A 144179-nucleotide genomic window follows, 5' to 3' on the forward strand; every position below is an offset into this window, starting at 1 on the left:
ATGTATTTTTCACATAGTTTTCTTCCAGTCTGGCTTGCTGTTGTCTTTTCTTGGTCTTCTAAAATGACAAATTTTTAACTTTGCTTTTATTTGTGTGTATTGTTTTCTAAGAGATCCTTGCCTAACTCAAGGTCACAAAGATTTTCTCCTGTTGTCTAGTTTAGAAGTTTTATAGTTTTGGCTCTCATGTGTAGGTTGATGATCCATTTAAAATTAATATTTGTATATGATGTAAATTAGGGGTTGATATTTATTTTGCAGATGGATATAAAGTTGTTCCAGCATTACTTGTTGAAAATAAATATTCTTTTCCCATTGAATTTTCCTGGTGCTTTTGTCGAAAATCAACCACCCATATAAATGTGGTTCTGTCTTTGGTCTTTCTATTCTCTTTCAGGGATCTAAATGTCTACTCTTACACTAATAACATGCTATCTTTTTAGTGTCGCTTTATAATAAGCACTTAAAAGCAGGTAGTTTAATATAAAAATAGAGCCCTATATATGGGAATACAGAATTTGCTAAATGCAGCATTTCAAACCTATGGGGGAAAAGATTTATGCCATTTTTTCCCTCAGAATCTCCCAATAAGTTATTAGCTCAGGACAACTGAATTCATCTTGACCCTGATTAAATTTCACCTAGTGAACTAGCTACTTTTTTTATTACAGTACTCTCAAGGTGGGCATGGGCTGTTTTAATAAGAAAGCTTGGTTGGTATTATACTTAGAATCCAAAATGTTGTTTTTATTTACAAACTTGTAAGTATGACACTTTACTGAAAAGGAAGATGCTGAATTAAGGTCTTATTCCCTCAGTGCTGTGAGGCACAATATTTAGGAATAAAGCCTTTTGAATCTTAAAAGAAAAGGAAAGCAACTCCAAACAGCAAACATCGGTAGTGGTAATGTGGTGATAACAACCCATCATTATTATTCAAGAACACACAGGTTTCCATCATTAAAATACTATTTTAAAAACCACAACGGTTTATAACCTTCATTTGTGGAAAAGCCTGCGGCATGAGAGGAATAGGTAATTTATATTTGTGCAATCTCATGTTCTTGTGTAATTACCAGCTGGGACTTAAGCCAGCGGTTCCATGCTTTTTTAACAGGTCTGGATTTGTATGCATGTGCTGAGGGGAGTTGCTGCTGTTGGTGACTATAAATTTCACCTCCTCAGTGTTTGGTCTAAGATGGCACCGGGATACTTCATTATGTCTCCTTAGGAGTTTGCTCTTAATAGGAACTGGCTGAGCTTCATTCCCAGTAGAGGGAGGAGAGAATGAAATAGACTGTAATTCTAGAAGATGGCAACATTAAAAAAAGCAATTTCACTCTGCTTTCATTTTTCCTACCCTGTCTAAATGGATATTACTGAAAACTAATCACAGCTAAGTCAGCTACTAGGTCCATTAATATATAGTGATGTAAACTTGAAGTTTTATGAATCTTTGCCTTTTTTTTTTACTTCCAAATCCCTTATTTTATTTTTCTTTTAATTCCTTCTCTCTGTTATCCATCCCCCTTTATACTGAAATATGATATATGTAGTTCTTTCAACTGCTTTCAATTACACTTACCATCACCTTTCATATCTCCATATTTTAGTTTCAAGCTATTCCTTTTGCCTAGAATATTTTCACACCCCCCCCCGAATAACTTGTATATATTCTTCAAGTTTTAGCTCAGACACAATCAAATGAACTAACTTGTGTCAAGCTACATGTCCAACTTATATATCAATATTTGTTTCATGAATGAAAGCATAACTGAAGCAAGTCTTTATCAATTTTTCTTCTTTCCATGTCTTCATCTTTATAGCTCAAGAACAAGAGTCATATATCAGTCTATTAATATTTTACAAATGTCAGCATGGGCTCCAGGGTCTGACTTTGCCTCTCTGGATTAAATCCTGCCTCTACCCTCTAAATATGCAAACTTGTGGTTCAATATCTTCTTCCTTGCAATTGTAATCATAGTACCATCTCTTGCATAAGATTATTGTGAGGATTTGATGAAATATGCACCTGAGCATTTAAAAAAAATCATATCTATTATTGCGAACTGAAGCTTTTTATATCACATTCACTGATTCAGCAACTCTACGATTTGTATGTCCCCTCAAGTGTCTATTAAAATTTACAAACATTTCATGTTATCACAAGAAAGACTGCTCTAATGTGAGAGAATGTGAAAATTATGTTTTTTATTATATTCACACAAAATAGTTACACCAAGTTGTCCAAATGCATTTGGTGAATTGAAGCCTCCAATTCTTACACATTTTTATACATATATCTATGCATTTATAAATTACACACATATGTAAAAGATACATATTTTCTTCTAAAATAAAGTGCCCAAGTCTTGATATATGGGGGCAAAATACGGAAAAAAGAATCATAAGGTTCTATCAGTTATAGACTGTGCATTTTCACAATAAAAGAACCTGGTTTATACACATTTATTTGGGTATAGTGAACTTTAATCAGCCACTCTTTTCTGAATTTTCCTACATGAATTAATTTATCCAAAATACAGGGTGGGGCAAAAGTAAGTTTATAGTTGTGAGTACACAAAACACAGATTATTCTGGTATTATTGTTTATTAATTATTTTCCACATGAACAGCTGTAAACCTACTTTTGTCCCAACCTGAATTAGAAGAAGTCATGTAACCAACATAATGCATCAGAGGCCAATTTTTCTTACTGTGTCTGGCACAGAGCTCGGCTCCCCAACACAAGAGTATTTCAGCTTTATTCTTAATTTTTCTGCTTTTGGACAAATGAATCAGATATCTCTAATTCTAAACCTTCTGTTAGCATTCAATAAAGTTAGGGTTTGGTGAAAATATTCCTAGTGTCTTTACTTCACCCCAGGCTTGGTGAGAAAGTGCATAGCAGGATCTGAGCAGAGGGGTCCTGCTGCCTCTGTTATAATGAACTCTTGTTGGAGTTACAGAAGAAGAATTAGGGTGCGATGATCAATAAATAGATCATTGAGAGAACCAATTGAAATGGAATTCTCTATTACACAATAGAAAACCTTGGGAGAACATGTTTGAATTTAAGAACAAAATAAAGGTTCAAGAAAAACAAGATAATATAACATAATTCAGAAAATCCTTGCTTCAAATAGGAACCAGGACACCATTCCATGCTCCAATCTTTCAGCTACTCTTCCTGCGTTTTTACTGTATTTCCTATTGTCTTGAACTTCTAAGGTGATCATCTGTAGACTTTGATGAGAAAAGGAATTTAAAAATGCCTCTGAAAAGATTTCAACCTACGGAAGCAAAGTGATGATGCCTAAAAATAGCTTAACACGAACCCAGCCATTTCAGAATCTCTGGTGATTACATGTCCAAATTGCAAGAAGGTGTACCTTATTCAAGCAGGGAAGGGAGTAACTGTCAGCACTGGAATTGCATAAAACACTCTATAACTTCTCAACATGTAGGAGGCTGGGAAGAAGGGGAAGCTCAGATAGTTCCCAGCGTTAGAGTGAGGGCTGGACTATTTTCTTTTATTTGGGGGGATAAAAAAGGGAAAAGGACAAGAAAGTGTTTCCAATGAGCCGACCCACCTCCGCAGGGCCTTCGCGAGAGCGAGCTGCCTAGCTACTGATTTTGGTGAGCATCTTGTTAATGGCTTGCTTGACGTGTGTGGTGGAGCTGCGTCGCCTTGTCTTGCCCTGCACCATCCTCCGGCGACGCACTTCTCGACACAGCTCGTAGAATATCTCCGTGATGCTCCCTTCTCCAGTGCAGGCAGAACACTCATAGAAAGCACATGCCAATTCCGCGGCCAGCTTCTCTCCTTCTTCAGTACTGACCTGCCTGGAGTGGTCCAAGTCAGCTTTGTTTCCAACCAAGATGAGAGTCACATTCTTGGGCTTCTTGATCTCATCCAGAATGTTCTTCAGGGGCAGCATTTCCTCAAAACTTCCTCGGTCAGTGATGTCATAGACCAGCACAAAGCCTTCCCCCCATCGCATGTGTCCTTCCCTTTGAATGGTGTCTTCCTGATGGCAAGAAAACACAGCCGTCAGGAGACCTGGAAGTAATCCCCGTGTAGACATGCTGCTGATGTTAAGAGTGATCCCTTAATGACTATTCTTTCTAGTCAGTGTCATTGAAAGTTCTTGACAAGCTTACCCTCTCAAATTGGTTGAGAATAAAAGCATTCTTTACTCATAGCAAGGTATTTTAGGAAACTAGAACTTCTCTGTCTGCTTAGTCCTTAACTTTCTGCTTTTAACTTTTCTTGCTACATCATTAAATCTTTAATCACAAGAACTATAAAGAAAGTACCATCTTAGTTAAGCACACTGCCTCTGAGACTTCATCACAATTAAGGAATTAGCAAACATACCTGTAGACCTTACCTCACCCCTTAGAGATCAGAATTAGAGGCACAGCTTAGTGAAATAGTTTTGATTTTTTGTTGTTTATTTGTTTTATCTCTATATTCTTCAGATTATGGATAATTAGCCACCAAGGGCAGAAAAAATGAATAATCGTATAGAGAGTCAAACTCAGAGTCTGGGGCTTTTGGCTTTTTTCTCTCCTATTTCAATTCTCCCAAAAATTATGTAGAACCAATAATGATAGAAACTCATTTGAAGTGATTTTCAAAGGGTGTTTGAAAATGAATGCTCTGAGAACTTCTGTAAAGAAAGATTCCTATTTAACTTTATCAGAGCATTTCAAAACACTTTTAAGCATGAAAATCTATTAATATCTTGCAATTTGCCCCTTAAAATATGGGTGGGCAATGTGAATGGTATGGTATTTTCCAAACCCCTTGAATTACTGAGTAATTTACATAAGGATGCATACACAGGCTGTTGCAAATACATTGATAGATAAATACTTAGATAATTAAATTAAAATGTCTTTATGAAGCACTGGTTAATTATAGTAAAGTATCTTTCAAAGGGTGTGATCACTCCTTCCTAGGAAGGCAGCATGTGTGATTTGAAAATGCATTGCCTTCACGGGCTCAGTGACTTCTGCAGGCATGTACTTCCCTGCTGCCTCTTTCTAGAATCAGTTCTGGGTAGAAGGTGAGAACATGTATAGGAAACAGATGGTGATGAGCAATAAAAGTATATAGTTACTTGCAAGAACATTTCTTGGATTAAATACTTTAATGCCAGTCTTCTTGGGGTCATAGGTCACTGATAAGCACCATGAAATCCTTCAGCTTCCTAATTCTCATTCCTAGTGATCATTCCTATCTTTGGGAACTAAACCTATCTATGAACCCATTGGTAATCTCAGAACTGACTGACCTCAGAGCAAATTTATATTAAATAAATTGTTATTATTTAATGATATGGCTCATATTTTCAATAGGGTGTGGTGAGGTCTAGAAAGAATATTAAAGGAGAGATTCCTAAGATAAAAGATTCTGAGGTCATATAAATTTAGAATATAATATATACTGAAGTTCTTAATGAGTTAATTTACACATAAGCATAATAAATGCTCTGAGAACTTCTGTAAAGAAAGATTCCTGTTTAACTTTATCAGAACATTTCAAAACACTTTTAAGCATGAAAATCTATTAATATCTTGCAATTCGCCCCTCAAAATATGGGTGGGCAATGTGAATGTTATGGTATTTTCCAAACCCCTTGAATTACTGAGTAATTTACATAAGGATGCATACACAGGCTGTTGCAAATACATTGATATAGAATTACTTAGATAATTAAAATGTCTTTATGAATAACTGGTTAATTATAGGAAAGTATCTTTTGTTCATATTATGCACATCTCATTTGAACCAAAAAATATTTTAGCTGAACCGCTTATTCACCTGACCAGCAGTATCTAGTATCTCCATGGTGACAACTTCATCATCGATGGTTGCTTGGTGTCGGTAGGTTGATTCTGAGGGAATGAGAAAAAAAAAAAAGATAAAAAGGTAAATAAGATCACGGTTTGATTTGATCCTTAAAATTACAAATTTGTTATAGGAGTATGCCTGTTTTGTGGTATAAGGGAATGTGCACAGCAGGAAGGAAAGAATGACTGCAAGAATGTGCCATCTTCATATCCTTAGAGTTCCCGGAACAGACTTTCAGGATATGGCACATGAGAGTCTCTTTGCTTCTTGCTCATTTTAATCTCCTATGAGGCCAGCTTCCTGATGCTCTCTTCCTTCTACAATGAGGCCTCCACATCCTAAAATGAGAAAGTTATTCCTACAGAATGCATTCTACCTTGATACTAAAAAATCCAGTTTTTGGAACTCACTGTTCGTTACTGTTCCAGACAAGATAACATATAAGCAGGAGATTCCAATTTCTTTCTAGACCTCAACCCTAGAAATGTAATAGGCATTAGAAGAAGGTGATGGTTATCCATGTAAAAATGATCATGTAAAACTTTGAGAAACCCTTGTGGCAGTAGAAGGTGAATGGGCCCTGGTGTTTGGGGAATTGGTGAGAAAAGTAGAGGGCTAGGCAGTATGGAGGGGAGATGGAACAAAGCAGAGTTCTCTTGCTCTTGTTGCCTCTTCAGGGTAGAAAAACAATGGCAGCTCAGCACCAGGCAGGGGTGGGGAACAGCCAGCCTGCGGGCTGTATAAGGCCGGACAAATCATTTGCTCTGGCCCTGCCAAGGCATTAGGGGTGAGTTAATTAAATGTTTGACCAAATACAGCAGGCTAATTTTTAAGTTGATAATTTTGTATGGCCCACAAATGATGTTATAAATATCCAAATGGCCCTTGTCAGAAAAAGGTTCCCCACCCCTGATAGAATGGTCCCCAAGCTCTATTGGGGTGAGAAGTTAGCAGGTGTAAGAGTTTTTGATGGCTCTGAATGTGCCCCTTTGCACATGGAATGGAAACCAGATTAAAATAAATACCAATTAGTGCTGCTCTATATGAAAATCCAAGAAGATATGAGAAAAGAAGTAAAAGAGAAAACAGTAGGAAAAAACGGTAGATAAAGATAGCAAAAACCAAAGCACGGTGCTTGAAAAATTTTTTTTAAAAAAAGAGGTAAGCAGGGAGGTAAAAATCTGGCAATGCTATCTAGTAAATTAAGAGAGAGGGTGCAATCATACAAAATTTAACACAAAAAGAGGAAATAACTACATAGTTTGATGAAATAAAATAATATTAGGAACTGTATCACAACTGATTTCAAACCCTAATAAATTCTGGGAGAAGACAATGCATAGATTAGAACAATGAGAAATAGAATAGTTAACTAATTATAGCCAGTAACTACACTTAAATGCTAATTGTAGATTTCTCCTAATCATAAAAAAACAATTGCATACAATTGGCTTTACAGGAGATTTCCATTAAACATTAAACACATTGTTCTAGAAAATATAAAAGAGTCAGCTACCCAATTCCTTTTATGGGGCATTATGTTGATTCTCATAAGAAGTATTACAAGAGAAATAAGAGAAAAAAAGAAATTGTAGGCTCATAGATTTAAAAAAATCCTAAATCAAATATTATTCAATTGAATCCAACAGTTGTAATAAGAAAAGTATGTCATGACCAGGTAGAGTTTATTTCAGGACTGAAAAGACTGTTTAAAATCTATCAATGCAATTTAACACATTAAGGGACGAAAGGGGGAAAAATCACATGATTACCTCTATAGGTAGATCTAGAGCAAGATAAAATCTACATAAATTTAAAATGTATGCATATACAAAAATACATTTTTTCAAAATATATATATATTAGCTTGCACATACTGCTTACCATTTGAACAAGAATTGTTCTAAATGCTTTACTCATATTAACTCACTTAATTCTCGCAAGTATCTCATGAAGTATGTGTTACCATTAGCTCCATTTTACATGAGGAAACATTTAGGCACAGCAGCACTAAAAAACTTGCTACAGGTCACACAGTGGCAAGAGGTAAGTGGATTGGAACCCAGGAAGACTGGCTTTGGAAATTTCAGCTTTTAACCACTATGCTAAGTTTCACCCATGTTGGATTATATACCTGTGGAAAGAGGATTGCAATGGTGTCAGAATAGGGGACGTGGGAAAAGTTAAATGAAATAAAGGCCTCACACCTATCTGAGAGGGTACCAGGACCAGAACAGAATGACTAACTTAAGTATTAATTTAATTAGCTCAATTATTTGCATCTAACCTACTCAAATCACTAACCAATCAGCAAACCAAATAAACCTAGAAGTTTCTTTCCCATCAGGGTAGCTGGTAAGCCAGTGCTTTTAGTTTTTCCCCCTATTTGCCTCATGTTCCTGACTTTCACTTCTTCATATCATCAAATATTTTATTGTTCTTTTTTTGGCCATGGTTTTACATTACTTTGCTGTAAATCTACTCAAAATACAAACTACAAGAAGAAAACTTAACCCAGTAGCAAAACTGCCACCAGCCCTGGACAATGATTACTGTCCTGGGCACGGCACATTGCTGACGTCTTTTCTGAGAATTAAAATTTAAAGGTGAGATTATACTCTCATCTTTATATTTTAAGAAATATTGTCCTCATTCTAGAATATGCAATCCATAGGTGGTAAGCCCGATTCTCAATTCTAGGCCATTCCACCCCCTTACTCTTTTAGGTTGAAGGGAAGATTGTTGTTTTGCGTGACTTAATGCCCTAAAATACCATTTACAGCGACTCATCGCTAAGTGTCCTCTCATTCATTTCCTTCTTCATCCCCAGAGTCCCAGCTTGGGGCGGAGAGGCCCAAGAGAGCAGCTCGGGTGCTGGGGTCCACGCCCTGTGTCTCCTCCGTGCTGCCTCCCCTCTTTAAGGGGCTGGCATCAGCCCAGCCCGGGAGCCTGGAAAACGGAGTCTGGGCTCTCTTCCATCTCTTTGCACCAAAAGTCTGACAGACAGGGACATTTTTCTCTCCTGCTTCCATGATAAATAGGATATGAATTTCAACCACAGAAGACCGCAGTGGGGGGAACAGAACATAATGGAAACTGTATGAAGTTGCGTGATTCTGTGGCTGTTAGTGAACCGAAACGAAAACGATGAAATGCAGGAAATGAGGGAATGTCTGCCACCGACGTAGCCGCGGGTGGCAGCAGTCATTTCATCTAAGCCGAGTGCTGGTTTCATGCCATTTTGAGCATTTTTTCCGTTGAGTCTCTTCTCTCCTTCGGCATCCCTGACTACAAGTAAAACAGTGGAAGTGCCGCACGCCCGGAGAGGCAAAAGGCTGTACCATGTGCTAGTTTTTCTAAAGATAATACTAAAAAGAAAAAAATGTATTAGGTACTTTTTGAAACTAATCTCTGCTACTTATTTTATTAAAACAATTTATTGATTTTAGAGGGGAGAGTTAGAAACATCAATGAGAGAGAAACATTGATCAGCTGCCTCCTGCACGCCCCCTACTGGGAATTGAGCCCATAACACCCGGCATGTGCCCTGACCACGAATCCACCTGTGACCTCCTGGTGCATGGATCAACGCTCAGACACTGAGACACACCAGCTGGGCTCCACTATTCATTTTAGAATATTAAAGAAAATGTGTATGTGTTTGAAGGGTAGAAATACTTTTCATTTTTCTCATACTGACAGAAAATGACATTTTCAGTCCTTTTTATGAAGTGTAGGGGGATGATTATCTAAGAGATATTTCTAAATGAACCAAAATGTTTTATACTTGTAAAACCAATGTTAGTACGAATATGGAATTAAGCATATTAAAAATTATGTCCGGATTGCACTGTATATGAGAGATACATGGCTTAAAGCGTACATTCAGTAAATAGAAGTATATTTTTATAAATAGAAGTATGTTTTGTATACTCTAAGAGAAACTGATGCTCAAAGAGGTCTTGTATGGTTGATCCTTTCACTAATTTAGCTTTTGTAGTAGATTTTAACATATTAATATGGACAATTGGCCAATACAGTAACAACAGCAGTGAGTAACATTGATTTATGCTAGAGTTGAAATTGTACTGACTTGAGTTCTATTGCTGGTCTAACCACAAACTAGTCACATAATTGTGGATAAATTTACTTGGTTGGGCACTTATTCTTATTTGTCCAATGCTGATCTCAAAGCTCCTTTCTGTGCCAGCATTAAAGAACTATTGAATAGCTCTTTGAGTTGGTTAAGTACTTCTGCTTTAATCTTCGGTGGAGAGACTTGTTCTAGGTGTGCCCCTCTCTTTGTATGAGCCTTTCTAAGCAGAAATGCAGGCAGAAAGAACCAACCACAAAATAATATCATCACCGAGTTCAGTATGTCTCCCAATTCCTACCCTCATTCTTGTCTGAGCCTTTACTAACCAGATAGACACCATGATCTATTCAAACACAGAGCTGGGAGCCTCTAGGGGGCAGAAGTAGTGGTCAGTGCTGAAAGGCAATCTCTCTTAATGCCCCCAACACACCACACCACACACACACACACACACACACACACACAATTGCACACGATCTAAACTTTTGTCTGTGTTCTCTGACATGTTCAGTATTTTCTGAGGGTAATCTGACTCTTGGAGATTCAATTCTCTCCTGGGATCTATTCAGAACATGGATCCTATTGTTTTGCAACCAGAACATTGCTGCTACCACCATCAAGAAGTTTTCTTGATTAGGTGGTTTAAGTTCCAAATCTCACAGGCGGCAGTGGTGATTTTCAAATGCTGTGCTTGACCAGCTCTGGCCTCTGACAAAGATTTCACTGACCCACAGTGAAATGAGAAAAATTTAGGGGAATTTATAATTGTTCAATGTAAATAAATGATTGAATGTTTTTCTTAATTATATCCTTCAAAACTCCTGAATGCTAAAAATATTTCTTCTTTTATGGAATGCAAGTGTCTATTAAGGGAACAAGTTTAGTTCTTCCTTACCCTCTGCCCCTTGCTTATACCCCTAATCATAATTCCTACAATGTTCCCTCTCCATTAAAAAACAAACAGGAGGGAGAGGAAGGAAGAGATTAACCGAAGAACTTGTATGCATATATGTATAGCTCATGGACACAGACAATAGGGTGGTGAAGGCCTGGGCAGGGTGGGAATCAGGTGGTGGGGGGAAAGGGAAAAAGGAAGGGGGGGACACCTACGGTACTCTCAACAGTGAAAATATTTAAAAAACCCACAAACAAACACCAAAACAAAAACATTGTATCCTGACATCTAAAAAGTTGGAACTCACTTGCTATTAGAGTAGCAAACATTTCCTTCATAGAATTATTTCAGAGTAGTAAATATTCCATTTTTTATTAGTATATTGAATGGTGTTTATGCCCTTCAGCTTCTCATGATACAATAATTCTGTTACAGATTGAAAAAAAACTGATCCATATTTTTAAGGAAGGCACTGAATTCAGAATTTAAGACTATTTTTTTTTTTGCAAATACCCCACTTTGCTCTTTAAATTTTTATTATCCAATTACAGTTGCTATTCGATTTTTATATTAGTTTCAGGTGTACAGCATAATGGTTAGACAATTATTTAATTTACAAAGTGATCCCCCTGATAATTCAAGTACCCACCTTTGCTTTTTAACATAGCCTTCTCTATTGGTGGTGGATTTGAAAAACTCTATGACAGTATGAAGTTTAGTTCCGGAAATGCTGACAGCTCTTGGGTCAAATGGATTGGGAACTCCTCTAGGCTAGAACATTCGTGACTTCTCACACTTGCGCACACACAGACACACACCACTTGCCAGCATGAGTCCATGAAAGCCTCACCTGGGAGTGAGTCATACAGCAGCTATTCCTGACGTCTGATCAACGCTCTTGTTGCTTAGCAGCTGCAACCCTTTCAGAGCAGCACCGTACAAGGTCACTCGAAACAGTTTCATTATTCTAGTGAGGAAGCCTGCACCACAGATAACTGATGCAGGCAGAATTCTGTCTACAACAATTGTTTCTCAGAATAATTAAACAAAAACAAAAGGAAAATTGGTTCACCTAAGGTATTAACAAGAGTAATGACTGGAACATATTCAGAGAGAGTTCAAAATTCTTATGAGGTCATTTTTATAAGCTTTATCTTTTGTTGAGATGTACTGGTATAACTAAATGAAATTAGTATTTTTCTACTGAACTTCCATAAATCATTAAGAGTCTCAGGAACTTTGTAAAGCTTATATAAGTAATAAAAATTAAGAAGAGAGTAAGTATTTAGGTGTAACAAACAGCAGAAATGAATGGTTTTTTTAAAAAACCAAATGCATTTTTAAATCCAACTACATCATTTTAAAATTAGGTTATGGCTATATTAAAAATGTGCTAAAATTATTGATGGTGAAAAACAATTTACCTAAAAGGGAAAACAGAGAAGTAAAGACCTCTTAGGTTAAAAAATTGACTATCATAAAGATGTTAATCTTCTCAAAGTAATTTATAGTTTTGATGCCCTTCCAATAAAAATTATGTCATATTATGACAGAGTTTTAAAAATTGACCTGGAAAAATAAACTGGAAATAGCAGCCAAGATAATTTTCTAAAACAGAAAAGAAGGAAGACTTTCTCTACTTGGGTATTGTGTTCTAAAGAGCACATAATCATCAAGAGTGTGGTACTTGTGTAGGATGTGAAAAGCAAATTTAGAACTAGTTCCTGGTGTAAATGACCCATTATACCTGTAAATGATCCAGTATACCTGGGTTCAACCAACTGTGCATCAGAAATACTTGAAAATAAAAGGTTATATGTTGCTAACATGTACTATGTAGTCGGGTCTGTACTGAACATATACCAATATTTTTCTTGTCATTATTCCCTAAACAATACAGCGTTAACAACTGTATTAGTATTATAAGTAATCTAAAGATAAAGTATATGGGAGGATGTGTAGCTTATATGCTAATCCTATGTAACTTTACATAAGAGATTCCAAAGACAACTGATTGCATAAAAAGCAGCATTAGAAGTAGAGGGGAAAGGTGGAGTATTTCATAAATAATAGGGTAATAATTGATAAACTATTTGAAAAAATTGTTAGGCTTTCAGCTTATACTTCTCACTAAAGTAAGTTCCAGATAGATTAAAACATTAAAATGAAATAAACAATAAAATCATTCTATCCCCTTACCTGTTCAATTTTCCTTCAGAGTACTTATCACAATTGACACATTTAGTTGGCTATTGACACTTCTTCCTTTTTTTAAAATATACTTTATTGGTTTTTTACAGAGAGGAAGGGAGAGGGACAGAGAGTTAGAAACATCAATCAGCTGCCTCCCGCACACCTCCTACCGGGATGTGCCGGCAACCAAGGTACATGCCCTTGACCGGAATCAAACCTGGGACCTTTCGGTCCACAGGCAGACGCTCTATCCACTGAGCCAAACCAGTTAGGGCTGACTCTTCTTTCTTTACTAGTCAATGAGCTCAAAAGAGCCAAAGCTCTCTCTTTCTGCCTATTGATTTATCCTCAGCACCTAGAATAATCTGACACATAGGAGCCTTTAACACACATTTGTGAATGGATGAGTAAAGCAATGAAAGGAGGCACAGGGGGAGAAAAAGTTCCCTTTTAAACTGAACATAGGTGACAACTGCAACAACAGTGACAGCAACAGAAACAGCCCCAGAACAAAAACACCCAGGAATCCTCTCTGCCCATTTCACCATCTGAGCCAGGCCAGCTCGGCCTGGGGACACGGGCCTGGGAGTGAAATACTGTATGCCTTTCCCTCTTCCTCTGGGTTTCAGTGTTGGTGCCCTTTGGGAAACCAACTAGGGCATGACAAACAAAAACTCAAAGGCTTCTTTCAGAGTAAAATCTGAAGCTTAACTTAGAGCCTCTGGATTTTTAGCATTACTTATAAGATAACTAAGTATATTTCTAATAAATACTCTGTTTTGAAAAATACATGTGATAAATACTTAAAGCATTGACATTATTGCTATTTTCAAGATACATATGTCAATTTTTGCTTCTTCTTTTGTATTTTTAAATAGGCTCAAAGCAGTTTCACTGGGGTTGAGAGAGGAAGGAACACAATTTATTTATACATTTTCCCCAAATCAGTATTCATAAGCTTTATTTTACTGTTACACTCTCCTTAACATGCCATTCTATCCCACATCAAAGTAGCCATGCCCACTGTATCCTCTGTCTGCCATTGGAACGATGCCATGTTTCCTAATGAAAGAGCATCATTTGTACCTACTTCCTTCTTGTCTCTGATTTGACCTGATATTTTCCTCTGAGCATTAAAATCCTGCATTAAAATCTAAGCAAAAACAGCATGCAACACGCATCTAGCTTCTTAGAGGAAGTCTCCGCATGATTCAATAAAGCACTTCTAAGACATCTGCAAGGTGCTTAAAAATGTTGCAACATAAAATGCCATTCTCTCTTTAGGGTCATAAACTTTGATTGGAGAGTAGGAGGAAAGAAAGCTTGACCTACCGAGGGTGGGATCGTATTCCCAGATGAACCGCTTGGTCAGGAATCGCACTACAAGAGCTGTGGGGAAAAAGAGCGACATATCAAACATATTTGTTAATTTTCTTATAGTTTTTATCCTTACAAGGAAAGAGAAATAGCCCATCAAATCATATGTGTCTTGTATTTCCTTGGCATATAAACCCAATACATTTATTTACGTTTACTCAAGTTCTTTTTCAATTTTATACTGTGGCTTAAAAACTGGTGTACTGTTTTACTGGGTTTATTATGGATTAATCAACACTTAGATTTGTTACTTTAGCCACAGGATTAAAAACAAACAAATAAAAAAATCACAATGTGAAAATGCTCACATGTAAAATTTTTAGCCAAACAATGAATTCAGACATGAGCATCACAATACAGGTGTCTAAGCTTTGGCTATTGATAACGATTGATACAGGTGAGTTTTAGATGTGATATAACTGTTCCTGTAATGAGAAGACCACTAGCTGGTTATTTGTATTATAAAAATATTCCAGATTAAGTATTTTATTAGTGACTCATTAAAGTTCATCAAAAGCAATGCTGCTGAAATACTAGAGTCAGGGCAAGGATCTGGCACTGTGCTAGGCACTTCACTTGCATAATCTCCTCAACCCTCACTTCATCCCTAGCAGGCAGGTACTGGGATTGGTCCCATTTTTCAGATAAGATAACTGAGATGCTGAGAGTTAACTAATTTAATTGAGCTCACCTAGCTAGTTAGTGGCTGAGTCCGGTTTTTCACCCAAGAAGTCTCTTTCCAAGCCTGTAATTTGTCCATTATGCTAAAGGGAATTTAAGGCCTAGCCCTAGGCCAGTGGTCGGCAAACCTCGGCTTGCGAGCCACATGCGGCTCTTTGTCCTCTTGAATGTGGCTCTTCCACAAAATACCACAGTAGTTTTTAAGAAATTTTTTAGAGGGGAGTGTCATAGACCCTACAAAAATGCAATAAAAATTTGGACCCTTTCTCTGGAAAAATATACACACGGTTTGGTACATAATGTCGGCAGCTCATGAGCTCTCTGAAGACGGTGGGTCTTCCTGAGATCCCACTGACCCCAACTAAAGAATTAATGTCTGTCATATTTTATACTTTAAAATATACTTATTATTTGGGTATTTTTATTTTTATGGAAATGCCCTGTATATAGTAGTCTAAAGATACTCCATGAAGAAATATGACTAGTTCATTGAAAGTTACTGTCAGTCTTTTCTTTATCTACTAGAGGCCCAGTTGCATGAAATCCGTGCACTCAGGGGCGTTCCCTCAGCCAGGCCTGCACCCTATCACAGTTTGGGAGCCCTCAAGGGATGTCTGACTGCTGGCTTAGGCCTGCTCCCCACGGAGGTGGGAGAGGCTCCCACCACCGCTGCTGCACTTGCCAGCCATGAGCCTGGCTTCTGCCTGAGCAGTGCTCCCTCTGTGGGAATGCACTGACCACCAGGGGAAAGCTCCTGCATTGGGTGTCTGCCCCCTGGTGGTCAGTGTACGTCATAGTGACTGGTCATTTTGCCTCGGGCCAAAACAGGCTTCCTGACATCCCCCAAGCGGTGCCAGATTGTGAGAGGGCATAGGCCAGGCTGAGGGGCACCACTGGTGCATGATTGGGGCTGGGGAGGGATTTGGGAGGTGGCCAGCTGGGAGGGACCGCGGGAGGGCTCCAGGGTGTGTCTGGCCCATCTTGCTCAGTCCCGATCGGCCAGACCCCAGCAGCAACCTAACCTACTGGTTGGAGTGTCTGCCCCCTGGTGGTCAGTGCATATCATAGCAACTGGTCGACTGGTCGACTGTCTGCCCCCTGGTGGTCAGTGCATGTCATAGTGAGCGGTTGAGCAGTCTTAGCTTATCATTAACATATTACACTTTGATTGGTTGAACGGCCAACCAGATGACTGGACACTTAGCATATTAGGGTTTTATTAATAGGATTGCTTATGTTAGAATCAACAGAGAGATCTATACCCACTATCATAGTGTTTTATATGAGAGATCACAGTGCCCATTGCAACGAGAACCTCATAAAACAGGCCACAAGCATACGTGGCTTGGCCAGAGACTAAAAGTAGCAATTTGTTTCTAATTACTGAGTGTAATGCTGGATGTGAGCCAACATTTTTTGCAGTGCCTAAAGTAGCAGGCCACTGACCCTGCAGTACTTCCCATAGGGAGTGCACTGTGGTTTTATCTTCAGTTTTCAGTCTGTCGCTCCTCACTCTCTTGAGACTAACGCAGTCTTTTTATTGGCATGTAAGAAGTCGTAAGCACCAGACAGATATTTTTCTGTTTTCATTTTTTTTTTCAACTGGTGAAGAAGAGTTTATTCACATGTTGTTGTTTTTTTTTAAAGGATGGTGTTGAATATCAAAGAGATATGTGCTTTAGAGTCTGTTGGGTACATTTAAAAGAGTAAAATAAAGGTCCTTATTTTAAAATGTCAATATTTACAAGACATCAGAATCTTTACACTCTTTGTAGCTATTTAAATTCACAGGAAAAAAAACTGGATATAAAGTAAAAAATTTGCAAGAGGTCACGTAGTTTTCCAAAATGGTTTTAGGGACATGCAAGCAAAAAAAATTAAAAAATTAAAGACTGATTAGTCCTATTGCTGATCTTTTTTAAAAAATTGAATTTATTGGGATGACATTGGTTCACAAAATCATATAGGTTTCAAGTGTACAACTCAACAAAACCTCATCTGCATTCTGCATTGTGTGCCCATTGCCCCAAGCACAGTCTCCATCCCCATTTTCCTCCCCTTTGCCCACCTCCACCCAGCCTCTGCCCCCCTTGCCCTCTGGATATCACCATACTGTCATCTGTGTCTATGTATTATCCTATCCCATCTAATAAAAGAGAAACATGGTAATTAGCCGTACCTCCGCTACCCTTCCCATTGGCTAATCAGGGCGATATGCAAATTAACTGCCAGCCAAGATGGCGGCCGGCAGCCAGGCAGCTTGAAGTGAACATGAGGCTTGCTTGCTTCAGTGACGGAGGACTCCAATGTTCCCCTCCTGCCGCTGCCGGCCTCTGAGTTTGCAGTTTGAAACATTGTTACAAATATAGAAGCTAAACAAAACCCCAGAAACCTGCTTTCAGCCAGCCGGGATCTCAGAGCTGGAGTTGAAACAGTGTTTCGATTATAGAACCCAAACAAACCAGATACCTGCTTTCAGCAGCGGAGGCCTAAGAGCTGGAGCCAAGCCTCAGAGCTAAAGCTGGCCCAGAATAAAAAAAGAAAAAAGAAAAAAGGAGCAGTTGGGAGCTTCAGTCACCCGCCAGCCTGAAAACAGCCCTCAGCCCCTCACCCAGACTGGCCAGGCACCCCAGTGGGGACCCCCACCCTGATCCAGGACACCCTTCAGGGCAAACCAGCCAGCCCCCACCCATGCACCAGGCCTCTATCCTATATAGTAAAAGGGTAACATGCCTCCCAGCACCGGGAGCAGTGTGACAGGGGGCAGCGCCCAAACCCCCTGATCGCCCTGCGGCTCTGTGTGTGACAGGGTGCAGCACCCCAACCCCCTTCCCCCACGGGCCTTGCTCTGTGTGTGACAGGGTGCGGTGCCCCAACCCCCCCCCCCACAGGCCCTGCTCTGTGTGTGACGGGATAGAGCCATAACCTCCCCATTGGCCCTGCCCTGAGTGTGACAGGGGGCAGTGCCCCAACCCCCCAATTGGCCCTACCCTGAGCGTGACTGAGGGTGGCATCGCAGCCTCCCAATCCGCCCTGCTCTGTGCATGACAGGGGGTGGCACCCCAACTCCCCAATAAGCCCTGCTCTGAGCCCGACCAGGGGCTGCACCTAGGGATTGGGCCTGCCCTCTGCCACCCAGGAGCAGGCCACCCGATAGCAGGCCTAAGCCAGCAGATCGTTATCTCCCGAGGGGTCCCAGACTGTGATAGGGCACAGGCCGGGCTGAGGGACCCTCCCCTCCCTCCCAAGTGCACAAATTTTTGTGCACTGGGCCTCTAGTCCTATATAATAAAAGGCTAATATGCAAATTATCCCCTTGGGAATTGGACTGACCGGGAGTTTGACTACCTACTGTGATGTGTGTTGACCTCCAGGGGGCAGCGTGGAATGAAGAAAGACTCTGGCCGGCAGCCGGGGGAAGGAAGGCCCTGATGGGCCCTGATTGCCGGCCAGGCCTAGGGACTCTACCCGTGCACAAATTTCATGCACTGGACCTCTAGTGTATATATGTTTATGTAGCTCAGTGGTAGAGTGCTTGCTTTCCATGTATGAAGCCCTGGGTTCATTCCCCAGCATCTCTACGAGGGTCCTTTTTAAATCAGCAGCAGCAATAAACAACTGCCTGCAGAAGCCAAAGAGTTTCATCTTTTGTTAGAATATGTAGTTTTAACTCTAAAGGTTACGACGTATAAAAATGCATTTATCTGGCATCCTCAAGCAATGTGCTATTAAAATTAACAAGATTTTTTACATAACATTGGAAGTACCCCAGTTACAAGACCATTAAAACTAATCATATGTCCAAGAAATATTTCTAAGATGTATTAGACACTCCATCACCTCTCAGAACTGAGAATACTGAACATAACTGAATCATTTTTAAATGTCTGGAACCTTGATCAGTGCCCTGTGCAGCTATGTGGCAATACTTTTAGGAGCTGTAGAGTGGTTGAGGCAAAGCAACTCCAGAGTACTAGGGCTTTGAGTATTTTTAGTTTTTGAATACATCCAAATATATATTTTTAATATACACATAAATATAAATTGTTTTCCTTACTCAAATACCACGGCTTTCTCTGTTTTGCCAGTCACTGAGACTATGTGTAATAACCTATCTATTCATCTGCTTTGCTACTTGTATTATTCCAGAGACTGATAAGCCATATTAATAAGCTTGTTAGAATTTTGTCTAATATTGGAGTAAATTAGCTCTGGGTTTTCATTCTAAGGAACTTGTTCTCTTGAACTGGATTCTGGTACACCTTTGGGAAATGACGTTAGCTGTTGATAAGTGGGTCCTGCTGACTTCGGATTATTGGCTCAGTTTAGACAGCCCCCTTCCAGCAGGGCAGTGTTGCTGGGCTCAAACAACAAAATCAATAGAAACATTTTTTATATTCTTTTTAAAGAGACACACATCATTATCTGATGGTTGCTCTAACGACAGAATCATACATTTGTTTAAAAATCCAATCTATTTTGAGTGCATTGAAAAACACAGAAAGCACTTTGAAAAAATTGACGTCATATGTTTCTTATTTGATGATGTGTGTTCGTCTCTCGCACAGATTATTCATGGGAAAGACAAACACATTTTCTAATGTTAGCTTTTCAATAACATATTAATTTAAATTATTCGTCTAAAGTATGAAGATAATTTTACCTCTGTGGATGTGGTATTTGTTAAGGCTCTGTTGTTATTGAAATTGTGATTGAGGTGCGTGGGTGACATTTCACAATTTACTGATGTAATTAAAAAACAGTATTTTTTAGCTCCCGATTTTATTATAATTTTATTATGGCATATGATTTTTAAAAAAATCCTCACTCGAGGATATGTTTTTCATTGCTTTATTTTAAGAGAGAGTGGAAGGGAGGAAGGGAGGGGAGAGAGAGAGAAATAGCATATATTGGTTGCCTCCCCCGTAATCCCCAGTTGGGCTGGGATTGAACCTGCACCCAGGTATGTGTGCCCTTGACTGGGAGTCAAACCTGTGACCCTTCAGTGCATAGGCCAATGCTCTAACCTCTCAGCCGCACTGGCCAGGGCTATGGCATACAATTTTCATATGTGATATATTCTACCACTTCTCACCCCCTGTACCACTACCACTCTCATCACTTGGTTTTACATGTTAACAATAACACTGTTGCTTCCTCAGTGGTATCCCTACTTCATCTGCACCCCAGAACCCCCTTAAACTACTTTCACTGATTCAATTAAAACTTATACCAGCTCATGTCACATCTTTCCCCCTAATTCTCCCTGAGCTCATCTCATTGGATTAATATTTATTGAGTACCTACTCTGTTCTGTTCTATGTGTTTGGACTAATCCAGAAAACAAGTCAGATTAAGATCCTTGATTTTACAGAGCTTATATTCTATGAGGAGGATACATAAAAAGTAAAAGTGATAAGTTACATAGTAGATTAGAGGTGATACATGCTATGGGATAAAAATGTAGAGCAGCGTAAGGGAGATGCAGCATTGAGAGATGATGTGAGTTGTTATTTAAGATAGGGTGACCAGGCGATACATGAAAGAGATGAGGGAAGGTATCTTGGAAAATAGTGTTCCAAGAAGAGGGACCAGTCAGTGCAAAGGCCTGAAGGCAGAACAGTAAGGAACATTAAGCAGAATGAGCAATGGCCAGTGTAGTAGGATAGGAGGTCATTTCCTGCCACTCTCCCAGTCAGGTCTTCCATAAACACCACTACCACCACCAACAATAATGATATTAATAATAGTAATAATAATAAAAACAACTGGAGTCATTATTTAATATTATTATTTTACTTGATTCCTTCTTTATAATGTATACTCCAGGAGGGTATTTTATTTATTTTATTCGTCACTGTTTTCGACTGTATAGAAGAGTGTCTGTCTGGCACACAGTAAACTAAACAATACTTGCTAAATAGATGAAAAAGTGTATCAATCTAAGTCACAGTTTACTTTCCTTAACATTAAATAATAACCAGACATTGAGAGAATCTGCAGAAAAATTAACACAACAGAACTCACAGCAGAACCATGCCATCATTTTATAACTTTGTCTTAAAAGGTTACAAAAACATATCATCTGAAATGCCTTGGCTGTTTTATTATTCTTCTACAAATTATACTTCTATGGTTTATTAAAATAGTTACTATATTTTTTTTTCTTTTGAATACCCTGTCCTCTCCATTGCCACTATTCTGAGCAAGGTTTTCTTATGAAATAAAAATGGTGGTATTGATAACCTCTACTCCCCTGGAAGTCTGATATAAGGTCTTGTCTTTCTAGAAGTTTGAAGGTTTGACATGTTTAATGAGTTACAGTTAAGTCTCTGCATTCTGAAATATCTGATTTTCTTTCCATTGCCTTGAAAACCCATACCTTTTCACTAAATAAGCCAAACATGTCTAATCTAGAGAAGACCATTTTCCTCATTTTATGTAATTTATAACCTACTTGGATAATTCTTCCTCATATGTGGTTTATTTTTGGTGTTACTGGCATTGAATTTCATTGCTATCAAAAAGAGCCAGTTTCTAAAAAATGGAAAATTCACTAAGTAGAATTTAATCCATGGACCCACCACACCTCTTCTCTTGGTTCCCAAAGGGGAACCACTACTCCTGACCTCTGCTATCAGCCCTAAATTTAACTCTAACCCTTCAGTGGACAGAAGGCTTCAGAGAAGTACAAATAAGCATACGTACAAATACAGGGTGAGGCAAAATTAGGTTTACAGTCGTTCATATGGAAAATAACACAATAATTAACAAATAATGATACAAGAATAAACTGTGTTTTGCATGCTCACAACTGTAAACCTACTTTAGCCCCACCTTGTATAAAGAGAATTCTACCCTAGATTTTTGGTGATAGTTTATTGGTTAAATTAATTTTGTATAATTAAGTATTCATTTCTTAACCATATTAGCTGTTTGATTAAAGTATATATATCCTTAGGAAATACCATTCAGTAGTTTCAGTTATGTTTTAAATACATATAAAAACACTAATGTACTTCTGGAATGCTAACTATCAAAAGGGGAGTTTGTATTGAATGCTGATTACAAGCTTATTTATTTCTCATAAACACTCTCAAAAGTAAGAATTAATGTTTCTATTTTATCCATTAAAAACTGAACTTAAAAGTAAATAAATTAGTCTATTTTACAGAGCAGTTAAATGACAAACTGAGATTGAACCCAGGTTTGTTTACTTTACTTACCACTATATTTTAATATTTCTACGAATATGATTCAATTCTCAATGGCCGGAATTATTTTCCATATGAACATTGATCTTACGGAGAGGCATGTTTTCAAAACATTTTTGTTCATGACTAGATTTCTTCTTAATGGGGGGAATATCCATGACCAGAAACCATGGCAACACAGAAAGAGAATATGAATTTCAAGGAGCAGGAAGGAGACGTTTATATAAGTAAGATTTTTGCTTTTCTCTTGAAACGGTCTTCAAAGATGCAGCAAAGGAGGAAAACAAGAATCTAATGATGCAGACATTATATGATACAGATAAGTAGTATGTGATGAGCAACTGTTTCCTTATTCATCTCCTCAGTCGTTAACAAGTTCATTCTTTCAACAACAAAAAACAGGATGCCAGGAACCATTTTAGGCAACCAGGAAGACAGCAAAGAAAATAAGAGACAGTTCCTATGCTTGAGCAATTGAGAGTCTTCATCTTTGCATGTTCTGGGAAAAAGATGCCTGGGTAATTTAGAATATTATCCTATTCAAGTCCTGTTATGATGCCGAGCTCAAAGAAGGCAGGCCAGACTGAGATGAGGCTAACTAACTTTAGTGCCTCAGAGGGGGAAAAACATCTGTTTTCTGGAAGAGAAAATGTAACAGACAAAAACCAGGATAGTATGTAGTATAAAGTGTCAATCCTATGGACACTTCTGTTGCATCTTAGAGACAACAAACCAGAAGGTTTACCTAAAATCTAAGAGGAAGTTCAGTTTCACCTTCTTTCCTCCCTTACCTGGACCGCTGTCATTCTCCTCTCAAATCAAGCCTCCAGGTCCAATTTCCTTCTTCCCTGATCTCTGGGTCCAACACTTCTGTCCTTCATATCTTATTCCTGGGTCTTTCTTTAAACATCAACTACAAAGTTCATATTCCCTTTAGCAGTCCTCTTTTTCTATGACTAGCCTCCTTCAAGAAACATGGGCCATTGTGCCTCAAATCAAAGAGTGAAGTATGGATACCTGGGCACTGAGACCTGATGTAGGCCATGTGGGGGCCAGGACAGCTCTTTGAAGTTTTGGCTTAACAGCCATCGATGATTGAGACCAAGAATGTGCCAGTTTGGAATTTCAGGGTCCCTAGGAGAAGCCGTTTTTGAATTGAGGGGTTGGACTAAAAGGGGATGGACATAGGCTGGACTGGAAACGAGATGTCAAAAAACCCAGCAAATTGTGTGCCCTGAAGTGTCAGGAGGGGCTCAGAGCAAAGATGTGTGTATAGAAATCAAATTTCAGGCAGATAATCTGATATCTAAATTTAATAATTTTCAAATGCTTATCCATTTGGCCTTCTCAGTAAACCTTTCTCTCCTCCCCACATTTGTGAGTTTCACACACATTCATTTAATCAATAACTATTTATTCAACACTGTGCTAGGCACAAGAAAAAAGCAAGACAGGAGAATTCCCTAAATAGAAATGACTTCATACTACAGCTACATGGTGAGCTGAGCCTTGATGAGTGACAGCTCACCAATTTAGGAAGAACATTCCAAGCAAAGAGCATCATGTTCCAAGGCCTAGACAAGGGAGAGCCTGGATCAGGGAGGAATCACATGTTGTTCAGGGCAGGTTGAGTGATGTGTAGGTGGAGCCACATGGGGGAGAATTTATGAGGTTCTTCAGAGCCCAGGGTGTGAAGGAGCTGATCTGTCACACTGAAGAGCTTGGGTTTTACTCTGAAGTCTATGGGCAGAGAGTTCTGCTTAGGGAGGTGGCTCAATTTGATCTGGTCACCTATAAAAATTATTCATTGATTGGATATAGAGAGTAAGGGAGACAGATTAGCCCATATGGGATAAAGTTCGGGGTGTATCATTATTCTCTGAGGTCAAATATAATGAGTTAAAGTCAAGTAAGTTTAGATGTGAACCTGTTGAATGAGACATTAATGAAATCAACCAGGTAGAGGAATATCATCTGCCCATCCATCCATCTATCTACCCATGTATCCTCTATCCTTCCCTTCATACCTTCATTGCCAGAGTGACACTTTCTAGCGATTGGTAAATGCACTGGGCATGTATAAGGTGTTCCATGTGGATAGTTTAAAGTAAGGAAAGTGGAGTTAGCACACAATTCTATTTTCAGGCTCATCTCATGGTGTCCTCCTTTGCTTCCTATGTCCTCCCCACCTTGACTCCTCAAAATTTCTAGCTGAAGTAAAAATAAATAAATAAATCAACAGATTAGCCAGGGGACAAAAATTTGTTCATATACCTGAAGTTTCTGAAGTAGCTCCATCCCCCACTTCCTACTTCATCTCTCCCTTGCTCTATTCCTGTGCTGGTCAAAATAAATTGGCATAAAAATCCTTAAGCCTCATAAAACACAGACAGTGAACAACTTAATGGAAATTTAAAATTAATGTAATATAGAAGTGGATGCTTTATAATGCCAGAAGTTAAAATGAAAAGTAAATCAATTCCAGATGGAGGTTTAAGGATTGCCTTTAAATTACTGTTTGTTTTAGCCAGAAAATTTTGACTTACCCTGCATCTGACAAAAATACCACTCTGAGAAAGAGTTACAGAATAAATGTCACTGTTCCTTGCAAAGAATTTCCTAAAGGGAAATGGTGTAACCTCCAATAATTATTAGGAAGCACTCCTGTCTCTGAAAACTTAGCCTGATAGTCTAGCTTCAGGGCATTTCAAATTCTGAAAATTGACTTTTTTTGCTGTGGAATGGTAAGATAAAGGCTAATTTATTTATATATATAATTTGTTTTGTTTATCTTTCTGTTTTTATGTAAAGGTTTATTTGATAGTGACAACTGGTGGGGATGACTAATGAGAACGGGAAAACTGCTAGGACCATGACTTGCAATTTCCAACATTTTTGATAGGAAGCAGAAGTATGGGAATGCTTATTAAAGAATGTAAAAAAACCCCAAAACAACAAGTTTATTTTAAATAAAAAAATTAACTTGTGTGATTGAATGAAAATAATTCTTCCTGGATTTAAATTTGAAACCAGAGGAGTTAAATTTGGAATATGGTAATCAACTGGTTTGGTTTTGTCTTTTCATTTATATCTTAAAGGTTAATAAATAAAAAGCAATGGATTCCGTGCCCAATAATTCAATCCAGTTTTATATAAGTTGAATCATTTTAATTACGAGTGGTGCTTAAGAAATATATTGTTAAATTTCCCAAATGAGAGTTTTAAATTTAATAATTTATAATTTTTTTGTCATTTTAATTATAAATAATATTTCACAAGGCATAATATTTAAGTAAAATGATTTGTATTACATTAACTATTTTCTAAAACTTTAAGAAATTTGGATATAAAATTTGAACTTTTAATTTTTACTTTGTTCTGGAAGAAGAAACAAGTATGTTAATATCTTAATTTTTTTCAATGCTTATATTACCAGAGCACATAAGAAATTGGAGATTGGAAATATTTGGACTTTGTTGAGGCATAAAAGTAATGCAAAAGAATTAAGTATCACAGAGAAGCAGAAAAATATCTTGTATAACCCCACTGGATGCCTTAGTTGATAAAGAATCAAGGATTTTACAAGTTACTCTGCTTATACATACTCTCTGCTCCACACTCATTTTGCTTCCTGCCTATATGGGCACACGTAGATTTACAGGCTGTGCCAAAGGGTGGGGGGGCGTGAACACTCGCAATAGGGTATCTTCATTTGCAGCCGCATTACCACTCCTACCGCTATCTTACAACAAACAAACAAACACTCTTAAAAAAACATGGAGACTTAAAATGTCACAGTGTATATGAAAAACTTGAGCCTGGTAAAATAAGGAAGTGAGAGGAATTGGGGGAGACTGGGCTGGAAAACTCCCACATTATGAAGAGCTTATAAGCCAAGCTATGAGATTTATAATTATGCTTACAATGATGAGAAGGCATTATAGTATTATAAACACAAGGATGAGATGATCATCACTTTGTTTTACAAAGGTCATGCTGTTTCAGTGTCAAGATGAACTGAGCAGATGCAGGTAAGCCTGGAGACAGGAAGGGCTATTAAAGAGCTATTCCAAAACTACAAAAGAAAAAACAACAGAGTAAGTCAGAATGGCTCTTCCTTCACTCCTATCCATTATTATATGTGGGTGTCAAGTCGTGATTGGAATTACGCAGCATGAGGTCGATTCAGTCTGACATCTTTCACTTAGCAATGTGCATTTAAGGTGCCTCTGTGTTACGGCCTGGCTTGAGAGCTTATTTCTATTTACTGCTGAATATTCCTGTGTATGGATATACGGCAGTTTGTTTATCCAGTTACCCATTGAAGAACATCTCGATTGCTCCCAATTTTGGCAATTATGTTTAGGCTGTAAACATTCACATGGAGGTATTTATGTAGATATAAGTTATCAGACTGCTTGGGTAAATATTTAGAAGCACAATTGCTGGATTATGGTAAGATTATGTTTAGCTTTATAAGAAACTGCCAAACTGTTTCCCAAAGTGGCTGTACCATTTTGCACTCCCACCAGAAATGAATGAGTTTGTTGTTTCAAATCCTTCTAGCATTTCATGTTGTCAGTTTTGTTTTTATTTTGGGTGATTTTTGCCATTTTAATGGGTTGTATTGTTATCTTATTGTTTCCTTGCAATTCTCTAATGACAAGTGATGTTGGGAATATTTCATATGGCTATCTGCCATCCATATATTCTTTGGTGAGGTGTCTGTTCAGATTTTTTGCCCATTATATAAAAACTAGAGGCCTGGTGCATAAAATTCATGCACAGAGGGAGTGTCCTTCAGCCTGGCCTGCACCCTCTCCAATCCGAGACCCCTCAGGGGATGTCTAACTGCCGGTTTAGGCCCTATCCTTGCGCCTCTTCCTGCCTGCCTGATCACCCCTAACTGCCTCTGCCTGCTGGCCTGATAACCCCTAACCACCTTCCCCTGCCGGCCTGATCGCCACCTCTGCCTCAGCCCCTACCACCGTGGCTTTTTCTGGAAGGAGGACCAGATGACTGGAAGATGTCAGGTCAATCCAGTCTACTTAGCATATTACCCTTTTATTAGTATAGACTAGAGGCCCAGTGCATGAATTCATGCACGGGTAGAGTCCCTAGGCCTATAGTTATTTGATATCCTATGCTTTTCCCCCCATTATTTTGTCCCTTCTCATTTTAGTTTAGAAAGTTTCTATTGACAAATGTTGATGCTTACTAATACTTTACTCAGCTATGTCTGGCCTATTTATTTAAAGAGAAAAAGCATTCTTCATTTCTGTTACAATACTTTTGATTTCTAGGAAATTCTATTAATTGTTTTATGACGTTCTCATTCCTCTGCTTACATTATCCATGTATTCTTACATGTTGTCTACTTTTTAAATTAGAGACCCATTCATAGTTCCATCAGCTTTTATTCATGTAAGCTGATCTTGGCTATGATTTTCTGTATTTGCCTGCCTCTCTCAAGATTTGTTTATATGGTGGCTTGTCCAGCAACTTCCAATTTTTAATGGTCTAAGAAAAGTAATGATTTTGTTTAGCATTTTTCTTATTCTAAGTAGGTTCCAGAGCTCCCTTACCCTGTTATTATTGATGCCTCTTCAGTAATTTTTTCCCTTTTCTTTCAGCTCTGAAATGCATTATATGTATATTAGTATATTTTAAGTGTGTAATAATACCAAGATAAATTGCACTGATCTTTAATGGCACCATAGGGCTTGAAATAGAATTCACTGATAAGTTTTTAACATTTCCAAATTAGTTTTATTTAGTTTGTTTTTAATTTTTTCAAGTTACTCATATTCACCTAACTTTACAGATTTTATAATAATGTGTAGTGTATGTATATATAGATATCTATCTATACAAAAGAATGGTAATATACTAAAAGAATGGTAAAATACTAATTAGACCAGATATCCTTCTGGACTAAGCCACGGTGGCGGGGGCTGAGGCAGAGGTGGTTAGGGGCAATCAGGCAGGCAGGGGAGCAGATAGGGGGTGATCAGGATGGCAGGGGAGCAGTTAAGGGTAATCAGGCCAGAAGGGGAGAGTAGTTAGGGGCGATCGGGCCGGCAGGGGAGAACAGTTAGGGGTGATCAGGCCAGCAGGCAGAGGCAGTTAGGTGCAATCAGGCAGGCAGGCAGATTGGTTAGGGGTGATCAGGTAGGCATGCAGGTGAGTGGTTAGGAGCCAGTGGTCCCAGATTGCGAGAGGGATGTCTGACTGCCAGTTTAGGCCCAATCCCTAAACCGGCAATTGAACATCCCCCAAGGGTTCCCTGATTGGAGAGGGTGCAGGCTGGGCTGAGGAACACCAACCCCCCCCTCCCCCCGTGCATGAATTTCATGCACCGTGCCTCTAGTATATATATAAAAGCCTAAGTGACTGGCCGATAGCTATGATGAGCACTGACCACCAGGGTCCAGATGCTCAACCCAGGAGCAGAAACCACAGGCCCAGAAACATGGAACAGACTAATGAATCTCAGAGGGAAGGGGGTAGGAGAAAGGGTGGGAAGAGATTAACCAAAGATCTTATATGTATACTAGAGGCCCAGTGCACTAATTCATGTACTGATGGGGTCCCTTGGCCTGGCCTGCAGGGATCAGGCCAAAACTGGCCTGATGCCTAGACTTATGCACCAGTGGGGTCCCTCGGCTTGGCCTGTGGGTATCAGGCCATAACCGGCTCTCCAACATTATCCGAGGGGTCCTGGATTGCAAGAGCGTACAGGCCAGGTTGAGGGACCCCACTGTGCAGCGTGCCTCTTAGTATAGATATAAAATCACAAACTCTTGCTTATGCTCTATTAATAATAATAATGTGTTAATTTTTTCATATACTCATAAACTTATATGTTATCTTTAGCCTTAATAATCCCAGAGTCATTACTTTATTTAAATTAAAAGGTTGCATTTCAGATTAATTTTGTTGATTTTCTTTTCTTTTTACCACAAATGACACAAGCATATTCTCTTGCTGGCAATTTAATTAAGAGTAAATTGTCAGCCAAAACCAAAATCTAACAGCTAGAAATTTATGGAGAGAGAGCAATGTTTCCACGCAGCTCACTGGAGTAGTTTACCAGGTATAGGAAGATTTCTTTATACTTCATCTTTTTTATTTCTTTTGTTCTGAAATAAATTAACTTTAAAAGTTCACAAAATCATTGTCATTTCATTTATTTATTATATACATGATCCTTATATGGATGTATGATTGATAAGGCTCATGTGGTGTGATTTGAATGTCAATTATAAGTTATTGATAGTGATTTATCAATTAGCCTCTTTTTCTGTTTTGCTTTTTCTAGCATTTTTTTCTGAATAATAACATGTTGGGTCAGAAGGGAAGAGAAGAAAGAAAGGGTGGGAGAGAAGAAGTAAATGTAATACCAGTCTCTTTCATTAAATCACCTAAAAACATCACTGGCATATCTTTATATACACTTTCTGAAGCCATATGTTCTGCTTTTGAAGTAATTGGCACATATTTTGATGCATCTGTTGGCAAAATCACACAACTTAACCAGCTCTCTTCTAGCTGTCCAAACTCATTCATTCTTCACAGTGTGGGACATAAAAGCAATCTGCACCATAGCAGGGAATACATTTGGATACAGAAAGAATAGTGTCCTCACAGAACCCTTATTTCAAATCCAAGGGATTTGGTTCAATGATCTTCTTTGGTACATGCTCTTCTGGGGAGGAGGGAGGAGGTGATAGGGTATTAAAGTGGTAGGTCATGTTGGGAACTATTACCAAATGCATTTAATATATATCAGGCTTGTATTTAAGCCCACTAAGAATGAATTCAACAGTAATTAATAATTCCTTCCATAGAACAACTAGAGAAAAGATAAAGTAAGATATATATTTTTTCTATGAGTTTTAGAGTTTGAGACAAATGTTCACAGGTTTAACCCATTTCATTCATTCATGAAACAAGTCTTTACTAACCACTATAATGTGCATGGCATTGAGCTGGTTGCTGAGTAACAGTACTAGCCCTGAGGCTTTATTTTGTTGTTCATTCATTCAATCTTCATTGAGAAACCAGAATGCACCAGACTCCTTTAGGATGTAGAGAGGTGACCAAATAGATCAAAGCTTTGTCCTTGAAGCTTTCTGGCCTTTAGAAAGACAACTATTAAATCCAAACACAAGTCAATAGTGTGATGTAGGGTAATAAGTGCTATGGAGAAAAAAAGTACAGCAGAGACATGGAAGAGGAGTGGAGGGGTTAGGATGGTGTACGTTTTAAGAAGAGTGATCAAGGAAAGCCTCACTGATAAGTTGTCATCTTGGCAGAGACTCAAAGTGGGTAAAGGAGTGGGCCATCTAAGTATCTGGGAGAGAATGTTCCAGGCAGAACAAAGAACAAATGCAAAGGCCCTGAGGCAGATATGCACCTGGCAAGTTTAAGTAAAAGGAGGCAGCCATTGTGGCTGGAGTAGGGTGAACAAAGGGAAGAGGGGAAGAAGTGAAGTAGATGAGTGTAAGGACATCGAGTGGAGGCAGAGACACATCAGATCATCACGAGGAAAGTGACGTAATCTTATCGCTGCGTGGATAATAGACTATCAGGGTTAGGGCAAGGGAAGTAGTAAGGAGAGCAATGAGGCGCTTACTGTGATAACTGAGATCATGGAAGCTTGGACCAGGGAGCAGCAGTGGAGGTGATGGGAAATAGATTTGCTTCTGGATTGGCTGTGGCATGTGAGAGAAAAAGAGGAAATTTCAAGGATGAAGTGCCATTTCCTGGGATGAGAAAAGGCTGAGGGTAAAGAAGATTTTAGAGGAAAAGTCAGGAGTCAGTTTTGAACAAGTAAAGTCTCTGACATCATTTCGACATGCCATGGAGATGTTAAGAGGCAGTGGGATGTAAGGGCCTGGAGTCGATTCAGGCTAGAGATGTAAATTTGCAAATATCTCAGTATAAAGGTTGTATTTAAAGACACAAGGCTGGATGAGGTCATCTGGAGACAGTATGGATATAGCAACAGCCTGAACACTGGGGCACCTCTAACTTTTAACAGTTGGGATGATGCAGGGGAAATCAGAAAAGGTGACAGAAAATATAGTAGGAAGAAAGCTAAGAGAGTTTAGAATCCCAGAAGCTATAAAAAGAAAGTTTTTCATGAACAAACGGTTGACCAACTGTTTTGAATACTGCAAATAAGTAAGAGGAGGACTTACAATCGGATTTAACTATGTATCATTGGCTATGGGCTGGTGTGGATAACAACTTAATTGGAGTGAGCTCAAGAGAATATAGAGAAGAGGAAAAAAGAAGTAAATGTAGGCTTTTAAGCTATTATCCAATGGGTCTAAATAACATAACAGTTCTTGGCAATGTACCCATCTTAAACATTTATTAGCTATCATTTTGTTTGATGGCACCACACAAATTTAGTGAGATGTATATTCAGCGACTATTTAGTAGTGCAGCAAATTTAGTTTTAATGTGCAATGACTATAGAACCAAGACCAGAACGGAATGAAAGTGGGGGATAATGTGGTGAAGCATTCACTTAAAAGTGTTTTTTTAAAGTAGGAAATCTCTTGGATCTTTCCCCCATTTTCTTTTCCTATTTAAACTAAACCTTGACTTGCGCTCCCCCAAGGGAAGGGAAGCCAGAGCACAAACACAAAGAGAAACCAGGTATTTATCCCTGGCCAGTATCTTGGCTTTTAAGATTAGATTATAGTCAGAAACCCCTTCTTACCCTTGACCCTTAAACACCCCCACCCTCAGATGCCTGAGATAAACACTTTTTCTGGCCTAGGAAGAGAGAGGACAGTCAGAGAGAAAAGCAAGTGATAGAAATTTTGTTGTGGACCTATGTCCCTTCCCTAGGTTGAGTCAGTGATGTGGGGTTAGAGAAGAAGAAAGGGGCAGAGATATCCCTAGGTAGGTTTAGGACATTTAGAACATGGGAGGACATCTCCTCCATAGCCTATATTGGCCCCAAGAGCCCTCATCAAATGCCTCATGACTAAGGAGGGACAGGAAGGGCAGCTCATGAGATGACCAGGCAGATAAATCTCAAACAGGACAGAGAGATACTGTCCAAATGCTTGGCACATCCAAATGCTGGCCACAGCGTGCCACCAAGAGCCAGTGGGCCCAGGAATGTCCTATACTCTGACAGGGGATTTCAACAGCAGATGTGCTCAGGTTCATCAGTGGATGGTACACAGGGGAAAGACCACTTGCATACCCACACCAGAAGACACGTGGAGGGACACATGGAGAACTTCCAGCGCTTGATGTAAGCCCTCCTATGTTTTATCTCACAACAGGGAGTAAAGAGGTGGCAGTAAAACCCTACAGTGGCTGAATCGACCATTATTCCACTAAAAAATTACAGGCTACACTCACATAAAAATGGACTATTTTAAGTTTCATGTCAGAACACAAAATAAGACTTAGCATTAATATTATGTTGTTTTAGAGAAGTTTACCAACCACATAAGACTCACAATTGCATAGAAAACATGCCTACAATCTCTTTGGGAAAAGCTGTGATGCAGGCAAATATAACACTGTACTTGGAATGGTAAGAACTGAATTGGAATCCTCGCCCTGTTACTTTCCCTAGAATCTCAAGCAAGGTAATGATGCTCCCTGAGCTCTAGTGCCATTACTTATAAAAGAACGACAAGTAAATGTACCTCACAAGACTACTGTGATGATCAAATTTCATATATATGTGTTTTATAAACTCTAATTGTTCCAAACTAAAGGGTAAAGAAACCGGTACCAGGTGCTGAATGTACCAGGCTCCTTGTACTATGGTAAAATTCTATGTGTTTTATATTATACTTTTACTAGAGGCCCGGTGCACAGGATTCATGCACGGTGGGGTGTGTGGCCTACGGGGATCGGCCTCCTGTGGGAGCAGCCACTCATCCTGGTCAGCTGAGCGGTGCTCCCACTGTGGGAGCATCTGCCCTCTGGTGGTAAGTGCACATCATAGCGACTGGTTGACCAGTTGTTCTGGTTGTTCTACCCTTCAGTCGCTGGGCTTTTATTATATAGGATATTTAATATTCAGGGTGGGGCAAACATAGGCTTACAGTTATTAATATGGAAAATAGTACAATAATTAATTAATAATAACATAAGAATAAATTCTGCATTTTGTGTACTCACAACTGTAAACCTGCTTTTGCCCACTGCTGTATAATATATTACATTTCATTACACTACATTATATTACATTACTAGAGGCCCAATGCATGAAGATTTGTGCAAGAATGGGCCTTTCTTCCCCTGGCTGCCAGCACCACCTTTGCTCCTGCCGGAGCCACGTTTCTGCCTTTGTTCCAGCCCAGAGCCACCTTTCCACCTTCCCATGCTGCCCAGAGGCCTGGAGCGGCTGGGGCGGTACAGAACACCTGCATCCCACTCTGCCCCCTGGTCGCTCAGCGCCTGTGCGTGTGCATGCTGCTCACAGGCCCGCCATCTTTGTTGGGTTAATTTTCATACTCACTCCTGATTGGCTGTGGGGCATCATGACAATATGGCCAATTTACATATTTGTCTATTATTAGTGTAGATATTACATTCTGGGCTTTTCTGGGATAGCCTTATTGTACTGCTATTATCTTGGCATGCTTTTTAATAATGCCCCTTTCACTCTCAAAAGTATTTTCGTTTGGATGATAAATTACATGGTCACCCTATATTTATTTTCCATACAATCTCCTTGCAGGGTAAAGGGGATATTTTTATCTTTTCCATGGATGAGGCATCTGAAGCTTAAGTGGCTTATAGTAATTTACCTATGCTCTCACAGCTGTTCTCGCTGTGTTACTGAAAATCAAACCTAAGTCCGTCAGCTTGAGCAGTCTGTTCTGGCTGCTGTCCCATCGTACCAGGTATCATATTACCCTGCTGAGGATGCGTGTGTAGACTGGAGCACTTCTGTGCTCCTCTGGAGCACAGAACATGGGCCCGTTTGGACTGACAGCAGCAAGTCAAGAGCAGAGTGCAGGCTGAGCCTTGAATTCCTGAGCCAGCAGCCTCCCAAATCCTGTTTACCTTCAGCGATCTGGCCTTCGCCTTGGCTTGGCAAGCAGTACAAAAGCATGCAGATTAGCTGTAAGCAAAGCAGCTCAGAAATATTACATGAACAACCCATCTCTTCAGTTTTCTTTTTATTTGGGTTGTATTCAAAAATTCTTAAAAGAAAAATCGACATCTCCCTCAAATCTGTCTTTTCCTTGGCATTCCAAAGCTTTTAATTGTATCCAGCTTATAAATCTAATTTAGTGAACCCTCAAAAAAGAAAAAAAAAGAAAAGAGGATATGTTTGCTTCCATTAAGCCTGGAGTAAAGGTTTATGCCAGATCTCATTTTAACAGAATGAATTCACTATTCCCTGGTAAACATCGGATGAGAGTTGTAATTATACTGGTGACCAAAAAGACTCTGGTTTTGGTTTATAAAATTATGTGATCTTAAGTTAATATTATAAATCAAAAAGATTAAAATCTTGGCCTGAAAATGAATATTATTCCTATTGTAAAATTTGCTTTAGGCAAAAAAAGCATTTTGCAACATTATTTAACTAAAACTGGGTCTTTACAAGTCAAATGAGGTGGATATGTGAGGGAATGGTCTTTAGTTAATTCAGGCTGATATAATCTGAACAAAGATGGAAGAAAGAAAGAATCATTTTATAACTATAATTATGCAGATAATATTCATTACCAGGATAGTGAGGGCATAAGTTATCATCCTCTTGTACCAATAAAATATGAGGAAATGGCAACTTTGTTTTGAAATAAATGTGCGTGTAGACCCTGTATGGAAATTGTGCGCACTGACCCAGACACTGCTATCAAAATGGCATGAACATTCAACATCAAACAAAATATCACCCCAGAATGGTTAACTGGAGACAATATTTTAATTCATTAGAAAGTTGCATGCATATATTAAGATGCTGAATGAGAAAAGAGAGACATTGAATTGCTTTCTATTTGGGAAAATGTATGTTTATAAAATTGGAATGAATCCTTCTAAATTTCTACAGGATGAAAAACGCGTTTCAGGGATCGAAGAGCACATCTAGAACCCGGATGTATAATAGAAACGACACATATCCAACCTGATATGCAAGACTCCCTCAGAGGAGCATGGAGCAGGGTCTGGATCGGGGATGCGCTTCACAGAGAGAGTGGTCAGGAAGATCCCAGGAATTGCTGCAAAAGTTGCAAGCAGACTTGCAGCTCAGGGCGTGAGTGCAACACATTCTTAGATCATGTGAGCCGAGGCCGGGGGGCGGGGTGGGGGGGGGGATCCAGAGGGAGATGTTTCCAGAAGAGAAGGTTACAAGTACGCTCAAAGCCAATTACAAGTGAACTGTGGGTAGTAAAGCGAAAGGACACCCGGAAGTCCAGGCAGAATGGCCATCATGGGGATTCTGGGGATCCCAGAAGGACCCCTGGAAATGCTAACTGCAGTAAAACAAGAAGGGGGCAAAGAAAGAACAAAGAGCTGAAAAAACAATGACAAAGAACAGCAGAGGAAGGAGATGCCAGGAATGGGCTGCTCTGGTAAGCTTCCTGCTTCTGAAAGAACGTGGAGCTGAGTGCCGCAAGAATCAAATTTAAAGACACTGAAACAGATTCCCATCCATGTCAGCACAAGAAACTTGGTCAGGAATAATCTAACTGTATTCATTGTCAGGGAAGAGCATTGCGTGTGATAAGTGGTACATGAGCCCCTGATGCCCAGGGCAGAGCCACTGAGGGGATGGGAAGTGCATTAGAGATGGTCACTTGCATTCAATGACTTATTCCGTAGGCATTCAGAGATTTTTAAAAATATTCACATGTTCCAACTGCAATATGCATGTGCCTATTTAGCACTGAAATTTTGGTCTTTACATGAGCATCCACCTTTTGGACAATAATCCCATTAAATTCACTAACTGTTAATGTTGTGTGTAACAGTGACTCAGAAAAAGAGGGCTGTGTTTATTTGTTCTTTCTTAAAAATCAAGAACATTTTCACCTGTTTTTCTATAACTTCATCTCAGGCTTCCCTTCTATAAGCTGAATTCTGACACTTAATTCTAAGCACTTAAGAAAATATTAAAATGTATCATTACACTTAAAGCAAAAGACATATATTTATATCCACTATGTAAAAGGGAAATGCCATGCTAGGCACTGTTGGCCGGGGTAGGGGATGAACTATAAAAGCACAAGACAGAACTCTGTCTTTGCAGTGCAGATGGGGAGGGAGATGTTCACAAATAACAACAGTACACAGCAGAGTATGACCTGTGTTACGCATCGAAGTGGCAGAAGCCATTGTATAGGAGAGTATAGGATATTTAATTCTAATGGAGGGAATTCTACTTTTAGTAATTTATCAAAAAATATCTACTGGACAAATGCAGAAAAAATATGGACCCAATGATTCCTATGTCAGTATTTAGCCTACATTGGATTGTGCCAACATGTCAATTACTCTGATACTAGATTTGGAGTAATAGAAAAGTATTTAAAATAAAGTGTGTGTATATAAAAAAATGATCTTTAGGACCAGCCTACAGACTCTCACTATCCTCCTTTTGTGCCTGTAGCTGACATTACTATTTGATGATGGCATACTTTCCTCTGTGCTTACAGCAGGGCCTTAGAATCCTTCTTGCCTTCTTTTTTTTTTTTTATAATATGTTTTTGATTTCAGAGAGGAAGGGAGAGGGAGAGAGAGAAACATCAATGATGAAAGAGAACCATTGATTGGTTGCCTTATGCATGCCCCCTACTGGGGATCGAGCCCACAACCCGGGTATGTGCATGGACCAGGAATCCAACCAGTGACCTTCTGGTTCATAGGTTGAGGATCAACCACTGAGCCACACCGGCTGGGCAGAATTCTCCTTTCTTGACATATGGCTGCTAAGAGATGCTACCAGCTGACTGAGTTGACCGAGATGCCTGCATTGTACTTTCCAGGATAGAGGCACTCCTCCTCATGCCATGCTCCTTGGATCTGTGTGTGTCCTTGGTCTACTATAAACGTATGATTTGTGTATTTTTATATATGTCTGATGCTTCAATAAAATTCACATAAAGAAACCACAAATGAATAGTCAACCCAATACATTGAGCAGTAGGTGGAGAACTGAGGTTTCTCACTTCTGCTTCGTTAACATTTTGCATTTTAGAATAAAACTTCTTTGGGGCAATGGAGTTGCTACTGAGAATGGGAAAACTATTAAGACTTTCTAAAGTGGGCCCTTTCTGCCTTTCTGTAATCTCCTGAATTAATAAGGACAACCTATCAATTATAATCATAAAATAATGACTATATAATACACTTCCAAGCACACAACAAGCAAACTAGTCTGTTCATGAATAAATACCACACCCTGGCTCACTCCTGATTTCAATCCTTTTAAATTTAAATTTCATGATATTTCATTCATATTATAGTATTTATGTTAGAAATGAAGAATTATTTTGATTGTGTAAGTAAATTTAAACTCAAGTGGTTATCAGTATACTTCTCTTATGTAGGTGAAAAGTTAACCCGCTACAGAGTGTAATAATATAACCATTTTGGAAAATTATATGGTAATATCTACTACAGCGAAAAATATGCTTACCCTGTGACCCAGCAATTTCACTCTTAGATTTATTCAGAAATGCATACATATGTTCACCAAGAGTCATGTACAAACATATTCATAGCAGCAATATTTATAAGGACCCCAAACTGGAAATTTCACAAATGCCCAAGAGCAGAATGGCTACACTGTGATAGGCCAATCAATAAAATACTTTACAGTCACACAAGTAGACAACTTAGCTCAATCTTCCAAATGTAAAACTTAGTGAAAGTACTCAGACACAAAAAGAGATTATACTGCATACTTCCAGGTATGTATAGTTCAAAAAACAGGCAAACCAGTCTATGTGTTGGAAGTCAATCTTCAGGGCTGATTTCTCAGGGGCTTTTCATTTGTGAAAACTTGCACAGCTTTAAACTTATGATTTGTGTATTTTTTATATATGTCTGATGCTTCAATAAAATTTAAATAAAGAAACCACACACAAATAGTCAACCCAATACATTGAGCAGTAGGTGGTGAACTTCAAGGTCTATAGACAGTCAGATCTGGGCTAGGATTTAGGCTCTATGGGCTAATTTGCCACATGACTTGCACAAGTTATTGAGGATCACTGTTTCATTGTCCTTATTTGAAACAGGGATAAGAATATCTAACTCACAGGATTGTTATGACAGTTAAATGGCATAATAAATATCAAGAACTTAGTATAATGACTAACATGTCATCATAATATATTAATAATAACAGCTAACATTTATAGAGTCTGTCCAATGTACCCAGTTCTGTTCTAGGGACTTAATTTTTCTCCTTAAAACCCTATAGGTGAGGCCTTTATTTGACAAAAGAGGAAACTGTAGCATAGACTTTAAATTATGCACCCAAGATAATGCTGCTATGAGGGGAGGAAAGCCAGAATTAAAATCCTAGCAGGCTACATATTTAACAGCTGCATTACCTTGTGTAATAAGGACCTAATAAATGGTAGGTATTACTATTACAAGCACAAACGCTGGCAGAGATGTAGGAGGTTAATAGGGAAGAATTGAGTGTGGGCTAAATTGCTGTTCTGCAGGAGGCAAATGGTAACTCTAGAGGTAGGCTTTGAAATTCTGTGCTGAATGGCTGCTACTATTAGTATGCAATCACCATACCTAATTTGGGATAGGAAATGAAATACATAAATGCAATATTATCATTGCACTTTATAAGTGGAGACAACAGCTGCATGAAAGGTAAGTGACAAGCTCAGCCTCGGTCCAATTAGTGCCTGCGCCCGTAGAATATACTCCAGGAAAACAGTCTACCTTGTTAGGCTGTATCCAAAACTAGTCTTGGCTTTGGTGGAACTTTGGGTGATTATTTTCCCTCAGTATTTCCAACATTTTCTATAATGAACATGCTTTATTTCACAGTGGAAAACTGACTTGAAAAAGAAAATCAAGTGAAAACAAAAATCAATCTCTGTACAGAAATAAAAACCACATGTCTTTTAAATGGAAAACATGCTTATTTCTCCTTTGTTTCTTAGAAGTAGCTTGCCAGACACCATCCACAGCTTTGAATCATTTACATAAACACATCCAAGCCAAGTGTTTGCACGCAACAGTTAGATTGCACCCACATTGGCAACCGAATGACTTCAAAGGACAATGGTAAAAACTGATATTCATGTCAGTGGAACTTACATTAGATATTTCTGACAAACTACACACCAGTGATTTCTGTAGATTTTAGCATCCTAAGTAGCTTTGAAGGAAAACCTTATTAATCCTGAGGTGGGGAAAAAAGTACTAAGTGGTAGCAAAAGGTACAAATCCTTCAGGTGAAATGGAATGTCCAGGAATTGAGTGGTGCAAGAGAATTGTGACCATCCACTAGAGGGCGCTACCAGTACTATGTACAAAACTTCCTCAGGAAAAGTTCAATATCCCTTTTACCTTTTACCTCCCCCTGCCCCTAAGTAGAGAAGGCTAATGTGATGAGGTCATTATAATTCCACTTTCATAGTGTTTGTTTTTCCTGCATAAATCAGGTCAGTTTGTCCTCCTTATGAAGAGCTCAATGTGTTATATATACTGTTAAGACTGCCTCAAATTCCTGTAACCATTTGATTGTAAAAGTGTTATTTTACAATGTTGCATGTTTCCCATGTGCTAAGAACTGACCTTGTCATGATGATGGTATACATGAATGACAAGACCACCTTCTTGCCTGTAGGCTGGAGATAAATAAGTGGCTTTGAAATAACGACGAGGCACGTGAAATAATCCAGAAACTATAAAACATAGCAGGTCGGTGCTATTTTGTTTTTCACTTCTAAATACTATTGTTCAGAGGTGACAATATCGGCCACAGCCATCGTGGAAAGCCATCTGAGGAAGGCACAGAAGGACAGCAGAAGCCAGCATGAGCAAAGTCACAGAAGTAGAAATATCATTACTATGGAGAAGGAATGCTTTTAACACCAGAGGTCCGGTGCACGAATTTGTGCACATTGAAAGGAAATTAATTAGAAGAAATATTTTAATATTGCTATTCGGCCTTTCTCTATAATAGAAGTGTCAACCAAATTCTCGATCGACAATGACAGATGGAAACACACACATGCGACTGGCACCAGCGAGAGCCTTATATATATAGATAAACTTGCTTAATTAGACCTGCTTTCTGATTTAGCTAAACTTTTTCCAGCCCAGTGAAGCATCCCAACTTCTCTTTCAGGTAATTGTTAGCAACAGAGCAGTAAATATCAACATGAAGCAGATTATTACTGTAGATCACACAGGGAGAACAAAGAGTAAAATATTTAACTGCAGCAATATTTGACTATATTCTGTGCAGTGAGAAAACCTGAAGTCATTTTCAAGGTCCACCATTTCTTACTTCTTTTCAGTTGGGTCAAGTTTCTAAACTTTCTAAATCTCTGTTTTCCGGCTAATGAAAAGAAAATAGGATTCTACCGAATCTCCTATCTACCTACTCCAGGACTGCTGTGAGGATCAAATGAGATGAGGCACGGGAAAACACTTCACAGACATTTGGTTTAAGTGTAAAATTTTTGCACCTGGCTATAAAGCAAGTCGTGTTCTTGGGCTGAAAAAACTCCACGGAGGCTAGTTGCTAGGGAGAGGAAGCCAAGCATTGCTACGTGACGTTATTACCCGGCGCCCACAGCCACTGTTTCTGGGCTGGGCTCTGGGCTGCATTTTGTGCCATGTGGTCTCGGCAGCATTGGCTGCGATTTGGTGGGCTGTTGCTCTGGGGTGGTGGTGGGGCCTGTGTCCCACTTGGGGGAAGCCGAGTGTTGCTTTGTTGGTGCCAGGTCCGTGGTGCCGTTTCTTTGTAAAATGCATGTCCCGGCAGCTCCTGTGTATAGTGTCTGCCCCCTGGTGGTCATTGCACATCATAGCGACCAGTCAGATGGTTGGAGGGACACTTAGCATATTAGCCTTTTATATATATAGATTTCTAGTTGTCCCACACTGGTTTGGAAAACTTCTAACTGCACCAATTCACTTGCTTTCAAGATCAAGTAATATTCTGTCCCACATATTGGAATAGGTGGGTTTTCATATTTTCTGAATCTGTTACCCACAGTTTTTTTCCTTTAACAGAGTAGACTGAAGCAAGCCACCTCTTGGAGACCGAGGCCCTCACCTTGTCCCGTCTGATCCTGGACATCATAAGGGTTTGTTCTAAGAACAGAGAATGCATGGCACCACCCATCTGTGCCCTGAGACTTCGAGTCTCATAGTAGTGCCCAGGAGTGACGTGGAACAGCGGTAACTTGAAGGGAGGAACCCAGTCCAGCTGGAAGGCCTCCTTGTGGTTTTCCATGTACTAGGAATAGAAATTTGCTATGAACAAATATATATTTTAAAGTTAATTTTCACATAGTATTTGAAATTTAATAGAACTTTTTTTTATTAAAACCAGACCTAGTACACATGTTCTTAGGTATTAAAGCCTAATACAATTACATTATTATTTGACGAAAAAGAGATTCTTTTGTCATAATAACTTTTCTTTAAAAATGGCACTGCTTTTTACTTATATTGAATTCTATACTTTTAATGTTATGCTTCTCAGGAAAATGGTATTTTCTTGTTAAATTAATGTGTGCAGACAAGCATTTACTCTCCACACATCACCATGACCTCCTCGTAAGTCATCACTCCTAATATTTATGGCCTAAGAATGAGTTAGTTTGGGTGAGTCACATATCTACACTTAGCCCAAAGATTAAGGAAAAAAATTAACACCACAATTTCCCTTAAGTAATGGAAAAAATGTGACTTGTTATACTTTTTTTCCCCCTGGGTCAGTGTTTTTCCAGCCATTCCACAGAGCCCTCTTGTCACCCAAGGTTTTTTGAGGTTTTCTTGAAAGAAAGAATGAGGGGAGTTGTGACGGGTGTTTAATTTTATATTTGATAACAATCGTCTGCTACTCTAAGAGAACACAACTAACCACTGTGAAGGTTACTGTTCTGGACAGCAAAAAATATGAACCAGTGGTATAGACTTTGAATATCTGGAATGAATGAAATTGAATTGAATTTACCAAATAACAGGCCCCAGACAAACATGCTGTTTATAAAAGAGATCCTTGACCCCCAACCTAGAGATATTTGCTTATCCAACATAAAAGACGAAAAGTCTGGTGTTTATAAATGAAGGAGAAACAAAGAAAAATTGGGAAAATGCCAAGGAGGTCTATGAGGAAAGAATAAAGAGCCATGGTCCCTAGAAAAAATAGGACTACTTGAAAAGCCTTCATAATTCACAGAAAAGGAATATTCACAGTACATTACTTATGCCATCCTATCATCTAAATAAGACATCTATAAGAAATACATTCACTGAAGGCATGTTATGTGATTTGTATACATTTCACTAATACACATGATCCTCTCTGGTGATTTTTCAAGATAGATATTATTATTATTATTATGGATTAAATTGATATTAATAGTGAAATCCGAGCCCTCTGTGACTATGAATGTCGCCTTATTTGGAAATGGGGTCTTTCAGATGAGGTCATTAGCTGGGCCCTAATCCAATATGACTGTGTCCTTATAAAAAAGGGGAAATTTGGATACAGAGCAAAAACGGACATGTACAGAGGGAAATGATGCGAAGACACTGGGAGAACACATCACCCAGCCAAGAAGTGCCTGAGGCCACTAGACGCTGGGAGAAAGGCCTGGAACAGACTCTGCCTCTCAGCTCCCAGAAGGAACAGACTGTGCTGCAGATGCTCTGACTTCAGACTTCTAGTCCCCAGAACTATCAGGGAATAAATTTCTGTTGTTTATGGCATTTTGTTATGGCAGCCGCAGGAAACAAAGACAGATCTATGTTCCTAATCCCAGTCTTCTGGCCTCCCATTTAGCCACGGGAGCTCCCTGGCAATCAATGCACCACAGAAGTTGCGTCCAGACTGCTCTTCGAGTCCACCACCTGACCTGGTTCTGGACCATCTCACACAGCCATCCACACAGAGCAAGTTCCTTTTAAAATTTGCCAGACCAAAGCAATTAGGAGGGCAAATCTGTTCTAAACACTCACACATTGCATGATGAAGCCAAACAAGTTCTATTTTGGTTATTGCTCTTCATGAAAGAAGCCGTGACCCTGATCATCAGAAAAGAATCAAGGGTTGATTTTATTTCATTTCCTTCCAGGAAAATTTGGCCTAATAGCTGGAGTCATCTGATTAATGAGGATTGTGCAGAATGTGAAAAACACTGGAATTACAAGAAGTGACCATGGACTTCCACTGAGAGCCAAAGCACATAGCTAGTCTTTTGTGCTTCCATCATCTGGCAGCTCATTGGTCCTCTGCCCAGCAGGGCAATCAATATCAAAGCTTGCCCGTCACACTCAGCAACCGGGTTCATAAACACGACCTCTGTGTTTTACCTGGGTAAAAGGAAGACTTAAACACTCTCATGCAAACAGAATTGTCACAATTTAAATATTTCCAATATATTAAACTTCAGAATGGACCTGTCCCGATATTTGATGAAGGAGCTTTAGAGAAGCTAGTTTACATGAGATTATAGTATCATAGGTTTTCATCTTTTTTGCAATGTAGGTTACACATTCTGAGGCCTTTAGACACTGATGCCACACCGTGGTGATCCTCGCTCCACAGAGAGACTTGGAAAAGAAACCAAAAAGTATATGTATAAAATGATCAGTTAGGATAACAAACTCAGGTAAGAGATATTCAGACTGAAAAAAAAAAAGACCAAACAAGAAAACCTAGATGAAGCTATGAAATGCAAGCAATGAAAAATAGAGGAGAAAAAAAGCAGGCATAGTATCTATAATAATAAAAGGGTAATGTGCTAATTAGACCAGACATCTTCTGGACATCATTACGGATGTCCTTCCTGACTAAGCCAGAGCCCGAGGCAAGCCAGTCTGGGTTCTGGGTCCCTGAGGGTGGCCCGAGGCAAGCCAGCCCGGGTCCTGGGTGCCTGCGGGTGGCCGGAGGGAAGCCAGCTCAGGTTCTGGGTGCTTGCCAGCAGCAGGAGGAGGGAAGCAGCCTGGGTCCTGGGTGCCAGAAGGAAGCCGGTGCCAGCAGCTGGGGGAAGGAAGGCCTACTCTTGCACTAATTTTTGTGCATCAGGCCTCTAGTTAGAACATATAAAGTAATCTAACACCACTAAGTTTTTTTTCATCTTTCATTTTTCAGAAAGGATCTATGATGCATTGTAACTATCAGAAAAGTATGTGCACACCTGGTGCCACCTGTATAGGTGTGACTAGAATCCGCCTGCTGGAAAAGAAAGGATTAAAAAAAAGTAGAGAAAATGACACATAAAAGGACAACTTAAGTTTCCGGCAAAGCAAACATATAGCTAAGCTGATCAACCCTGCAGCATAGTTGTCCTGGGCTGTGTTTTCACAAGAAAACGAGGGTGGAGAGAATCACAAAAGTCTTGGCGCCAATCCACCCCTGTGGCCTGCTAACACAGGCCCAACTCCCCAGAGCACTGGGGTCGCCCTGGTAGTGCTGCCAGAAGAGATGCTTTCATTAAAATTGAGGAGGGAGGAAAATAGGCAGGAGGGTTGGGCAGTTATTCTGGGACCTGGAGGAGGTTGGGGCTGGGCGGAGGAGGGTAGCTCCCTCTTCTGATTGAGAAGCGCAGGGTTAGACGTGCTTGAAGTACCTAACAATTATCTTGTTCTAGCACTTACAGCCTTCTCCATTCCTGGGGTCACTGCAATACTCCATGCAACACCGAAAGCAGCCAGTTGTTAAGCCAGAGTATTCCCCATGATGGTTATGCTGGGTTTATGCTACAGAGCAGAGTTCTTTTATATATATATTTTATTGATTTCAGAGAGGAAAAGAGAGGGAGAGAGAGAGAGAGATAGAAACATCAATGATGAGAGAGAATCATTGGCTGCCTCCTGCACACTCCACACTAGGGATCCAGCCCTAAACCCAGGCATATGCCCTGACCTGGAATTGAACTGTGACCTCCTGGTTCATAAGTCAATACTCAATCACAGAGCCACACTGGTTGGCTAGAGCAGAATTCTTAACCATTTTTGTGCCCTGGCCATTTTGGTATAACTTGTAAACTAATTCTCAGAATAATCTATATATACTAGAGGCCCGGTGCACAAAAATTTGTGCACTCGGGGTTGGGAGAGGAGGTCCCTCAGCCTGGCCTGTGCCCTCTCACAGTCTGGGACCCATCAGGAGATAAGGACCTGCTGGTTTAGGCCTGCTCCCGGGTGGCAGAAGGCAGGCCTAATCCTAGGTGTAACCCCTGGTCGGGCTCAGAGCAGGGCCCATTGGGGAGTTGGGGCCCTGCCTCCTGTCATGCACAGAGCAGGGCGGATTGGGAGGTTGCGATGCCACCCTCAGTCATGCTCAGGGTAGGGCTGATTGGGGGGTTGGGGCACCGCCCCCTGGCACACTCAAGGCAGGGTCCATAGGGAGGTTGCAGCGCCACTCCTGTCATGCACAGAGCAGGGCCGATCAGAGGGTTGGAGCTCCGCACCCTGTCACACTGATCCCGGTGCTGGGAAGCCTCCCTGCTCCGCTGATCCCAGGGCCAGGACGCCTCTCGGCTCCCCTGATCCCTGGCCCGGAGGCCTCTCGGCTCCGCTGATCGCGGGGCCTCCGACTCCGCTGATCACCGGGGCCGGGAGGCCTCTCGGCTCCGCTGATCACCGGGGCCGGGAGGCCTCTCGGCTCCGCTGATCACAGGGGCCGGGAGGCCTCTCGGCTCCGCTGATCACCGGGGCCGGGAGGCCTCTCGGCTCCGCTGATCACCGGGGCCGGGAGGCCTCTCGGCTCCGCTGATCACTGGGGCCGGGCCTCTTGGCTCCGCTGATCACTGGGGCCGGGAGGCCTCTCGGCTCCGCTGATCACCTGGGCCGGGAGGCCTCTCGGCTCCGCTGATCACCTGGGCCGGGAGGCCTCTCGGATCCGCTGATCACCGGGGCCGGGAGGCCTCTCGGCTCCGCTGATCACTGGGGCCGGGAGGCCTCTCGACTCTGCTGATCCCAGGCCCTGAGGCCTCTCTGCCCTGCTGCTTCAGGGCTGTTTGGCTTCGCTCTGCTTGGAGCCTGAGTATGCAAATTAACCGCCATCTTTTAGCTTCTATAATTAAAACATCGTATCTTTTGGAGTTGTTGCTTCAGGAGCTCAGAGCCCCGCAGCTGCGGGGATCCTTGACTTTCTCCAACGCTGGGGCAACCAAGCCTCCTATTCTCAGCTGCCTGGCTGCCAGCCGCCATCTTGGCTGACAGTTAATTTGCATATCTCGCTGATTAGCCAATGAAAAAGGTATCGGTTGTACGCCAATTACCATTTTTCTCTTTTATTAGTATAGGATAAAAGCCTAAGCGACCATTACAACCAAATGACCAGAACAACTGAAATGACCAGTCACTATGATGTGCACTGACCACCAGGGGGCAGATGCTCAATGCAGGAGCTGCCCCCTGGTGGTCAGTGTGTTCCCACAGCCAACCTCACCTGGCCAGCAAACTTCCTGAGGTTCCTCCCACCAGCTGGCAGGCCACAATTGCCCAATTGGGGCCAGGTCTTGGGCTGGGATGGGGAACTGGGGGATGGGTGGCGGTGGATGGGGCCCCTTTCCCAGGAGGGCTGAGGGCTGGCTCCCTCCTTGGGGCTGGTGGCCAACCTCCCATGCCCTGCCCTTCCCCCTGGCCAGCAGGCCCCAATCGGCCCAGCTCTGATAGGCCCTGATTGCCAGCCAGTCTTAGGGACCCCACCTGTGCAAGAATTTCGTGCACTGGGCCTCACAGTGGTTCTCAACCTGTGGGTCGCGACCCCTGAAAATACATCCTGCATATCAAATATTTACATTACAATTCATAACAGTAGCAAAATTACAGTTATAAAGTAGCAACGAAAATAATTTTATGGTTGGAGGTCACCACAACATGAGGAACTGTATTAAAGGGTTGCAGCATTAGGAAGGTTGAGAACCACTGCTAGTATCTTAATATATATATAACATAAAAGTCATATAATTGCCAAAAACCCAGCTAAGTTGAAATAGCACTATTAAAATATTTTAAAATATTAGTATACTGTTAGAAAATTGTTAAAAACCAAATTTGTGGTAAAGCAATTGCATTATTCTGTTAACATATTAAATAAGATCTAGTCACAACTTTAATAATGACCTAATAACTATCATAATCTTTAATTATGAGTATTAATGCCATTTTGAAATATGAGAAACAAATGGTATGATTGAAAAATCTGTGACTTCTATCAGTGAGGCAATTCAAGGTGTGACTTTCAACACTGTGATCTGTATCTACATCCATCATGGAAAGCAGAGCTCAATTTCACTTAAACAATATTTAAAGGTTAGTAAAAATGAAAGTAATATGTTTTCCCACCCAATTTCTAGCCCCCTGAAATTGATTTATAGATTCCTTGGTGGGCCTGGAGCTGAGGTTAAGAACTCTGCTACAGAAGTTTACCCATCAAATATCACATCAGTTTTTAGCTATTGTACTATGATTACCAACTTTTAAAAACTTAATTTAATCTCTAGCTCCTTGATGATTTAGAAGTGACTTTCAAATCTTACAGTAAGCCAAGAGGTAACATTGTGAGTATCAAATAATTATCCTGTAGATTAGAGAAATGCTTGTTAATGAAACCGCTGGGTTCAGAAAATCTGCAAAAGCTGTTGATATTTTCTTTCTAAATCAGGATTTGCAACAAATTATACAAGAGTCTGGAATGGCATTACCATTGCACCTTGAGTCCTCAGGAGAAGGAAGTAGAGTGGGGCCGATCAATATCTATAATAATAAAAGCATAATATGCTAATTAGACTGGCTGTCCTTCCAGAAAACCTTCCAGATGAAGCCGGGGCTATAAGCTGCAAGGGAAGCCCGGGTCCCGGGTGCCAGCCAGCAGCCAGAGGGAAGCCCAGGTTCCAGGTGCCGGTGGCTGGAGGGAAGCTGGTGACGGCAGCCGGGGGAAGGAAGGCCTACTCTTGCATGAATTTCATGCATCAGGCTTCTAGTAGTTAATAAAACAGGAGAGTCAAAGCTTCATGGAACTCTGATGTTGGGCAGAATTTTGTTCAAATCTCAACCCTGCCACTCACATTTGGCAAGCCATCGTACTTCTCTAAACTTTAGTTAGCCGAGCTGTCAAATGGGGATAAAAGTAGTGCTCATCTCAGAAATATTAAGGGACTGAAAGAGATAATGTGTATGATAAAATGCTAAACCAGTGCCTGTTATAAAATGAGAACATGAGGACAGATCTGTCAGTCATCTCTCAGCCTGTCTGCTCTTCAGCTCCTCTTCGTCAACCTGCTATAAACTCTCCCTGTTAGTGGATAGGCTGGTTTGCATCCTGAACTCTAGATCTGTTCTTTCTAGAAGGTAGGAGAATGGAGGAGAGCCCATAGGTTGCATATAAAGCAGACGCCCAGCCATACCAGAACAGCGTAAAACTATTCGTAGTCAGCAGATAACAGTGTAGGTCTGGTATCAGCTCTAAAATATTTTGTAATTTTGGGAAATATTTTACAACCCAGCCACCCCCGGGTTTTTTTTGCCAAAATGTCATGAGGGACTGTGCAGGAAGCTTGAGAACTATAAAGTAATTTGTCATATGAATTCCCACCAGTTGGTGCTGACTTGGAGGATGTGATTTATAGGCCATTCTTGGGAAACAACCATGTTCCTATTTCATGAAAATATGGTGCTAAAACTGATCAACTGCTTCCTGTCCTTGAATGTTATGGCTAAATTTATCATTTTTACTCTTTTTAGTTCCTAACTTATACTTAAGAATGCATAAACAAACAAACAACAACAACAAACACAAAAAAAGCACCCCCCCCCCCCGCCATGAAAACAACTCCCAAACACACAAAGACGGCTGATGACAGGGAAATGAGAGCTCTTACTGCTTATTTCAGGAAGCTGGCTTTGATTTCTTACCCCAGTGGATTGCAGATGACTGGGGAAATTTTGCTTCCCAATACTTGTTGGTTATTTTTGGGGAAAGTATTGTTAAACACAGAAAAAGCTATGAAAATAGAATAACTTTCATATACTCTTAATTCAGATCCACCCATTATTTACATTTTGTCCTCATTGTCTTATCATTTTTTTCTCTATATATATGGATATATTATTAACACTTTTATGTACCATTAGAGAATAAGTTGGAGATATACATCTCTAAATATTTCAATATGTATTCTTAGTAATAAAGACATTTTGTAATATGATAACAGTATAATTATCAATATCAGAAAACTTAACATTGATACAATATTATCTAATCTACAGTTCATATTTAAACATCTTCAATTGTCCCATGCCTTCTTTCATCTTTACTAAGGATATATTTGTTGATTTTAGAGAGAACGAGAGAGACACTGATATGAAAGAGAAAAATTATTAACTCCCTTACTTGCCCTGATTGGGGATCGAACCCACAACCTAGGTATGTGCCCTGACTGGGAATTGGACCCACAACCTTTTGGTGTATGGGACAATGCACCAACCAACTGAGCCACCAGCCAGGTCAGTCCCATATCTTTTATAGTTTTTTTTTCCCTGGTCTGAGATCTAATCTAGGAGCCAATATTATACCAGTATTTAGTTGTCATATCTCTTTTAAATTGAAAGATTTCTTCAGTTTTTAAAAGAAAATATTTCAAGCCTATGGCATTTTTGAAGACTACAAGGCATTTGAAGAGTATACAGTTTTTGAAGAGGGACAGACTAAAATGTTGCTCAGTGAGATTTGTCTAATATTTTCTCATGATTAGGTTCAGTTTCTGCATTTGGGGACAGAAATGCCACAGAAATGACATTGTGTCCTTCTCAGTACATCATATTAGAAGGCACAGGTTGTTGGTTTGTTCCATCATTGGTGAAGTTCATTTTATTCACTTGATTAAGGTGGCATTTGTTTCAGGTTTCTCCACTGCCAAGTTGCTATTTTTCCATTTGTAGTTAATAAATAATTTTTTAGGACATACTCTGAAGCTATGCAAATATCCAGATCCTCATTCAGCATCCGCTCATGAACCAATTAGTACTATGATGGTTCCCCCAAGTGGTAATTCCCTACATCTGTCATTCTTTCCGCATTTAATAGCGGGTATTGTTCTGCAACTTATTGTTGTTCTAGACATGAACTCATATATTATTATTTTATCAAAAGAGTTGTAATTCATTACTATCAACATTAATTTTGTCTCAGAATTGTCCAGTGAGAGCCCTTCCGGGCTGGCTTCTGTGTCCTTTGGACAGGGCCCCATCATTTCTCGAACACAACGATGATAATATTTCATTCCTTTTTACTTTTACAGGAAGGAGAATAATGGTTGATTTAAAGTATGTATGCATTTTAAACTTGTATTCAGTTTTTCAGGACTTTTAGTTTTCTTTATGTTAGTTATTAATTGCAGACATTTCTTCATATGTACTGATAAAAGAATAAATCAGACCCCAAACAAAACAACAAAGTCCAACCACATTTGTCTTCCTGAGAATGGAAGAGACTTAGTGAATGCTTGCCTAAGACCATGAGGAAAATTCTGCTATTCCATTGTTCATATAAGGAGGAAGAGAGCAGTGGGGATTGCCTTACATTTTGGAAAATGGACAGGGAGAAAAATGGCCATAGCTACTTAGCATCTATGACAATTTTTTTTTTGTAAAACTGCAAATATGTTTCATTATCATGGCTGATATACTTCCTAGGTAGTTAAGCAGTTTTAATTTGTGGAATTCTATATATAGTGTAGCATATTTATGTTGTTTTTGCTTTAAATCTTTTTCTTGTTGGTCAGCATAGTAACCCTGGGTGGCCCTGGTCACTTCATGAGCTAGAATGAACCACACAGGGCCCGAAGCAGATGCAAGAGATGTGTAAGTGCCACTGAAATGTGTGTGTGTGTTTTTTAAGCCCACATATTTGGAATTTTTTAAGGGTTCCATCTATAAATGAAGCATAAATGAAACACACAGTAGAAGATATGCGGAATTTGGAGTGTGACCTTAGGTATGCTATTAAACGTTTTCACTGCAATTTCACCACCTCTAAAAAGGTTTGATAATACTTACCTTACCTACCCTACAGGGTAATATAATAATTAAATGAGATAATGCACAGTAAATAAAATACTCTGCATGTGACCAAGAATCACACTTTGCCTAAAGACATGGCATAAATGTTCGGAATTAAGAATCCATTTTATCCCATCACATGGATAGTAGTATAATAGAGATAGAAATTTAAGAACTGAGTGGACAAAGTATTATCTTAGAATACTCCATATGCACTAAAGCTTTTGGGGGTAATGTTTCTTACAAGCTGAGGCACAGTCGAATGTTCAGGTCTACCTGGTATAAATAAACTATCACACAACAAAACTTCCAGGTGAGGAAAACTTCAGAGTTGGTTAAAGTGTGCTCATTGGAGCCCGTTAATCTTCCTTTAAGCACTCTCCTTTCTCGGGATAAGCTGGTTACTAAAGCCTTTTGCACAGTACACAGACCTGCTCTCCATACGCTCTGAACCTCCCTTCTACCTTCTTCCCATTTATATTTTCCCTGTTCAGGAGCTACTCAGATTTGTTTTATTCAGTGTAAGTGGCCTAATTGCTTCTACTAGAAATACATGCATTTTAGGAAGAGACTTTACAGATTCCTTCATTCCTTCATTCATTCACTCAAGATATTTATGAAGCACCTATTCTGCATCAAGCTCTGTGTTAGTTTGGACTCTGGCCATGCATTAAGTCTTGGGAAGCTTAAGTAACTTGTACATAGTTGCTACATGGCAGAGGCAGAATTTAAACCCAGTTTGGCTCTTGTATCAGTACTCTCTGGTAATGAAAATAAAGGGAGGGCACTATAGAAACATATTCTAACCCCGTTCAGGGTAGAAATGACCTGCTTTCCTTAGTCTAAGCTGAGATGTGAAAAATTAGAAACTGCCTTGCACCTGAAATCTATATAATCTTATTAACCAACTAGAGGCTCAGTGCACGAAATTCATGGAAGGGACTCGGCCCTCACAGCTGCAGCTTCATCCCAAAGGCTGCCTGGAAGGACGTCTGGAAGGTCGTTTGGCTGTCTGGTCTAATTAGCATATTATGCTTTTATTATTATAGATTATTATAGATGTCACCCAAATAAATTTAATAATAAGAAAAAATATTGATTCTCTTATGAAGTTTCCAGGGTTCTTATACAGGACAATGGAAGGGGAATGAGAAGAGAAATGTGTGAAGACAGAAGAACCCAAATCTAATTGTTTAAATGGCTGTCTACTTTGGTTATGCACACAATGGACCAAGGCCCATTCAGAGCCCTACCAGGGCACTACCACCAGGAGAAAGCACGGGGTGAATAAGTCAGAATAAAGAAAAATATCAGAAGATCAAATTTTTCAAATCACCAAATTCATCCTCCAGCTAAGAGAGGTAGAGAGCTTGGGTATATGAATATTAAGTACACAAACGAAAATCCAGAACCAAATATCCCATGAGTCTTTTCTCTCATTCTTAGGACCAACTTCCAGCACACCACTTTTAGAACAAAGGAATAATTCTGCATCCAATTAGTACTGGAGTGGAAAAGAGAGCAGAGAAAGGCTTTTCTTTCTATGCTCATAAGGATCTCTTTTGTTATCAAGTAGAGAAAATATAGCATGAAGAATGAGAATCATCACAACCAAATTTACTGTACAGTTACAAATTTCTATTTCTCTCTATAAGTATAACTACATACTTCTGGGCTCTTAGAGATTAGCTAGCCCAACTCCCTTGTTGTGCAAATGTGAAAACAGACACAGAAAGTAAAGTCTTGTTTGTGGTCACACAAGTCATTACAGTGAGGAGTGGAACCCAGGCCTCCTCACAATGTAGTGCCAGCCTTTGGAATCCTATAATATACATTTGTGTTTTGAATAGTTTAAATTGCTACCAGTAGCAATAACTGTATAGAGAGTTATTCACATTAAGCCAAAATTTTTGCTAAGAATTTTGACAAACTTTGCTGAAGCAATACAAGCTCTTGAGCCCCTAGCTGTGTTAATGAGGATCCCTAGCTTCATGGTGACATGGCATTTCTGCCTTTTGTTGAAACATGACAGATGTAGGTGGAGATCATTAGTACTTTCCTTTGCTATGAGCCAACAGTGCTAGTAGCACCACGCAGACCTGAGCAGACCCTACCCCTGCTAGGTGGCCTGACATTCAAAATTGAGAAAGGCATAACATGCTAGGAAAAATGGATGACTCAGTCTGGAGGGAAGAAAAGGGATGATAATTAACATTTATAATTTCATTTTGTGACTCAGAGCGCCATTTTTCCTAGATTGTATTTCAAATAGCACCAGTGACTTTTAAGATGAATACACAGATTTAAGAAAGAAGGGATGATGACCCCAAAGAATTGAAGTTCAACATGGATGTGAAGAACTGGGCTAGAAGGGGAAAATGTTTCAGGCAGATGAGAGGACATAAACCTGGGACAGGGGAAAGCAAGTCATTTGATGGTCAGATGGTCTCATATGCAATTCCAGATCTGCTCCGTGGACATGTATCCTAGGGTCTAGTCAGGAAACAGAAACCATTTTAGGTCTTTGAAACAGAGGGCATTTAATAGAGGAAAACTGTTACCCAAAATGATGGAAGAAGTGAGAAGCCAGTTAGAAGATGGGGAAGCCACGGCAGAAAGTTATAAGCACAACTAGAGCTGAAGGGACAACAGGAGGTGGCTGGTAATCAGAGCGTCATATATGGAGATTCCAGAAGGAGTGGAAGGCAGTGGAGACTTCCTTGTGGGAGAGGGGAATCACAGAGGGAAAGTCATTTTGAGGTAATTAGAACTCTAGATGGGGGCAGTTACTACAGGAGAAACCACAGGAAACAGAGAGAGAAATGCTGTGGTTTTTCCCTCCTTCCTGTCCTTTCATCTTCTGTCTCACATTGGCCAAACATACTGGGAAGAAAAGGACCAGGGAGTCTAGGAAATATAGTTCCATTTGAAACAGAGAAGAGTAAGACAAGGGTTACAATAAAGCAGAAATTACTCAGGTTGACCATCACACATCACAGTTAATGCTGTCAGGCACCAGCAGATCCTGCTCCATTGATCTCTGAGCCAATCCTGACTGAGCAAGTTTTACATTAGCACCTCCAGTACCAGGGGGTCTGGATTTGTCCATTCCTCTCTCTAGTGATTCTAAAGTGAGCTCCAAACTCATTGTCTATTTGCTAGACTTTGGCTTCTCCCTAGACAACCAAAGTATCCGGGCCAACATAAAGTTAACCTCCAGCACACCACAAAAGCCTACTCTGGACCTGAATTTTCTGAGACCCAAAATCCCAAGTAGCTCTTTTTAATTCTTTCTTCTAAGGGACATGAGCAAAACCTGAATGCTCAACTTTGCATCAGTTGTTGACCTCAAATGGTTAATCACCAGGCACCTTGGTATAGCCATCTATGAAATGTCCATCCCCACCATTGAGTATCCCTACTCATCAGATTGGAATGCCTTGATATGGTCAACAGGAAATTCCCATGAGGCACCATGTCTTCATCCTTAGACTATCAACCTTGGGGGCAACAGAACCGCTGGTTTGAGCCCTGCATATAGATCACTCCAAGTCCACTAAACAATCACATTGAGTTTTCCTTCTCTATCTTTCCCTCAGTAATTTTCCAACGATGAGAGATGCTAATTAGCATAAAATAGTGAAAGGTGGCATGAGAATAAGTTAGAAATAAAACCAAATTTCCTTTGCAAACTTAACCTTTTGTCCTCAGAGAGAATCCCAAAAAGGGTGTTACTGAAGTTTTCCAGTGAAGGGCTCTCTTCATTAAGCCAGAGTGCCACTCTGAAAATTTAACTGGAAGAGCAATTTGAAAGTAAACCTCTTGGCACTGAGGACTGAGCTCTCTCTTCAGGGCTTCAAACTTTTCCTCTACAAGCCAAATGAAGAGGGGGCACGAAGTGTAACCAAAACCCAAATGGATTGTGGGGACACAGCTCGGCTGCTTTCCTTCTGCCTATGCCCCTGCTGAGTCCTGGTGGCATTAGTCATCGCAGGGTGGCAGCCACTCCAGGACTGCAAATTACGGACTTCTGTCACCGTGCAACTCAGGGGACTAGATTGGAAGCCCCACATACCAGCTCCTTCTTCTAGCCAACAATCTTTTAACTTCTGCCAAGGCTTTTTTTTCACTAAAATAAAGTTGCTTGGACTCCAAAAATAACATCTGTTGCTCAGAGTGACATTCTCAAACAACATAATAAACTATACTTACTGAAAATATACAGTCTGTGCTTCCCTACAGGACATCACAGAATGGACGACGTGGGATTCTGGGCTTCCTCCTCTCATGCACTGCCAGCCCCTGGGCCAATAATTTCATTGTCATAGGTGGTGGTAAGAATGACCATCCACTTGTAGCATGTAGTGCCTGGGGTGGCTTTATATAACAGCTCAACCCAGATGAAATGGGGAGGCTTTCAGGAGCAGAATGCTTTTTTAAAAAAAACTAGGGTCATGGTGCCCTGGGGTTGCTACCAGAGAGATCCAAGAAGGTTAAAAAATAATAACAATAACTGTAAGACTCCCAGCATAGTACGTTTTTAGTATTCCCTGAAAGTGAACTCTGCTCAGGGATTACCTATCCCCTTAATGAAACCCCCAGCCCCCACCTAGGATGACTCTGAAATTTGCTCAACTTAGAACCTTATCCTCTCCACCCTCCACCTCAATCTTTTAGAGACAGAAGAAAGACAAAGGCAAGGAGGTGCTTGGATAACAGTCTGCTCCATGACTATAATTAGCTCCCCTGATCACCTTCTGAGAATATGTCACTAGTTACAAGAGAAGTGGAAGAGGATGTGTAGGTGGTGTGTAATCATTATCACTACTAGTGACAATTCCAAACACTCATTTCGGTATGCAGAGTAAAGGACTCGGCTCCATGAGCAGCCATCATTTCTAACTTGGACAAGATTCCAAAGACATTTCCATGGTTCTCAACCTCTAAAAGTATGAGATGTTGCCTCGCTATCTGCTTGGGCAAGGGTGTGTGGTGGAGGCAATGAAAAAGTGGCTGCCATGGGCAGGGGAGCAAGGAAACAGCTAGTGATCTCAGGGATTCTTACAGCCCGGAAAATATTGAAAAGGAATATCCATTACCATGGGCTTGCAAGGAGAATATGAGAACATCATATTCATCCATTTCATCCAATTTAATCCCTTGATTCTATGGAGGTTTGATGCAAAGAGGATGGGAGAATGTGAATTTAAGTCTCAACTCTCCCATTTAACTTTGGAATTCTGGAAAAGTTACTGAGCCTCCCCGAGCCTCAGTTTCCTTATCATGATGACAATGATGATGATACCCACCTTCCCTACTATACAGGTTACTTGAACATCACATTAAGTTATGAAATTATAAAAGATATAGTACTTTGCAAGTATTATTAATATTAATGTTGTTATTATTCAGAATGTTGTAATTAACCACTAAACTGCCTGACAAAGGGTTGCACTAGATGGCTTTTAACATATTGTTTGCGGGTAGTTTTTAATGGCGCACTAACAGGTGGTACGGGCCATTTTTGCTAATTTTTTGCGCAAATGGCAACGTTCAGTAAAATTATGATAACTTTAGTTTACGTATTTATACGTTACCCGCATTCTACCGCTAGTCTATAAAAAACGTATTAATACGTGTCCCACGCTCTACTACACTGGTAGAACATATAAATACGTAAAACATGTAAATATGTTTCCCGCATACAATGTGTTAAGAACCCTTTTGACCCTAAGGTTCTATTACCCTACATGCTCATGCATTTCTCATCATCTAAGGTCAAAACACCAGTGAAAATCCTCTATAATAAAGAGATAATATGCAAATTGACCATCATGCCCTTGCACAAGATGGCCGCCCCCATGTGGTCAAAGATGGCCACCACAAGATGGTCAGCAGAGGAGGGCAGTTGGGGGCAATTGGGCTTGCAGGAGAGCAGTTAGGCATTGATCAGGCTGGCAGGGGAGTGGTTAGGGGGTGATCAGGATGGCAGGCAGAAGCAGTTAGGGGCAATCAGGCAGGCAGGCAGGTGAGCAGTTGGGAGCCAGCAGTCCCGGATTGTGAGAGGGATGTCCGACTGCCCCATCATGCACAGAACAGGGTTGATCAGGGGGTTAGGGAGCTCCCCCCTGTCACTCACAGAGCAGGGCCAATCAGGGGGTTGAGGAGCTCCCCCCTGTCACACACAGAGCAGGGTGGATCAGGGGGTTGGGGCGCCGCACCCTGTCACACTCAGGGCAGGGCCAATGGGGAGGTTATGGCTCTACCCCGTCACACACAGAGCAAGGCCTGTGGGGGGGGGGGTTGGGGCGCAGCACCCTGTCACACACAGAGCTGCAGGGCGATCAGGGGGTTGGGGAGCTCCCCCCTATCAGGCACAGAACAGGGCTGATCTGGGGGTTGGGGCGCCTTCCCCTGTCATGAACAGAGGAGGGCGGATAGGGAGGTTGTGGCCCTGCCCCCTGTCACACACAGAGCCGCAGGGCGATCAGGGGGTTTGGGCGCTGCCCCCTGTCACGCTGATCCCGGTGCCAGGAGGCATATTACCCTTTTACTATATAGGATAGAGGCCTGGTGCACGGGTGGGGGCCGGCTGGTTTGCCCTGAAGGGTGTCCTGGATCAGGGTGGGGGTCCTCCCTGGGGTGCCTGGCCAGCCTGGGTGAGGGGATGATGGCTGTTTGCAGCTGGTCACACACCCTTCAGGGTAGAGGTCCCCACTGTGGTTCCTGGCCAGTCTGGGCGAGGGGCTGAGGGCCGTTTTCAGGCTGGAGGGTGACTGAAGCTCCCATCCGCCCCTTTTTTTCTTTTTCTTTTTATTCTGGGCTAGCTTTAGCTCTGAGGCTTGGCTCCAGCTCTTAGCCCTCGGCTGCTGAAAGCAGGTATCTGGTTTGTTTGGGTTCTATAATCGAAACACTGTTTCAACTCCAGCTCTGATATTCCAGCTGGCTGAAAGCAGGTTTCTGGGGGTTTGTTTAGCTTCTATATTTATAACAATGTTTCAAACTGCAAGCTCAGAGGCTGGCAGCGGCAGGCAGGGAATGTTGGAGTCCTCTGTCACTGAAGCAAGCAAGCCTCATGTTAGTTTCAAGCTGCCTGGCTGCCGGCTGCCATCTTGGCTGGCAGTTAATTTGCATATCGCCCTGATTAGCCAATGGGAAGGGTAGCGGACGTATGGCTAATTACCATGTTTCTCTTTTATTAGATAGGATTACAAGTAAGTCAAGTCATATTAAGGAGACAATGCATAAGCAAGCTTTGGATGTCCCCTCTGCCAAATGCAGAGGAGAATTTTCTTACCAAGTGTAGGGCATGTGTGAAGATCCCAAGCGGTAACCTGACTTGGCTTTTCCAACTGGGCTCACCTGGAGGCCCAAGCCACAGCAAAATTTCTCAGAGACTAGACCCAGTCTGGAGGGTATGTGACTGTCTGCCAGGTTGCCTTAGGACAAGTTCACCTCTAGACTGGCCCTTCCTGTTTGTTCCATTGTGAAATCAGAGGAGATTTGGGATCTACATTCGAAGGACCTCATTCACTCCAACAAAGCCTGACTCTTCTAGGGCAGTGGTCTAAAAAGTTCAGAATCGCTTTGAAGGCTTGTAACAGAGAGATTGCTGAACCCCAACTTCAGAATTCCTGATTAGGTAGAGTTGGGGTGGTGCCTGAGAATTTGCATTGCCACCATGATGCTGATGCTGGTGGTCTGAGGATCACATGTTGAGCATGACTGTTGTGGAGACCTTACATACCCTGGTATCTAAAATAAGCCTGTAAATATGCCTCCAAAACAAGCAGTGTCATGAGCTGGTTCTGATGGAAACTGGATTAGAAAAAAGGGCTTTCACAAGTTGGATGATGTGCATAAGCTTTAAAAATAATGTAGTTATGTAAATTATTTAAAGAAATATTCTTTTTTATGTGACATTTCTCTTTTACACATGTTTATAAAGACACAAAATTATTTGGTATCTGTTTCGTTTATTAAATCTCCCCCCGCCCCCCTGGGCTATAAAAGTAAATAAAATTATAATTGGTTCTTTGCCCCAATCAAGGCAAAAAGCTTTCAGGTTGGCAACAGGAATTTATCATTTGTCCTTTGAAAGCTGAAAAATAATTAGAAATTATGCCCTGGGAGAAGGTAAGGTCAATTTTAGAGCTCGGTTTTCCCCTTCATTACCGTATACCTGCAAGTCTGGTTTATGATTGCTTCTCATCTAATTAACCAATTAAGCTCTGAGTCTTTTTGTCGTCACACTCAGAGTTCCAAGGCTCCACTTCAATAATAAAACATGCCATTCCCTACTTTCCTAGGAAGATTACATTACATGAGATTTATGTGTTGTTTACATGTTTAATATTAATGATGCAGCTGCATCCTCTGTCGCTTTCATCATCCACTATAAACCACAAGTGTCAGCATGGTCCATCTAGCCTTGGCCCTCGCTCACTCTGCTTGGTTTGTCAGCAACCGAGCAACCCAGCAGTGAGAGTGCCCTGCCCTAAGTCTGAAGATTAGGCCTCTATCTAGCTTTAAGTTCATTGATTCTAGAACCTCCAGGAATCCTTGGACTCCCCAGACTTTTTCATTTGTAAAACGGGGACAATAATCTGTGCCTGGACTCCTTCCGAGGGTTGTTTGGGTGATCAAAATAAGAATGCGGTATGAGTGAGAGCACTTTGGAGACTGTTAAGCTTTAAGAACAGCGAGGTCTCCTCCTTCCTGGTGTCACATTGTGGGTACAGTGTATTCTCGGTGATGGATTGCTAGTTGGCCCTGGTTTGTGCTCACAGGCTGCAATCCTGCTCCCAGTGAGCAAGCAGTAGCTCAAATGCGTGCTGCTGGTTCCCACTTGGAGACGGATGAGAGATGATGATGGCTTCACACCAATTTGCCACCACAATAATGCTAGCATTTCTCTGCTGTGGTATAGGTAATAAAGGCAGTTCCAAATATGCAATCTCACTTAACTTTTAAAACCCTGTACACTTAATATTATCTCTTCCTACCCCCACCCCCCAATTTATAAATGAGAAAACAAAGATACAGCTTTTACTATCTTTCCAAGTACATAGTAAGGGGCAGAACACAGCCCTCACATGATCTTTCCATCCTTAAGATGCTTCTCTTCTAGGAAACCAAATTTAAGTGCACAGACAGGCAGGTGGGTGGGTGGGCAGATAGATGAATGGATGAATGGACAGACAGACAGCCGAATAAAAAGGTGTGTTCACCTGATACACTAAAGCTGTCTTTTTCAAAAAAGAATATTATTTTAACAACTTTTGGGAATAAAAGGTTTGAATTGATTTAAAAATCAAAGGAATTCCAAGGCAGGAAAGTAAAACAAGAGAATAGGAGTTCCCTCTGGTTTGCCAGTGAAATGAGCCATAAACCTACAAGGTTTGAAGTGGTGAGGTTTAAATGGTTTCAGCTCATGACAGGTCCTATAAGAGGCAACCTATAAAGACAGATCTGTAGTATTCCTTCTAGCTATAAAGAGCTCCCTCTCAAATGTGTCTAGTATTTTTATGCATTCCTAACCAGACATTCATGTGACACCAATTTCTGGCTCCTACTAAACTTCCCCTTTTAATGATTAACCCACATTTCTATAGAGAGCAGGGGATGAGACCATTAATAGAAGCCAGACACCACATAAGCAATGAAACAGGCAGGACATACATCAACACATCATCAACTTAAAAGTGTGTGTGTGTGTGTGTGTGTGTATGTGTGTGTAACATACAATGCAGAAATTCTGGGGAGACCATATGTTAAGACCCAGCTTGTAAAGTATTTTGTATTTTTAATTGTTGTTAACCCTACCAAATTTAAAGGAAGTTAGAAACACATATATAGAAATGGTACTGATAAATGAATTCAATTACTTATAAGACTTAGGATCACTTTAGCATACAGACACAATTTTATTTAAATAAAATTAATACTTTAAATTATTTAAAAATAAATATTAAAAGAGCGAACCTTAATATAAACTATAGACTCGAGTGACAATGAATTGTCACTGTAGGTTCATTGATTGTAACAAATGTACCACTCTGGTGTGGGATATTGATAGTGGGGGAGGCCGGGTTGGGGGGTCAGGAGATCATATGGGAACTCTCTGTACTTTTCATTCACTTTAGCTGTGAACCTAAAAAAATTATATTTAAATTTTTTTTTAAAGGCACACATTCTGGAGTTGTAGTCTTCAGAATCATTGCTATCAAGTGCATTTTACAAACATGCAGAGACCAAAGGCTTCCAATCCCTGAAACAATGTTAGTTTGGACTCTAGTTTAACTGATGGTCACAGATCTTTGCTCTGAATATACATGATTTTAGAACATAGAATGGGCAGCCATGTTATAAGGAAGTCTGAAGAGCTCTGAAGTGTTAAGGCACTTAATAAAAATGACATTTCCAGCTCTCACGGAGGACACCACAGCTTTCCCATACACTCTGCTTCCTAGCTACTTTAGCTCCCTAAAGAGAAAATGAGCTTAAGCAACCACCTAAAAAATACAAATCACTTTCCTAACAATCAAAGGAAGTAGAATTTACCTTTCTCTTTTACTACCTGACTGTGAGCACAAAGCTCTGCAGACAATTTAAAGAAACTTCAGAAAAACCTCAGCAATCTGTATAGGTTATTGTTCTTTCTGATTTGTTTTGGGGGAAGTATCTTAATTTCTCCTCACTTTTGAAGAATAGCTTTGCTGGATTTTGAGTTCTCAGTATCTTGGATATATCCTTCCATTGTTTTCTGTTCTTCATGTTTCTAAGGATAAGTCAGCTGCTACTCTTAAGAGGATCTGTTATACATGATGGACAGTTTTTCTCTTGCTGCTTTCAAGATTTTGTCTTTTGAAAGTTTGACCATGATATGTATGGATGTGGATATCCTTGAGTTTATCTTAATGGAACCTTTTTTATCCTTCTGAATTTGTAGACTAATGGGTTTTTTAAAATCAAATTTGGGGGATTTTGGGCTATTATTTCTTTAAGTAATCTTTCTGATTATTTCTCTTTCTATCCTGGGATTCCCATTTTACATATGTCTGTATCCTTAATGGTGTCCCAAAGTTCTCTAAGGTTGTATTTTTCTCCATTTTTTAATTTCTGTTCTTCATACTAGATAATCTCAGTTGGTTTATATTCATGTTTACCTATTGTTTCTTCTGCCAACTAAAATCTGTTGTTGGGCTCTGCTAATAAATTTTTCATTTTAGTTTTCATAACTTCAAAACCAGAATTTCTATTTGATTCTTTACTTATAATTCCTATCTATTGATATTCTCTATTTGGTAACTTTCATTGTCATGCTATTCTTTAATTGTTCTCATGTATTTTCCTTTAGTTCTTTGAAGAAATTTTATAAGCTGATTTAAAGTCTTGGTCTAGTAAGTTCAAGATATGAGATCTCTCTGTGACAGTTTCTATTGACTGCTTGTTATTCTTTGTATAAATACTACCTTATCATTCTTTTGTGTGTCTGATAATTTTTTTGTTGAAAATTAGACATTTCAAATAAAAAATATGAAAACTTGGAAATTAGATCATCCCCTCCTGAGTTTATGTTGCTATTGTTATTATTTTCTTGTTGTTTTTGCTGCTGTCTGTTTGTTTTGTAACTTTCCTGGATCAATACTGTAGTGTCTCTATTCTCTGTAGTGTGTAATTGCTTAAGTCTCTGTTCAGTTAACTTATTAATTATCTAATGATTGGTCAGAGATATCTTTAAATGTCTTAAAAAATTTAGTCTTCCAACCTTTATTGTTAGGCTCTGTGTATGTGTTGGGGGCCTAATTTCTATGCTCAGTCAGTCAGTTTACTCTCCTCCCTTAGATTTTATTTTCTGCTTGCACAGATTCAGGGTCATCCAGAGGTGAGAGACTGGCAATCTCTCATGTCTTTCCTGGGCATGCATACAGCTTTGTACATGAGTACAGCCTCCTAGGTCCCCAGGAATGTTTGAGCTTTTCAAAACATCCTATGGGCATCATATTTCCCTTATCTTCCTTTTAAGTTTCTGACCAGGTTCTTGTTTATTAAACAATTACTACTAATATTAAACAATTACTACTAATATATATTAAACAATTACCACTAAGATATATATATATATATATATATATATATATATATATGACTTTTTCTCCATCAGATGCTTTGAGTCAGATCAAATAGCAACTGCACCATCAATGGGCTTTTCCAGAGGCTGTGAGAGTAAGTCAAATAATGACAATGTTCTGAAGATAGAACTTTTTGTGGAGCTCCAAATCCGATCTGCCTGTCCTTCCAGCTAGCATCTTTCACAGCTACCCTGGTTATGAGGCTGCTGGTTTTCTAGGCCACTGCAGAGCTCTGACAAGAGTGATAATAGTAGATCAAGTTAAAGTGTCCCAAATCCGGAGGCCAGGGGATTGTTAAGGGTGGGGGAAAAAAAAGGAGACATATGTAATACTCTTTGTAATACTTTAAGCAATAAAACAATTAAAAAAAAATAAAGTGTCCCAAATCCTATAGTTCTTAATGAGGTTCATCAGTTTTCCCTGAATAAATGCTTTTCAGGTTGTTACAAGACTTTGATTAATTTCCAGAGGTCTAAAAAGTTGATTTTGATGATTTTTCCAGTGTTTTCATTGCTTTTATGGGAGGGTAAATTTACAGAGGTCCTTATTCTGCCATTCCAGAAGTCCCCTACCGTTATTTATTCTTAAAGGGAAATGGAATTTGGTTAAAACTTCTCACAAGTGATCCTTCACTTTTATTTTCATCTATTTCATTTAGGTGATTGCATATTTCAGTTCAAAATTCATGAATTATGATATGGCAAAAACCTAAGTTTTCCTACTTAATATCACATAACTCCTCATATTAGATTAAATATTCCATTTCCAGTGACCCTCCTTTCTATTTCCCCTATTTTGGTTGTGCCTTTCTTACAATTCATGCTCAGAACAGAACACAGACCTTCACAGAACATAGGAAGAACTTTTCATTTCCCTTGTTATAGGTATTATGTTTATACTAGAGGCCTGGTGCATGGATTCATGCACCAGTGGGGTCCCTCAGCCTGGCCTGCGTCCTCTCGCGCAATCCAGGACCCCTCAGGGAATTTCAGATAGCTGGGTTTGGCCCAATCCCCAAAGGCCCGATCCAGACAGGAGGGAGCCCAATCCCCACAGGTCCCATTCCCATAGGCCCAATCCAGACAGGAGGGAGCCTGATCCTGTGCGTTGAGCGTCTGTCCCCTGGTGGTCTGTGTGTGTCATAGTGACAGGTCGACCGGTCGTTCAGTCACTTAGGCTTTTATATATATACACACTAGGGGCCCGGTGCACGAAATTCGTGCACTGGGTGTGTGTGGGGGGGAGTGTCCCTCAGCCCAGCCTGCCCCCTCTCACATACTGGGTGCCCTCAGGCGTTGACCCCCATCACCCTCTAGTCGCAGGATCGGCCCAGGAGGCGTCAGGCCTGGGCAGGGGACCCTCATTTCCCCCCATCACTGGTTCTGCCCCCAGCCCAGGCCTGATGCCTCTGGCCCAGGCATCAGGCCTGGGCAGGGGACCCCCAGACCCCTCCGATTGCTGGCTCTGCCCCTTACCCAGGCCTGATGCCTCGGCCAGAGGCGTAGACCCCCATCACCCTCCGATCGCCTGATCGGCCCCTTGCCCAGGCCTGACGCCTCCGCCAGAGGTGTCAGGCTTGGACAGGGGACTCCTATCTCCCCCGAGTCACTGGCTCTGGTCCCCGTCCAGGCCTGAGGCCTCGGCCAGAGGAGTTGACCCTCATCACCCTCCGATCACCAATCACCGGATCGGCCCCTCGACCAGGCCTGAGGCCTCCAGCAGAGGTGTCAGGCCTGGGCAGGGGACCCCCAGCTCCCCGCGGTTGCAGGCTCCGCCCCTGCCCAGGCCTAATGCCTCTGGCTGAGGCGTCCGGCCCGGGCAGCGGGGACCCACAGCTGCAGCGGCCCCGCGATCGTGGGCTTCGCTTTAGGCCCAGGCAAGGGACCCCTAGCTCCTGGGACTGCCAGCTTCGACCGTGCCCAGCTCCCATCACTGGCTCCACCCCTACTTCCTGCTATCACTGGCCAGGGCGGAAAAGGCACCTGATTCTCCGATCATGGCTGGGGGCCGCCTTTGCCCTGCCCCCCAGCTCTTAGCTCCCCCCTGGGTTTCCGATCACTGTCAGTGGCAGGGGGCTTCTTCCTGCTTTCCCTTTCGCCTCCCTGCATTGTGCCTACATATGCAAATTAACCGCCATCTTGTTGGCAGTTAACTGCCAATCTTAGTTGGCAGTTAATTTGCATATAGCCCTGATTAGCCAATGAAAAGGGTAGCGTCGTACGCCAATTACCATTTTTCTCTTTTATTAGTGTAGATATTGCTGTGGTTTATCAGCATATACACTTGCTTGAGTATGTGAACCTACACAGATTCTTACCAGCTTGAAGTAGGACACTGGATAATTAAAATTGTAAAAAAGATGTAGCCTAGGTTAATTTTTTGCTATTGGAGATAAGGTACTTTGCAACACTGGAATTTGAAAATGGCTAGGTTAGTTCCCTGAAACACATCTTTACAACTGCCTTCTATGCCTGTAAATACTTTAAAAAAACAATAAAAAGAAAAAATCCATTCATCTTTCATGATTATAAGAATCTAATTTAAAATACCTGAGTATACAAAATTTTAGTTAGTGTTTTATTTTGCTTTTCCTTAAAAAATATTTTAACATTTTTTAAGGTAAGATATCTTAACATTTTTAAATGTAAGATTTCTTCTCCCATTGGATAATGCATTACATTACAGTACCTGTCTAATATTTGATATTTCAATTAAAGAACTCTCATTAACTAACCACACACATATACACACCTTAAAAAACAAAATATAAAAAGGGTAAACAAATTTATTTGACTACTAAACCTTTCTAATATTTTATTGAAATGTTATCATCATATATGAAAGCCACTGATTTTATTGAAAATTTCCTCACCCAGTTTTTCTATATCTAAATGACATACAAGTATTCATAATCTTGTGTTTACTTCTCAATAAATCTAAGAACAAATTTTGACATGATGAATTCTAATTTCTTAAAAACTTTACAACTCATAAAAAATTCTCCCTGTATAATTTAGCTGACTAATTTATGAGTTTCATTGAAATTCATACCATTGCTTAATGGAACACTTTAAAGTATTATTTCTTTCTAATAAATTCAATGGTTCCATGTTTGAACATGAAAAGCAGTAAAAATAATCACAGTATATTTTAATATTGAAGACACCTAAGCTGTCTTCAAATTTACCAACCTTCTATTTTATAAAGACAAAGGACAAAATATATTTGAAACACAGAGCCTGTGAAGGATGGGAGGAATGAAGAAGCAAGAGGCAAAACGAGAGATGCAAATTGTGATCTGATTGCATCTTTTTCTTTTCAACTTGCATCACCCATTAAATTATTTTTGCTACTTATAATCATGATATTATGCTTTACTATTTGTGGCATTAACCATAAGCACAGAGCACATGGAACAAAGGCAGTTGGAAGCCTACATTTAGACATTTAAATGCTATAATCTCCAGATCTCTCCTTTTTGGCTTTTTCCCAAGTAGGTTGAAACTCTTCCGTGTAAGGCTAAAGGAATACATTTCACATTTTTATTGCTAAAGTGGGGTAGGAAAGGAGAAAGATAATTGCTATAACAGAGGGATACTTTCTAATCCGCTCATTTTGTCTATGTATTAAGAATATGATTCTATAATGAAATAACTTCAAGAGTAGCTCTAAGCACTCTAAAAATGGCTAATTATATTGTTTTTATTCCTTTCAACTATTCTTCTGACTGAAACATGCTACCTTCCTATGCCACTTAAAATCACATCACTGTATTTTCTGCAATGTTTACTATTATGTATTTCTTTGGGTGTCTAGTAAAAATATAAATACTGGGACCTTGGCATTACTAAATGGACTTCATCCATACTCTGCAAAATTCAAGTATCAGAAATGATTAATACCTAAGAACATATCTGCATTGTTTTTCTCATTAATTTTATAGACCACTGTTTTAAATGGGAAGAGAATATGCTTTGAATTCATGGTGTCCTAGATATGCATTCCAGGTTCACTTATTATTATGTGGCCTTATGCAAGTTACTACCATATTTGAGCCTCAATATCTTTATCTATAAAAGATGGATAATGAAATCTGTTGTGAGGACCAAAACATAAACATGAATTAAATGATTGCATTAAAAGGACAGTTTGACTCCTATAAAACTCCAAGACATTCATCTAGGACTCATACACAGCAACATTCTTTAAGCATCTCAACTTATATGGAAATTCATAAAGGGACCATCACATTAGAGATGTGAAAAATCCGATTCCCTGGAGAGTTTTCCCCTAGCAGCATATCACTCTTTTCTGGAGTTATACCTATGTTAAAAATCAGCTATAACTCTTTCATCTCAGTTACAAGAAGTGAGTGCCTACCGTAAACATTTCTTAATTTATTGCTAAGAGTTTGCATCAAGTAACTTACTACTTTTCATAGCTGACGTGTTGGCTAAAACACATTTTGCCAGGCCCCAGTTAAGCAAATATTTTGGACATCAGAAATCTATATATATAAAAGCTTAAGCGACCATTCTGACCAGATGAATGGCCAGTAGCTATGATGCACACTGACCACCAGGGGGCAGACTCTCAATGCAAAAGTTGCCCCGTGGTGATCAGTGTGCTCCCACAGCCAACCTCCCACAGTCCCTCTCCTCAGCTGGCCAACCGGCCCCAATTGGCCCTGATCCCTGATCATGAGGGACCCCACCCATGCACAAATTTGTGCACTATGCCTCTAGTGTAGAAATAAAAGAAAAAAGGGAAGGGAAGTGGGAGAGCAAGAGAGAATGTGTGTTTATGTAGGGGTGGGGGAGGAGTGGGTGGTAGGAATGAGTGTGTATGTATGTCGGGTCAGGAGTGAAAGTATCTATACTTCTTAGCTACCCTGGGGCCAAGTTAAACCTCTCTGTTGTCCTGTAATTAATACAATTGCTTCTAAAGATAGCAGTGATTTTTCTCCATACATGACAGGGCCATAACTTTTTGAAAATTCTCAAAGGTAGTTTAGAACAAAAGCATCTCAAAAGCCAATGTACATCCAAAGAATTCATATATATATATGCATAATCCATGGGCACAGACAATAGTGGGGTAAAGGCCTGGGGAGGGGAGGGGAGTAGGGAGAAGGGGGGATCAATGGGGAAGGATAAAGGGGACATCTCTCATACATTCAACAATGAGGGTAAATTAAAAAACAACAACTATTGTGGAAATAAAAGCCAATGCAGTTTGACGACAGCCTGAAACCCAGGGCTCTGCACCACTTCATCCATCTAAACTGAACTGCAGAGCTGCAGGAGGATCCCAGCCGTCAGTCACTGTTCCAAATCTAGGATGAGAGTTCTCTACTCACTCCAGAGCAGCGCCCGCCCCACAGAGCTGCAATTAAATGTACAGATTTTCCGAATTTCCACCACAATCTTTGAAGTACCTGGCTTATTCCCCTGACTATACTATCTTCCATATTTAGGCTGCGTCTTTCTCCAAAAAATTGTTGGGAAACATTTGCTTGCTGCTATGTAACATCCAAAAATACCGAGGCATTAAGAGACGTGTGAGAAAATGCCTGTGGGTTTTCTTCTTCCAGTTGCCATCCCTGAAAGCCACAACAGAGTGAGTCACTGCTTTTCACGGAGAAAATTACCAATTGGAGGAGGAAGCAAAATGAGGCACTGAGGGATCTGGCGTGGGCAGCTGCAGCGATGGTCGGCCTTATCAAGGCTTGTTCCCTGGCTGCGGGGGCCTCAAAAGATCCCGTCTGACCTTGCAGGACTGCATGGAACAGCACTTCACAAGCCTAGACACACATCAGCAGCGTCAGTGGCCGGGCCAGAGTTGTAATGAAAAGCAGGTGGGTTGAGTTTAGTTGTTTTGAGAAGAAAGAGGAGGAAGAGATATGAAATTCACACATAGGAACTTATTTTGGGAGGTTTCCAGTGGAGGAAACCGAAAGGAAAAAAAAAAAAAAAGATAGGATAACATTATTCCTTAGCTAGGAATTTACCTTTTTTTTTTTTTTTCTTCTAAACTGGAAAGTCAAGAAATATAATGTAAGACTGTCCTTTCAAACAGACTCATATTAATCCATAAGCAATTGAGATGTTGGAATTTTACTGCCAAGGGTTGACATAGGAAGTGAACAAGGGTTGAGGTATAAAATAAAAAACCAAAGATGTGTTCCTATTTCCAGGGTGAAATGGACCCACGAGGCACGTCCACTGTGGGTGCTGGGAGTCCCTACCCTGGGCCAGTCAGTCTGCCAGAAGCCTTCTTCAAACCGGTCCTTGGGGTAAGAGGTGAGAGACCTGGGGCCCTTATGTCTGAGCTACTGGCCAGGCTCTGGCTAAGGAGGTCTGCCTCTCTGCACAGGCCCGACAGCCAAGCTTCCTGCAAGCAGTAGCTCTGAAAACTGTGGCCAAGAATGCTCAAATGCAAAACCCCAGGCCCTTATGGCAAATCCCATTAATCACCCACAGCACCCTACGCCTGGAGGCACAGCCTTGGAGACTGCAATCACACTGGTGAAGTCAGCAGGGGTGATGTGCAGTCCTCCTATCTGCTAGGAGCTAGGCGGCTCTGAACCCCCACCTATCCTATGCACTACTGATAAAGAAATCTCCGAGGCGGGTCTGTCTGTCTGCCTCACTCATCAGATGGAAAGCTCACTGCTACTCCATGGGGATCTATCTTCCCCTTTTGATGTGGTGAGAGATGAGAGGAGGGGCTCCCAGCCCTGTGAGAGGAAAGCAGAATTTTCCAGTATTCTTTGTCCAAACTGGGGAATAAGACCACACAGCCAGGTTGCTTCTGGTTGTCAGGCAGACTGTGAGATATAAAGATATTTCATATGTTCTCAGCCTCGATTCTTCCAACATGTACTAATGATGAATAGTGACAATTTTATTGCATCCAGGCATTCATTTTTTCCACTGATTTCTTTTTCCTTGGGAAACATCCTTTAGCCAGGAAGAAAGCGAACGCAAACATCAATGGCTTTAAAAAATCTGGTTTGGGTTCACCTTTGCATCCGAGACTCTGGTTTCATTTAGAAGACTTTATAGCGGTCTTTATTTGGACTTGATAGCAGTTCAAATAAAGCCCTCAATCCTCCCAGGACTGTAGAGGCCTTAAGTGAGTCCCAAAATGACTGAGTCATGTGGCTTTAACCCAGGAACTCAAAAGCCAGCAAGCTAGCCTTCTTGATGCTGAAAAATCTTAACCCAAACAATATGTGAAATATGAAATTCCACATTCAATTCAAAGGCTGGCATGGGGTTTGTTTCCTTGTTTGTGTTCACTGATACCCCATTCATCACGACAGCTAATAGCTGGGCCTTGTAGACTTAGAGAGTGAGCAGTGAGTTATTGTCAGGAGGCAGTGCAGGGTGTGGGCAGCCAGCATTGCTAAGTTTCAAATCCTGGCCGTGTCATTTATTTAAACTCTTCTCCTCAATTTTCTCATCCGCAAGGAGGGGTGATGTTAACTATTTCATAGGGTTGTTAAGAAATTAATTAGTATATGTAAAATGTTTAGAACAAGTCCTGGAACATCAGAAGAGCTCAATAAATGTTAGATTTTATTATTATGTCTGGGAGAACCTACTCTCCATACCACATAGGAAGAGGGAAAATGACTAAAGCCTGCTGAGGTTGCCCCTCCACGTTTATGTCAATGAGGAGAGAGTGGAAAAATGGAGAAACTGTGATAAATGATGTCTCACATACAGGCAGGTGGAAAATGCTCTGTGAGGTCATTACAAAGGTGTGGCCGAATGGCTCTGCTATTCGAGGAGCCAAATCTCTGGAAGAATGTCATTATTCCTGACCACTGGCAGGAGCCATCTGGAAATTCAGTCATTTTCTCTTTCATACTTTGCGGAATTAAATTACAGTTCATGAGACAATTTTATCTCAGAGGAAGAAAACAACTGACAGGTTAAGCTTGAAAAGGATCTGCTGGCTTCTTGCTAAAAGAATTATCCATCCACACCAGGTAATTCCACCCCCAAGTCTTAAACATAACCAAGACCAAAGGACAGCCTGGCTAATAAGTTTCAGAGGTCAAAAAGAAACAACTATTGACTCATAGACACAAGATCCCATCAGTGGTACATATATTCTTTCTTCTCTCCTCATCGAAAGCCATTAGATATTCTAGGAAAGATGAGCCAGTTTCTAAATTGCAAAGCATGTGAATTCTGCATATACATGTTGATTACAGAATGATATCAAGTGATATAAGCTGTTCATCTTTATATTCTGATTTACCAATAATGTTCTTTCATTTACTGATGACCTCAAAGTATTTCACAGACATTATCTCATGAAGAAGGAATTAACAGGAGATTCCTGTCCAAACATTATTAAAAGGGGGGCTGGAAGATACGTGGGATGAAAGACCTAAATTGCAATAAGTGTAAAAATAATAACTTTATATGTAATAATATATTATGTAATAATAATGTATTAAATCATTATCTATCATTTTTAATGGTTTAGAAAATATCCTTTTAATCATGATATGATGTCTATTTTAACATAAACCTATAAGACAGGAAGGAGAATATATAATTGTGACCAAGAGAGTATTAGAGTATTAAAAGTGAGTAATCAAACTAATTTAGAATTGTAAAAAGTAATGGCAAATAAAAATAATTTTGTTTATAAATTTAAATGTGTAATGGTATGCTCATTCTATACCATTTTTGCAACTTAAAATTTTGTGTGTTCTTCCTGAAATATATATTGATAAAGAAAAGCCTTTCATTTTTTGGCAGCCAAAAAATATAGGCATCTATCTCAATTTGTAGTGAAAGAAAACCAGTGAAGGCATGAAATATGGTATTTGATCTAAACTTCTAGTTCAGGTATATAATTCCTAACTCAGGAAGAATATTTCCCTGATGTTAACTAAAGTTTTATGCCTACAGCATGTTTATTTTAACAATCTGTCATTCTGGATGCCAAAGAATTAGAAAGCTATTAGAATATTTTCTTTTCTTTAAATAACTGCCCTCATATATTATTTTAGAAATATTGTTTTATTGCAGTTTATCTTAAATCCATAAAAAGCACAGCTCTTAACAGGCCTATGAATAGTGTGGAAGGCGATGGCTCATCCTGACTAACCCTAAACTCACACATTTCAGGTTTCCCTGCCATGAATCCAGCTTGGAATAATGGCCACCTTTATCAGAACTATGTATCTCTTCATCTTCTATGAAGAGAATAATGAGGAGCCTGTAACCAAATACTTAGTATCTCTGATTTCCTATCAAATTTCTGTGGGAGGCCATGTAACTTTTCTAAAAGTAAAAGGTGAGATGTGAATTCATGGAAACACACTCTACACCACTGTTACTCCCCAGCGTCTGCAACCAACAGACACACATGTCAAACCCAGTGACACTCATGATTTGGAGGCAAAACTGGGGATGGGAAGGAAGAACTGGGGAATCACTCAATGCCTTTTACTCTGTTTCCTCACCCATCACCAGTCATCTCCAACAGGGTGCTGGAAGCAAATGTACACGTCAGTCTCTCTTGGTTTTAATCTCATTTTTAAAATGACTATATTTTATATTTTTAAATAATACAGTAATGACAGGTAGATAATCCAAAAGGGCCTCATCCAAACAAAAGAGAAAGAGTTGTTCCTTTGAATATAGGACTTGTCTTTTGGGGAAGAAGGTCTTATTTATCCTCAAGTGGAGGTCATTTGCTTTCCTAAACTTCTGGCTTGCTTCTTAAAAAAGAAAGAAATGTGACCTACAAAAAAGTTTTCTAGATAAGCTACAAGGAACCGGAATGTCTGAAATTTCTGAATCCAGTAAACTTTCTTCCCCACATATGCTACATGATCACACTGGCTTAATTTGTCAGGAATGCACCGAGATCCAAATCGGTATCCCGAGCTGAAAACCTGGGAACAGAGTGTGTTTGAATGGATGCATTTAATAGCAAGCAGCAGCAGCAGCAGCAGACCATAATGACAGAGGGTGTGTCAAAAAGCAGTCAGAGGCGAACTGGGAAAAATGCATATTATCAAGTCAACTTTGGGGCGACTATGTGATTTTCCTGTACTCTTACTTCTGAAGAGGGCCAACCCTCAGGAGTTCTTTCAGAATATGAACTGAGCTACTTCCAAAGTCTCTCTTAGATGGCATGATTTCACATATCACAAGAAAGAGCGGGGACAGGCATAAGGAAAGACATTCTGTTTTAGATGTAACTTTACTTCCCCTGAACCTAATATACTACCCTGATGGAAAGTGACCGAGAAGCAGCTCCAGGAATTTGTCCGAGACTACGCACTGCACAAGTAGCCTCCATGTGATTTCCCAAACATTGACTCTACTCCTAAGCAGACAAGGTCTGAGGGGAAGGAGTACAGGGGTGGAAAAACTAAGACAACAATAATAATGATAAATAATACAATACTTAATAAATAATAATATAAGAATAAACTGTGTTTCACGTACTCACTCTGTAAGCCTACATTTGCTCATCCTTGTATGCCCACCCTTTTTCTGATGGTTATCTATAATAATAAAAGCATAATATGCTAATTAGACCAGACAACCAAACGACCTTCTGGACTTCCTTCCGGATGACCTTCCAGATGAAGCTGGGGCTGAGAGGGCTGAGCCCCTTTCATGAATTTTGTGTACCGGGCCTCTAGTTTTTATATAATAATCATTCCTTCCCAAACCAGTAGATTTTATGTTGATTGCCCTAATTGCCAAAATACACTTAAATTGAACCCAAATTCTCCAATGTTTCAACAACTAGAATACAGAGCACAAAATGCCTAGTTTCTTTGCTCCTGTGATATGGTCTACCTTCCTAGACAGTATGGTTGTCATGGCATGAAATTCTTTCACCTACAGCTTGATATTCTAAGACCTTCATTTTTCTCTCCATATTAAAAAAATGCCTCTTTCATCTTTTTCATTGGAAGGAGAAAAGTCTGTGGTAATTAAGGCACCTCTGTTTGTCTGATTATTTTTCCCTATGTATAATCTGGTCCTGGAGGGCTCACCAGAAGCTGACCTAGCATAACAGGAATTCATACTTATTAGAGAAACTAAGTTATAAAGTACTGTTTCTGAATAAGTTGCTAAAATTCCAGAAATAAAGTTCAATAAAGAAGGATTTAAACTTGGTGGCTTGACCTTGGGTTTAAAGGATAGAGACATACTATAATAATCCCTGTTGATTTTTTTTAATGGAAACTAAGGTTTATTGCACAATATACAGGCATTTTCAAATACATGTGCAATTTTATACTTACAACTTTACATGATAGAAGGTTGTTGTCCCCATTTTACTGGAAATAAAACTGAGTCTCAAAGTTAAGTGACAAGCTAGTCTAAGGCCATGGAACGACACAGTTACAGAGCACACTAATCCTAAATGAGCTTGGAAGCGGACTGTTCCCTAAATGAGAACAGCCCCCAGCCAGCACCTTGACTGAGACCCTTCGTGAAGAACTTACCTAAGATGATCCTGGGCTCCTGGCCCATGAAAATGGTGAGATAATAAATGGCTGTTGTATTACATTGCTAAATGTGTGATAATTTGTTATGCAGCAATAGAAAACTAATACAAATACCATCTATCTTTATAATGTATGGGTCTTAAGCACACAAGGTACAAGGTACTACATTAAATATCTGTGAAAAGTAAATAGTTAAAACGGCTTCTTCTATGGTATTGCACTTCTGAACAATGAGAAATCAATGGTATTCATTGTGCCAATCTATAAGGAACATCCTGTCTACCCCCTCAAGGAACGCTGATGAAAGACAAGCCTTAAAAAGTTTTTCTATGTAGCATGCAAATGTTCCAGAAGCAATCAGCAGCCTATTGGCACGGCACGTTTCAACATGAATCCATAGGCTCTGGAGTCTGGTTGGAAATCAGCATTTTTTGACTTCCAAAAATGGTAAGGCAAGTCAGAGTTTAAAATTATATACTCCTCATCTCCTCTCTTCCTTCACCTCCTGACCTCAAATGTGCAATAAACATCTCCTCGCTTCTAGGAATGAAGGTTATATTGGTCCTCATGGATTCTTCCCCTTACCATTTGTGCTGTGCAATTCTACACTGACATCAACAATTAAATTCAGAATGACAGTTTTGGGGAATGCCCACTAGCTTTTACATGCTGAACAGGCCAATGTCTACCTAGGAGAATCCTCTGTTTGCATGGATGACAAGCTACCTGAATGGCCAATTGACAGAAACAGAAGCTGCACCACTCTTTTTCCCTCCTTGAAACAGCACTTTCTGCCACAATAGTTTTAGACTTGTCTTACCACTCTAAGAACATAATATATTAGTTTGACAGCAAACAAAAAATGAACATACAAAAATACCCAGTAATAACAAAGAAAGACTCATTCCCTAAAGCTACAAATTAGTTGCTCCTGTCTGTTTCGAAGAGTTATAGGGCTGATTAATTCAGTATTTGGAAAACACGACTGTTTGCTCTTATTCTCAGCTATGATGAGGGAGTCAGGTACTCAGTGAAAGGTAGAGTTATGCAATTAGAGAGCAGATTTTTGAGCCTCTATTGTGGGCAAGGAACTAAGCTAGGATCTATACTGGGCAATGGCTCTTAACCTTGGCTCTCCCTGAAATCACTAGGGGAACTTTTAAAAATGCTGAGGCCTGGTCTAGGAATTTACTTAGATTTTTAAAACGCCTCCAGGTAATTCTAGTGTGCACCCCCAGGTTGCATAAGGGAAAAAACCTGGGAAAGATAGCTCCTCAGGAGGCTTGCCATTCAATTCAGTGAAATGAATTAAATTTGAATCCTCAATAATAACATTTGACCATCCTCTCTTCATCTTCCAAGCCTCTTTTCTCTGACTACCAGGTCATCTCCACCACTAGTTCTCAGTGTCTTCCTCCCCTTTCTGACCCCCGACAGTGTTCTGGGCAACTCCAACTTTTCTGTGAAAGAGATATTGAAAGAACTCATTTGTTCATTCATTCAAAAATATTTATTAAATACCTACTCTGTTTCTAGACATTGTGCTAAGCACTGGGATACACAACAAAGGGATTTAGTCTCTGCCCTTAATGGCTATTATCTAATGAGAAAATAGATAGGACTTCAAACTATTGACATGTTCTGTGCCTTTTCACAGTAGGTACAGAGTGCAGAGTACATTACCAAAGGAGTACCGAGTCTGATTAGGTGAGTTGAAGAATGCTGTAGGTAGAAACTGAGCTAAGCTTTGAAACTGTCAAAGGGATGGCGTCTGTGGTTAGAATGAAAAACATGTACAAAATCATGGATGCATTACAGAGAATTGTGAGTAATGGGCCATGGGCTGTGGATTTGCCGGAGCAGAGGAAGTTCAGAACAGAAATGTGGTGTGGAGCCATCATCATGCCAAACACCTAAATGATTTGTTGGATTCTTAGAAGTGCCCACATTGTCTGTACGCTTTATAAGTGTTTTCTTGTCTAAACTTCATGGCAAACACATGGGCTAGGTGTACATATTCCCATTCACAAATGAGAGAACGGAGGCTCAGAGAGGGCAAAAGTGTTGCTCCAGGTCTGTAGGCAGTGGTACCTGTTCTTACCTAGATCTGACCCCAGAGCTCAAGGATTTCCTGCTCTACTATACTGACCCCTTTAAAGAAAAAGAGATATCCAGGCAGGTACCAAACTTGTAACTGTGCAATAACCGGGCCTCCAGTGGGGACCTTTAGCCACTTCTCATTAATTTTTCTTCGGAGTTACTAAATTAATGCTCTCTCCCCATATCAACCCCTCTCATATTTGTCTTGGGTATAGCTTAGACATAAGGATTTTTAAAGCTTCCCCATCTAATTCTAATGTGCACCCAAAGTCTGAGAATCAATTGACAGGGGATGCACAAATGAGTAGGGAGGCTCCTTATGAAGCTTGTGGTTCAATTCACTGATCATCTGCTCCTAGAACTCCTCACTCCCCTAAATCTGGGATGATACTACTGTCCAGTAGGAGAAGATGCCTCATTTAGTGTCAACAGGCATTTTTTTTTTTCTCTTAGCAATAACAGGATATCTTAAGGAAAAATGCTGAAGTCTGACTCTCTGGGGAACAATAATGATTTTTAAATATCTTACTGCCTTATTAGTGAGCAGTAATTATAAAATTACTAGCATGGTAACAACATCAATAAGTGAATTTTTACATTTTTTTCCTGTTCAGCTTCTACAGCAATTCATATTGCCTAGATGCTCATTGGACTAAGCCAACGATTCACCTTTATGGGGGAAAACTTTAAAAGCAGTGCACATTTTATTCTAAAGTTTTAAATCTTCTTCTGAGTAAGAAGAGGTTAGAATGAATATAAAAATAGTTGTGATCCCTCTGATATATTACTTAGAAAATCTGGCTTTGAGGCAAAGAGATGAGAAAGTAGGAGAGAGGAATGGGGAGGAGGAAATGACTTGACTCAGAAGGAGAAGAAGAAGAAATAAAAAAAGAGGAAGGATTTGAAGGCTACTTCTTCACAGCCATATGGGATAAGTGACAAAGAACAGACCCTGCTATTAGTGAAAATCAGCTGCCAAAGTACAGGCCATGCAGAGAATAACAGCGCATTTAATTATACAGTGACAGTTGCAGCGCTGGGGATTTCCCAGAGATTAATGGAGCATCTGGGAAGAGTCGATGGCCCTGGGGACAGCCAAAATGATCCCAGTCAATGAATAATACCCAGGAAAAGCCTCTAGTTCACTTCACTATGAAGCAGAAAATGGAGGAGGACTTGGGTGCTTGGTTTGGTTTCTTATTTTTTTCTTATTTTAACAAAACTGACATGCAGATAGATCGGTTTCAATTAAGACTCCTATAGAGATAGACTGTCTAGCTCATCTCTGTTCAAATCTCTTGACTATGGATAAAATTCTTCCACTATCCCAGGCTAAACTGGGAGTTGTGACCAAGATAATTTTTATGGAGGTGGGGATGGGGGAGAATAGACTTTATAAAATTTTAGCTTTCAAGATATAGAACCAGCATTCAAGTCAACATGTAGGTTAAGTGCAATGATGAAATCCAAGTAAATGACACTCCTCTTTTTGGAGAGCAAAGCTTATAATGTACCTGAGAATAATTGCTGTATTTAGCACAACCAAATGCTAAATATTAATATATTAATACAAAATTTAAATATGATTTGACTGACAGCCATAAAGTTCTGTAGATCTGGAGTCTTAGCATTATTATTAATTTGTTCATACTTCAGTGACCAGCCATAATACTGTTAGCTCTTACGTTTTGAGTTAATGCCATACATATGTACTGCTTCTCAGTCATTTGGTTATTTTTTTAAATACATATTTTTTATTTATTTTAGAGAAAAAGGGAGAGGGAGAGAGATAGAAACATTAATGATGAGAGAGAATCATTGCTGCCTGCATGCCCTGCACTGGGGATCGAGCCTGCAACCCAGGCATAGGCCCTGACCAGGAATCGAACCGTGACCTCCTGGCTCATAGATAGACATTCAACCACTGAGTCATACCATCTGGGTATCATTTGGTTATTTTTAATAGCAAAATTAAATATGTACTCTGGGACCTTTTTTTGAATTGTACTCAGAGAATTACATTGAAGTAAGATTTGATTATAATTTTATACAAATACATATAGTTTTCCTCTGCATTATCAGGAAATAAACAAATACAGATTTAAAAAATACCCCAAACTGAGAAAACTTATTCCCACCAGAGTAAATAAGATGAAGGAACACTACCAAGTTGGGTTGTAGAGTTCTAGAGCTAGAATGGGTTCTTAAAGTCAGCAGTCTTATTTTAAGGATGAGGAATCCAGAGAGATGGGTGACCTACTTGCTCAAGTTCACAAGGCTAATTAGAGGCAAAGTCAAGACCATAACTTCTGGCCCCCATCCCCACCCAATGCAATGTTCATGTATACCCCCCACTGTTTTCTTTTTCTCACATGGCCAGCTTTAATGCCTCCTTGGTGAAGAGATGTTTATCATTCATGCTTTAATAGAATAGGCTTGGACAAAGGATAAGAAAGCACACTCTGCTCAGAGATCAAGCCTGGGTAAGCACTGTTACTTAGAGAAGGTCACAGTGTCTCTGCAGATATATTAAGAAAGTTACACAAACACATGTACAAAGATTACTAGCCCATTAGCATTCTTCTTTGATCATTGTGCAGCAAGAAATGCCCAGAAAGGAGGCAGTATGAAGTGCATCAATGAAAGAGGCATGGTCTTTGGACCTGTTCTTGCCCCAACACTACCACCTACCCTGAGCATGCCATTTGCCTTCTCTGAGCTCTGGCTTTACCCATGAATGGAGATAAACCTTACATATTTAATGTAAAGATAAAAATGAAATAATATTTAAATTCTATTTAGCACATAGTGGGTGCACTATGTGTGCTTCTACTAATATCATATTAAAATTATATTTAGCATACAATGGGTGTTCAATAATAAAATTGTAAAACTTTATTTGCTACTAGAAGCCCAGTGCATGAAATTCGGCCCAGCCTGCACCCTCTCCAATCCGGGACCCCTCGGGGGATGTCCAAATGCGGGTTTAGGCCCAATCCTGGGCCAGCAGTCGGACATCCCTCTCACAATCCTGGACCACTAGCTCCTAATTGTCCACCTGCCTGCCTACCTGGTTGCCCCTAACTACCCCCCCACCCCCCGCTGGCCTGATCGCCCCTCACTGCCTCTGCGTGCTGGCCTGATTGCCCCTAACTGCCCCCCTTGCTGGCCTGGTCGCCCCATGCTGCCTGCTGTTCAGTCATTTGGTCATCCCTCACTAACCCCCCTGCCAGCCTGGTCACCCAACACAGCCTGCTGTTCAGTCGTTTGGTCGTCCCTCACTAACCCCCCTGCCGACCTGGTCACCCCATGCAGCCTGCTTGTTCAGTCATTTGGTCGTCCCTCACTAACCACCCTGCCCGCCTGGTCATAGGCAGCCATCTTGTGAGGGCATGAGGGTCAATTTGCATATTACCTCTCTATTATATGATTCCTTAAAAGGGCTTTTCCAGCCAAAATTATCTTGCCATTGTGCCAGATGCCTCACACTTCATTTATTTTCCATTGTTGAGAAGTATTGAGAGATAACTATCACCTATGCAGTAACATTTTATTCTAAGCTAATGTTAGACTGAAAAAAGATTGTAAAAGTAGTACAGATGCTGGATACCCTTCACTTACAATCATGCAATGTTAACATCTTACATAACCATAGTGCAATGATCAAAACTAATACGTAAATGAATATCGGTAAAATATACAATACTATTAACAAAACTATGGCTTCTACTTGGATCTTCCCAGTCTTCCCAACAATGTCCTTTTATTTTATCTTCTAGGACACAACCCAGGGCCCCATGTTGCCTTTGCCTGTCATGCCTCCTACTTTCCTCAGTCTTTCCTTCTCCTTCTCAACCTTGACACATCTATTGTTGACCTTGGTCAACTGTTCTGTAGAATTTCCTGTAACATGGGTTTGTCCAATATTAATGCATGATTACATTGAAGTTATGCATTATTGGAAAGAATGCCACAGAGGTTACGTGCCCTTCATATCATCATGTCAATATGCCGATTCCTAGCAATATTAACCCTTGGACTTGGTTAAGGTGACATCTGACAGGTGTCTTCACTGTAAAGTTATTATTTTCCCCTTTGTCATTAATAAGTGTTTAAGGGGAGCTATTTTGACATGCAAAGAGCCTGTTTCTGCTAAACTTTTACCCACTCACCCCATCAATGGTTGCTTCCAGCAATTATTACTGTGGTGTCCTAATGCTCTATTTCCCTCATTCCTTCTATATTTGCTAATTGGAATTGCTTTATAAGGAATACTTGTCCTTTCTTCCTCTCTTATTTATTTATTCAGTATGACTCAAGGATATCCATTTTATCCTTTATGTTATAATCAATACAATTACTGGATTTATGTTGTTTGGGTTTTTTTTGTTCACAATGTTCCAACTCGGGCCATTGGTAGCCCTTTCAGGTGGTAGACATATCTCCACCCTGTCTTATTTGTCAGAACTTCTTTACTTTCTGGCACCTTAAGGTGTTTCATGCTCACCCCAGCCCTGGAACCAACCATTTTCCAAGGAATTCTGGTTCATTTTATTGGAGAATTATACCCCCTCTCTGAACACTGTGAGAGTCTTAATGCTGCACCCATTTCCATGCTTGCCACACTGGTATCCTCTCCTCTGTTTCCCTCAAAGAAAAATAAACTTAAAATGACAGTTTTAGAAACCTACCTGTGTCCATGACATAACAATGGACACATGGCAACACATATAGCAGAAAGAATGCTGATTTTAGAGCTGGGAGACAATTCATCAGCTTGAGTCTAGTTTGGATAGAAAAGGTGTGTGAGTAAGAGAAATTATAAATACATTGCAAGTGAGAGAATATGCCTCAGAACGCTTGGCTATTATTTCCCTTGCATGCATTTTCATGTTCCCAAGTATCAGTGGCAGGCATTGTGATTCAGGTTATTATGCTATAAAAAGGAGACTTGCTTCCTTTTTATTCTCTACTTTCCCACCCCTCCCCCACAAGGATTTGAATCTGAGATTTCACTTTGCCAGGAGGAAAAAAAAGTAAGCACCTTTACAAGAACAATCGAAACAATGATTCACAAATTCTGCGAGGATTTAAGATGATTTCCCTGTCTTGAGAACCTTCAGGGGATTATTCGAAATCATATGTGACGGCTGAGAAAGAGTGTGTGCAGCTGAGGATGGCAACAGCTGCTGGACACCCATTCACAGGGTCCGGGCTGGACTTAAGATAACAGACAGTGACTTCCAGCAGCAGCTCATTCCAGGCGTGAGTTAGGGAGCAAAGACAAAAACATTTCAGCACGATCATAAATGATCCTTCGGAAGTCACCAGAAACTGATCTCCGGCCACACTCTTTTTATATTCTCTAATGCACTGTCTGCTGCTCCTGTTTCCCAAATATACCTGTTCTCCCCTCAGCACCTATGCTTTTGAAAATAGGTTTTATTAGACTGTTTTTCATTTTTGAAAAAGAAGAAGAGGCCTGCACTCCTGCAAAAGGTTGGTGCGCAGTGAAATCTGTAGTAGGAATGGTTTGCTCTTTTACTAGGATTCCATTATCTCAAATTTACTCACTATATACACAGTTTTGGTGTTGTTTTAAAGCCTGGAGCCCATCTCCTCCAGGGATGCTTAACATGATGTCCCAGGTACAGTTGCAAAGAAAGACGTTTTATTTTGCTTTATTAATTAAAAGCAATTCTGTTAACAACAGCCGATCTCTTGCTGTATCCATTTTCACCCGTTGGTCACTGTAGGATAATTGGCCACTGAGAGCTTGATGAATCCACAGAGAAAATCTTACTGGTAGTGCTAGGTTCGCCAGGTGTGATTTCCAGCAGCCATCTCAATAGCCACTATCTCTGCAAGACCAGCTTCCAGGTTGCCTGATGGCATGTGGTAACTTATGTCAAGGATTCGCCCCTTCACATCCATTAGAAGCTGAGAGCTGTTTTGTTTTGAAAACTTCTCCATGCACTGTCTTCCAGCATACACTTTGTGGGAAAGTTAATGTGCTGCCCAGAAAGCTAGAGAGCTTATCAAATGAATGCTTGCACAGTGACTTGAGCAAAGCTCTTCTGAACATCATTATAGTCATGGCTAATGAACAAGTAGTTGTTGAAATGGAAAGATTCTAATTAGCCACCTAAAGAAGGTGGCAGAATTGAGGGGATTCCCGTACTGCCTTTGGGAGTGTTGCTTTGGGTAAGGTACAATACCACTGAGGGTGAGCTTACGGTGGCAGAAATGGAATGAGGCGCAAACTCTGTAGGACCCCCTCACCTTCCCTTCCTGCTGCACATACAAGCCGCACTGCTGTAATACCAAGGGTGCTTAATGAGGAAATGAAGAGTTGGATCAACAGACAGAGGTCATTGTTAATTTCTCAGTCTTTTCTGCCCACTCATTTGCTTCCTGCGAAGTAGGTGGCCTTCACCCTGTTCCACCAATGATTGATTGTGCATCCTGGTTCTGTAACCACCCATGGAAAGTCTTCACTTACCTTGTTAATGCACAGCAAGCTTGGCTGTTTTGTTCAGCACCCCCGCCCCCTGTTGGTTTAGTTAATTACCTAAATCCATTAGCATGCATTTGTCTCAAATTGAACTGAGGTCAAAAGAAAATCAGTTCAGGAACGTGGGAGGAAAACTGTGTGGCTGCCATATGGCACCAAACTGAGGCAGGCAGATACCTAGAAGTTGCATCACTAATGACAAATACACTGTTAATAGCTCATCCTCCTCCCCAGAAGGCTCACAGCTTCAGTTCCCATCCTAGGTTCCTGTCCCTGAATCGTGGTTCAAATGGATGTATGAAAAACGTAGGGTGAAGAGCCACTCAGTTAGATGGTATTGTTTTGTGTATCTCGAGATACTTTACAAGCTAATAGAGAAGCATGCAGAGGGGACATAGGCATCCACCCTAATGCTCAATGGGCTGAATGCCGGCTCCATCCAAAGTTAAGTGTGTGATTTTGGACTACCTGAGCAACACGATCTAATTACTTCCTTCCTCCTTTCAGGACATTTAAAATATGAGAAAGGGCCCAGCCAGTGTGGTTCAGTGGTTGAGTATTGACCTATGAACCAGGAGGTCACACTGTCTCAATCCTCAGGGGGGGGGGGGGCGAGCAAGAGGCAGCCGATCAATGATTCTCTCTCATCATTGATGTTTCTATCTCTCTCTCTCTCTCTCTCTCTCTCTCTGAAACCAACAAAAACATATTTTAAAATATGAGAACGGGATAGTTATTCCTTCACAAGTTTACATGAGTGAGTCCTCTCAAGTGAACAATTTATTGAGCAGGATTCATCATGAGTCAAATAAGAACGCAGCCTAGCAGCAGAGATATGTGGAAATGAGCATGTCTCCCATCGCAGCGAAATGGTGTGGAAGTAGAGATTTTTATTTATTTACAAGAAAAGAACCTTTCGTTCTCCCCAGGCATAGCTTTTCTGATGGAAGAGATGAACCTGGGTTCTTGGACAGAGATAATGAATGTCATCAGCTCATTACGAGGCTGGTATAAACACGCTAGAAAACAGCACCTTGTCGTAATCATTTTTTTCCCTGAGGAAATATTTTTCAAACAGATGCAACCTCAAGTATGGCTTCCTATTATCAACTGTGTGCAAGTTTAAAGTCTCGGTGTAAAGGTCAATCAGGACTCCTCTGCTTCCAGGGCCATGGACCTTGCACCAAAAATATGCTACAAGTCAACTCAAGTAAACACATGGATGAAGGGAAAGCTTTTGAGGGTTGGTGAGCACTTAGTTTACACTGAAAACAAAACCCAGTTGTTAAAGACCTTCAGAGATGGTGATTCCCCAATGACTGTCAGTAATTCTTTCAGAGAAAGGTATTTTATGCATAATTACACTGGAGAGGAAAGGCTATTCTTAAGCATTCATAGTACAGTTTATATTTTACAAGTACCATTTAATCCTTCTTAATTGTTGCCACTGAAACCAAACATCCCAGGAGATAATGAGAAGAAGAACAAGAAAGGCCAAGAATGAGGGAGAAAGGTTCTGTCCTAAAATAACCAAACCTCATCCTTGGCATCTCAAGGGACCACAGGCCTCTTCAATCACAGATCAAGGGCTTCAATCTCATGTATAATCACAATTGCGAACACTGACTGAGCATTTACTAGTTACCAGGCGCTGTTCTAAGTATGTTCATGGATTATCCCACTTAATAAATGACAACTGAGGCATGCTCTTATTCTCCAAATATTTACTGAGCACCTACAGTGTGTCAAACACTAGTCTGGGTGATGAGACTATTGCACTGATCAAAACACAGAGAAATGCCTTCATTGTATAATTTACATTCTAGTGCAGCCAGAAGCAGCACAGCCAGAATTTGAATCCAAGAAGTCTGGCTACTGGGATGTAAAGGTATTATAGCTATGAGCAGGTGTCATGAAATTCTGCCTCTTTTAGAGACCAGTGAGAATCTCATAGGTCACAAATACTTAAGTGTGAAACAACTGGGAGATGTTTGCATTCTGTGATTTATATTTCAGGGGTGCTGAGATTGAGCTCTTCTCGACTGGAATAGTGCCAGCAGGGCCTTGCACTGAAAAGAGCTACTAGCACTGCAGTTAGCTCAGCTGGGGTCAAGTTCAGGCTCTGCCATTTATTACACATATGCTTGGGCAAGTTGTTGAGCCTCTCTGAGCCTCAATTTCCTCATCTGTAAGAGAAAAATTATAATAAGACCTATTTTTTGTGTGTTTTGTTGAACTATTTAAATGAGCTATTACAAATAAAATACTTTGAAAAGTGCCTGGTGTTATATAAAGTAAACTATTTTTATTATTTGCTACTCATGGGCCCTCAAACCTAGACAATAGGATGTCAAAAGCTAATCTACATTTTCTTAGGAATGTGAGTCCTGAACTGCAAACATTTTTAACTATACAGGTTGAAGCAGAATAGAGGCCTATAGCCACCTGTCCTCAGTATGCGGTGCATGAGGGGAAGAAGGGCAGACTGCCCTGCATTCCCTGGGGCCCCCGTTTAGACTGCCTCAGACACCCTGCTGCCTTTACCAAGGAACCTGAGTCTTTCATCCTCTGCCATCACCTTTACTTCCTTTAGGTCTCTGCCCCACGAATGTCCAGGTTACTGAGGGCCCATAAAAAGCGAAGATGCAAAGATCACAAACTGCTTTATCCATGAGGACTTCAGTTGTCCAGGCGGCTCCTTACCTGATGCCTCGGTTCTTTTTCCTTCACAAAGTCTAGCTCTGTTTTCTTTGCTGTCCATTCTCCTATCCTCTCTTTTAGTGAGGATGTGCCTTTCCTAAATCCATATGGTTTAATCTATTGTTGGTAACCCCCTCTCCTATGTGTACGGTTCTCAAAGGCACGTCCTTCTTTACCAAGAGGAATGCAGATTCAAGTCCACTCAGGCCACACCTCACTCCAGTGATGGCTCAATGGCCTAGCTATGACCCTTCTGGATGCTGGTCATCCCTGTGCATTTGGTCTTCCCCAAGTCTGATTTAGAGTTTTCACAGGCTAGTCTGAAAGTCATAAAAGGGGGCAAATATATGCACAGGCTCAGAGACCTTATTCTGTGAAGAGCATATTGATTCTCAGCATTATCTTATTTTATGAAATCAAAGCTTCTGGGAACTACACTCAATTTGTATGCATAAGAATCCAAATTATCACAAACTTAGTGCCCCCAAACAACACAAATTTATCACCGTGCACTTCGGTAGGTTAGAAGTCTGATGCAGGTCAGCGGGGCCTCTCTACAGGCTCTGGGAGAGAATCCATTTCCCTGCTTCCTTCACCTTCCAGGGTCCACTCACAATCCCTGGCTAATGGTCCCCTCCTCCATCCTCAAAACCAGCACATCACATGTCGGCATCCATTCCATTTTAGTCAAATCTCCTCCTGACCTCAGTCTCTGACCTCACCTGGGAAGGTTTCTTCAATGTTAGGAAGTCATGTGATAAGGTTCGACTCACCTGGACAATCTAAGATAATCTCCCCATCTCAAGGTTCATAACTTCAATCACATCTGCAAAGTTTTGGGTTGTTTTGTTTTGCTATGAAAGGTAACATATTCACAGGTTCTGGAAACTAGGACATAAACATCTTTGGAATAATTTATTCTGCCCACCACATTCCTCTCTCTGGCCTCCGAAGGGAATTGCACATGCGAATACACGCATGCCATCCGAAAGTCCTCAATATTCTCAACCCATTACAGGATCTACTCCAAGTCCCAAATCTTATCCGAACTTCATTAGCCCAAAAATCCCAAATCTCATTAACTACCTCATATAAATCAGGTATGGATGAGGCTCTGGGTGGCAACATAAGGTAACCTTTCTCCAATGCAGGTGTTTTGAAATAATTCAATGTTGTTATTTGCATAGTTTACATGTTTTACCAAATGTTTCCTTATGCTGAGGGCATTGTGAGGAATGTTTTGTTGAAAAGACCATGTGTGCTTTGTTTTTTCTTTTCTGCATGCCCCAGTACGTGTAATTTCAATCTTCTCATTCTGACTGCAACTCTTGACTTCTAGGATTGAGCTTAGTCACATGTTTTCCTTATATTCCTATATTCTAGACCACTATTTGGAATAATGAGCTAAACATGAGACTCAAAGAGACTAACTATTAAGCCCTTTAGTATCTCAAAATTTTCCATATGTTTCGAATGTAGAAAATACTACCATTCATAGTTGGTTTAGTTTTTTTCTGGAGTAACACTCTTAGACAATACACACATACACACACAAACACACACTTTCATTAAATAACAGTGGAGATGTAAAAATTATCTAAGTTAATCTAATGGCTAGTCCAACATCTTTAAAATGTGGAGCTTGAGGAATTCAGTTTATTTCTACATTTATCTTTATAGAAAAAGTGTTCTAAGATTAAAATGAGCTTGATATTTCTTGGAAATTTATTTTTATTTGCTTTTGTTCCTCAATAAAATGAAACCCTTTCACTGTAATAAAATTACTCTACAATAAGTTTTGAGTCATTCAAACCAGAACATATTAAAAACGAAACTTATTAATAGTGTGAATGATGTTGGAGCGCGGGACAAGCATGCAGGACTTACAATAAACTTGACTGAGCAGACAGACAGAGGTATTTGATAGACAATAATGAATATTCTGTAGAAGATCAGGTAAGATAAAAGTGTTTACTTACTAACTATGGCAATGCTACATTTCATAAATAAAAGATAACTTAAAAACCCTTGTTTTATGATACCTCATATAAAACACACTTACAAAATTATTTAACAAAAAGCTCATGATGGTTGCTTTGAGGAATTTTTAAATTGGTACTGAACAAAACCTTCTTTTTACTGGATCTTAAAAAATAATCTGAGAAAATTATATTGAGAGTTTCCATTTTGCCATCAAGTCTATGCCAACTATTCATCCAAAATAGCACCACTGTAATATAATTTTGAATAATGAATTATGGAATCAAAATCAATCTTCAACTATGAAGATTGTGGTGGTCCCTTGCATTTATAAGAAGCATCATAGTCTTTAACAATATTTATTGACCTAGCCGTCTCCAACAATAATTAATCATGAATTATTCATGGCAGACAAAAGATCTTTAGTTATCTGATGGGATTCAATCCTACCCAATCTGCCCTCGTAAAATGTTTCAAACCTTTTGGCATTTTGCCTTGTGTAGAAGTCTGATTCTTTAGTTCACAAGAACATCTTGTATTTCAATGAAGGAAACAAACAACAGTCTCTTATTGTGATCAATAATGAAGATAATCTCTGAATCTAATATTTTAAATACAGATCATCATTTACATTTTTTGACTTGACTATGCATTTTCCTTAATGTTGACATACTAGGACTTCCACATTTTTAAAAGCTTCTGAGTTTTGCTTTGCAACACTTCCAGGTCAAATTGTTAATGTATCCTCTCTTTCCACTGAGGATGTTTAACACATTTCACATTTTTCATATATCACATGTTAAGTTCTTCGATCTTTCTTTAGAATTTCCATCCTCCTCCCTTACCATCTCCTTCACATACTGTTGGGCCTCAAAAGCCAACTAAAAGGTTTTAGCATGAAATCATAGGCAGAATTTGGAATAGAAACATTATTATAAACTGAGTAGAATAAAAATGTAACATAAGGCTATAAGACCTCTTAGTTTAATCACCATTTCCTCTGTTCTGGTTCCTCATTTTCTCTAGTAATGGTTCAAGCAAAGTAAAGTACTTTTCATAGATACTCATTAATCTAAATGAATGTTCATAAGTAACAAGGAGGAAAAGACTAGAGGAAGATAGGGGAAGAAAACATCTGTTGAGAATCTATAATTGTGCATGGCATTTAGTTAGAAATTTTGGGAGTATTGTAGATAAAAACACAGGCAACAGAGGCAAACTGTCTAGGTTTGAATCCTAGCTCTGCCAGAATCCTGTCACTACCTGTATGGCCCTGGGCAAGTTACTTACTTACTCCTCCGGACTTCAAGCTCCTCATCTGTAAAGAAGGGATAATAATAGGGCAAAATTTATAGAATAGTTGTGATGATTATAGATGATTATATGAGTTCATATGTGTCAAGTCCTATAACAGTGGTTGGCTTACAGTCAATGATATAAGCATTAGCTAATTATTTTGATTGCTGGTTTTATTATATATCATTTGGTTTTAGTGCACAACAACCTTACTCTTAGATGGTTATTATCAGCCGTAGCCCCTCAGTTAGAGCGTCCTCCCCATACACCAAGGTTGTGGGTCCGATCTCCAATTTGGGCACATACAAGAATCAACCAATGAATGCATCAATAAGTGGAACGACGAATCAATTTGTTTTTCCCTCTCTCTCCCTTCCTCTATTTCTCTAAAAATCAATTTAAAGGAACATGGTTATTATCATCTGCATTTTACTGAAGAGGAAACTGGAGTGCACCAAAGTTAAGTAAACTCACTATGCATATTAAATTCACAGTTAATAAATGATGAGTCAGACTGGCCTCCAAATCCACTGAAGGGAAATGAGGACTGATGTGTTAGCTCTGGGAAGCTTTAGAAGGGCCTTTCCTCCCTTGTTAACCATCACTTAGTTCCTGCCCCTTTCATTTGTCACTTTGTTGTCCCCTTCTAATTTCAACATTAACGACATTTTGCAAAATAAAAAATAAAAAATAAGAGGGAAAGTTGTTCCACTTCTCACCATAACAATCTCACTGAACTTACAGTATTTTATTCTTATTGCCTCCTTCAAGGTCTCCTCCAGTATTTCCTACTGATATTTCTTCCTCTCACAGATTCCTATAGCATTTATGACCTGAACTAAAGTGCTAGAAGATTGTCTTATGTGCGATCTAAAGCACTAAATTGCACACACCTCAACATATAAATTTCTGATAGTAAGTAGGTTATCAGAGTTCAGCTTTTAAAAACTCATGATGAGCTCCCTCCTTTCTTGAAGGTTCTCCTTCCGTATCCTTCCCCAATTGTCTTTTCAAATTGACTCTGAGACTGAATTGAGTCAAAGCTCAATCCATTCTAAGATTTGTAACTTAGGTGTATTCATGCCATATAATTGACATTGCATCCATATCAATTTCCTGATGCTGATAACGTATTGTGATTATGTAACAAAGATGTTATCATTGAGGGAAGCTAGGTGAAGGTTACAAAAGAACTCTCTGTACTGTTCTTGCAACTCTGACAATTTTCTAAAAATATTTCAAGATAAAAAATTGGAAAAACCAAGCATTCTGCTGGAACAAAAACCATCACTGGGTAATTTCTAATTGTGAGTCATACATGCCCAACAAAACACTATACAGTCCCTGAAAACAAGGACAGTCATATAGTTCTCTGAGCTTTTCCCACAATTACTAACACTGCATTGGGCATTTGGTGGGAGAATACAGAGGGTGGAAGAGTTGGGAATATAGGAGAAAGTTTGTAAATATTTGTAAATTAATAAGTGGAAGATATGAAATAATGGGTTACATTTGAGGACGCAAGGATTTAAATGTACAGTTACTGTGCTCCTGATTTCACCTCTTTTGGAACACTGCAGAAAAACAGATTCAAGATATAAAATATTTGAATGGAAATATAGTCCCAGGCATTGGAACAGAAAACCATTACTCATACTACCATGTGTGGTTGAGTCTTCCTTTAAAACTTCTAACTCAACATGTGTTGCCAAATGACTACGAAGCTGGCTCAGTTGTTAGGTTCCGTTGTAATTTATGAGGTTCTTAGTACAAAAAGAAGTCAAATAGTTTTCAGACAGATAAATATTCACAATATTTTACTCTTACTCTTTTGTTCTTGGCCTCACCTCTTAAACTGCTGCCCAATGGTAGAAAACAAAAGAGAACTTTTGAAAATACTTGTTAAAAGAACAGGAAATGCATCATCAAGAAAAAGATGTTATCTTTTCTACCCCAAACAGTGGAAACTTATGAACTTTTCTTAATGCCGCAGTTCTTTCTACAAAACCATTGCATAATTTTTATAAATGCCACTGTCAATGAACAATTTAAAATCACTTTGTCCAAATGTTGCAGAAAGAACAACTACCTTACTTTCATTTGGATCTGCATTAGCCTCAACTTGACTGGATGGAGCTTGGTGTTAATAAACTCAAGGTTATGGGTTCAATTCCGATGTGGTCTACTTCAGCTTCTCTGAGCAGAAAATTTGGTACCATGGTCTTACCTTATATGTTAAACCCCAGACACTTAATACTGCAGTTTAGTCCAACTCATGCCCACTACTGCTGAACAGCTCAAAGTATGATCTTAAAAACCAAGGTCAGCATGTCACAGTCCTTGAGGCTTACACTTCTTTTTAAACAAAACTTACCATACTAAGATGAGAAAGAAAAATTCTAGTCTTAAGCAACCACAGAAAAGCCTCACATTTGTTCTGCCTCCCAGAGTATATTTTGGCCCAATTAGTCTGTCTATTCCCATTAGAGTATCAGCCTCATAGAGGCAGAGATCTTGCCTGTTTTGTTGACTGCTATACCACCAGTACCCATGACAGTGCCTGGTACTCCATGTGTATTACATGCAGCTCACAGAACGCTATATGCTTTTTCAATGCTGACAACACCTATTTCAAGTAGAAATGGAGTACTTAGCACACTTAACAATGGTTCCCAAAATGTGGTCCCCAGACTAGCAGCATAAGCATCATCTGGGAACTTGTTGGAAATACATGTTCTCTGGCCCTTTTATAGGCCTACTGAATCAGAACCTCTGGGAGTGGGGTCCAAAAGCACATATTTTTAATAAGCCTCTGTGTGCGTCTGAGGCAAACTAAAGTTTGATTTCTACCAATTTAACTCAGTAAAGAAAACCCTTTCCCACACTCAGCTCTGATTCCCAGCAGCAGTCCCAAATGACATAAATCCAGCCATTCTAGTACAAAAGTATACATGCATGTCTTGGAATGAGTGAAAGATGACTTTATGTATAGATATTTGAACCAATAAAAGTTAATCACTCTTATGCACTTTGCATAGCAATGTACCTTGAATCCTAAGACAAGAATGTGAGATAGAAATAGCAAATATATATATATATATATATATATATATATATATATATATATATGCCGAATATGTTAAGTGTCCAACCGAGCAGTCGACCAACTGGTCACTATGATGTGTACTGGCCACCCGGGGGGTAGATGCTCTGACCGGTAGATTAGCTTGCTGCTGGGGTCCACCTATCAGGACTGGGTGAGACGGGCCAGACACACCCTGGAGCCCTCCCGCGGTCCCTCCAGTGGTCCCTCCCCGGTCACCGGCCTCGATTGGCCCCTATTGGGACTGGGCGAGATGGCCCTGGTCAGCCCTGATCACGGGCCAGGCAGAGGGACCCCACCTGTGCACGAATTTCGTGCACTGGGCCTCTAGTGTTAAATAAAATATTAAACAAGGGAACATATATGTAAGGCTTCCTCCCAGATCACCCTTTTTATGGCACATCTAAACAGAACTTATTTAATGAATAGGGAAGTAATATGATATGATGTTAATGCCCCCACACCAAGAGCCAAAGACCTTTGTTTTTCTTTACTAGCTTTATTATCCAAAAGCCTCACTGGGATTCATCATCATTCCAATGAGCTAAATAATACCAAAGTGGAAAATTCTATGATTCAATAAGAGGATCAAGGGCCTATAATGTTCCAAAACTAACATATTTCTAGATGACAGAAAGTGGGAAAGAATGATACTTATGTTGGACCCAAAAGGCTCCTGACAGGCAAGAGGGTAGATTAAATCTAACAAAACAGTAGTTAAAAAGGATGAAAGTAAACTTCTACACCTGGGTTAAAATACACATACTCAGATATAGGTTTGAGAAAATGTGATTCAGCAACAGCATATAAATATTTTTTAAGACTCATTTGCAATAAACTCCCAGAAGTTAATATTGCCTCCACTGTCACCCTGAAAGCAACAGTGGTTTTAGGATGTCTTCGCAGAAGCAAAGTGTCTACTAGCAAAACCACAGCTGTGCTCTGATCTGGTCTGGGGCATCCCACATCTGAAATATCTGCATTCATTTCCAGGCTCCACACTTTATGGATGGGGGTAGGGGGGGCAGCAAGGATGGTGCTGTAAGTAGAAACCATGATTTCTGTAGGGCAAATTTGGTGACTACAATTAACCAGACTTGAAGAGAAACCTCAAGCATGGGCTGAGGCATGCTGGCTATCTTCAAATGTGTTAGGGGCTGTCATAGGGAAGAGGGGTTAAAAGTGCTCTATGTAACTCTAGGGGCTTAAACGTAAAGTCAATGAGTAGAAACTAATGAACAGCCTTTGGTTCCAAGGAAGTTAAAGTAACTAACAGAAAGAGTGGTGACAGTTTTCTGTGCCAATTTGGCTGGGCTATAGTACCCAGTTATGTCATCAAACATTAATGTAGGGGTTAGCATGAAGGTGTTTTGTAGATGTGGTTAACATCTACAATCGGTTCACATTAAGTAAAGGAGATAAACCTTAATAATGTGGGTGGGACTCATGCAATTACTGGAAGCCTTTAGTGCAAACCCTGAGGTTTCCCGGAGTGAAAGAAATTCTGCCTTAAAGTTGCAACATAATTCCTACCTGAGTTTCCAGCCCTAATAGACAGACAGACAGACAGAAAAAATAGAGAAATAGATGGATGGACAGATGATAGATAGATAGATAGATAGATAGATAGATAGATAGATAGAGTGTCCTATTGGTTCTGTTACTCTTGAGGACTGACTGATACAGTTGTCTAAGGATGGAATGTTGGGTTCTTGTCACTGAATATATTCAAGTGGAGGTGAGGAAACCACTTTGATTATAATAGGAAGTCCATTTAAAATATATGCCTCCTAATAGAGTTATAAAGCACGTATAGACTGCATAGTCTAATTCAATTTATTTGTTTTACTGAGGATCCAGTCTGCATTGATTACTGTCTGAGGCTCTGGGGCTATAATGGTGAGCAGAAATAGGTACTGCTCTGCCTTTCTGGAATGTACATGAATCCTGTACTATGAGCAAGCTATTCTAGAACACAAAGTTGGTGCTCAACCGATACTCAAATGAATAATTGAATAAATACATAAAAACATTTAAGTTTATAGGGAAATATACAGGTACGTATATTTATACATTATGTGGAAAATATTTCTATCAAAATATTTAAGTGTTTTAAAGCTTTGATTTTTAAATAAGGATAAGATTTGATTATCAAACAATTCTATAACAAGCCATGCTTCCTTCTCCAACAAGGCAGACATCTAAACCATTTTCCTAAACAATTTAGACTCTTACCTACTGATCCTAAAAAAAGACCCTGACTCAATATCTACTTATTTACATATCTGAAAGGTCAAATTACAAAGCACAGAAACTACACCCCCGGTTTAGTGTGTAATGCTGTGTATGCAGAGGAGGAGCCTACCGCCGGCTGCTGGGCTGAGCATGCTCCTAGGGCCTCTAAGGATGGACAGCCACAGAACTCCCCAGACTCCTTTCCAAACAGAAATGTGAAGGAACACAGCAGGAGAATACATGAATTTCAATAATGAGGGCATCATAGTGTGAAGACCACATTTGCATTACAAAAATTTGTAATGTTTCAAAGTACCTTCAAAGCCCATCCTGCCTGCATCAGTGTAACTCAATCAATCAATCAACAAATGAATGTATCATTTGATAGGTGAATGAAAAGAGACATGATTGAGATGAAGCTATAGTTTTGACCCTACTTTTTTCAGTCAGGACAGTGGGTACTTTTTAAACTTTCAATTGTTACATCATATTGACAGGACATATGTAACATATTCTTTTTTTATAACGAGAAACTTATTCTCAAATAGAACATGATTCATCAGTTTCCTCACACTTGACCTAAAGCCCTAAGACATGGAATACAGCATTGCAGGGGAATTTTTCTATATAGACAGGATGCTGAGAATCCCAGCTGTATTGACGGGCAACACACCCAGGGAGCCCAAGAAGCTCTGCCATGCCTTGGTTTATTTATTGATCACTAAGGATTACTTTATAAAAACAAAACTCATCAGTTTTATAAACCTTGTATTATAAAATTCTAATGACCATCTCATTTCCTAATGTAAGGTGTTTGAAAGGATATCGAAGAGAATGGAGTGATACAAAATGAAAACATTTAGTCGCAAAGTTGCAAAAACCTTCATAGAGTCATAAACAGGGATTCCAGACTTGGCTGTGGCATCAGGAAGCTGGGTGATCTAGGTAAGCATCTCTCTCCTCATATATGTGTGTGTGTGTGTGTGTGTGTGTGTGTGTGTGTGTGTGTGTGTTTTAGAGTACCTTTCTTTGTAATATAACTACTTTCATTTTTAATGGGATGGAAGAAATCATGGCTGTTTTTCTGAAACCACATCAATTTTCAAAGGCAGCTGTAGCAACAGAGGTGCGTTTGCACTGGAATTTTGGCTTCAAGGCCAGTACCACCTTGAACATTTGGCTCATTTCCCCAAACCCATAAGTTGGAAAAATATCAGGAATAAAAAGGGGAATTACAAGGATGATTTACAATTCTCTTCACTCCCTGCCCTCAAAGGTAGTCCTTGTCAGTTGCCAAAAAAACAAGGCAAGATCAAAATGGAACCGAATGATAACTGATAATTAACTACAGGAAAATATTTCAATGAATAAATTAGTCATCCGTTAAAAATAAGGGACCAATGAATTTTAAAAATATACTCCAATAGAAAAAAGCAGAGATAGGGATACTTCCTTGTGGTTTTGAAAAAAACGTCTTGATTTTGTTTTGTTTTGTTTTCCAGTACCGTTTCCTCCATAAATATATTTTTTCTTAAGAGAAAAGTCTAATCAATGATCATTGCCAACCTACAAAATGTTTAACTATCCACGATTAAACAACTGATTTTGGTGATTTAATTTTCCTCCCCTTTTCTTCCTTTAGTTTGCTGTTTTTTCTAAGCCCACATAAGCACTATTCCTCCCCTTTGCTTTTCCTGGGCATGAGAGAAAGGTCAGTGCAACTTATGCCTTACACAGAGGTCTGAATTTTACATAGATCCAAAGGATACACCTGCAATTTGGGTTGGAAGAAACAAACGAAAATCAACTCACCTAGGCCGTTTGCCTCTTTGCTTTTCTATCTTTGCAGGTAAAGAAATGCCTCAGATAACCATATCACCATATTTTATGACAATGGAATGGCTATTTTTCTAGCCTCATCCAAACTTGTCTCAATGCCACCTTCCTCCCTTTGGTCCAACCAGATTAATATTACAACTTGCATATATTTTATTAATAAGGCATGCAAGCTAGTTACATTATTGTAATGAGATGCTTATATACCCCAAATACCCTAGCTGTTTCTCTACTTCTTTTAGAAGTACTTCGAAAACAATGTTAAAGACGCATCATACTACCCTATTAAGTGCGAGTGAAGGGAACAAACTGGTTTATAGCGACTGAGAGTAGAGAAACATTGCTAAAACGCAAAAGTTAGTTCCATAAAGTACATATATATGTTAAATAAATGTTTGGAACAGTCACATTTTAAAATCAAAATTGTCCCCGTTCCACTTGAAAATGAGAGGAAAATACATTTCAAAACTTTTAATAATGGGAGGGGGGCGGAGAGAGAGAGAGAGAGCAGGCAAGAACTAGAAAAAGGAGGAAAAAGTAAATCGCTTCTCTTTTTCTCAAGGGAAAAAATTTCACAAGCTTGTTTGTTTGGCACCCAATTTCTTGCTTAGCAATCTGAATCAATGACCCAAAGCCTTCACGGATGACTGCATCAATTGGCTTTTGAATTCGCGGATAGCATTACTCAATCAACTCTGAGACTAGCCTTTTCAAGAAATATATTTAGCTGTGGCACACAGTATTTCAATTCTACAATGAGAATGTCAACTGTAAAACTAAATGTAAAATTTCAGTTCTTTTTCTCTTAGCCCCTCCCACACTTACTACAAATTTGAATAATATGAGTCCAGGCGGCATTTAAATAAATATGGTGTGCATTTTGGGTATATGGCAGGTCTTATTGCTTCAATTACTTGGAGCCTGTCAAAGGATGGGTTGACACACAGGTAAGGAAATCTATGTCTTACATGTCATGTTTTTAGGGCTTCACCCTTAGCCAGGGAAGAGAAAATGAAATGGGCTCAGAAATCTCAGAAATGGTGGCTCTATGCTTTGCAGTATCCCCACGGTTCTCATCATGCTGAGCCAGGAAGCTCCGTAAGCCAACAAGTAAACTCACTAGAAGACAGAGCTTCAAAGTAAAATTAGAAGAAAGACGACTCCCCCAACACACAAAGACCATATGTGTATAATATTGCCATACGGGCACACACACAACCCTCATGTGTTTTATCAGTGTTTCTTAGTGATTTGAGACATTATTAAATTTTGCCTACAAGGACACTTCTTTGGTCAACTCACCAACCAAAGAGTTTTGGTTAATGTAAAACTCAGTTTTAAACAGTGGTCCTATATATTACCTAGAATTAGAAAGCTGTCACTTTCAAATTTAAGGGTGTTAATTTATTGATGACATTAACATCTTCTGGCTGTCTCCCCAAGATTTCCAAGATATAAGCCATGAGAAATGTAGTTCTGATTGTCAGTTGTCAAGCTGTAAGTGACATTAATCAGAGTTTCGATTTCAGAGAAAGTGTGTGTGTGTATATTTGGAGTGTGGTGACTAGCAATAGGGAATTTTTGTCTTATAATTTTTCTAAATTTTACTGAAAACCACTTGAATGTAAATATATCTTAGATTGTACATTTCACTAAATAACGAGTTAAAATGAGCATAATTTAAAATTTTTTAATCTAATTATTGAGCATTTACTATGTGCCAGGTGCTGTTCTAATGAACTTGCATGTAAAAGCTTATTCAATCCTAACAACAACTCTTTGAGATAGGCACTATCATACCCTTTTTAGAGTTGGGGAAACTGAAAAGTTAAATAACTTGCCAAAGTTTCCAAGCTCACACGGCTATGAAAGTGCAGGTTTGGGAATAAAATTTAACAGCTCATGCTTTCGACTCTAGGATATTCTACTTTCTGTTAGCAAATGCAAAATATGGTCTTATTTACCACAAATTCAATTTAGTATTGAGTGTAGGGAAAGTAGATGGGACCAGTAAGACTTGAGATCTCTGAAATAATTCACACAAACACAAGTCAAATCAGAGATGCTCAGCTTCTTTAATCCACGATCTCAAGCTGGCTCCCCCAGGAATAGTTCCCATGCTGGGCGTTTGGAGAGAAACACCTCACTTGAACTCATGCAAAGATCATGTCCGTTTTTGGGAGGCATAAGAGTAAGTGAGGAGCTTCAGTCATGTTTTTGTAGACTTAAAAAAACAAAAGTTACTAATATGACTGATACAGTCTGTACAATAGGAAGATGAACACATGATACAATGACTAAGCAAAGATATTATATACCCACATTTACAAAGATTTCTAGAACAAATTTAATAGATATGAAGTACTCTATGGTTGTTTTTACTAAAGTACAGGTAAAGGTTTCAAAATTTTCCCCCATGCTTAAGCTAAACCAATAGTACTTTTCAATGTGAGGTGTGGTTACAAGGCCTCAGGAAAATAAGTCCAATGTTGAAATAGGAAAACACTGTGCGTAAATGACAGACAAAAGACAATTGTTTAAAGGCATGTAGTCTGTCATTGTCATTTTTACCTAAATGAAAATAAATACAAGTGATAGAATGTGTATAGTCTTCTTCTATATAGTCTAAAGAAGGCTCATTAATAAAGAACTATAGGGCCTTTGTGAACAAGTTTAACTTGAGCATTTTACATAACTAAACCAAGGTCATCAGAATTTGTAGTCGATGTGCAGGTGTTAACCTCAGCCATAGGAAGATGTACGGAGTAAGAAGACAAGAGGATGGTATGTAGAGCCCTGGGAGCTTTGGTTTTTGAGAAGTGGGCCCTGTGATGAGCAGCCATGAAGGCAGCTGGTTAGGGGCAAGGGAGAAGGAGCAGATAAGTCGAATGTGATATCCTGGGAGCCTGGGAAGGCAGGAGCAATGGAAAAAATAAGTGATTGTACTGAACGATAACAAGAGGTCACAGAAGACCAGAACTGGGAAATGTTCATTATGTTTGTTGGCTATTGATGGGTGGTGACCTTAGCAAAAGCAGTTTCTGCAGCATGATTGCAATGGAAGAGTGCCATGCTTTAAGCAATGAATGGGAGTTAAGTGCATTATGACAGTCAGGGCGGAGCCTACATTCAATAAACTTGGAGAAAAGAAAAAGACAGAGAAATGTACAAAGAAATGATCAAGGAAAACTATCAGTAGAGAATGAGAAAATAATCAAAACTATAAACAATTTGGGAGGAAGACAAAGTGAACTGGGGTCTAAACTCAGGCTGATGGGCTCACCTTGATAGGAGGTACACAGCTTGCTCTGAGATGAATATACTTGCAGCTAAGAGGTTCTCCCAACTGGCTTTTTATTTTTAACTTTCAAACCACGTGGAATTTATTTTGATAAGTGATATAAGGGTAATAGATCCCCTCCCCTTATTGCCTATGACAAATTTTGGATGAATGAATAATAAACAGTCAGACCCAGGCCTTGACCCTTCAGTCACCAAGGACTCAGAGGAGCACAGGCCTTCCCACACACCCCCTGCCTCCATCCCCCACTCCCTGGCACAGTTTCCTCATTCTCCAGACCAGTCCACCGACTTCAGAAATTAGGCTCTCACGCCATCGGGAAACACCGAGGAGATTAATGGGGAGGAGTTACTCTATCTTCCATCTCGTGAAGGCTGGCAGTTTCTCAGCCTTGCCAACTATCTATTTTCTTTGCTCAGTTTCTGCCAGAGGCAAGAGCAAGTAACAAGTCAAAGGAAAGAGTGAAAGCAGAAAAGATTAAAAGAAAAAAGAAAGACATAATAGGGAAGATTTACTGCTGAAATTAAGCCAGAATGCAGGTTAGGAAAGAGAGGTTGGTCGCAGAATTAAAAGATGCACATGTGTGTTTGTTTAAGATGATGTGGATTACCTATTGTATTGGGAGATCCAAATGGGTTTCCCTCTACACACACACACACTCCTACCAGCTAGCTGTTAGAGTCCTCTCCTAAGAACCAAAAGCTCCATATGCAGTAATTTATGGGTCTTTTCTCCGGTAAGAGATCAAAGCAACATTATCTGAAAAGCCTACTTAGCATCCTTTAATTATAAAATCTGAGGTATATTTTTCAAATTGGATTAGATACATCTTCACTTTCACCATTTTCACCCTTAATTTTGAAGGTATGCAAGCCTTTTCTCAGTGGGGAATCAAAAAGCCTTCAGCACTTTGTGAGAATTACTCATCGGAGCCAGAATTTGATCATTAAATTCAACCCAGAGGCCCTGGCAATTGCCTTGCTTGGTCACTCTAAGTTCTCACCAGTCCTCCCCGATTTTGGACAATAATGCAATTCTGTTTCTTTTAAAGACATATTTATTCAACTAGCATTTATTAAGCACACAATACATGCTTGGCATTTGACTGGTTGCTGAGACTAGTAAGATGAATGAGATATAAAATTGGCCCCTTAGGAATTCATATAAAGAAAAAGCAGCAAATATATTTTTAATTTCCGCAATCTGATTTCTTCAGAGGTTTGTTTAATATCCTTCCTCTAAATACCAAGACCGATGATATATCCATTGCCTTGCATATTATCAACAAAGCTACTTTATCATGAATAAGCAAAAGAGTACATAAAACTTGGCTATGCAAAAGAAAAGTTCTGGATAAAGAAAAAGAGACTTCATCTGAAAGAGCACATGAGACTATGAGAAATGCCAATCCCAGGAGGCAGTAACACACACACACACACACACACACGCACACACACACACAACCACAACCACAACCACCACAACCACAACCACAACAAAACTTACCTGACTTGCCCACGCCTGCTCTTCCAAATACTGCCAATTTGACCTCTGCACTTTTAGCCATGCTGGGTGGTGGTAGACAACTCCCTGTCGTTCAAACTAAAGAGCTGAGAAAATCGTTTTGGTTCCAGCCTTTGGGTTCACCATATCATTGCAAATCTGCAACCCTTAGACAAAAGAGATTTGCATTAATATTTATTAAGCATCTCCTCGATGCCAGCCATTATTCAACTTGATCAACATTTTCCATTTTGACCTTCACCACAATCCTGTAAGAGGGCTCTAGTAATTTACTGTAAATGATTCAACTATTAAATGACAGATCCAGATCCAGGACTTGAATTTCAATCTGTTTTGGTTCTAAAACATGTATTTTCACTCACAATAGCATTTTCTAAAGTACTTCCTCAAGAATATTTAATGAATATTAATATTTTTATTATTTTTCTGTCAGTAATTGATAACAAATATTCAGAGTATGTGACTACATGCATTTACCATGTGTCTGTAAACATCCAAGATGCAAACAGATGTGATGGGGAGAGTCACATTTGGAACTCTTTATCTATTATTTCCCTTTGGGCCAAGTAATAGACATTCATAGTAGTCAACCCCAATGTAATACAATTGAATTTGCATTTTAAGGTTTAAATTTAATCACAGCTCACACTAGATCACATGATCAAGTCATATGATAGATACTCATGTTCCAGGAATTGTTATGTAATATATAGATCATATTTTAATATTTTTCTGGGCACAATGGCCTGGTACACAAAAGATAAATGCCATGCCCTTTTCTATGAAAAATTCAAGTAAATTAGTTCATGATGTTATCCTAACACTTGGGAAATTAATTATATTTCATAAAACATAAGCACATTTTATATAGGTGGGTGCTTCAGGAATGACACCTGGGTTCTTAGTACCATAAAAATACAAAGTTGACAAGAGCCCTGGGCCCAGCTGGTGTAACTCAGTGGCTGAGCTTTGACCTATGAATCAGGAGGTCAAGGTTTGATTCCTGGTGAGGGTACATGTCCAGGTTGCGGGCTCGATTCGCAGTGGGGGGCACACAGGAGGCAGCTGATCAATGATTCTCTCTCATCATTGATATTTCTATCTTTCTCTCTCTCTACTTTCCTCTCTGAAATCAATAAAAATACTAAGAAGAAAAGAAAAGAGCCTTGGGGTCAACCAAAGAATCCTCCAGCCATTGCAGGAATCCTTATGAACAGACAACCATGCAACACCCAGCCTGTGTCTGAGTTACCACTCTCAGGTGAGGAGGGGAAGGAGAAACATTGTCAGCCTTTTCTTTCCCGCCACTCAGAGCCCTTCAGGTAGCCTAGCAGCTATGAGGACCTTTTGCCCCACCCCACGCTCTACTTTCTAGGGAAGCGAGGGCCAGCATCTCCCCTGTACGTCACGGGATGTAGGGTCTTGTTTATGCTTTTTTGACTTTCACCTTCCCTCTTCACCATATGCAGCTCTCTCCTCTGACACTTGCCATTTTAATTACTCTAAAAATGTGCCATCCACTGCATTCCCCACTAGAGATGTGACCTGACAAAGTGACCCAGCTCAAGTTCACTGACATTTTCTCTATTCATTATCTGGGCACTGTGGTTGTATTGCCCCACAGCCACTCCTCTTCCACATGAGCTGCAGATTTCCCCACTCTGCACGTCTGCAGTCAATGTCTTAACCCTAAATACAAGACTTCACTTTTATCCTGGTTAAACTTAATCACATCAGTCTTCCTTTCATCCAGTTTTCCAGTCTGTAAAGAGAATTTTGAAACACAAATCTGTTATCTAAATGTGTAAGTTGCTCCTGCCAGCGTTTTGCCATCTACACATTTTCACAAACAGCTTCTCCAGTGCAAGATAAAAGTAAAACTCCTTCTGAAAATTTCTCCAAAGACATCAACACATAATTGTTTTCTTCATTATGCATCCAAGCTATCAACCTGTACCTAACAAATTTTGTATGTACTGATTTTCAAAGTGCCAGAACTTCCCCTGAAGGATGAAAAGGTCAACAGGAACATTGGCTATAGTTTTCTTCATCCTCAATAACGAAAAAAACTTCTTAGTAATCATTAATAGCACCAAACCCAGAAGCTTTAACACCTGTTATTTGTCCAGTCCCATATTTGGGCCAAAGATCACAGGATGTCCTTATTTTAACTTTATATGCATTCATTAAGAAGAGGCCTCTGTGTTTAGTGCTTCATCACGGAAGTTTCACAGAAGCATAATATATAAAGATGCATTAACTATGCAAATTCTATACCAGAATGGCAAGCATTTCTTTAAAACATAGACCATGCCAGTGTCTGGAGCTTGTATAAACAACAATTTGTTATTTCATGCAAAATTGTTCATTTGCATACACATACAAACCTATGTCATTACCTATTGTCAATACAATTGATGCTTCATGAAAGTAGCCATCAAATGTGATTTAAAAAAAAGAAAACCACATTTGTTAAGTCAGATATTTCAGTAACTTTTCAGTAACTCCCAAATGGCCTCAGAGGAATAGGAATTTCACATAAGAAAGATAAATTGTTTGGGCTAATTTTTTCATTTATAACATAATAAAGATGCACCTGGTTATTCTGAATCTTATGTCATGTTTAGAAAAATGACTTAAAAGAAGACACAAACTGACATACATCCTTCAATATTTTATTTCTCTCATGAAAATGTCAAGTTACATAAATTGCTGTAATAAGTGACCTGTTGCCAAATTTCTGACGTTCGAAAAAATTCATAGCCCTAGTTGCTTTGGCTCAGTGGATAGAGTGTCAGCCTGCGTACTGAAGGGTCCCAGGTTCGATTCTGGTTGGGGGCACGTGCCTGGATTGTGGGCTTGATCCCCACTGGGGGATGTGTAGGAGGCAGCCAATCAACAATTCTCTCTCATCATTGATGTTTCTGTCTCTCTTTCCCCCTCCCTTCCTCTCTGAAATCAATAAAGATATATTTTTTAAAAATTCATAAACCAAGACCTCCCATAACATGGATCTAAAAAAAACTATTAGTTTTAATGTTGTGCAGAAATATTCTGGCTGAATCTAGAAGTTGCCATTAACTTTTTATGTAGACAGTGCTTTATCAGGACAAAAAACTTCTGAGTTCCTATAAATCCCAAAACTAAACTTACATAAACTTAGATATTTAAGAGATTAAAGGTACGGTGATTTTTTTAAACAATAAAGACCTAAAAGAAAGCTTAGAAAGAAGAAAAACAGGAGCTACCCTCCAAATCCTACGCTATTAATGCATTAATTGATTCATTCCACATTTATGCTAAGCATATACAAACAGAGTGGCTACCTCCCAGGAGCTTAGACCTCTGACATTTAGGTCACTAATAACCTCATCTAAAAAATATTTAAAGAAAGGTTTCATTCATAATAAATCATTCCCAAGACTGCTTGTCAAGGCCCATGCTTCCCACTTCCTCTTGTAAAAAAATAATAAAAAAAGAAAGAAAGAAAGAAAAGCATCTTTATAAGGTACTAGTTTTTTCTAACTAACTTCTGTATTTATCATCAAAATAAAGTGCAGCTGTTTAGGGAAGCAAAGACTCTAGCCCGGGCGTGGGAATGAGATTCTCTTTGGGCTGCCCCCTCTCTAGCCCTGAAATCAAGTTTTCCTCCTCTCATCACCCGAATTCTCCCTCATCTTACAACGCAGCACCTACAAACACGAGAATTGTACCAGACCCCTGGCTGTGGCGCTGCTCCGGGAGCAACAGGTATCCTGGATGATAAACAGGCCCGCTGTGGACCATCCGCAGGTCACTTGCAGGCAGCCTAGAGGGCCAATGCAGCCCAAGTCAAAAGGGCACGCTCGGTCCCAGTTTGCAGGGCGCTGTCAAACTCTGGGCGCCTGCGTTCACGGCTCCCTCTTGGGGAACCCCAGAGCCGGCCTGGGGGCCCAGGGACCAGGAGGACACACCCAGAACCGAGGGTTCAGGGACGCGGAAGGGTCTGCAGGAGGTCGTCCTGAAAGAGCCACCTGGGCACGTGCCTGACACTCACCTGTTCACAATCTCCAGGCCCGGGAGAAGCGCAGTCCCCTGCAAGTTCGGAATCACTCCCCGCTCCACACCGCGCAGCCCAGGGTGCAGGCTGTTTCGGAATCGCTGGGCTGCGATCGCGGTTGCGAGCGGCGGCGGCAGCAGCAGCGAGTGCCAGCGGACCAGCCGAGAGGAGTCTCCTCGCTCCCACTAGCAGCCTGGGGACTGCGGCAGGACGCGCGAGCTCAGCCCGCTCGCGGCCGGGATGCTGCAGTGCGGCGCTCGGGCGCCCCCTCCTGGCCAGGGACCAGCTCCCGCCGCGGTGCTGCCTCCTCCTGGAGAGCATGGACTATGCGCCTTCTCTGGGCTACACAGGAGTCAGGCTTCCGTCCCCTTGCTCAGTTCCCAGCCTCTAGGTTCTCGCAAGAGGACCTCTTTCCTTGCTTAACATGTTGGGTGTGAAAGCATCACTACGTGGTATTTTCCATTCCTGGTTTTCTTTTTTAAAATATATTTTTATTGATTTCAGAGAGGAAGGGAGGGGGAAAGAGAGATAGAAACATCAATGATGAGGGAGAAACATTGATCAGGCTGCCTCCTGCACGCCCCACACTGGTGATGGAACCCACAACCCCAGGCATGTGCCTTGACCGGGAATCAAACCGTGACCTCCTGGTTCATAGGTCAGTGCTCAACCACTGAGTCACACCAATGGGGCCCATTTCTGACTTTATTTTTATTTATTTATTTTTAAGTTTATAGTTTATTAATCTTCTCATGAAAAAGCTGCACAACCATCACAGATAAACTCACCAAAGAATCTTTACTCCTTCTTTTTGCCGGCACCAACATTGGCCTTCGCAGCCCTCCTGACTTTCTTCATTCTGTTCTTGCGTTCCTTTCGCTGTTTTCTTTTTTCTTTTTCTTTTTCCCCCCGCTCTTTTCTTGAGGTCTTCTTCTTCTCATATAGGCCATGTCTTTGCAAGTCTGTGCTTGGGTTCATTTTTCTTTGCATAATCTAAGAAATCATGCCAAAGCCAGTGGTCTTGCCACCACCAAAGTGGGTTCTGAATCCAAATACAAAGATGACATCAGGTGTGGTCTTATACATTTTGGCTAGTTTTTCCCGAATTTCTGTCTTGGGTACTGTTGCCTTCCCAGGGTGAAGGACATCAATGACGATTTGCTTCTGCTGAAGTAATCTGTTGGTCATGAACTTCCTGGTCTGGATGGGTACCGTGTCATTCATGATGAAGGTTTATCTTCAAGCAACCAGAAAGGAAAAGAGGGCCACTCTTCCTTGGCCAATCATATTAACGCCCCATTTCTGACTTTAAATGATGCTCACAGCATCCCTTTGGGGTCCGTTTGATTATCCCCGTGATACCCAAGAGGGAACTGAAAGAGAGGATCAATAACTTGTCCAAGGCTAGTATTTTGTTGGAATTAAGTCCAGGCTGGCTGGAATGGAAGCTGAGAGATGCTAGGAGGGACATATGTAGCGAATTCAATTAAAATTTATCATTACTTATTTGAGAAAGTGCCAAAAGCTTCACATCCTCCTTAGAAGATCAGCACTTATACTATTTGAATCAAAGTCATACTCCATCATGCCCAAAACCTAACAAAGATGATTAATTTTATGTGGTGCTAGACCTGCTTTTACCTCTCATCTCATTTGATATTTATACCCCTCCCTGGGGTAAGCACTAGTATCCTAATTACTAGCCTTTCACAGATGAGAAGGTGACTGTCAGAAAGGTTAAATGCCTCCCCAATGACTATCAAAGGAGCAGGAAACATCTAGGCTATTTTTTTGATCCTCAGCATGCCTCTGTCTTCCCTTTGTCCAGTCCCCTTCCCCCTCCCGCCCCCCACCCTGTGTTTTGCAGAATGCTGCATGGCTCATCTCCATTTGTCTTCCTTCCCTCACTTATACACCCATCCAATGTACCTGGCTGATGTCTCAAATTTCTTAGCTTCTGGCTCAGTGGTAGAACAATTTGGTAAATTAATCCCTGCCTGTTGTTAATTGGGACAATGATAGGATGAGGAACAGCTTAGGTTGGAATCTAGGCTTGGCCACTTAATAGCTGGTTCGCTGGAGAGTGCAAAAATGCAGCTTCCTGGTGAAGCTGCCCAAATGACATGCCTCTAATGCCTGGCCTTCCCTTTGCTTCTGTCCTATTATTAATCACTAGCTAATTAACATGGTATCAAACTTTTAACTAATACAAGTACATCAAATTCTTTCATCCTGATACAAAGATGTGGTTGTCACAGCTGAGAATGGAACAAGAATAACCTAATACAGGCAGAAAAACCTGGATTATGTAATGAATTTTGAACCAAAGAGCTGGTTCTCCTGGCCAAGCTGCCACTAAGACTTTTATTGGTTCTCTAGTAAGAATAAATTTCAAAGTCATGTCAAAAGACTCTTGTGCAATATATGCCAATGTAGGTAATTATTCCTGAGTTTGCAACATAAATCAGTCATTGTCGGATGACCTATTTTTGTTTTTGTCATAAAGTCCCACGTGAAAGAACTTCCTCAAAGATCCAGACTAGGTAAAACCCCACCAGTTATTTCGTTAAGATTCTGCAAATCAAGTAAGCAGACCTCTTAGGTAAATGTTTTTAAACATTTAAAAAACTACTTGCATTGTTATGCAACAGATAGTCTGATGAATGCACAGCCAGAGACAACCAAATGACTATGTAGAGGCTTTGAAGTATGCTGATCCTGGCTGGGAGAAGAGATGAGGAATGAATACATGAAGAGAAGCCATATATTATAGCATGCATTTATTCTTAGAGCATTCTACAAAAACCTGGGGAAACAGTGGCCTAATATTAACTGGTTTTCCACTCCAACCAAAAAACCTTTGTAAGGATTGGATTACATCGACCTGCTAGGACAAGACAAGATAAAAATATGCAGATTTTGAACTAGGAGAGTTTTCAAAAGAGAGAGGGACAGAGAGGCAGGTTGTATTAAAGCTAAAATACAGAAGCAAGAATCCGGGACCCAGATACAAATTAATTCAAAAGCTGCTAGAGCTGCCCTAGCCGGTTTTGCTCCGTGGGTAGAGCAAGCATCAGCCTGCGGACTGAAGGGTCCTGAGTTCTACTCCGGCCAAGGGCACATGCCCAGGTTGTGGGCTCGATCCCCAATGTGGGGCATGCAGGAGGCAGCCAATCAATGATTCTCTCATCATTGATGTTTCTATCTCTCTCCCTCTCCCTTCCTTTCTGACATCAATAAAAATATATATATTTTTTAAAAAGTTGCCAGAGATGAGTGCATCTGTGATGCTTGTTCATTTCAGGAATTCCATCCTCTTGTCCACCTCCTCCCAGATGCCCAAGTCCACCATGCTCTCAGCTACAATATATCTTGAGTCTGTGTTTTCTGAGCAGAATGCCTGCATGGCTCATCTCCATTTGTCTTCCTTCCCTCACTTACACCCCCATCAAATATACCTGGCTGATGTCTCAATTTCTTAGTTCCTGGCTCAGTGGCAGAGCAATTTGGTAAATTAATTCCTGCCAGTTGTTAATTGGGACAATGGCATTGTGGATAAGATAAGGAACAGCATAGGTTGGAATCTAGGCTTGGCCACTTAGTAGCTGTGTTTCTGGGCAACAGGTTGTTAAAATCTGTAAAATGATGAAAATAATGCCTGTTTTATAATATTCTTGTAAGGACTGCATTAGGTAAGTTATGAAATGGATTTCTGGATGGCGATCAAAATTTATTTTTTGGGGGGGTAGAAGTGGGAGATAACACTTAAAGTTGCTAATAATTTCCTATTTCTGGAGACATTTGTGGGGCAGCTTCCTTCCTTTCTAGGAAGAACTACTTGAGAGGCCTTTTGAGTTATTGGAAACCTAGGCATTGTCTTAGGGAAAGCATATAAAGGGAGGAGTTCAATTATTTGTTTATTTGTTTATTTTTATTGTCTATAGCCTGAGTCCTTAGGGAATATAAAGTTTGTCTCCCTATAGATCAATTTGCATCCATGAATTTAAAATGGAAGTAAAAGGAGCCTTCAGGGAAGAATGGTATTATGAACCAGATCTCTTTCCTTTTGAAATTCAAAGTTACGGAACCTGACTGATGTATTGGGTTGACCTCACAGAGGCCATAAGCTGCAAAGACAAGTAAGGATCATGAGACTCTTAAGAGGAAACACGAGAAGGAATGAGAAAGTCTGAACTGACTGTCTGACCTCAAAACCAGCACCTCAGTTGTGAACTAGGGGTGCTGCTTCAGGCACACGAGGTGCTAAATTCCAGAAGACTGGGAATGAGGCAAGAGCTGGGAAATCTCAAATAGTGAGATTAGGGGTCCTAACCTTGGGGAGCTGGCTGTAGGCTGGCAAAGCAGTGGAATTGGGCAGGGATGGTTAAAGCTGGCTTTACAGCATCCAAAATTCCACGGGCATATTTTGAATGTAAAGTGGAAGCAATTTCTTGTCACCTAGCTCTTATAGATGGCAGAGAAGTTGGGAATATTTCCCAACCTGGGTTCCTCTAGAAAGAGAATAGAGCAGGAGTCTTCGTTCAACTTGGGGAATTATCCATCTCTTTGATCATTTGTGTCAGGTATATGGTGCATATAATGGAATCTGAGTACCACTCACAAGTTTATAAAGGTAAAGGAAAAGATGGGGGACCACGAGATCAGGGTGTTATCAAAAGAACTCCAGTTACCAACTTAGGACAAGGCCTCACAGGGTAGCATTACCTTTAGACTTTATAATAAACCAGGTCTGGGTCTCAGGTTTCAGTTTGCAGAATCGATTGAGCTCAGCTGACTCACATTACTCAAACTCACACGATATTGAAGTTCATACATCAGGCTGACAAGTTTTAATGATGTACATCAATTTCTTGTGACCAGAAGTTTGGGTTCCCCATTAGATCACTCTATTTCTTGCGTATCTAGAGAGCAAAATAACATTCTTTAGGATTCTAAAGAATATGAAATTGGCAAAAGGGAACGTTTCACCTGGGGTAGATGATGGCAAATTGTACTTAGTTTATTTTCATTCTTAGTTATGTTTTTACATTATCTTCTTAATAGATTGAGAAATATGTACCAGCTGTGCATATGCAATGGGAGGGATTTCTCTGTATATTTAAAATGCACCGATACTCAGAAAAGAGAACCAGCTTCTCTTCTTCTCTTCTTTACTCTCTTCTGTTCTCTTTCCCTGGAGAAGATACAATAAATTTGATATTACGTTGCAATCAGATTCTATACCCAGTTTGGAGTTAAAATACTTTTCAAAATCCTATCTTGATCCAGGTATAGACAATCTCTTGGTTACTTATCACATCCATTATTTACTACTGCAGATTTCACTAGCTTAACTTGCAGAAGGTGAATATATTTCCCTTATTCCCAAGCTTCCCATGGGGCATTTCACAGCTGCTTCCATATATAGGAGCCTTGTTTTGTCACTCCGTGATATAAAGGTTGGGGTACCAACTTTAGCATGGTTACCTTTCTGTGGCATACTTAACTAGGCATGCCTTTTATTATGCAGGGACACTGCTAACACAGGATGGACTCATTTAAGAAAATACCCGCACATTTAAATAATCGTTAAATCTATAAAGTAATATGAGAGTTGTGCATGCTGCCGATACAGTGTTTAGAGTGCCCATCCCTCCCCCCTGTATTGGAGTCAGGGAGGCCCTGTCCAGAACCTTGGCCTACCTTGCTGCCTATAGCTCTCACACAGTTATAATCCTGGATCTCTAGTGTTAAAAAAGAAATGACAGGCCAAACATGGAGTCAGTTATACTAAGTCCCACATCACCAAACCAAGACTTAATACCTAACTTGATTACAGTTTCAGCCTCCCCCAGGAATACAATCTTAAACCAGTCGATCTGAAATTAACTAGTCAGCACCAATGAGGTCATCTGCCGGATAGACCCCTGCCATCCCCAAAGGAAAGGGGACTTTGGCACAATCGATCTGTTTTTCGCTAATATAACTTCCTCGTCCTGTTGCCTTCTGCCTATAAAAGTCTTCTGTTTTGTACAGCTCCGTGGAGCTCCTTTCTGTTTGTTAGATGGGATGCTGTCCTGCTCATGAACCACTGAATAAAGTAAGATCTCTAAAATTTTCTCTGTTGAGTTTTGTTTTTTAACACCCACTTTCAAGAAGTACTTTTGAAATTTGGCTTTCATTATTATTGAAACATTCTGTAGGGAATGACCTTTAGTCTTAGGAGACTAGGGCATTTTATTTCCATGAAGCTTTCACAGTTATGAGGAGGGAGATTTTCCACGGTTCCTTCCATTGCATGGTGAGGGAGGCTATTCAGGGATGGAAAATTCTCTAGCAATTTTGCTGGAATGAGAAGAGTTTGGGATTTGGGTGCCTCCTGGAAGACACTGGCCATTACTAATCTAAACCTTCACTTTATGGTGAAGTGAACTTCACTGTAGAGCTACTTCTTAAGTTACAGAAGTGTCCTCAAGTTTATATGGTTAAAAACCATTACAAGACTTTCCTATTAATATGCTGTGACAACATGCTTAGGTTACTTCAGGATCTATCTTACTCGTGAAGGTAATAACAAGGATTAATTAACAGCAAGAACAGAATACGGAACAATTTAATTTTGAGTTTTCATTTCTGCATTAGATAAACTTCATAAAGTTTTTAACAGTTGTTTCTACATTTTGATATAAAACAGCAGACTTAAAATCTAAAACACAGATAACAATTAGATGAAAATAATTGCCTGTTTCTTTTAACCATGGACACTTTCTTGCTCCACAGAGAAATCTTAGGATAGATGAACTGATACACATACTTGAATTAATTTATGTGTCCTAACTGGGAGGCAGATATGCATTGTCCTCATTTTAAAGGTAAGGAATAAAAATAAGTGATTTGTCTCTTGTGCCCAGCATATCAGGATGAGCAAGCCAGGAGATGAGTTTATATAAAGTTGTCACTGAGATATATTACTTTTATTATAATGCTATAAACTTCCAGGTGATTGATAACCTCAGACTGTAACAACCAGATTATCAACCTCACATTGCCAATATGAGTAAAAACAATCATCTCTAACATTTGGATAGCACTTTAATGAGAGTGTTATTTCTTTTACTCTACATTAGCTTCATTTTAGAGATGAAGAAGGTGAGGCCCGAAGAGTTTCTTATCTAAATACACCAAGTGAATAATGTTAAAAAAAGAAAAAGAAAAGAAAACAAAGGCCAAATGGAGTCACTTTTGCTAAGTCATATCACCAAACTAAAACTTAGTAACTGCTCCAATCCAGGCAGGCAATACCCTTTAAAACAGATGCCAATAGGGAGGCTGGGTGCAAATGGCCAGCTGGCAGGAATGGCATGGACATAAACTCCCTTTTCCACCCCAGACCTCCTGAACTGGAGAAGTACTGAGCCGCCATATAAACAGGACCCTTTGAGGATGGAAAGTCTCTTTGACTCTATCTTCACCTCCCATAACTCAGCTTGGTTAGACCTCCAGCAAATGCCGAATACTCTCCTTACTGCCAAAGAGTGGTGGATGGGTTTAGAAAGAGCTAGAGGGGAGGCTAGTGACCTACACAATGAGAATCCTCAAGACTTGATTAGAGCTGAAGCTTCTGTGGCCAGGAATGTTAATGACTGGGATTTACCAAAACTTGAACATTAAAAAGAATGTATCCTTGCCAGGTTAAGGAAGAAAGTACCTAAACAAAAGAATTTCAGTAAAGTTTAAGTGTTCCAACCACCAGCAGAGGAAAATCCATCAGAATTCTTGGAGCAGATTTGCAAGGGCTACTACTGTCAGTGCACTGACCCAGATCCTGATGCTTCCGAAAACTTAAAGGTCATTAACATGACCTTTATAACAGACTGCTTCAGATATTCAGAGGAAATTGCAAATAGTTGAGGAAGCTTATGCGATGTCTACATCACAACTAGTAGAACTTGCTTTCACAATCTTCGATAACCAGGCTTCCAAAAAGGAAAAGAGACAATAAATAAAACTACACGCCCAAATGCTGGCTACCACAAGAAAGCCAAGATAACAGGATTCTAGGAAACAAGATAACAAGAAACTAGGTAAATAACAACCCTTTCCCTGCACCTAAATGGTCCAACTTCAGAGGATGCCCAAAGTTAAGCCCCAAACAATATGCCTATTGCAAACAAGGGCATTCTAAAAAAAACTGCCTGATCCTAAGTCAGAATCTAGCCAGAAACTCCTTCCACATCATCCACATGGTGCTCAGGGTTACCCTAGCAGTGGAAAACAGATTATCTTCTTCATCAAAACAACAGTCACTTACTCTGTGTTAAAGACCTGATTGCTAAAACTATCTCATGAAAGTATGTTAATGTGGGTTTCAGGAAAACCCCAACAACAGCCATTCCTCTAAACTTTGGACTGTGAAATGGGGAAAATGTACCTGAGACACAGCTTTCTTTATGTGCCCAAGTTCCCCATCAGCTCCTGGGATGAGATTTACTGGCCAAATTGAACACAAAAGTAATCTTTGCCCCTGGCCAAACAGACATTAAAGTTCTTCCAGAAGACGCCTGTGCTCTACAGGTAGCCCTATGCAACTCTAGGAATAAAATAAGCTCTACTGAAATCCCAGGTATAATCTTGAGGGCAGTATCTCCTAAGGTATGGGCCCAAGGCAGGCCAGGACAGGCCAAGATCACTGCCCCAGTGCAAATCTGGGTACCGGGGGAAAAAACATTATTCCTTATTTGAAACAATATCCTCTAAAAGATCAAGGAAAAAAAAGGAATTCGGCCCTTGATAACTGCATTTCTAAACTACAGCTTATTTGTCCCTGCTCCTCTCCGTGCAACACTCCCACTCTCCTGGTATAGAAGCCAGGTACTAACCCTGGTGAGTCACAGATATAGTGTGTATCTTTCCACCTGTCCCTTGTGCTCTATAATGTGCCAATAGACCCAGATACATTGGACATGAGGACAGTGGTAACTTCTGAAAGAATCAACTCATCAACTACACAAGACAGCTGGTGATGTTTAGGGGACAGGGATTGAAATCAAGTATTCCAGAAGTTCAGGGAAATGGGCAGGCTGAATCCCAATGGAGAGGCCAAGAGGTGAGCCTGAGAAAGAACACACATCAGAGTTGCCTGAGGCAGGAAAGGAAGGAGGAGTATGTTGTTGGGACCAAATTCTGCATATTTAGGGACAGAGTCCATAGACTATATTCAATAGAAGAGGGTAAGGAGTAGGTAAGAGGGGTCATTAGCAAAGGCTACAGTGAATCACAAAAGAGCAGTTGTGGCACAGAAGGTGTGCTGACTGACAGATGTGCCTTAATGGGGTAACTCAATGCTTCCCTTGAGAGCCTGCTCTGGGGCTGTCTATTCTAGTCTGAAAGCGGAGAGTATTTTCAGTCTCCTGAATGGAACTAGTGAAATGAGAAACCTCTTTATAATTCCAATGAAATTGGAAGGGGAAGAAATGGATCTTATTTTTCTTAGCAGAAAAATTCTCATCTAGGCAAAGACTCATTTTTGTTGGTTGAATATCTTAATAATATGATTAGATAAGAGCTGAGACTCTCTTAAAAGTAACAATGGGTTGCTCTTTAAGGAGAGTGGGTCCAGTTACCCTGAGTAGTTCTTGAAGTGAGATGGAATCTGAATTTTGGGGGACACTTGTGAATAATTTATAGATTTACAGGAAAAAATATCAAGAAAGTAATACTATCGGTGGGAACACCTATTGGCTAAAGAATCATTCTTAGAGAAAAAAGTCTAATGAAGATTATTATTAAGTTGTTTGCTTTGAGGTAGGTATGCAATGTAAATTCACTCCTTTATTTTATCATTTGAAATCTGCATTGCTCCTTAAGGCTTCTGTGAAATTCCTTTGAATTTGGAGCATATGACCAAGTATTGAGTCATAATTAAAGTTGGTACAGGAAAAACTATAGATTATTCATATGGAAAGCCATATATGGGTTACAATATTAATAATAGGTGCTATTTAGTAATACTATAACTAATGCTTTATTTATCTTATCTTACTGAATTTAATCTTTATACCAATGATATGTTTAGTGTATAGATATAGCTTTAATTGCCTTGGCCTTGAATTGACACATATTACTTCTTCTCATCTTCCACTGGCAATACTTTGTTTCATGGTAAAACTAGATATTTGTGGAGCTGGGGAATGCAGTATCTGGATGGACAGTCTCTTCCAGAAATACTTTGTACTTTGAAAGACAGAACATATATTTGATAGACAGTCAGCCATACTAGTCATTTAAGCCAGGTAGATAGTATTCCCGTTATACAGGTGAGAAAACTGCAATTTAGAGAAATTGAATGACTTCCTTAATGTCACACAAATAGAAGCAGAAGAACCTGTTCCATGCTAGGTATTTCTCTAGAGGCTTAATATATATGATTTAATTTAAATACAAGGCAAAGATTCTTTAAGTGAAATGACTTAGATGAAATAAAGTTAAGCTGCAACTCAACTAACAAAATTAAAAGAGAGCAGAAGTCATTAAAAGGAATAAATAACCTCTTTATATAGTGATAAGGAATGAATTCCAAGATAAGTTATTGAATAGAAAAGAAAGAACAAATTGATATAATAAAAATTGTATATTGTAATGTCTTTAGATACACACATACTCATGCATGCATAGACTACCTCTGGAAGGAGAATGTATAAGCTGCTGGTACCACTGTTTCTTTTGGGGAAGGGAAGTGAAGGCTTGGAGAGGTATTTACCTTTCATTATCTACCCATTTATACCATTAGACTGTTTTATTTTACACCTACTGCAAATTTTAAGTTTAAGTAAAACTACAAAAAGTGATCAGAAGTAACCCATTGAGAATTGGTTATCTTTCTCCAGGTTGGAGAGTATTCTTTAGTGCTGATCTCCTACCCACACCCTTGGCTTTGGTGTAGCCTGGAAGTATACCATTCCTGACTCACTTTGACTTGAAACTGTAGTGTCTCCTGGCAACCTTAGGGGACACTGACCCTGGTTTTATTGCCAATAAACAACTCCTTTGGCATGGTTCTGCTTCCCTGTTTCCTGGCAATTGAACCGTCCAGGTGGGCTAAGCACCAACCAAATTCTCTTCAAATGTGCTGCTTGTGCCTAGATCTACTCTCTTGAGACTGAAAGTCTAGCCAGGCTTTCTGGATGACTGGCTCCAGTGTGGCACACGTGTAGAAAATCTGCAGACATAAACTGAGATGAACAACTAGCAAATGAGTAACTTAAGAACAAAGGATAATGATGATTCAAATGTGAATTCCATGATTATGAATTTTAAAGAAAACAGGAATCACTTTTTCCTTTTCGTGTTTATCAGAGCAAATCATCTGTGACTTTTTGCCAGTTATCTAGATAGGTCAAGCTTTACTGTGACCAGAACTGATTCTCACAAACATGGAAGCAGGGGCAAACAACTTAAAAAATAGACTTGAATGGAAATAATTACTTTATATGGTCATGTAAGAAGGCGTATCTTTATGCCCAAAAGCACCTTTTCTACTTGGCAAAATTCTAATTACCATTGCTCAGAGAGAGAGAGTTGATCAGTTAGTTGAAATGCCTAGATTCCAGTGTTTGAAGTTGTTTGTACTAGAGTTTAGAAAATGCTAAAAATTATATTTTAGTCCAAAACTGCCTCACAGACAATAATCGTTGTTCAAGTGATGCATGAAATATTGTTCAAGTCCTCTGGTCTTACTTTCAAGTCCTTTTTCAGGGAGAAACTGCAATGAAATAAATCTAAAAATTAACTCTAATGCTACCTGCTAAATCTTCCTTTAAAATTATGTACGCAATTGTTGTTTCCACCAGAAGTTAAAATAATTTGAACTACAAAGTCAAAACAAAATTTATAATTAAAAGCTCTTTAGAGCACAGAATGTATTAGGATAAGTTCTGTTACCATAGTTGCCTAAATATTAATAAAAGAAAAGAAGTGAAAGAAGTCGGACATTCTTGAACCTAATGGGTGGGGGAGCATGAACCTGTTTGCTTGCTCCACCAAGGATTAACACCCCTCCCTTCCCCGCTCTGGTACTGTATGTGGGGAGGAGCAGGGGGAGGGGGAGGTTAGCACATGCAATAGACATCAAGATGCTGCACCATAAAGGCCTGTCAGTCTAACCTGGGAAAAGATCATGGGCTAGGAGGTGAACCCAATGCAAGCCCTCCAAAGCTTGGGAAGTTGATTGGTTATTTTGAAAAAACTCCTGGTTAAAAACCCAGGGAAGCAAAGAAGTTCCCCCTACCCAGCCCCTCACCCCATGACCCACACTCACCTTGTTCCCTCCCAGCCCAGGAATATCTGGCAATGCCAGACCATGTGGGCTACAAAAGGACTAAGCTTTAATATGAAGCAGAAACTCTAGACACTAGCCTTTGTCTTGGCCTTTCTGAAAACATGGTTAGTCTTTTTCAATGGAGGGATGGAGGAAGACGGGAAATTGAAAACCCAGGAGGGAAACTTTGATTTGTATCACAAATAAATCATCTTGCCTCACCATAATCTCATTGCATGAGTCTATGAAATGTTTTCCTTGCCACCCTGTGGAAGAACCTAATTTCCACTGACAACAGTTATAGCCCATTTCTTAACCAGAACATGATGCTCTGCTTGGAATGCAGAAAAAGAAATATTAATTTGACTTTTCATACATTTTTGAATTCTTCACGTTGTTTGGGATATGGTACTGTGGACAAAAAAAGGAGGTGCTGTAATAAATCTAGTTGAAAGTAACCTCACAAGATGAGCTGATCATAAATTTCTAACTGGACAGGTCATGGTGGGTAATCATGCCCCAGACATATAATTCTTTAGTAGAAGATTTATCTTTGCCTTAAACAAGCTCTGTTCATTGTGTCAGTGCATCTAGGTTAACACACTCTGAAATTCCTCTTTTTCAGACCCCTTGGAAGCAGTAACCACCCTCAAGAGAGCACATAATCTTATTATCTCCACTATAATCCAATCCCCACCTTGCTTTCTCCCACCTTCGTGTAATCTTCCTTGTGTTGCCTCCTTAACATCCAATGCATAAAAAAAATTGCAAACTGTAATTCTGGGAAGCATTTTTCTCAGTCTGTTGAGACCTTGCTTCCAGGCCTGTCTTCTCTTTGGTTCAGATAGACTCTTATAAAAATATTCTACAGTTTGGATATTCTTATATCAACAATACATGTTATGTACACTCTTTAATTTATTTATATGTGCAATCATGCCAGACATTTTAAAGACCATTTCTTTTAAATATATTTGAACAGTAAAAAATGTCAGTATACAATATGCTTATTCTACTTCTGCATAGAAATGGATGTCTCAGCTTAAATGTCAATTTTTCCAAAACCAAATAAAAGAGCCATTCATTATGGTTTAGTGTTTAGATATAAGAGTTGATTCGGGTTGTTTTCCTGAGCAGGATACAAGGGTGATTTCTTTCCCAGGCCCTTGTCTGGATGAGTTCAAAAAATGAAGCCACAGACAAAAGGTGGTAGATGAAAAGGGTGGAAATTTATTGGAAACAAATACATACTCCCACGTAGCAAGGGAGTCCCAAAGGGGTAACCCACTGAGCTCCTTTTTGCTAAGGTTTATAAAGGCTGTAGTTCTTTGTTTCTTCATACTGCCTTCTAATTGGTCACTCTTTTGCAGAATATCAGCTTCAAAGCCCAAACCCCATGTGGTGCCCCTCTTATTCTCTTCCCCTTCAGTGGTAGAATTCTCTGTCTCCTGTGAAAATCTGTTTTCCTCTTTCTCCCATTTGTTGGCATTTCTCTATCCTCTGTGAAAATTTGTTTCCTTTTTCTCCCCATACTCTGTGGCTTTTCCCTATCTTCTGTGAATGGATGTCTTCCTCTCCCCTTATCCTGTGGCACCTTTCTATTCTCTGAATGTATGCCCTCTGGCAGCACCAAGCCCTCAGCTATGCAGTCCTCCCTCATGGACCCTCTTTATTCCTAAAACTCCTTTCAGAGTGAAAATGAATTTTAGCTGCTTTACTAATTTTTTTTTGTTTGGCTGATTTATTATTTGGTTGTTTTTATTTTAATTTCATTTTTGTCTTTTTGTTTAAATTCTTCTTGTCCTACAAAACTTTAAAACTGAAATATACTCCCAGAAGCCTTCTATTGGTTAGACTTTTTTTATTGATCAAATGAAATAAAAGCAATCCTCTATAATAAAAGCCTAGGTGGCATTGTGCGACGCCCTTGTACAACATTGTCACAAGATGGCCTCCAGGGCCTCATCACAAGATGGCTACCACAAGATGACTGCCCTCACGTCATCTCAAGATGGCCGCCACAATATGGCTGCCCTCACATCGTCACAAAGATGGCTGCCACAAGATGGTTGCCACAAGATGGCTGGCAGGGGAGGGTAGTTGTGGGTGATCAGGCCAGCAGGGAAGGTCAGTTGGGTGCGACCAGGCTGGCAGGAGAAGGCAATTGGGGGCGAGATCAGGCCAGCAGGGGAGGGCAGTTGGGGCAATCAGGCAGAAGCATTTAGGGGCAATCAGGCAGGCAGGTGAGCGGTTAGGAGCCAGCAGTCCCAGATTGTGAGAGGGATATCCAACTGCCAGTTTAGGCCCGATCCCACACCAGCAGTCGGACATCCCCCAAGGAGTCCCAGTTTGGAGAGGGTGCAGGCTGGGCTGAGAGACACCCCCTCCTGTACACAAATTTTGTGCACCAGGCCTCTAGTTTACATATATTAAAATATTGTTTCATTATATTTGGGTTCACCCTACATACCAACATTGACTAATGTAATTACGTTTGTCAAGGAATAATATAAAAGTCTGCAAAAGCAAACTTCAAGGTAGAGAAGGATCTAGATGGCAACTCCCCCTTTTACTCTTTAGAGTGATGTGATGTTATTTTTTTCATCTCTGTCTTCATTAGCTATTCTAGGAACTTAAATGGGCCCCTCTTTTTTTGTGTGTCTCCCTCCTAAATTTTCTTCAAAACTTAAACACTATGTCTATACAGATGATGCCTACATCTACATAACACTATAAGAACTCTGAAGTTGCCAGGCCCCAGAGGCTGAGAACACAATACTTTGCAAGGAGTTCCACACCCTAGCTAGAAGGCTAAACCACCTGGGGCAGTCAAGCTGGGGGTGGGGGGGGGATTGTGAAACCAGAACTACCAGCATTTGCCCATCACCTGCCTTCCGTAAAGGAAGGCAGCGGATCTATGGAAGCTTGCAGCAGCCAATGGTATGGGTTACAGGTTTCTTTGGAGGAAATTGTCAGTGTGTGATAGATTATTCCCTTGTTCTCCACTCAGCTATTAGGGTCGGGGATACTCCCCTGTCATTTTAAACCATTTGAGCCAGGGTCTGTAAGAACCATTTAGTGTTTAGCTAAACAACTTCAGAAAAACACAAGGGCTAGTATTATACTCTCTTGAAGGACACATAAAGAGCTCTAGAGACTGCGAGAAGAAAAGGTTGTGGTAGGGTGAATTGTTTTGCAGGAATCAGAAGACCAATTGCATTTAGAGACCACATGGGGAAAAGACTGCGGGCTCCTCTGCATAACAGGAGAAGGCTCCTTAAATGTCATGGCAAGATGACCGTGAGAGCAGATAGCTTGTGAAGTCCACATCTGACACCTAGAAAACATACATCAGAGTAAAGAGGTATGCTTTCCAGGTGTCAAAGGTAGGCTTCATGAGCTGTCTTAAAACAGGTCCTTCTCAGGAGGACTTCCTGCCGTGACTAAGGTGACCTCTTTAAGAAATGGCTCAGAGTACACCAGCTGTTCACTTTCGCCTACCCAGAGAGCGCCGATGATACATTTCAATCATACCAATTATATTTCCTTTGTTCCCAAGCCCTTTAGAATCCTTCAGAGACACAGAACAGTCATAAGTTACTGGGAGAGTTGAGGGCAGGCCCCACTCAACAGAGGCTCAGAGTCCAAATATGGGACAGATGGGGGAGAGCAGAGATATCAAATTGGATGACTATCTCTAGAACCTTAATAGTTTGAAAACTATAGATAATTTTTATGTTGTCTGATACTGATCTGAAGAAAAAAAAAAAACACCCATGAGACTTCCCCATTCAGGAGGAGGAAAAGACCAATTCAACAGAAAGCAGTTAAACGACACAGGCTGAGGAAAGTATAAAGCTGCTTTCTACTGTTAGCCAAGTGAATGCAGATCTTTCCAAATAATGGTTACTGTTTTATGATGTGCTGGAGATAAAGATGCCTGAACTCTACAATTCAGTATCTAGCTGGACACATGACATCTACATTCGATGCCTTGTAGGCATCTCCATCTGAGCAGGTCTAAGCCTTGACTACAGCACCTCAGCACTGATCAGATTCTTCCTCCAGCCTTTCTCACCTCTTTACAAGGTATCATCATCCAACCCCTCTCCCAAGCCAGACAACCAAGAGGGATCCCTCCCTTCCACCATGCCCATCTAATACTTGAGCAAGTCCTGTTGATTCTATCTGCAAAATACACAACAAATCCATTCTCATATCCTCATAACTATGTTTATAACGCTTGTTCAGGACACAATCATCTTTCACCCAGACTATACGGAAATAATGCCCTAACTGGCCCCTCCACATGCATGGTGGCCCTTTCTCAGCCATTCATCATAGCAGCCACAGCAATTAATTATGTAACCATTTTATGACGGTGTCTCAACTCCTGTTGTCTAAATATAGAGCAGGTCTTCCTTTAGTTGCTGAGCCACCCTTTCCTTTTAGGTAGCATCTTCCTGGGCAATATCTCAGCCTGATTCCCTGTGTCCAGTCCCTTTATATCACTTTATCTCATTTCAGCTTCTAAGACTGAATCATGTTCATTTAAATACTCTCATCCCATCCCCAGTGCAGCTCTTCTCCCCACCCCATCAGCCCACATGGCAGGTGTGGTTCACATGGCGCTGAGTGGAGAGCCTCTTGATTTCCTCCACTCTTTCCTCTGGATCTGAGGTAAAGCGAAGAGACAAGGGAGACAGAGTGCTTACTTCTCTGACTACCTCTGCAGCCACAGACCTCTCCTTGTTTGCATGGTAACCGATGTCCTATTGTCTGTGAGCTGCAGGGGCCAGGTGGCAGCTCTCTCCTGGGCACTGGCAGTCCTTTGTCACATTCAGCCATGTCTGCCAGCTGTCACCTGCTGCAGCAGCCCCACACAGTATTCGTCTGGCACACACGCCTCTTGTGCCACACCCAAGCCCTGACATGCCTACAATCCCATCCTTTCTCCAAACTTCTAGTGCCTCTACAGGGAGCTATGAGATCCAAGTTCCTCCCATCTCAGAAACTGAAAACTATGGGGGTGTGTGGAGGCTCTCATGTGCTCTTCCCTCTAATTCAGGGGTCCTCAAACTTTTTAAACAGGGGGCCAGTTCACTGTCCCTCAGACTGTTGGGGGGCCAGACTATAGTTTAAAAAAAACTATGAACAAATTCCTATGCACACTGCACATATCTTATTTTGAAGTAAAAAAACAAAATGGGAACAAATACAATATTTGTATTTGCATGTGGCCTGCCGGCCATAGTTTGAGGACCCCTGCTCTAATTCATCATACCCTTATTTCCCAGCACAGGGCAAACACTGGCAAAGCTCCCATTTAACCATGTCTGCATTGCCAGGCTCTCCTTGCACCTGCTTCCCGGCCCCTAATACATTCTGATGCTTGTACAGGAAGGATGAAGACAAGAATATGGAGGTTATACAATACCCACCTTGCCAGGTGCCAAGGGTCTTTGAAATCAGTTCTGACCCCAGTCTTCCTAGGAGTTACTATACCAGTATGCAAACTAATGCCTTTTCGACAGAAGCTAGTTTATTTAAGTTTCTATCACTTAGAAACCAGAAAATAGTGTCCCTGCTACATTTAATGTGCAGGGATCTAAATAAATGCAAACGGAGAGCCCAGGTCCAAGTATAAGAGCAAACTCAGCAGGGGCGCTTTCTGTTTTCATAGGTGGCTTTGTGGGTGCCCCACTTATTATATTTGGCTTGCTTTGTTCTGCTTGCTTTAGTGAGTGTTTGAATAGTACAGTGCTACTAAGAGCATGGTCAACGAGAGAATAAGTACAGACACTGATAGTAAGCATTTAGAATTGAGAGCAATTTGACATGTAATCAGTGAATTCTTCTTGCTTAAAAAGGAAGAGGCTTGCTTTGTGTTTTCTTTATATTTATTCATTTTTATTGTTTTCTCAAAAGTAGCAGGCTGTGGTGTGGGAAAGAGAGAGGGGAGAATAGGAGGGGAGGGAACAGATGGGGAGGGGGAAGGTGAAAGCAGGGAGAGGGGGAAGAGCAGAGGAAGAGTGTAAGAATTGTATATATTATATATATATATGTTATATATTCTCTTTAAACTGCCTGAAATTTATTATATGAACGGGTGGAGGATAAAATGAGCACATAAACCCTCAGCTCCACCACTTTGATTCTCTTAGCTGGTGATTTGCTCTCCCGCCCACTGATGTTCTCTTTCCCGTGCCATCCAGCTCTATGCACCTACTCCTTCCCCACCTACCTGGCCAATTTCCTCATCACCGTTCTGCCAACCATTACTGCTTTCAATTGTGTTGCTTCAAATACTATTTAAACTAAAATGAACCATATATATGGTTCCTAAATGACAACGCTCTCATGTCCCAGAATGAATCATGATCTTCCATACCATTTTCATGCACTATTGACCTGTGCCTACATTTCTTTATAGTTTATAATAAAATTGCATTCCCATTTTTTCATGTTGAACACTTCACAGGTTATATAAGATCCCTTTCCTTTAAAAATTGTTCAAAAAGATTAGTGAATTAGCTTGCATTACAAAAAAGCAATCACTAAGAGAAACAAAGAAAAAAATGTTTATAGAATGGTGTTACACATTTTTCTGAGCACAATCTGTTAGGAATTCTCTTTCTCATTCAAAAATAAAGATAAGTAAATTGAAATCAGTCGGATTTATCTCAGTGTGAATGGAGTGGTCTAATACATACTGACAAGGAAATGCTTTGTTAAGGATGAACTCAAGGTTTGCCTTTCAACCACATTTGACTGTTGGTCAGTGTTAGTTTGGAGCTTGTTTTCCCTTCCCCATGGAGGAAGTATATTAATTTATCTGTCAACAAGATAATAAAACAAGACTCAGGAACATTTGGGTCCTTATATTTGTATTTCTTGTCCACTTTGTTAAAGATTTGATTGAAATCAAAGTATAGAAAATAGATAATTTGGAATTTTACAAATTAAGAATTTATTTTTATTCTCTTACTAGAGGCCCAGTGCACAAAATTCATGTGGGGGGGGGGGGGGAAGGGGTCCCTCAGCCCAGCCTGCACTCTCTCACAATCCAGGACTGCTGGCTCCCAACCGCTCGTCTGCCTGCCTGCCTTATTGCCCCAAACTGCTTCTGCCTGCCAGCCTGATCACTCCCTAACCACTCCCCTGCCAGCCTGATCAACACCTAACTGCTCCCCTGCCAGCCCAATTGCCCCTAACTGCCCTCCTCTGCTGGCCTGATTGTTCCTAACTGCCCTCCCCTGCAGGCCTGATAGCCCCCAACTGCTCTCCCCTGCAGGCCATCTTGTGTCCACATGGGGGCAGCCATCTTGTGTGTTGGAGTGATGGCCAATTTGCATATTACCTCTTTATTAGATAGGATTCAGTTTAGTGTACAGAGATATAGCACAGTAAAACTATGAATACTTAATATAGTTGAAAGATTCTAGAAATCAGGGAAGATAGAGGCAGCAGTGCAAAAGGAGGATATGAGCAAAGAGAGATTGTGTGTGTGTGTGTGTGTGTAGTAGAAGACAAAGGAGGAGAGAGAAAAGTGAGAGGAGGAAGGGGAACTCTACAGAGAGAGACAGCTCACAATTTTCCCCAAAAGATTTAGAGATGTTGAAACATTCTTTATTTCCTCATCCTCTAATTTTACAACATTTTTCATTTTCTCCTCTTCCTCCTTGCCCGCCACTGGACACAAAAACTCCCTGTGACTTTCCATTCCCTCCCTTGTGCTCACATTCTATCTCCTGGGAATCCTTCCTTTTCTTGTCCAATGCCTCACAACCTCAAGAAAAAAAAAGAATAAGAATAGGAAGAAGAAGAAAAAAATAAGGAGGAGGAGGAGGAGGAGGAGGAAGAGGAGGAGAAAAATCTTTAAAAAAATCTATAGTTAAGGTTACTGTGAAGGGATTAACAAAATCACAACAGGCTTTGAGTCAAATATTATTTCTTAGAGAGCCCAGAACTGGCCTATAGGGTATTCCTTTTACCTCAAAATCTCACCAAACATTTCTAGAACGTCTAATATATTGGACTCATGCCATGTTCTTCCTCTCTCTATCTTGTGCCATTTGATCTTGCCCTGCTTACAAGCTAGTAGTTTATAACTGAACCAGTGGAAACTGTATAAGGCCAGTCAATTTTGTGCTTTATAAAAGCCTAGGCTCGCCCTTACCGGTTTGGCTCAGTGGATAGATAATAGGCCTGCAGACTGAAGGGTCCCAGGTTCGATTCCAGTCAAGGGCATGTACCTTGGTTGCAGGCACATCCCCAGTAGAGGGTGTGCAGGAGGCAGATGATCGGTGTTTCTCTCTCATCGATGTTTCTAACTCTCTATCCCTCTCCCTTCCTCTCTGTAAAAAATCAATAAAATATATTTTAAGAAATAACTAAAATAAATAAAATAAAACCAAGGCTCATTAAAGATATTATTATGTGCTTTCAGAATGTGGAGCGAAGGAGAAGTTTCTTTGCAAGAAGAAAGCAAGGGGGGGTGAGAGCAAACCCAGAGTCTCCCCAAGGTGGAAAGAGGATAGAGCACAGCAAGCAAGAGGACCTGGGGACCCACTGCTTTTGGTGTGTCTTAGGCCCTGGAGCTTTGCACCTAACAAGACCCCATGCCGCACCCTGTAAAGGAGCACCAGGGCTCTGGACTTCAAACAATGGGCTTCTGAACAGGAACCAGTGCAGATCTCATACTGGAAGTGCCTTCTTAAATATTTGCTGTGTATGAAGCCCGGGACCTCTGCACACCCGGGAGGACTGTTCGGGATTAATGAGAGCGACTGGTGTCATGGGAGCTTAGAGCAGATTTAAATTAATTTCAGGAAAAGAGGAAGCGTGACACTGCCTGCACATGGAACTCATACACACTCCAGCAGTACTGTGACTATAAAGAGCTACATATAACAGGGAAGTACATAATTACACAATGTATGTATATACTTATGTATGGAATATAGAATCAACATAAACGTTCCATCTGTGGGTTGCGCGTGGACATTAGGAACCCTTTCAAGCACACGCGTCTCCCTTTAAGTGTCACGAATATCACTCCTGGGACAGGAATTCTTCCTGAACTTGCATGCCGGACTTCTGATACCCACTCTCCTAGCTCTCCAACTACTTAGAAGCTGAGGAGAGCTTTTTGATGTCAGCTCTCTGATCCCATTCAGAGTGCAATTCCCTTGAAATGTTTCTGCCTTGGTGCTCTGGGTAGACTACAAGTCTGTGTGACATTGTGAGCTCTACCTCACATCTCAGCACCTGGGAACCTCTAGGTTCATAGCTGGCCCTCAGCATGTATTGCTCTCCAATTCTTTACTCTCCTTATTTAGGGGTGTGTGTGTGTGTGTGTGTGTGTGTGTGTGTGTGTGTGTGTCTATTAGGAAATAATTCCATTCATTTTTCAATAGCATTATTGTTTATCATTTTTAAACATTTTCCTTGTGTTACTGAACCCCATTGTTCCAGGAGACTATTGCTTCCTCTCCATGTGCTGGAGGACAGCAACACATAAACTTAGCCAGCAATTCCACTTGGCGGCTTGATAAACTCTCATAAATGCCTTGTTTGCAGCACAAGAACATAAATGCATATTTACATGCAATATGCATCTCTGGCAAATATCCCTTCCATATCTGAGGGCCATTAATTTGGACTTAACTAGTTTCCTGTAAAAATAAATTGCATGGGGCCAAGGAAGAATATTATGTGTTTGAATAACTTCCTCTGCCGGCTATAAACATTAAATTAAATTTATATGCTAGTTATGACAATAATGGGCCTTTGGATGATCCTACACCACAAACATCAACTGAAATGAGGTCCCCAGTTGTCACTGAGAAAATCAAAAGGATCTTAGTTTGAGGAGTAAATATGTGATTATGGTGATTATGTGTGAATGGTGATTATATTCTTCAATAAAGAAAACATGCTGGGATTTACAGCTCTCCTCTGAGAATCAATCAGTGAATTAACACATATTGAACACCCACAGGGTTCCTGGAGCTGAACAAACAAACTACTTCAACAACGTGAAAAACATCAGCTAGTGGACTGAGATGTACGGTGAATCCAGCTGAGTGTGGCCCCAAGCAGAACCATTAAGCAGGCGTAATGTATTCTCACCGTGGATAGCACCTGCATTGTGCCTTCTAAGAGAGTTTGGACCAGAAGTCGGATTCTGTTTTCAGCTCTGTCACCTTCTAGCTGCATAATAATATCCAAGACACTTCACCTTCCTGAGCTTTAATGCTATAATTATGAAGTGGAAAATACAGAGTTTCAAAGGAAAAAAAGAAGTGAGAAATTGCTTTGAAGATTATTAAACACTCTACGCATAGAATATTCTCTGCTTCATTTTTTCTCAAGACTTCCCCAAGGCATTGTTTTCTTCCAAGTCCTCTCTCAATGACGTCCATGCTGCTAGATCAAAACCATGGCCAGCCCTCAGGATGCAAAACAACCAGCAGCACTACTCCATCTTCCTTGAAACACTCTCTTCATTTGGCTTCCAGAACACACATTGTTATTTCTCTCCCTAAATCTATGGCCATATTTTCTCTGGCGGGTCTTCTCCGTCTCCCTAATTTTTATCCTTAGAGCAACCATGGCTTGAGTTCTTAGACCTTTTCTCTTCTCTACACCTGTTTTCTTCTTCCTACACTCATCTAGTGTCCTGAATTTTAGGGTTATCTCCATTCTGATTATTCCCACAGCAGTCCAGACCTCCTTTGCAGACGCTAGACTTTTATATTCTACTTAGAGCTCCACTGGGATATCTTATAAAGCTAAAAAAAATAATATGTTCAACACCTAATTGCTCATCTTTTTCCTTACACTTTCTCCACCCACAACCTTCCCTATCTCAGTTAATTGCAACTCCATCTTTCCATTTGCACTAGATGAAATTCTAGTCATGCTTGACTTCTCTCCTTAGGCCCTATCGCCAATTCGTCTGTCCCATATCCCACAGCAAGTCCTGCTGGCACTGCCTTCAAAACCTATCTACTGACAACCACATCAATCATCATCACTCTGGTATAAACCATCATCCTCTCTCTCCTTAAATTATTTTCCTAGCCTTCTAGCCATTCCCTCTGACCCTGCACAGCTTATTCTCAATAAAGCACTCAGAACAATCCCTTAAAAGGTACTGCAGATCATGTCACTCATTTGTCAAAACTCTCCAATGTCTTTCTATTTAAATAGGGTAAAATCCAAAGCCCTTACAGTAAACTTCAAGATTTTGCAGGATCTATTACACACACACACACACACACACACACACACACACACACACACACACACACCCTTGGGGTACAGCAATACCAAAACATACAAGCATGTATTTCTTCAAAGCACAAACATTCTAATGTGTCGATAACTGATTTAAAAAAAAGTAATTACCAAACATATTAAGTGACAGGTCATATTTTTAAAAACAAAACAAAACACGGAAGAAGGAATCGGGAGTAAGGCAGTTTGCAATTTACAAAGAGTTAGGGAATGTCTCACTGAGAAAGTGAAATTTGAGCAAGTACTTGAAATAGCTGAAGAAGTGAGTCATGTCTATATTGGGAAATAGTACCCAGAGCAATGAGAACAATGCCTGGCAGAAAATAGACAGACGATGAATTTTTAAATAGATTTTAAATGAATGAATGAATAAATGAGTTTTGTTATTACTGAACCTGTCTATAAAATTAGCCCTAATCACTTTCAATTTTAGGGAAGAAAAAGCATGTTAAGAGAAATGATTCCTACTGTAGATGACTCTACACCAGTGACGGCGAACCTTTTGAGCTCAGCGTGTCAGCATTTTGAAAAACCCTAACTTAACTCTGGTGCCGTGTCACATATAGAAATGTTTTGATATTTGCAACCATAGTAAAACAAAGACTTATATTTTTGATATTTATTTTATATATTTAAATGCCCTTTAACAAAGAAAAATCAACCAAAAAAATGAGTTTGCATGTCACCTCTGACACGCGTGTCCTAGGTTCGCCATCACTGCTCTACACTGATTACTGGTGCCTAGACTTACGTATTAAACTGAATTCAGCTAGCATGTCAGTTTGGAGGACTCGGACAAAGGGAAAATTCATACATATTTGTGAGCTCTTTTCCATGGCTCTCACTGGGAGCTCATGAGGAAGATTTGAGGGCAGAGAGAAAACTGGAGCCAACTCCCCTGCCTAGTGGTGCAGTCATTGAGCAGGTGCCTGGTTGGTTGCTGCTGGAATCAAGCACAAAGCATCACCCACGTCTCTGGGGTCCTCTGTCTCATGAAGCAAATCCAAGCCTCTGGGCTGGTAGAAAACCCTTTCATTCCTGGCATGGGAAGAGATCCTTGCATTCTTAAGCCCTTGTTTTAATATTGCAAGGTTTACATAATGCAAAGGCTATATTTCTAGGAATCTTCAATGCCAATTTTTTTCATGCATATTACTTTGCTCTTTGGAGCTCTATGGGTAATTTTTTAAATTTTGGTGTTAAATTTTCCTCTTAAAGTAGCAAGAAATCAGACAAAAATTTGCCAGGGAACCACCAGAGGAGGAGAGAGTCACAGCCATCAGATGAGACAATCAATTTCTCTTCAAGCCACCCAGTTTGCGAAACTTTGTTACAACAGCTCTGCCAAACAAATATCCCTTCCATATCTGAGGGCCATTATTGTGGTCAATAAACCTAGGAAACTGTGATCAAACCAGTAGTTAGAAAAATTAAAATAATAATGATCTATTTCTACACACCAGTTACATCGGCAATAGTACAATACCACCAGTTATGATGAGAATGCAGAGCAATAGAAGTTATCATAAATACTGCTGACAAACACTTTCAAACGGTTGGGAACAAGTTGATATCATCCCATTAAGGTTCACTCCTTAATCCAGCGATTCCACTCTTAGATATATAACATAGGAGTTAATCAGTGCGCATAATGATGTCTAGGCATCAGGATACATATGGAAGAATGTGTAATAAGAAGCAAAATGAGAAACAAAGTAGATGTACATAAAGTAAATAGAACAATCAGGGTATATTCATACAATGGAATAGCCTGCAGCAATGAAAAGAAATAAACGAAAGCCACATATTCCAAACATCATTCAAAAAATCTCATAGGCATGGTCCTCCAGGTGCTTGACTCCTAATTACTTATTAAACTGAGTGTAAAAATTATGTGTTTTTTTCTACTTAGTTACATTTCACAATAAAACATCATTTTTTTTTTTCATTTGGGGGAAAGTTTCACTCCATGGCTTCATTCTTTAGTCAGAAATGAGTCACTTACCCACCCCAAACTGAGCCTGAGAGGGTAAAAATACGATGACAATGAGATTCAGTTTAAGGAGAAAGAAGAAAGCAGGTAAGGCGTTAGCAGTGTCTGGTGCACATGTGGTGGTCATCATTTAAAATGCTGGAGCGCAATTATAGTTTGAAAGGTATGTGCACAAATGAAATCCAAGTATTTCATCTGGTGGTCAACGAAAAATAAAGGTCTGTCTCAAAACCTGAAGTAGACATTTACTATGTTGAGCTTCCTGAGAATTATTATGTCAATGATTAACTCGGTTCTGAAAGATTTTCAGAAGAAAGAGTGCCTACTTTAAAACTAATCCCTGGGAGACAGATGTAGACTATCTGTGGGCTTTGTGGGCTTAGTTTATTCCCCAACTTGGCCTCGTGCCCTGGGGGACAGCGGCCCTGAAGCATTTTCAGACTCTGCTGAAATCCTGATACAATGGGCGTGTCTGCTGCAGGATTTGTCATTGAATTTTCATCCCTTGCCCACCCTTTCTCTAAGTCCCAGCGGTTTTTGGTGATTCAACTTCAGTGGGTTGTCAAGGCCAACAATACCCTGCTCCCTAATATCACCTAAGGGTGGCTTTGGGGAAGCGGAGAGAGACAAAGGGGAAGTTGGCTACCTGGGGCTCCTTGGAGAACTGTGCCTTCTTGGATATTTTCTTTGGAGTGTGGTAGAGAAGTAGAGATGCTAGAAGCTGTATCTTTTCATTGTGAAGCAGCAAGCATAAGGACCAAAGCAAGCAAACCACAGATTGTGGAGCAGAAACTTAAACCAAACCCTGATCCCTATCAACACTGCAGCATTAGCTTGGGACTGCCTACCTCGGGGATCCTGGCATCACAAACCACCAATTGTATTAGATCTCCAAAATCATTTTTCACTTTGTCTACAGGGAGATAAACAGAAACCATTGTTGTAGGGCACTAGAACCTATGTCTTATAAATCAATGACCAACAGTCATTTGAAATTTGACTTAAAATCAGTAACATACCCAGATGAAAGATGATAACTTCAAAAGTAACTGAAATAAACTCTTAGTGGACAACGAGGGCATTGACTGATTCTAATCTCTGACAGTGTCTGATATTTGGGGTTCAGAAAAAATTCTCTGGTACTTTTGGTCATGTGGGCAAATAGACAACATGAAGATAAAAGCAGAAGTGAAGTGAAAGAGAAATTTGTGTGACTGTCACCATATTCCATAACCAACTGCTAAGACTAGATGTCTGGCACAATTTTGATCAAAGGCTCAAACCTGCATATCTTGACTCTAGTGTCAAATGTCAAGAACTTGATTTGAAACAAAGGTACTTTCCTTACTGTAGGATAAGAGGAAGTTCCAGCCTTACCTGGTTTGCCTCAGTGGATAGTGTCGGCCTGCAGACTGAAGAGTCCCGGGTTCGATTCTGGTCAAGGGCACGTACTGGTTACAGGCCCCTCCCCAGCCTGGGCCTTGGTGGGGGTGCATGCAGTAGGCAACCAGTCAATGTGTTTCTCTCACATTGATGTTTCTCTCTGTCATTTCCTCTCTCTTCCACTCTTTCTAAAAATCAATGGAAAAAATATCCTCGGGTGAGGTTTCTAAAAAAAAGGAGAAAGTTCCAGGTTGGTGTCAATGAAATTATTATAAAGTAGGGGTGAGTGAGAGGCATAAATTCTGAAAGAGAAAAGAGATGTAACACCAGCCCAAGGAAGAAGTTCTGAATTCCATCAGCACACCTTGGGCCTCATATGTGATAGGAGGATATCACATAATAATTACAGAAAAGGATTGTAAGCCCAAGGACTTGGAAATACCCTTTGAATGTAAGGGATCCATTACTTTGGGGGGAAGGCACTGGGTTGCAATCATATAAATTTAAATAACTAGTTAATTTCAGAGAAGAAGACAAAATTTTAGAAAGTTTGTGCTCACTGACAGTCAAAAATGTGATCATGCAAAAGAGCCCACAGCAACATCTCTGGCTTAGCCGAAGTAACAGGGAGTCACAATGCTGTGTGTGTGTGGTCTGGGTCTCAAGCTATTTGAAATGCTTAGAAGAATTTGTGCTACTACATTAGTAAGTCTGTTTTATTTTATTTATAAGTTCAGTGCTTAGTAAGATGTTGTTAGATCTATATTTGGGTATTTCTAATAAATTCTGTACGCTCAGGCAATTAAACATTTGTGATAATTTAGATGTATTAAAATCGTCATTGTAGCATGTCCAAAGCATTTTGATTAAATATTTAATGATGTTAGATGTTTGAAAAAGAATTTGATCTGAAAGCACTTTTCCCCCAAATTCCTACATATTAAAAGTAAACTAAGATCTATAAGATAAACAAAGTCTTAAGAAAATTTAATTTTCAAATGCTAAGTTTAATAAAAGAAATACTGACTAAAACCCAAGTATTAGACTTTCTGTTCTTGCACAAAGTCCCCACCTCCATTACGCCAGTATTTTTCTTCCTCTAGCTCAGGCTAACTTGGGCCAAGTCCCACAAACAAAGGAATTCTATTCTAAGTAGATAGGCACAAATCTTTGAAACAATGTCTATGCCAATGCCTGCATTTGTAGTGCCACCTAGTGTTAAAGAAGGATAAGAACATTTTCATAAGTCAAACAAGGGTGGGGACAGGAAAGCCATTTTAATGACACTATTATCAATCTTTAAGTGCTTTAGGCATGAAACTTATGGAAATAATGATGAGGAAAGCCTTTTTCTCCCCTGAAGTTTTATGGAATTTTGTGTTTCCTTTTTTTTTTTTTTCAATATTCCCAGAGCACATTCATTCATATTACTGAATATATATATCTTGTCTTTGGGGAGTTAGAAAATTTCTGTCTTCAAAAAGCTTGTGTTCTAGAGGCATGCTTATTTCTGTCATTGTATTTATCATGGTTGGTTCATGTTGGAATCATTTATATATGTCCACTTCTCCTACTGCCTGTGAGCTTTGACTCCTCCAAAGTGTTTCATTACTAAAAGGCTTTGCAGAGTCAGTGTTCAAAGTGCATAGGAAATGAGATGCGAAAAAAAAGGTTAAGTATAATTTATGAATCAATTAATGTTATAGTTTTAATGAGCTGCTTTTCTCATTGTTTTTTTTTTTTATCAACAATTACTGTTTGTCTATTCTACGGTGGAAATCACCCTGTTATATACTTTCTGACTAGATTAAGATAAAGACATTTTTCTGCTTTGGTATGAGAATGAGCATCATTTTTCTACTTTGGTATGAGCATCATTCTGTGCTTATAAAAGAGAATTTTTAATTCTTTAATTTTAAAAATAATTTGTTGTTAATTCAACTTTTCTACTACATTGTCTTCCTTAATTGATCAAATGTAAGGTATCAGGTGAGAAAAAAAGCATTCAGGTGCTATGTTTATCAAGCTTCATCTTCCACAAACATTATGTCCTACTTTTCAGAAATGTGATTGAAGGATCTCAGATGTGTGTAAAACTTATCAAAAGAAGGTATAGTGTTTGGGTTTTTTTTTTTAAAGGATAATTAACACTGTGTGGCCTGGGGTAGAAATAAAGAGACAGTAGACTTTTTTACTCATTTTTTTTTTTCAGCTCAAGAGTCCTGATATCATATTTTTCATTTTAAAGAATCTCACTTGCCAGTTTTGAAAGTATGAAAAATCTCAACTAGATTCACAGTAAAGAAGCTGGTCTGTGTAATTTTTATGTATTTGCAGCTCATGCAAGTATAATGCAAAAAACACTTTATGCTGTTTTGACTTCCCAAATAATGCCTGCATCCTAACCCCTGGAATCGGTGAATATGTTATATTATATGCAAAGAAGAAATAAGATTGTTTATCAATTGATCTTATTTGTCTGGGTGGGCCCAATGCAATCACAAGTGTCCTTAATAGAGGAAGAGAGAATTGGAAGAGAGAACCAGAGACGCGGCAGCATGAGAAAGACTCAGCGTGCATTTGCTGGCTTTGGAAATGGAGGAAGAGGACTGGGAGAGAGGGTAGCCTCTAAACGCTAGAAAACACAGGAAAACAGATTTCTCCAAGAGCCTTCAGAAAAGAATGCAGCCCTGCTAACACCTTGTTGTTAGCCAGTGAGACTCTGCCAGACTTGTAATGAAAACTGCAAGATAATAAATCTGTATTGCCACTAGGTCTGTGGTAATTTGTTATAGCAGCAGTACAAAACTAACACATACCTGGACCCTCCCACCATAGAATGATGTACACTTTGTTATAAGTACATTCTTTTGGATGGTAACATTTCTATGCTGGTATTAGAATTAGACTGCAATGGTCAAATAGGAATCCGGGCACTGCTACTTAATCCAGACATTTGATAGCAATATCTGGAGGAGCCCTTAATGTGGGATTTGGTAGCATAAAAATAGTGATGTATTGAGAATGAGAAAGATCAAACATATACACATACTAGTATAACTTACGTCTCAGTGCTGTAAGCTTCGTTTCCTTTAAAGTGCTTCATTAATAAAAGGCTTTGCATAGAGTCAGTATTTTTTAAAAAATGCAAGTACAATTAAATAGGTGTGTAAAAAAATGTTGAGCATAATCTAGTGAGGTTTTGAAATAAATTGTTCACTCCTGACATCAGAAATGAGTAAGAATATAATGTACGAGAGAGAAGATCTCAGTCAGTTGTTTACCAATCTGCGTTTGTTTTTTGTTTGGTTTTGTTTTTTGCCTTTGAATTCTAAGCGGTACTGAATTTTCTCCAGGTTTCCTGTGGTTCTCATCTGGTCTGTGTTGCAATACCATTTTCTTGAGCCAGAACCTTTACCACAATTTGTAAAAGATTCTCAGTATGTAAAATTTTAATTGCTTCAGACTTTATCATCAACAGTTTTATAGACTTCGCTCTGGGAAATGCGAACCTCTTGCTTTGCCTGTTACCTCAGAAAGGCTTTACCTTCATCTCTCCCGGTGCTTTAGCTCTGTTCTGACTTCTGATCTTTGTGCTTGAGTTCTGTGTCCATGTGCGCTCATGATGAAGTTGGGAGAACCAAGTTAAATCCTTCAATGTAATGTCAGGTCATGAGCATAATCTTGACTTCTGTTGTCTCATGCCTGGGAACTTTCTGATGTCCCCCAAGTGTGCAGGGTCTTAAACTATCCCTTTATATGCAAAGGCTCTTCCTGTAATTCACCATTTGAAATATTTCCCTAGGTTATAGTTAATAAATAAGATTATATTATATTCATTCGTATTAATATGGGTGCTGTGGATGGAGAAGGAAAGGTTTTCAGATTTGCCAATGGTCCTATGCATTGAAAGAAGTCCTATGCTGCTCACCAGCTCTTGAGTAGGAAAAGGTATGGAGATTTCGCTCTCTAGTAGGAGCTGTGACTTCTCTGGCAGGAGGAAGAGTGATGATAATGACAACAGTCTCTGGCCCTCTAAAATGGTCCCATGTGTTTGCCTTCACTGAGCTTAACATAGATAACTGTCTCTCCTCTGCCTCTATCATATTTTATGTAATCAGTTTCTTTACTCCAGAAAAGTGACTCTAAATTAATAATTTTGAGCGGGGCTTTGGATTCAAGATGGCAGTGGATGCTGTCTCCTAAAGCAGTGCTTTCCAAACTTTTATGCACATACAGATGACAAAATGCAGAGTCTGCTTCAGTAGGCTACGGGTGGGTCTTAAGAGTCTGCCTTCATCTGGAGACAAGTGGTCAGCAAACTTTAGCCTGCAGGCCAATGGCAGCCCAGGTTTCCTTGGTTGTCATTTGGCCTGTGTTGCAATACCATTTTGACCTATGGCTGCTTTCAAGCTACAACAGCGCAGTGGAGTAGCCTGGCCAAACCCATATGGCCTGCAAAGCCCTAAATATTTACTGTCTGGCCTTTAATAGTAAAAGATGTCCAATCCCTATCCTGAAGCATGGGCTGTCAACCTTATCTGCATGTTACAATCACCCAAGGAGTTTTTAAAAATCCGAATGCCTGAGCCACACTCCAGGTCAGTTCAGAATTTCAGGGGTAGGACCAGGCATCATTATAGAAAAATTATATTTGAAAAAAATCTCAAGAAAGTTAAGAAATACTGTACTAGCACAAGCGTTCTCAAATATCGGTGAACACAAGAATCACCTGACCTGACTTAAAAATGCAGAGTCCAGGGCCACATTCCCAGAGAGTAGGGTCCAACAGGTCTGGCCTGGGGCCTGGGAATCCACATAGACACGCCAGTGCTCCTGGCACAGGGACCCCAGGACCTCACTTCAGAAGTGACAAAGTACATCCAATGTCATAGACTCTCTTTCTTGAAAGTTCTGCACCAACTCAGGTGTTTACGGAATTATGAGTCATGCGAGTGAGTCACTATAATGAAGTACAACCAGTCCCAAATGGACTTCCTACCAAGAGCACAAGATAGGTTTCCCTGGCAACCTGATTGTGCCTAACCTCTGAGTGTCCTTACTGCTATAAACTGCTGAAGAAAATGTCCACAAGTTTCCCCAGAACAACTCCTAATCTCCGTGATTGCGTTTAAGAGTTGGCTTTTATAAGTGTGGGAAAGAGACGTGAATAGCCGGTACTGAATAATTCAAATCCCCTTTTGATCCCACTAACCCGGTTTTGGGTTGTTTGAAAGATTAGCAGGATAAACAGCTCATTTTCACTTAAGCATAATACTTAAAAGGTAATAACAACCCAATTTCTAGAATATCAGCAAAGCGGACCAAATCTCTAATCAAATGATAGCAAATGGACGCGAGACCCGCTGGATTTCCAGGGAACCTGGTAACCATGCACTGCTCACTAGCAGGGATCAAATCAATGGTTCCTGCTCCCCCTCCATGTTCTACATTTGCAGGGGGTGGCAGTGGCTTTTCAAAGCCGCAGGGAGGTTCCCGTAAACCCGGCTCTCACATCTGCTGAGACCCAAGAGATCCAAGAGCGTTGTTTTATCGAGTTTTCTGCAGTCTTGCTGAAGAATCACCATCTAAGCACTCCTTTATCTTTCATTTACCTCATGTCTGCTGTAGGTCTGTTAGGATCCTGGGTGGTATTTGTGTTTAGAAATGTTTCAGTTGAAAGTGCAACCAGACAAAAGGAAGGAAAGCACATTCGAGAAATTGTTTCCTTTTGTGTCCTAAGATTCAAAGAAAATAAAATACATCACATGCTTCTGGGTCGGGGAAAGCTACTGTACACCTTCAGGCAAGTACATGGAGTAAGGATCTAGTCTTCCACAGGTCAAATATATTTTTGGAAAAAGTAAAGTACTTTTTATTTTTTTCAGAATAGTTGCTGATCCTCAAAGGAAGAAAACAAGCTATTATGCTCTGCATTATGGTAAAGAATGATTAGAAAGCAGGCAATTTACTAGTATGTCAACTTGCTGTTCCCTGCTCCCAGCTTTAGAATTCAGGGAATTAACAGATGCCATGTCTCGGTTGGCCACAAGATGGCAGGATTTCAGCACGTTTCCGCAGGAGGATGGCATCCTCTCCCTATCAGAGTTAATGGATGGTAGTGATTTCTGCCTGATTCTCTCAAGAGCTTTCACACTCTCATTCATGAACTACAAATATGGTTCATGAACTTATATATTACTAGAGGCCCGGTGCACAAAAATTTGTGCACTGGAGGGGGGCGGGTCCCTCAGCCCAGCTTGCCCCCTATCACATACTGGGAGCCCTAGGGGATGTCCTACTACCTGCTCCCTGCTCCCCTTGGGGAGTGGGCTTAAGCCACAGTCTCGCCTCCCTTTGTGGGAGTCAACTGGGCTGATCAGGGGAAGACACCAGCCCCATCACCGCACTGTTGCAGCCACTGCCAGTCACGGCAGCCACCAAGGTGTTTTCATCAACATGGACTCCAGTCCCTTTACCATGAAAAAATGACAACTTTCTTTAGGCATTTTCAAGAAGTGTCTTTCATAGGATATGACCTTTCTTTCTTTCTTTCTTTCTTTCTTTCTTTCTTTCTTTCTTTCTTTCTTTCTTTCTTTCTTTCTTCTCTCTCTCTCTCTCTCTCTCTCTCTCTCTCTCTCTCTCTCTCTCTCTCCTTCCTTCCTTCCTTCCTTCCTTCCTTCCTTCCTTCCTTCCTTCCTTCCTTCCTTCCTCCCTTCCTTTTCTTTCTTTCTCCTCACCTGAGGATATGTTTTCATTGATTTTTAGAGAATGTGGAAGAGAAAGGGAAAGACAGAGAGAAACATCAAAGTGAGAGGAACACTTGATTGGTTGCCTCCTGCATGAGCCCTGACCTGGGCCCGGGCCAGGGAGGAACCTGCAACCTAGGTACATGCCCTTGGTCAGAATTGAACCCAGAATCTGTGTTGGGCAGGCCGAGGCATTATCCACTGAGCCAAACCAGCTGGGCAGGATATGACATTTCTTAACCCTCCAGCAGCAGACCTTCCTTTTTTTCTCCAGGAGTGTGGTAAAAAAACCCTAGATCACCTATTTGGACTCTCATTACCCAAGTTACTAAGAATATTACCAGTGGCATACAGGGAGCTTAACCAATCAGCAGTCAGAAAAGGTGTTTCCTCTGTAGTTCACACCAATTGCCGGTTTGGCCCCTGCCCAGGCCTAACGCCTCTGGCGAGTCATTAGCCCTGGGCCGGGGCATCCCCAGCTCCCCACCACTGCCGCCATCAACAATCGCTGGCTGGCTCCTCCCCGGCCCAAGCTTAAAGCCTCTGACTGAGGTGTTAGGCCTTGGCCGGGGCACCCCCAGCTCCCCGCAGCCGCTACCTGCTGCTGCAGCCATCAATGATCCCTGGCTGGCTCCTCCCCAGCCCAAGCCTAAAGCCTCTGGCTGAGGTGTTAGGCCTGGGCCGCACCCCTCCCCCCCCATACTCCCTGCCATCACTGCCATCAACGATCACTGGTTGGCTCCACCCAGGTTCCCCACCACAGCTGCCATCAAGGATCGCTTGCTGGCTCTGCCCCGGCCCAGGCCTAAAGCCTCTGGCTGAGGCTTTAGGCCTGGGCCAGGGCACCCCCAGCTCCCTGCTGCCACCGCCATCAAGGATTGCTGGCTCAACGATCGCTGGCTGGCTCCTCCCTGACCCAGGCCTAAAGCCTCAGTCCGTGGTTTGGGGCTGACATATGCAAATTAGACGCCATCTTTGCTGGCGATTAATTTGCATATCTCGCTGATTAGCCAATGGGAAGGGTAGCGAAGTTATGGTTAATTACCATGTTTCTCTATTATTAGATAGGATAGTTTTAAAATATCAAGAGTCAGCCATGCACATAAAATAGTTGGCATCCACAAATAGAAAGGGCTCTAGTTTTATTGTCTCTCTCTACTCTCTCATTGGATGAAGTCTGGGGAACCACCTGGATGCTGTGTCCCTTGCTAAGGCTTCCTCAGAAGGGGCAAGCAATGCTGCCGCTGTGGACACAACTTTTGCAGCTTCACAGGACAAGTGGGGAAAAGGGAAGGGAGGCAAACTTTGACAGTAACAATGAAGAAAAAGTGGGAGAGGGGAGAGTGTTTGCACTTGGGGTGCATGAAGGGTGGACAAAGAAGTGGGTTTGGCTCTCCCACCTTTATTCACTCACTTATCCATCTACTATTTATTCCCAACTTTGATTTTCCAGACAGTGTGATATTCCCTACAACAAGGCCTGACTCAACTCTGAAAGAGCTAGTCCATTAGACTATATCTAGTAATACAGAGAAAAAGAAAATCTCCACTTGACAACTGGATTAAAACAAGACAAAAACTACAGAACAAATGGGAAAGACACTGGCCACATGGCAAGCAGGAATAGAGAGGGCAGCAGGCAGGGATTAACAAGGAAGAAAATGGAACTAAAATCAAGGATTGGTAAATGGAGTCACCCTGGGGAGCTGGGAGTTTAGCATTTGTAATCCAATTGGGAGCCAGTGTGAGGAGAACACTGACACTGGACTAAACAAAAACAAAATAAAAAACAATCACCACCACAACTAAGCACTTGGGTTTTGACGGTTACTCCAGGATTGACTAGCTGTGTGACCTTGAGCAATCAGTCAAATCTTTAAAACCCCAATGTTCTCATCTGTACAATGGAACCTGCAATGACTAACTCAGGAAGTAAGACTATTAAAAGTGTGCCCGTCCGGTGTGTCTCAGGGGCTGAGTGTCGACCTATGAACCAGGAGGTCACGGTTCAATTCCTGATTAGGGCACATGCCCGGGTGGCAGGCTTGATCCCCAGTAGGGGGCATGCAGGAGGGAGCTGATCAATGATTCTCTCTCATCGTTGATACTTTTCTCTCTCTCTCCCTCTCCCTTCCTCTCTGAAATCAATAAAAAAAATAGACATTAAAAAAGAATATGAAAGGTGAGGCATCAACGAGTGTGCCTGGCATACAGCTGTTTATTGCAGAGTATCAGGCACTTTACTGCTCTGTCAAGTGCTTTATAAATATCAGCAGGAAATAAGGAGGGCAAGGGACCCCCATGCCGGGCACACACAAAAGACACTTTTTTCCTCAGGCCCCAGCTCTTCCTCAGGACTGTAGTGAGAGTTAACAGGGGCATCCTGGGCTCAGCGATTCTAAGAAAGACAGAAACATTCCATGGAAATAGGCTGTTTGTTTGCTTATTTTACCAACATAACATAAATGCATGCTGCCTGTGATATGCAGAGAGTTTAATCCAAAATCTCATGCCCTTTTTCCAATAGTAATCATACAATAGTCTCAGTTGTGTTCTTCCCACTTTTAGGCTGTGTGTGTGTGTGTGCATGTGTGTATGTCATATATATATATATATATATATATATATATATATATATATCCCCATATATCTGTGAATATAACTCAGATACTTACTGACTGTCTCCAAGTTAAGACCCCTTCTCTTCACCTTTCTAACCTGGGAGCTAAATGCAGCCTTTTTCAATAGTCTACACAATAATTCAAGGTTATTAATAATAAAACTTGTTAATACTTGATCAGCATTCTTCTATATACTCAGAACTATTTCTAGTCATTTGTATGCATAGTAGCAACAATCTACTATGAAGTAGGTTATTCCCATTTTATAGATCATCATTTGGAGGCATGGGAAAGGAAGTAAATTGCTCAAGGTGACAGCCAATGTGTCGTTGCCAAAATTCAATGAGTCTGGCTCCAGAGTCAATGCTGTTAGTCACTTAACTGTATAACGTGTGTCCGACAGGAAGTAGTGTGTGCAGGCTTGGTTGTCAGGGACCCAACTCAGCTGTCATTGACCTCAGGAGCCACACGTTCTCACTCCCAGTAGAGCTTCGGCTGATCCCGGCGGGCACGGAGCTCCTGTTCTGCTCTAAATTAGGCAGCTGGGCCAAAAGGAGATGCGGAGCATCCATTAAGAGCAAAGTGAGGCTAAGTGAAATATGTCAGGCAGAGAAAGACAAACACCACATGATTTCACTTACACGCGGAATCTAAAAAACAAAATAAGTGAATAAACAAAACAAAACAAAAACAACAAATAGATACATAGAACAAACTGATGGTCACCAGATGCAAGGGGGGTTGGTGGGATGGATGAAAAGGTAAAGGGATTAAGAAGTGCAAATTGCCAGCTATAAATATAGTCATGGTGATGAAAAGCACAGCATAGGTACTATAGTCAATAATATTGTAGTAACTATGCATGGTGCCAAGTGGGTACTAGTCCTATGGGCGGGGGTGGGGGTGGGGTGGGGGGAAACCACTTTATAAGTTATATGAATGTCTAACCACTATGTTGTACATCTGAAACTAATATAATGTTGTATGACAACTGTAATTTAAAAAAATGGTTAAGTAAAAATAAAGAACAAAGCGAAGCAGTCTACTGAGCAAGGCATAGCATGGAGGGAAAACTGGGAAGAAAAAGAAGCTAAAAGGAGAAGAATGAATGAGTGCAGAGAATTATTGCCAGGAACCTGGCCCAGCTGAGAGCCTCTGAGGTGAGCATGCCAAACCTTGCAGCTCCGAGCTTAGCGCCCAGAATAGCTGCAAGGAGGCACGCTGCCAGCGAGTCACTTATTACAGCCAGAGCTTGGAGCACTTCATCAGATGCATCCGGTTTGTGTTCATGAGCTATGAGGTGGAAATAGGCGGTCAATTGCAATGAATTGGCATGCCCTGAAGTGGGCCAGCCATTGCCGGAAGCCAGATCTCTTGAAAGTTGAAACCTAATCTTTCTTTCCTTGAAGTGGCTGCCACACATCTAATTGGTTCTGAACATTTTATCCCTATGTAACAGACTCACAAACGAAGAGGATATATTTCGTTCTTAGGATGACTCAACAGAAGTTCAGAGTATAAGCTAGCAGGACCACATCTAGAGAGCACTCAGGCTGGGTGCCCATCGGACAAGCCAGTCCCCTACTTATGGCATGTTACAACATGCCTGGTCATCCGATGCCAGCACACCAGGGAGGCTGGCACAGGAACCATGGCGCCAGTATGGGGAGGGTCAAGATGACCCTGAGAATTCAGGAGCTTCCTTTTGTAATGATGTGTTGTCATGTTACCAGTTGGCTTCAAAATCTATCTGGACTGCAATTTATCAATCGGTTATGTCAATGAACTCTGGACGTTTACTGTTGCCTTGAGTATTTTTTTCTCCTGAGTAAGATTGACTGGCAGAGGCTCCCAGCGTCCCCTGCAGATTCCTCTTACCAGGCCTGGGAGCCTAAGGCCCAATTTCTGTGACTGTTTACTTCTTCTCCAGAAGACAGCCACCTCACCAGGAGAGGCCTGGGATGTTACCATGTTCCCCAAGTGACCTATGACAG

General features: G+C 40.4%; 1 protein-coding gene and 1 pseudogene across 3 annotated transcripts; both read right to left on the reverse strand.

Moving 5' to 3' along the window:
• Positions 1-2196: 2196 nt before the first annotated feature.
• Positions 2197-106013, reverse strand: RERG (RAS like estrogen regulated growth inhibitor). Of its 3 annotated transcripts, XM_059682287.1 has the most exons (6): positions 105817-106013; positions 105494-105588; positions 101763-101926; positions 14380-14436; positions 5834-5907; positions 2197-4031 (listed from the first exon to the last, which is right to left on the reverse strand). In XM_059682287.1, the coding sequence occupies exons 3-6, from the start codon at positions 101821-101823 to the stop codon at positions 3624-3626; spliced, it is 600 nt and encodes a 199-aa protein (XP_059538270.1). In that variant the 5' UTR covers positions 101824-101926; positions 105494-105588; positions 105817-106013; the 3' UTR covers positions 2197-3623. The 3 variants fall into 3 exon arrangements, with proteins under 3 accessions (XP_059538270.1, XP_059538271.1, XP_059538269.1); XM_059682288.1 differs by lacking the exon at positions 105494-105588 and having other exon boundaries at positions 101763-101918; XM_059682286.1 differs by lacking the exon at positions 105494-105588.
• A 560-nt stretch (positions 106014-106573) lies between these two features.
• On the reverse strand, positions 106574-107053 carry LOC132226054 (small ribosomal subunit protein eS24-like; annotated as a pseudogene).
• Between the last annotated feature and the right edge of the window lie 37126 nt (positions 107054-144179).

Source organism: Myotis daubentonii, chromosome 2 (genome assembly GCF_963259705.1).
Source record: "Myotis daubentonii chromosome 2, mMyoDau2.1, whole genome shotgun sequence".
NCBI lineage: Eukaryota > Metazoa > Chordata > Mammalia > Chiroptera > Vespertilionidae > Myotis > Myotis daubentonii.

What these genes read in the sequence shown, in the direction of transcription:
- RERG (XM_059682288.1), bottom strand. Translation starts at nt 101,823, where the DNA reads ATGGCTAAAAGTGCAGAGGTCAAATTGGCAGTATTTGGAAGAGCAGGC. An exon ending in AGCAGGCGTGGGCAAGTCAG is followed by an intron (nt 14,437 to 101,762) that starts GTAAGTTTTGTT and finishes TTTTCCCCACAG; the next exon opens with CTCTTGTAGTGCGATTCCTG. An exon ending in TACTAGATACTGCTGGTCAG is followed by an intron (nt 4,032 to 5,833) that starts GTGAATAAGCGG and finishes TCTTGCCATCAG; the next exon opens with GAAGACACCATTCAAAGGGA.